A 144,179-nucleotide genomic window follows, 5' to 3' on the forward strand; every position below is an offset into this window, starting at 1 on the left:
AGCAAGCCCACAAAAGAAAAATTCGTAGATGTTTTTAAATACCTAGCTGCACCTAATTGCTATTCAGAATAGAGGCTGAACCTCTTAAGTGTTCCTCGAAACCTCCTTTGAACCCTGTTTTTAGTATCTCCATTTAAAGCCCGAAAATAAAACACGTTTGCATGTGAATGGCTTGCTGTAAACTTATGGGGCGTCCCTCCCTGTGGGGGCCCCCGGTGTTCCACGCAGCCTGCAAGTCTGAGACACCCAGGATCATACTGTTCAACTTCTGCATACTTAGCAGGGACCCCAGTACATGCTGGCAAGCTCTGAAGCTCTGTTTGGGTTATGAACGAATGAGATTTTTTTCTGGCCCAAACCTCAGGAAGGAAACACTAAGGACTTTTTAAATTGAATCCACAGCTTGATCCACAGTGCTCACACAATAAAATATGTTTAAATATCTGGCTCTATTGTACAGTTGAGAATATTTTACCATGCAGGTCATTGGACAGATGCTTTTCAGTAACAGAGTTTAAGGTGAGTCCCTTCCCTGTTCTAATTAAGAGAAGTCTGCTTTTTCTTGCACCAGTCTGGGATGTGACTTCTATATTTGCCAACCTATACCACGGCTTCCACAGGACAGCTCCATTTTCAATGGTTCCTACCTGTCTACTTTCCATGTTCCCCACTAATCAATCTACTCTGCCTTTCTCCTTTGCTAAAATTAGAACACCTTCTCCATGGGAAGAAGTCATCAGTAATTCCCATTTGCAATTCTTTTGACTTCCCCAGACCCAGCCCAGCTGAATGGCCCTCTTTCAGCCACGCTGAAATGCAGACCAGGTCTTTTTTTTTTTTCCTCCCCTCTTCAAGACATGGTCTTTCTGCACAGCCATAGCTGTCCTGGAACCCTATTTGTAGACAAGGCTGGCCTCGAAATCAGAGATATCCACCTCTCCTATGTGCTAGGATGCATGTGCTACCGTGCCTGGCAAACAGGAGTCCTCTTAAGTTTATGACAGACATCACACCCTCTGTGGATTTCTATAGGAGAGGGAACTTGGCTGAATTCAGCTAAAGACCTGTGTGACGGATACATGGAAACTGAGTGGTTTGTGTGGCTCCCAGCACACACCTCCTGCGTGGGTTGGAGGCTGAGCGTGGCTTTTCTTGAGTTGATGCACGGTCCTTCGCTGCATACGCGTGGAGCTGCAAATGATACCCTGAGGTGACAGACTTGTCAGCCCTACCACCTTTGAGAGCAGAACCCAAAGGGTCTCCTCTTCAGGCAGGTTCATAATTTAGAAGTTTTCATGCCCTCCTCACTGGACACTTCTGGCTGTTGAGCGGGCCCCTTCTCCATCATCCTGTGTTGGGCCCCAGTGGGTTTCTCTCTATAATACCAGGCTTTGGTTTTCATCCTTCTTCTACTGTATTTCTGCTTCTAGTATCCTGTCCAGCAGCGGACTCACTCTTACCCTTTCTGTTCCCCCCTCACAGTCTTGCTAGATTGTCATCATCTGTTCCGTAATGAGCGTGACCTCTGCTCCAATTAGTCCCTACAGCTAAAAGCAATTCCTTGTCATCTGTAGCAATTTCAGAGTTACCTGCGATGAGGGGAGGCTGCAGAGAGTGTTCTTTCTACCTCCTCCTCTTTCTGACCCTTTCCCAGTTCTTTCTGTAAGCCCAGGCATTCTGAGAAGGACTCTGCCTGGTACCAGGCTACCCAATTCACTGAGGACCGTCACCCCTCGTTATCCACAGGGCATAGCCTCCAAGACGGCTTATTCTAACATCCACGAGCGCTCAAGTCCCTTGTATAAAATGTTGTAGCATTTGAATGGAACCTGGGCATGTGCACCTCCATGTTTTCAGGTTTTTTTTTATAAACTACTTGTAGTAGATAACACAATGGGAATGTGTTATCAATTATTTCGGGAATTATGACAAGACAAAAAACTCTGTACACCCAGTACAAGTACATGTTTTCAGGCGTATTCAACAGTTGGTTAAACCTGCAAATGGAGACATCAGAGACATTGGGGGGGCAACTCTATACGCTGACTTCTACCAGAGGTGCTTCCTGAAAACACCCCCTCCTCTCCCGGCCCCCTGGACTCCCAATAGTTGGAACAGTGGTGAGATTCACTCCTGTATGCTTGCAACTTGGAGACACAGCCTGCTGACTTGCCGGGAAGGTCCTGGAAACACACCATCCCCAGATGGGGAGGAGGGAATTACATTTGTTAGAGTCTCCAGATGCCAAAAGCAGAGAAATGGACTGAGGATGGTGAGCTGGACAGAGCCCAACTCTGGTGGATAATCTCTCTGACCCTCCTTTGGCCGAACCTCTGCACAAAATAGCACGTCTTACACATGGCTCCCATAGAGCGAAGGTCTGCTGGCTTCAACAGGCCTAATGATAGACCAATGTGTAATCTTGCCCAATTTGATGAAGAAGAAAAAAAAAAAACGACCATCAGTGTGCAGCTTCTGTTACCCAAAACTAATCCAAAAATCTTAAACTGTTTCAAAAACCTCCAAGGCAGGCACAGGCCTGGGGAGGGGAGCTGCCAGACTGGGGGTGGGGGTGCTCCCACGATGCTGATGCTGTGTTTCTGGTGAAGCAATTCTGTTCTTCTAATAGTCCTGAGCACTTGGCGAGGGCCGCTTACCGAGCGCAGATCAGAAAATGCAGAGTCCTTTTCTCTAGCATATCTCCTTAATTTATATCAAGGGTAAAGCCTGCAATTCTCACCAGGAAAGACCTGTTTTCCCCTAAGGAAGCTAAGCTCTCAGCCTTCTTTCCTGCCAAGAGCTTGCCTTGCACCTGATGTGAGAACCGCCTTCTCCTAGGACCTAAGTTCAGAATTACTCTCAGCTGGGCTATTACCCTCCGATGGCATCTGTACAACCTCCCTGTCATTTTCCCCTGCTCCTCCGGCATTCACTTTCTAGTCTTATATGATCAGCCAAGTGTCCAGCTTATTCTGTGACATTTTTTTTTTCCCTTGAGAAAGTTGCACTGAAATCAAAGAAGAGGAAGAGTGTTCCATAGGAATGTGCACACAACTCTAGAAGCACTTGGAACAAGCATGCTTCTGAACTGGGATTTCAAGCCTTTTGGTCACACGGTATCAGACGAAAATGACTGAATTCGCGATATTGCTCCAACCACCAATGTCTGGGGGTATTAAAAGGATAAACTGCATTTTGTTCCAATGCATGCTTGATGGAAAGACTGTGTAAGGCTGAAGGAAAGAACAAGAAAACATACGGGGAAAAAAAAAGAAAGAAAACATACTGAGGACTTCTAGTCAGGAACGACAATGTATGGATTGATTGAGTCCGGTCAATATTTGAAATGTTAAACTCAAATCAGACTTGGAAAGCATGCAGATGAACAATCCTTCATTGGGAAACAGCAGATTTCTTGGAAACATTCTTTTCCCCACAGTAGACTTTATATGTTCTGATAATCGTTCAGTTTGTAACTGTCAATTAGCCCATAAACAGGATCTCAGCTTGTCCACTGTTTTCCTACCGTGTATGGACTTTTCTTCCTCTCCAATTTCCAAAGGCGGAAGGAAGGAGGAGCAGTGGGAGATGGGTTGCTGTGACAGATTCCCCTGGGTGTGGGAGTTGTCCTCCCGAGTGACATCAGACCAAACCAAGAGTGCCAGGAAAGCACAGAGACTCCTGGGAGCCACCTTTAACTGTCCCAACAAATCACCAGGTTTAAAATGTTCCAGATTATTGTATTAAATTTAAGGAAATCTACTGGGTTTTCTGCTTGTTCTTTTTCTTGTTTTGTTTTGTTTTGTTTTGTTTTATGGACACGTGTAAGGTTACACCTGAAGGCAGGCAGGGCCACCAGCTGAAATGCCAGTTTGAAAAAAACTGTACCTGTGTGTATGTGTAACTATTTTACACGAGAAGACACAGCATGGTTAGAAGAAGGTTATGCATGAAATAAACTAGGTTTCCCTCATTTGGAAACGATCTAAAAATCCATGAGAAACTATATGTCCACCCTATTAATGAAATAAGTTGTTTTTGATACACATCTTTGCCTCATTGGCTCTTTAGAGAAATTCAGTGGTAAACAACTGAGTCTAAGTCAGAGACCCCTGCCTCAGGGAAAGGGTAGCTGTATGTGAGTTTATCTCGTAGGATTTTACCCAAACCCTGCCCATATGAGGCACATTTTAACCCTAGCTGTTAACCCCAGAAGAGGTGACAGTGACTGAGAGGCATTGCTAGGGGAATGCAGCTGAGACATTTACTCAGAACTAGGCCAGCAGCACCCACAGCGTTTCTTTAAGGGCAGCACAGAGAACAGAATGGAGAGAGTTCCCTCTTTTGTGCTCTGACCCTCATTTCTTGGTTTGGAGAGGCAAACAGATCACAACGGTTTTGATGGCACAGCCTGAAAAGAGAAGGCCACACTCATGGAACACTTCCAGGGACATAGTGCCCAGCCAGAAGTACAAATGTCACAACCTATCAGCCTGGTGGAAACAGGCAGGTGGAATACTGGGCGGGAAATTTGGATAGCTGGGGCCTCAGGGACTCCCCTGAAACACTGGGTCTCCCATGGTCCGCGCTCCACCCTGCCTGGCCAAGGGAATATTTGTCTAGTAGCCTTCTGCCGGAGCACAGAGCCTGGACACAGGGCCCAAGGGAACCTTCTCCTGCAACACTAAAGAGGGTGTCTTGGTGATGGCAGGATGGAGGGAGTCTGGCATGAGGTATCTTTTCAATTCTCCTGGCTCCGAAGAGAACAGGTGGCCCTAAATCTGTCTGTGTGGGGAGGGGATGGAGGCAAGAAGGAGGATGAATCTGAAAATATAATGTCCTGAAACGTAAATCTGAACCACAGAAAGGAGGAGGAATAAGCTATAAGGTAGCATTCCCAAAATTCTCCACGGAAATATCACTAATGTGAGAAGAAACCGCATGTGCTTGGATGAGAAGGGACAGGTATTGGCCCAGAGCCACCTCGAACAGTCACGAAGCACATTCAGAACCTTGTTGGGTTTTTTTTTTCTTCCAATTGTATGATGATTTTGTATTCTATTGTATAATAGACCTGTAATTGTTTCCATGTAAATGCAGAGCCTGGCATTCTCAGCTGAGCTCCTTACCTTCTCCCCAGGAAATCCTGAAGGGGATGATGCTCTGGGAAGATGCGCTGACTTGCCTGTGATACAGTCTCTTCTTCCTCTTCCTGCCTGACTTCCTCTCAGTGGGTCCTGCAGACGGGAACTGGACACAACCTTGCACCTCATCCTCTTGGTGGGGAAGGAGAATGGCAGCCGCTTTGCATCCTGTGTGCCTCAAGTGTTCTCACAATGACTGCTCGCAACTCCACTTGCCAAGGACAAAGCAGCCACTCACTGCTTTTAACGTTTCTCCCTTAAACACGGGGTAATCTGGCTTCTGGTGACGTCTCTTAGCCTAGTTGAAACAGGTATACATAGATATATTTGGCCCAAAACTATTAGAAAAGGAAAATAAAGAGCCGGCTGTGGTGGGGTGGCACAGGCCTTTAATCTCAACACTCAAGAATCAGAAGCAGAGGCAAGTGAATCTCTGTGAGTTCCAGGCTAGCCTGATCTACAAAGTGAGTTCCAGGATAGGCAGGGCTACACAGAGAAATCATGTCTTGAAAAAGCAAAACTCGAAACCAAAACCAAACCAAACAAAACAACAAACCAACCAAACAACAACAACAAAAACCAAAGAAAAATACAGAACAAATAGAATACTAAGTACAAGAAATATGAAAAGCAAATTTTCTGGCCTCTTCCACAAGCTCTCAGCAGAGGTCACCACACCTGACCTGAAGCCTGGTGGTGTCCCTTGTCAGCTCTGGTTTCTTGGACACCTCAAAGGGAGGAAACTCTGGTCAGAGCCCAGGGTACCCAAGGCACAGACCCTTTTCCCCATCCCTGTTTCTCCTCTGCATTCGTGTGTGTGTGTGTGTGTGTGTGTGTGTGTGTGTGTGTGTGTGTGTGTGTGTTTTCTGTGTATTGTGATCTCCGCTGACTGGACTGTGTGCTACATGTATGCTTTATGTATTACCTGTATGTTGGCTATATATCATGTGTTTTATATGTTATGTGTGTGCCTCCATTGTTGGGGTGTGTTGTATATGTAATATGCATGTGTTATATGTTGTATGTAAGTCGTGTGTGTGTGCTGTGTCATCTGAGTATATTTTATGCTGTGTGTTTCTAGTCTCTGTGTATTGTATGTTACATATGTGTTGTGTGAGTATATAGTATATGTTGTTATATGCATAGAGTGTTTGGTATTTGTGTGTTGTGTGAGTACCATGTTATGGTGTATCATGTGTGTCATATGGACTGGAGGTATATTGTGTCAAGTGTGCTATAGATGGTGTGTTATATGTGTGCACTCATACAAATCTCAAGATATAGTATAATGAATCTTGAGGTGGTTCAGGGAATCTGTTAGTTTGTTTACTCTTTGGCAAGGTCATAACTCCTAAAAACAGGGTCTTTCTTTCCCAGCCCTATATTCTACCAAGGCTAAGATAATATTAGACTCATACAATAAACAGGACTTCTAAGTGTCTGATAGTCACAGTGCAGGCTTATTGTGAAAATACAATGCAGAGTCAGAGCACTGAGCTCCCATTGAGAATATGCACAAGGTGGGGATTGATGGAGTCCTGTCATTCAGCCTATGATCTGTACAGGCAGGCACTGTATCTAGCAATGTCTGTGGCGTATCTTAGGTGTACCATGTGTCACAGTAAAGACACTGGCAGCTAGGAAGAAGAATCCACTTAGTCGGGAATAATTCATCCTCATTTCCAGACCAAGCCCTACAATTGAATTCACCCTCTGAAATTTGGGTAAATTGCATGATTTTGTTTCCACTGTGACCTTTGAGTCTGGCTAATGGAGGCTGGGAGCTGGCTGTCTTGACACCAAGCTGTCCTACCTACCAGGCAGCCAGCCAGGTGACCGATGACAAACCAGCCAGTACTTGGTGAATCTTTCCTGTTTCCCTGTTCCTAGATGGTTCTTCACTGCCTGCCAGGTGGGGACAGAGCACTGGCATTTCCCAACTCTGTTCTGTCTCACCAGGACAGAAAAGTTTATCTTCTGTGGGCCGGGCAACTGTACAACTTAGAAAAGGTTCAGCGACAGCAATGGGGCCCAGAGGCTGAGGCCTTCCAGCTAGGCTCATGAGAGGCTCTCTTGCCTCTGTCTCAGCAGGTTCCAGTCTCTGCGCGGTAGCTAGAATGGAGCCTGTAAACATGGGTGGCATTTGTCCCATTTCCTGTCAATGGACATTTACATTGCTGGCCATGCAAACAGGATACCAAAAGGAAGCATACAGTCCTGGCTGAGGTCCCTGAGTTTATGAGAAGGACATTTTGCAGGGTAACTGTGTGTTAAGGATCCACTTTGGCTATCTCCTCTGGCAGGGTCAGTTGGAGGGAGACCTAATCACTCAGTAAACAGAGAGAAGAGAGATGCTTGTACTTAATAAGCCATTGCAAATGGCAGAAGTGAGCTCCCACCCAACATGATTCTCTCTAGAAACAAATGGCTTGGATCCAAGAACTGCGGCGGGCTTTTAGTACGCCGAGAGGTCTCTGGGTCCCAGGGCCACCAGAAGCTTCTCTTTCTCCTGGAAGTAGCTTTAATGAGGGAGAGGAAATGACTCCTGTGAGCTGCCACAGCCAAGGCTTCCTCTTTTGTTTTAAGTTACAGAGCTCCTGAGGCGAAGCATCATCCTTCTCTCTGGAGAGCAGACACAGCAATTAAGGGGGGTGGGGGCAGACAAATGCTCAGAACCGAGGTACTAGGAACAGCTTCCACTATCCCCTGCCCCAAGGGGGCTCCCACCCCCCCTCAAGCTTCCTTCACCCTGCCACAGAGCCCTCACCACCCAGCAAGTGGTGCAGTCAGCCTGGTGGCAGAGAGGAGGGAGCGGTCACTGCCAACGCTTGCTGCTCTGCTTTCTTTCATCTCTGCCCTGCGCCAACCACCCTGTGAGGTAAAAGAGCAGTGTAGTTCAGTAGGCCAAGCTGCAGCCCAGGCTGGAAGCCCCAGCCATGACCCTGTCATCACAGCTGTTTCCATTTCTTATTTCGGGCCCACTCTCGATGCTTTCCCTTACATGTGGGAAGTAAAAACACTAACCTGCCTCCCCAGGCTGTAAAAAGAAATGACTAATATAAAAAAAAGGGAAAATAAAAGAATAATAGGGCGCTTTGTTGGTATACCTCACACAAACACTAAACAAGGCTGCCACGAGGTTACCACAAGCACAGTCCCGAGGACTGTGGTGAGGGACTCTGTACTGGGCACCCTGCCACAGAATGTCGAGTCTCCTGAATATATAGTTGCCGTCTTGCCATTTCTCGGCTCTTTTCTAGGAAAAGGGACTTCAAAGATTTCCACCAGGCACCCACACAGCCCAAGTCTGGGCCACTAGCAGTCTCTCTCATTTTCAATTTGAATACATCAAAGAATATAGGAAGATGAGTAACCTCCCCCCCCCCCAATCCTCTCTACCTCAGAGAGGTCTCCTTCCAGGAACAAAGAAATGAATAGGGCTTACTAATAATACGCCCCCACAATTCTCTGGCTTCTGATTGGAAGGATGGATCAAAATGTGATCATCAAAAAATATTCATTCTGTTTGCTCCTCTATCTTGATCGTTTCTCTTCTTCCTGTTTCTAGACCTGAATTCCAAAGGGCAGAGACTGGAAATCCTTATCATTATTGAGATATTTTCACTGGTATAACCTATGGATACTTTGCATTGTTCGACAGGCTTTCGGTACAGACCTGTATTCCCAGACACTTGGGAGGCTGTAAATTTCAGGCTAGCCTGGGCTTCAAAGTGAGAGCCCAAGGCCAGCCCAGGCAATATAGTAAGAGCCTGTTTTGGGGATAAAGCTCAATGGTAGTGTTTGTCTAGTGTGCATGAGGTCTTGTGTTCACTCTCTACTAATAATAAATATATTAGATATATGTGTGTGTTATCTATATCTATCGATCGATTGATTGATATTATATCAACTGCCTTGGTAGTATCATTTTGTTTCAGGTTTCTTTGTGGATTTGGTTTGGGTTTGGTTTTGTTTCTTTGATGCCGGGTCTCTATGTAGTGCTGGCTGGCTTGGCGTTACCGTGAATTTGTCCTGTCTCTGCTTCCAGAGTGCAAGGATTATAGGCATCTGTCACCGTGCTCAGTGTCCATTATGCTTTTAGATTTACATCTAAAAAACGTTTCAAGATGGGCACCCCAGTACTTTGGAGATAAAGATAGGAGAGATGAAAGCTTGAAGTCCGCTTATCTCAAAAGAAAAGGAGAAAAAGCAATGTTCTAGAACTGCTTGGGCTGTTACTTTATAGCAGTTACAATGGCTACTGTTTGCAAAAGGACAGGAACTGGCAAGTGTCGGGAGGCTGTGAAGAAACTGGAAATCCCTGTGGACTGTGGATGATGATGATACAACAGCTGTGGAAACACCATGGAGACTCCTCAGAGAGTCCTGAGGAGGATTATCATAGTCCCTAGCAATTTTGTTTCTGGGTATAGACCCAAGAGTTGAAAGCAGGAACTTGAGGTTTCTGCATACCCGTGCACATAGCATCACTACTTGCAAAAAAAAGGGAGAGGAAAACCAAGAATCCATCAAAAGATGGATAAATAAGCAAAATGGGCTCTAAAAGGGAAGACAATGCTGGGACACGATATAACACGGATAAAAGCTTGACATCACACCAAGTCAAATAAATCAGAGGACAAGAAGAATGTCGCATGGTTCTATTAATATGAAGCCAAATCTGTAGACCTCTCCAGGGGCTGGGTGAAGGGGATACAGGAACTATAATGTAACAGATATAGACTTTCATATTGGCAAGGTGAGAACCGCGGGAAATGGGGATTGGTGACGCTGCTCAGCAATGTGAACGTGCGTCCTCCAACTGGACTGCCTTGCGTACACTTAAAAGAATCAAGATGCCAAATGTTCATGCTGCATATATTTTACCACCATAGCTTTTAGCACCTTTATAACACCCTCCAAGGAGGAGAAACAGGTTTTCTAATGACCTTTGTAGACTCCAGCAGGTGGCCAGAGAACTTTTATACTGCCCATCTCTAAAGCTTTTTGTTTTTTTCCTTTTCGTTCTTGTTTTTGTTTTTGCTTTGTTTTGTTTGGGGCTTGAAGTGTGGAGAAGGTTCCTGTGTTGTTAAGCCTCAGGGGTCACAGCAGCTATTGTGACCGGCAAATGATTTGGGTCTGGTGGTTGCCTCTTCTCTTCCTAGTTTCTCAGCTGGTCAAGCCTCTATGCCACCCACCTACATATTCTCCAGGATACCTTCCAGTATATTCTGCCCTGACTAGGAGGACTCCATTTTGAACCTCCCATGACTCTCGACTCTCATGTTGGCTAGGAATCCTCTGGGTGGGGGGGGATAGATGTGTGAATGCCCTTGTATATTCCCTCCAAATGGAAACCTTTGCCTTCAGAGGAGAAGGGTAAGGCTCACAAGCATCAGTAGGTAAACAAAAGGTCACATGGCAGGGGAGATTAAAAAAAAACTTGGAGGATTCTTGAGGTTCCCTTACCAACAATAAAAAAAAAAAGGAGGTAAACAGTTGCTGGGCATCGGGGCTCTGACCAGCCAAACTTCGGAGAAGGAGATGTTCCCACTGTGCAAGCTGCAGAGGGAGATGCAAGTGTTCAGGTGTCTCGTGTTGGGGCTTGGCTTTCCTGTGATGCTACTGCCTTTTAGTTACCACCCCCTCCTTGTAATTAACCTCTCACCTATTAGTTAGTAGCCCCAACCTAAAAAAGAAACTCACTGATTCACCAAATTGCACAATTTGGCAATCCTTCCTTTGGTCTGTAGTGAGCTCCCTTTCTGGGGTGAGTAGATTACCTACCTGTTGCATCTCCCCAGGAAAAGCCTATTATCACACAACACACTACCTCAGCTATACCTCCTGTCCTTGCCCAGGATACCCAGTGGTCTTTCCTGCCTTGCATCTCTTGTGGGATGCCACCAGACTGGTCCCTCTCAGATCCCAGGGTAGCTCTTCAGTATCCACCTTTCGGGACTTCAGCTCTTATAGGGTCACTGCTAGGCTAAATCTCTCATTTACACACGTGCTAAATCTCTCCTTTACTCATTTACACATTGGCTGCTATTAATTCATCCTTCTGTCTACAGAAGCTTCGGCTCAGGGCTTTCATTTCAGAAAACCGGTGCACCTCACCCGAATTCATGGGACTTTCTATCCCTGGCCAAAATGAAAGCTCCCAAGACTTTGGATGATACCGGAGGAGCCCTGTTTAGGCAGGTGTGTCCAAAGGAGCCAGCCAGGCAGTCCAACCTGGAGTGAAGGCCCCAAGCAAGCAGCCCACACCTGCCCCAGGGCCCTGGGAAGGTGAGCTTCGGGGAAATGGGAGGGCAAGTCTGGAATTCCAGAGTCTGATAGTTACACAGTAAGAGGAGGGGTGTCAAGGCTCCAGAGCGCGGGTAGAGTTGGAGAAGGGACCCTCCCATGCCAGCCTGGGGTCTTAACCTCCACCCACTTTCAACTTTTTGCTGCTCCCGTTAGATGGCGCTCAAGACTTTCTAACCATTTGTGAAAGTGCTCCTGGCCCGGAACAAAAAGAGCCGTTGGGAGTGAGAGTGTGTGGAGTGGGCGTGCGCGGAGAGGGGGTGGGGAGGGGAGGGGGGCACAAGGCGCGGGCGTCGCCTGGCACCACGAGGAGCAGTCACGGGTCAGCTGGCCCCGGGCGGGGGTTCATCCCAGGCAGGGCCTCCTCCGCAGCGAGCCCAGAACTTTCGCTGCTTCCTCTCCATTTCCCACCTCGGTTTTCTCCTGGGCCCGGCTCAGGAGTCAAGCAGATGGGTTTCGGCCTCAGGAAGCCCGGGGACCGCACACCATGCAGGCCCTCTGAGCTCTGGAAGAAAGAGGCCCGGAATTGAGTAGTGGAGCTGGGGTTCAGATCAATCCTCCCCACGCTCACCCCACGCTCACCCCACACGGGTTCTGAGCCCTCAAGCCCCAGCTCTGTACATCAACCCAGGCTTTCTTCCAGAACTTGGGGCAGGTGCTCTCCAGTGAAACGGTTTCTCAATGGGAGGTTTTGTAAGTTCGCTGAGTGCCTGTTTCCAACAAGACAGGACAAACTTTCTTGTACCCGGGGGCCGATGATGCCCGAGTGAAGTCAAGCCACCTTCCTTTTAAAATCATGAAATGAAAGAAAATAACGAAAGGCCCTGGAAACCCTGAAGCGTTAGAAGTGTGACCACTCATTTTCAAACAATTATGTAAGGAGTGATCAGCTTTCCACTGTTCACCTCTTCCCTTACACTGTACAAGAAATGTCTTGACAGTAGGCGAGCGGGTACTCTGGTCCTTCACTTCTCTGTCGGTCGGAGCGCTAGGAGCTGTGCGCCCGGCCACCCCCAGGACTAGAGGGAGCGGACACCTTCCTTTGTGAGTTCCCTTGACTGGGAACTTTCTCGCGCGCGGTGGATTCCCCTTTAAGAAAGTAGCGATTGCTATGAATATTTAATGCGGAACTGAAGCCCGTCGGGCCGAGGGGGAGACCCGGCCCGCTCTCTGCGGCCGGGGCGCACAGCTAGCTCATCCCCACCCGTCCCGCCAGGGTAAGATGCGGAAGACGAGGTTTTGCGGGGTGGAAAAGCTTAGCGGAGCAGGACTGGGGACCAGGGGACCCGCTCGGGTCCAGCAAGCTGGCGCGGGTCATTTCCATAAGAAAGCGGCACCCCAGCTGGAGGCTGCGAGGCTGCGGCTCTCCCAGTGCCTCCTTGTCCCCACTGCGGGTGACTGCCCGACTCAGGCTCCTCTGGATCCCGAACTTAGGCAAGCGCTGCGGTGTGGGTTGGTGTTGCAGAGACGTGGCCTCCAGAGTTGCCCGACTCGGACCCGTTTCCAGTCTGGAGGGAGTGGACCGACCGTGTGCAGGGTGAGTTCAGGGCGCTGAGGAGCCAGGGCGGGACGAGGAGAGCGCCAGGAAGCTAGCCCGCACTGGGCACCCTGGATCACCAAATCCTGCGAAGGACTCTGAAGCGGGGGGTGTGGGTGGGAGTGCTGGGAGAAAGCCCCAGAACCCAGAATGCCAGCCGGGTGCTCTTTCAAATCCCCAGAGCTTTCGCTTTCAGCGGGTGACCCTTTTCCTGCGAAGGGGGGGTGCAAAGTGAACTTGGTCAGACACTTGGTCTTAGGAGTGAGGCCGTTCTTTCTGTTTACACTGTTTCTTCGCTGCTTTTAGCTTGCACGATAGCCACGAATCTTCAGCCCAATCTCTTTCTCTCTCTCTCTCTCTCTCTCTCTCTCTCTCTCTCTCTCTCTCTCTCTCTCTCACACACACACACACACACACACACACACACACACGGTACTTTATGACCTCATCTAGAGACATCAAAACCTAGATCTGTGGTGTTTATTCTTAGTGTACCAAAAAGCAGAGGAGCGAATGTGTGAGACAGATGTCTGTCTGCACTTTGCCTTCTGCTGGGGAAAGATGCCTGAAAATGACTAGCTTCCTTTTACAGATTCTGAACCACCTGTATTTTGCCACAAAACTAAGTTGGGTCACTAATAAAGCATCAGTTACATGGATCAACAAAATACCAGTTATGCCTTTTAACGACCTTAGTACTTATGGTTATAGCTGAGAACTTCAAACTCGGTCAATATAATCAAGTGATTTCTAAAATCGGCTGCCTAAGATTTTTACATCATCTGTCCCCTTACACCCCCAAGAAGTTAGAAGGCTAAAGATGAGGTTTTAAGGAGTTGGTGTGTATTCGTGGTCAATGCTGAATTCGTTTCTTTCAGTAAACTTCGTTGCTACTTCTGCTAAATAATGGGACCTTGATTTCTGATTCTGTCAAGTTTGCAGCGTGTAATTGATGATGGTGGTTACAACCGACTTGGTTGGGAAGTGGAATTGGGGCAAGATGAGGGTACACTCTCTTCCAGCAGTCTGGTTATGGTGAAAACCGGAGGCCATTTAAAAGAACAAGTTGTTTTAATTTCTACTTCAGCTTGGGTAATGCCTGCCGGGGTGGGGGTGGGGAGAAGGAGAGAGAGTGAAAGATGCTGAAACCAAACAGCAGAGAAGAAAATAAAGAATTGGTGCTATGTTTTTAGTGTTCCTTTTTGCTCGTGGGTGGAAATGGCTTTTGGTGAGTCATAGGTACGGAGCATCGCGGCTGTCTGAAGAGGGGAAGGTGTCAGGAGTTTATCAGTTGCGAGGCTACTGTGTGGCTGGGCCTGCTTCTTCCAGGAGGCCATCTGGCACTTCTCTTTGCCAGCTTCTCGTTACCCCCAAGTGGAAATCCATGCTCGGTTGTGTGTGAGGGAGGCATGGAGCAAAGGAGGAAATTAAATTGCTGTTCGAGTCCACAGTAAGAAAAGGGGGAGAGACTTTCAAAGGTCCTTCTACCTCTAGGAAGCAGGCGAGCTGAGCAGCTGAGCAGTTGGAGGGGCCAGTTTATCTTGGGATGTACCTCTGCTCGCACCCTGGCTTTCTAGAGCATTGGGAGTGTTGGGGGCAATGAGATTGAAGCCTGTCTGGCTCAAGACATCTGCCCAGCTCCTCAGCTCCTGGGTGGAAGCCCATAGCACCAGCATGCATCTGGTTCTGATGTACCTGCCAGGGTGGTATGGACATCGGCTGTGTGGCCCACACTTGACCTGCTTGGGATTAGCAGGTCCTCTGCTCAGCAGCACTAAAGCTTTTGATTATTTCGGAGCACTGGGTGGCCTCTTCCCCGTCTGTGAAGCCCATGGACCCCCTCCATACTTCTGTTATGTCAGAGTTAATTGCCCGGCAGTGGGGTGTCACTCATGGTGGGATGGCCAAGAAATGCTGCAGGAAAGGACTGTGTCCTCAACAGGTAAGAGCATGGCACAGGATTCTCTTTCTCTTTGCTAGCCAGAGGGTCCTGAAACCGAAACGTCTTTTGAATGGAATAGTCCTTGGCATTTTCCCTTCAGTGGTTCCCCCATGGACAAGCCTTTTTTGCCCACCTTAGGCTGTAGGCACCCCTGAGTGGGGTCTTGAAAGTATAACTAGTGTTGCTTTCAGTGGGCAGCTCATCCTAGTGGCGCAGCTTAACAAGAGAGCATCCAGGTCAGAAGCAAATGTTCCTAAGTGTCCTGGGAACAAATTCCCTGTTGATGCCACGATGCCACGCCACGAAAGAGTGAACAAGAGGCAGGACTCCTTGTAGCTCTAGAGCTTTCTTACCAAGTCCATGATGGAGTGGGGCAGGGCTTGGGAACAGGGAAAATAAAAATAAAAAAAAAATCAGTCAGTTGCCTTTTCTGGAAACAGGGTAGCTTCGGATAAATTGGAGACCAGGAAATCCTGCTGATAGAGAGAGGGAATGATGTTCCCTAGGTAGGATAGCTCTGTGGTCTAATCCACTTGTTCTGAGAGTTCTAGGATTCCATGGTAAAGGAAAGACCAGGGCTCTCCCAAAGTGACCAGAAAAACAGGTCTTTACACCCGCTGCCCCCCCCCCATCCAAAGAGATCCACAGCACTGGGGTCTGAACAGACCTGCCTCTCAAGACACCTGGTGGGAGAACCTGGGGTTTCTTCAACTTGTAAGCTTTCAAAATAGACAGGAAAGGAGGAGAGCCCCCTTCTTTCAGATTAGGTCTCTTTAGGATCAGAAAACTTATCCATTACTATGGCATCCTTAGCATCCTCATAGGTGGCCCTTATAGGTTGTTCAGGATGCGAGGTAAGCTAGGAGGAGGAGGTTGGCCTGTTCCCAGCAACCCAAGTATATGAAAACGAGTGTTTTCTAAGAAAAAAACAAAAACAAAAACAAAACTCTACAGCTTTAAAGATTTTCCCTAGCTAGAACCCATCTACTTTTATCAGGGTCTCATGCAGGCAGCCAAAGCCAGCTTCACCTCTTTTTCTTCTTTGTGGCATGAGGTTGCATTTTAGGAGGGCTCATTTGATGCTGTTTGCAGCTAGTTCCTCTGTCCCTGTCCTCATCTGGGTCTTTGTATGAAAACTCCACGTGTAAGATCTTTACATTTTTTTTCTATTCATTTTGACTAGAAAATTTGACAAGGCATAGACACATTAAGTTTCGTGAACTACATTGGACTCATCTACCAAAATGCATCTCACTTGTATTTGGATAGAGTCAAGGGTGGAGTGCTGTATCACTCACATGCCTGCTGAAACCTCACCAAGACTTTCTCACTGGCAGAAATTTCTAGAAAATCCTGCTGAGGCCATTCCTGGGGTGGCCCAGAGCAACCCAGGCCTGTGAGGAGAAGGGAAAGAGGGTGAGGAGTCAGGAGGGTTAGTTTGGGGAATGGGGTTCCTCTCTGCACCTCAGGGGAGCTGGGAGGCTCGGCTGGACAGGAGGTCTACGTCAGTCTCTCTGAGCTTCTGTTTGGGTTGAGTTAGGAAAGGAGACACCTTTTCTAAAAGGGGAGGGACAGTCACTGACTATATCTCACATGCACTTGTCAAACCTTTTCCTAAAGTTGTGTCCTCACCACCTGCCCTGTCGTGGGAGGAGTAACATCTCTGGAGTTTTTGTACCTGCTCCTGGCCCTGAACTCCAGCTCTGGACTTACCATTATCTGCTTGCTGTGCACTGAGTTCCACTCTATAATTCCTGAAGTGCCGCTGCTACCACTGACTTGGAGGGGAGTATGAGAGCTGCACCTGGAGCTTACCCTTCAGTGTGGGCACGGAAAGCTATGGTTCTTAAGATAGTTTGTTGTGATTGTTTCTTTCTCTTTTTCCCTCACCTGCACCATGTAGATTCCAATCCTGCTAGTCTCTCTATGCTAAAGCCATGACCAAGTCATGAGCTTAACGGCTTGGAGGTGCCTATCTAGTCTCTGTGGGTCCCACCTCATGGTTACGGGGAGGGGGGGATGGGGTGGGGATGGGGATGACCTCTCTTCCACAGCAGCCTGCTCTTTACTTTCACAGGCCACACTGACTCAGACACCCACCTAATCCAAGGAGCCTTCTCCATTCGTGAGCCTTCCTCCTCTTACTACTCAGCAGGGAGGCTTGCTTCTCCAAGTCAGACTGCAACTCTCAACCTTACCAAGACAACCAAGAGTAAGTCACGTTTCTCAGTGGGGCTTGGGCCTCAGCCTTGCGGAGCTGTCTGGGAGATCAGCTAGAAATAAGTCCCCAAAGGCCCAAGCACAATCACGCACCCAAGCCCCTAGAGGCTTGTGGAATAATGGGGATCTTAGGCTGGGCCCCTGGGTAGCTAGCCACACACCATTGACGTCTTCCCCCTCTCAGAATAATCAATCTGCTCTGTATCCTAGGAGCTGGGGACAGGCCTGCTAGGTGTATGGTTTTTGAAAGAGCCTTGGTAGTGGGTTTGCAGGGAGCCTTTGTTAGAGCTTTGTTAGAGCAAGCCTTCAGCAGCTCTTACAGACCCCTCACCATCTTTCCCCTACTCCTGCAGAGAAGAATTTGCCTAGGATCCACTGCCTGCTACAGATAGCTTCCTACCAAATGCTTGCTCCTTCCTTAAAATCTCTCCCCCAGGTCTGGGCAGATGAACATGGTTTGGATGGCCTTTGGGACCGGGCCCTCCACCCCCATCCCCACAAAGTAGGCATTCAGAAAGTGACCTCCCAATGCTGCTGCACATTATGGCCCAGTAGCCTGGCCAAGAGGCACATACGCCGTCCTAGCACGGCAGAGACACGTGAGATTGAAGGAGGGTTCAAACAGGAGGAAGACATCTGACCTCCTCTGGTAAAGATCGTGACAGAAAGAGCTGACTGAGGATGCCAAGCTCTGCACTACCTGGCTTGCGCTTGCCAAACAGCAGCCAGGTTGCAGGATTTGTGGGTACAGCTGCTTTACACTCAGTCACCATAAGTATACCTCCTCTTTAGCCAAGGTACAGCTTTAAGCAGGATCCCCGAAGGGTGCTCTGGCACACAGACTGTTTACATACACACCAGCTTGCATGCACAGTGTTCTATATAGCTACCCCACACCACCCCAAGCCTTCCTATTCCAGTTGTCTTCCTGTTTCTTTTCCAGGCCCTTCTATCTGCACACACAGTCACTTGGAGAAAAAATCAAGTGTATGTACCTCTCCCTGCAGACGGTGGGTCTGTAAGGTGAGGCATTCACACTGGGACCCCTCAAGTTGCCGTTTATTTATTTATTTCTGTCCCCAGTCAACCAGCTTGGGTTTTTCTGGCAAGGGTTGGTTGGGGAGATACAAACAGAAGTGGAGGCCTCATTCTCTGGGGGCTTTTGTTTCTCTCTGATGCCCTAGCTCACACTCCAGAACAAAGGGTTGAGGTAAGTGATTTCTCTTTTGGTCTCCTGGTGCCTCACTTGCAGGGATCCTCTTTGAGACCCCCCAGGAGAGCCGGGGCGAGGGTGGGGGGGAGGTGGGGGGCAGATCCAAGTAACTACTGCTGACCTTGCCAGCTCCTCCTCTTTGAGAAGCAGAAAGCCCGTTTCAGATGTTAGCTGCTCAGTCCGTGCCGTTGGGTGCCTACTTCTACTCCCCCAAGCCTGAAGAGTCAAGGCTGACAGCTACACACACACCTCTCTTGTTAGGACAAGGGCTGGTGATTTGTCTCAGAGGTAAAGCGCTTAAAGGATCCACCCCCCACCCAGCCCCAACACACACACACACACACACACACACACACAAACACACACACACACACACCCCTCAAAGCTGACTCCATCTTACAGTGCTCACCTAGCATTTGCAAGGCCCCTGTATTCTCGTCACCGCAGAAAACAAAAAACACATGGGACAGCTATTAAATAGCTCTTGGAAGAGGTTAAAGGTCTTTCTCTCGGGGTTGAGAATTTTTAAAAGCTCTTTTGGGTAGAAATCTTCAGGGGACACAACATAGAAATTAGACTTGCTGGTGCAATTTTAAAATTTGAAAGACCTCTCTCCCTAAAAGTGTCCATTAAAAATGGTTCTATTTTGTTTGCCGACTGGCCTTTTTGCCATTGTGAGTCAGGAGGAGTCTCGAGGCCAGGCCACTAACACGTTTTTTTTTCCTTGTGCTAGTTTTGAGGTGCTGGTCCACTTTCTGATGAGATCTATTGAGTTTTTCTTTAGCTGTGTGTGTGTGTGTGTGTGTGTGTGTGTGTGTGTGTGTGTGTGTGTGTGTGTGTTGGGGGGGGTGTTCAGACTTAAAACATACATGGAAAGTTAACCCCTTCTGTGCCAGCCCATTACAGGAGTCCTTAGAGCATGCCAGCTTGGCTTCTTACTCATAGAGGTGGGCACTGTGTCTGGCCCGGGTGGAATGAGGCGATCTAACCCTTTTTATTTCAGTGCCCACAGGAGAGCTTTTGGAAACCAGTATCTCTCTTGTTTCAGTGTGCCAAGTTCAAGCCAATGATGCGGGGTCCACCTTCTGCTGAGAGCCAGTCCTGGAAGGCACTGAGTTCATGGAAGTGCTTCAGCAAAAGTATTTTTTGTTCATTAAAAAAAATAATAATTAAAAGATGTCTATCCTTCCCTCATACAATGTCTGTCCCATCACTTGCACCTTGTGAGTTGTCTAATGTTAGGAACTTACAGACCCACAGCCACAGTTCAGATGTGTTCTGTGCTTTACTTCCTAGTCACTGAGTCCTGCGGAGGGAGGATTTACACTTGATTTGCCTTTGCCTAGATTGTTCTCACCAGAGGCTGGGGGTGGGAGGGGGATGGGGGGCACTTAGAGGGAAGTCCAAATTTAAAAGATCAGCCTTGTGCCCCAAGTAAGTGACACAGCCACACCTGCTTCCTGATCCCTGTAAGAAGGAGGCATCCCATAGACTGGCCCCCAAGCTCTGGAAACTGAGTTTTACAGAGATCTTTCCCCCACCCCTGTACTCGTAGCCAATTCCAGTTAAGTAAATTTCCTGTTGTGTTCCCATGCAAAACACACATGCAGAGGGTCACTGTCACCTCCTCTTCCCCACTGGGCCACACTGCTGATGCCCAACACACAACCAGAGAGTCAAAGAGAAAGCAAGCCTCTTCTCATGTATTAGAAGGTTATTTCATAGTAGTATTGAATGGGTCCACAGACAGCAACTTGCTACTTGTTTTCAAGAAACAGGTACACTGTCCCCTTCTTTTAAAAAAGCTAACAATGTTTCCAAAGCAGAAGGGAAATTACCGAGGTCCATTAGTGCCTTACATACAGACTATGGCTGGTCTGGAGGAAACTATATTTCTAAATAAACAGCTCACTGTTTATTATGTATATTTCTTTATTCAAAAGGGAAGAAAAGGGAGCTGTATTGTCTTGTTAACATATCCAAGAAGAGAGGGTATAACTCACTTCCCTTTTTGCTTCCCTTAAGTCCCGGGTTGCATCTAGTCAGTTGCCAGGTTCCCTATTTCTGCTTGCTAGGATGACCTGGGGACACGCCACTTCTCTAGTTTTCAGTTTGCAAAATTTTAAAGACTGCAGGGGGCTAGTTCTCTGGGAATATTATCAGAGCCTTTGTGTGTGTGTGTGTGTGTGTGTGTGTGTGTGTGTGTGTGTGTGTGTGTGTGTAGAGCGCGCGCGCGCGGGGGGGGGGGCGGGGAGGGGGTCACATTTGCCACTGTTTTATCTAAAGCTAAGCCCCCCTCACATTTTGTGAGCTTAGAAGCAAAGTCGACAGGCGTCTTCCCTGGTGGGACATTGGGTACACACTAGCGATTGCTATTCTGTCAGTGAGCAAGCCCGCAGAAGACATCGGGTATGGTAGGCCTGGGGCTCCCTAGTGTCTGAGCTGGGAGCCGCTTCAGGTGATCAATCACACGCAGGATCTAGCTACAGGCTGGCCACTTTGGCGTCCTTGCGGCCCAAGAGAAGCCAAGGCCTGGTGCAAGTGTCCAGGGCTACTCAAGAACTCCACACTGAGAAAGGCCTGCATGGGCCCCAACGGCCCAAAACTTCCACAAAGCATCCAGCCCTGACCCCCCGCTGCTCCACAGTCCCAGCAGCCAAGACTCTCATACACTCCCAAACAACACGACCTGCCTGCACAAGGTCATATTCTGCTCTGACAGCTTCGCCCTCCACTTTTGGAATGTTGCAAAAGAAGTCGTTTGAAACCCTGTCCTGAAGCAAAGCATCCTTTGGGAGAGGTGCAAAGTTTGCCCCTTGAATACAATAAATCTCAGGCTCTAGTCCGAGGCCTGGGCCACAGTCTTTGAAGACCCAGGGGGTCAAGAGTCTTTACTTTGTCAGGGGCCCCAGGATCCAGGGCTCCAGAGCACCAGGGAGGAGGATTTCTGGGAAAGTTCGGGTCACCGAGGCCCTGAATTCAACCCCTCTATCGAGCGAGCAGGAGGCGGACTCACGACCCCAGAACAGAAAATCCAAGAACAACAGGCGTGTCAACTTTACTCCCCACACGCCTGACAAAAAGTGATAGCCAGACCTCCAAACTTAGGCCGTCAGAGCCTTCAACAACTTCTCCAACCTTTCAAGGAAACTTCCAGAACTTTTCCTGCTGGCACTCTCTTTTTCTCAGGCTTCCTCTAGCCAGGGGGCATGTGGATTACTTCCTCAACTGCCACGGGTCTCGAAGGTGCCCAAGGCCTGAGGATCTCCACAATAGCAATAATAGTACTGAGTTGGGGAAGAACTAGAGAAAAGAGTAGAAATGTTGATGAAAGGGGACATTTCAAAAGGTTTCAGTTGACACTTATCAGTAACCTCGACAGACAACTCCATTAAAAAAAAAAAAGAAGAAGAAGAAGAAGAAAATTTACTACTGTTCTTGAAAGCCGTTATTTTTTACATCGCTTTTAGGAAGATAGATGAACAAAACATCACGTTTCAAGCCATTTTGATCTGTAATTAAATGGCAGGATCGGTTTGTATTCTCCTACGGCTTTTACAGAAGTTGCAGTGATCCAAAGTCGGGTTGCTGTGTCAGAGTGGCATTTTTATTAATGAGAATACAAAAAGCTTGCATATTCTTAGCCCGGCTTGAATTTAGTTGCTAAGCAACCGGTGTATGGTAATTCATCCGCGAAATTTAAATCTTTGAGAAAGGATCCTGCGTTTTTGCTGAATGGTCTCCAGGAGGAGAGGAACTTGTGGGACCCGCAGCAGCTGCCACGGTTTGACTACTGGGGCCTTGCTGGGCCGAGCTTGGTCTGGGCCGCCCCGCGGCCACTGCCACCACCCCACCTCGGCTCCCAGCGCGGCCCTCCCTCTGGGAGAGAAGCGGGCTTTTGGCTGCCAGCTGCCTCGGCCCCTCCCGCTCGCCTCCGGTGCTCGCTGGTTTTCACCTGAGGCAAGCCTTCACCTGACTGAGTCGCCAGTTTCCCTAGGGCTTCCCAGTCCAGACCTGACTATGAATTTTCCCATCCCTTCCCTTTGCTCGCGTGTGTGTACACACACACACACACACACACACACACACACACACACACACACACACACACACAGAAAAGCGGCCAGGAGAATGCCTGTTGCCCTCTTCCCAGACCCCTCTGAGGTCACTTCCAGAGCCCACTCTTCCTCGAGGAAAAGCGGGCTCATCAAGAACGCAGCCCACAGCCCACCAGAAGGCCAGGCCGCCGCCGCTGGCCGGCAGTGACATCATAGACTCCTGCTCGCCAAGTTTGCGCCCACATTTTAGGATACAGGAACAAACACGGATGTGAAATCAAGAATGAAAGAGAGAGTAATCTAATTAATAGGCCATGAGCCAGGCTAACAAAATCAAAGAATCTGATTACACAAGTACCCCTCTTGCTATCTCCGCCTCCCCCCCCCCACCCCCTGCTCTTCCAGACTCCTCGCTATTTCCTTCCCTAGGCTGGAAAGTTCAGGAGGTAAACACAGAGCCCTCTGATTTCCTTATTGAAATCAAGATCAAGCCTATCCTGGGGCTCCCGCAGCCAAGAGGTCACATGGGTGACCTTCAGGCCCTGGGACTAAGAACCCCGAGGAATTGAAATGGCCATCCAAGCAAAGCAACCGAGAGCCAAGAGCTCTCTGGCTGGTCCAGTGAAGCCAGGGGCCCCCAACTCTCTCACGCACCACTGCTAACAACACCTGCACTCATTACTTCTGTCCTCTGTAGCGGGACCGGAGAAGGGGGGCTCCACCCTCGGTCGGTTTAAAAGGGTCTAAACATTTGGGTTGTTGTGGTTAAGCCTAGCGCTGCTACTTTTTTTCACTCTATCACCTGCTCTGGGTCACTGGAAGACTCGAACTTTCGGCTGCCTTTCTCTTCCCTTCCCCAACGCAGAAATACAAGCACAGCCAGTTGTTGGGGGTTTTTATCAGCATCTGATCGGTATAGCCAGCCTCGTGCGCTTCGAAAGAACAATGTTCTTTAACAGCTTTCCATTTTAAGGGGGGCGGGGGGAGGAGGCCCACATCCTAAATAACTAATTTCAAGACTTGTATCTAGTGCCAATACCTGTTGCATTTATTTTAGAGTTGATTAATTACCCTGGAACTTGGGCAAACTAAACTCCATGTGGAGAGAACGTTTCTTCCTTCAATTTAGTTCTGAAAGCTACAAGTTATTGATGGCTCTTATTCTATTTACATACAAATTGGTGCAAATATGCCCATCTCTTTAAATGCATTTTGTATAGATATATAAAAGTGTCATTTTTGATTTAGCTTGAAGACGTTGATCATTTATTACAAAAATAAACGAATAAATACAACAATATATTGTTGTTTCCAACAGGATAAATACTTTACAAATATATAATTTAAAAAGCAAATTTAATTGTTAAAATTATGTAAAATATTACACTCATTGATAAAACTATGAAGAGTATATACTGCATTTGATATAAGAATCAATTATTCTCTGAATGTTGAAAACCATTCATACAAAACAGATCATGAGCATGGTAATGAGCAAACACTAGAGGCCACGGGGAAGCAGAGGGAATCTCTAAGATCAATAATGGACACTTCTATTTTTTTTTTTTTTTTTTTAGAAAAAAAAGAGAAATAATCCTTGGCTAATAATACTAAGGAGGGAAAAATGCAGAGCAATAACAGCAATGTGACTTATATTTTTAAATACAACTTGAATTATTTATTGGACAGAATTGTCAGGGGAGGATGACTGGGTGGATGAGGTGATCAAGGCTTGGATAATGGCTCAAGAGCCGCAGTCTACTGTAAAGTACAAATGGGCCTAGTTTGAAACTAGCCAGGCTGATGGGACAGAACTTTGTCCCTTTCCTTTGGATTGGAAGGGGAGGAGAAGGATGGGCTGAAATGGAGGAGACAAATGGGCAGTTTACGAAGCACAAGACGCTTGTGCTGCAAAAGGACACAATGACCAAATTCATTAAAAAGATCTGGTGATACGTAACAATATTTTCATTATTTACATGTGTAACAATATGAGCCTTAGCACAAAATCTCTCACTTTATATCTTCTCTGTTGTGTTTCAACCGTGTTCATTTTGTAAATACATTCAAAGGGTTGACTTTAAAAAAAGAAAGAAAGAAAGAAAGAATAAGCACCAGCATATGTTACAAAATGCCAAAATGACAGACAAGCTACCTTGCTGGCACGGCTTCTTCACCCCTCAATCAGGGCTTCTTCCAAAATAATCAGCAAAGGTTGCTTCTTAAGAGAAAACAGTGTAAAAAAAAAAATCTAATGTTAGTACCCTTGTCCTCAGCTAAATCAAGTAAGTAGATACCTCCTGAAAATTTAAATAGACCCATTCCCCCATCTAATCAAGCACCATTATTACAGGAGGAAAACAAAACAACCCCCACCCCCCAAAAAAACCAACAAACCTTCAAGCTTCCTCTCACAAGCCAGTGGTGTGCACCACTTACAAACAACCTGCCCTGTGCCCAGTTTCCAGTCAGGCCTTCTTGGCTTACCCTTATAGTCCTTCAAACAACAACAACAGCAACAGCAACAACAACACCCAAAGAAAAACGCCGAGGACCCTCACCCACTCCAAGTTGTTCCTAGGGAAGGGCAGTAATGGTAGCAGGAGAAACAGAAAGCAAGAACACAGAAGAAAGTAAAATGTAGCTTCTGATCGACAGCCCCCCCACCCCGTTTAATAAATATGGCCTTTTTCAGATTTCACAAATCAGAATGATTGTGATTTTTTAGTACAATTTAATCCTTAAAATGATGCAACCCAATACATGGCTATCTGGCTGGGCTTGATTTGTGCTATAGGGTCTGTCTGGGAGAAATAACTGTTCCTTATTCTCATAGTTTCCCAGGATTTTTAAATCCCTGAATCTATATTGGAGGGGTGTGTGTGTGTGTGTGTGTGTGTGTGTGTGTGTGTGTGTGTGTCTATATTAGGTGACAAAATTAGGCAAAAAGTAAGTGGTAGCTGAGTGAGATTGGGGGGGAACTATAAAATCACTGCTTTCTCACTCCCTCAGTACTTAAAAAAAAAATGCACACAATACGTAGGGACTCAACCAGCCAGAGGCTTTCTCATCTTTAGCCCTCACAACCTGAGGCACTACATTTTCATTTTTCCATGTTGTAAATACTGATACATTAACTTGATAAATGTGACCACTCTGCAGGGTCTTATCTAAAAAGTGACTTAAAAAGCTAAAGCCCTCAGCACTGGTATAGAAGATGAAGGATCATGCTTCCGGAGGACCAAACCACAGAAATGGGGAGCCCCGAGTCTGAGCTGGTCACAGTCCAAGTACAGAGTCAAGCAGGGCTCTGTACTGACTTCTTTCATGAAAGGAATAAGAAAGGAAAGCAACCATAAGCTTAATAACTGAAATTTAATCACATATAGGTATCAATGGCAAGTAATTGATATCAAAATACTTCAATGATTTATAAGCTATTCTTCGCAACTATTGATCTTCCAGAAAAAAGAAACAGGGTTGTATTGGAGGGTGAGAAGATGAGAGAGAGAGAGAGAGAGAGAGAGAGAGAGAGAGAGAGAGAGAACTAACTAAGAGGGGCTGTATTTACCATGATTGACCGGGTGGCTATATTTTCAGTGATGATGTAGCTCAATTATGCAATTCAAAACAGGTACCTTCAAGAAAATGGCTAGTAGTTATAGATCACTCAGCAAAAACACCAGAGACACGGAAACTGAGAGTAAGGAAAATATTGTGAGATTTATAGATCAGCAAGGAGCGAACAACCACTCTTGCTAAAGCACAGATGTTTTCAGCAATCCTAGCCTGCTGTGGAGGTTTCCAAACACACCTTTATGTGGGGAAGCTCTGCTCCCTCAATGCTATGACTTAAGGATCTGCATTAGTAAAAAAATACTTTCTAGAGAACTCTTTTCTTCCCACACAGTGTTGATGCATCAGACACAGACTATTTCATTCTAACAAATTTATTTTCTCAATCAGCTCTTACGGAATCACTACTCAAATTAAATTACAATCAAAGGATCACATCAAAAGATACCCTTATTACCTAACAACTGTCCATATTTTCATTTCATTTTGATTTGTGCTCGTCTGAAAAAAACACGTAATACAAGATCTGGGGAAAAATAAATTACCGTTTTGCAGCAGTTCATAAGTATTCTGAATAAAATATTAAAAGAAGTCATTTAATGAAAATATAAAGCAAATATTTTTAGATCAACAACGGATCTAACGATTCTATATTGCCGTCATTTGAAAAGTCTGTTTATTAAAACCTACCAAAAACACTGCTTGGAAATGGCAGTATTACATAATCACATCCGCAGCACCCATTCAATCAAAGTTGGCAACGGATTGAGGGCAGAAGTCAAGGGAAGTGCGGCGTCTGGTGCTGTCTTTCCACACCCTTTTATTCGGAGTCAGTCCAGAAATAAAAAATAAAAAAATGTTAATAAAAAAAATATTAGCGGTGGAATCTTTAGGCATGGTCCACCCCGAGCGGCAGTCGGCAAAGCCCGGGTTCGGTGGCGGTGGCCTGGCCTCTCTGGGCCGTCTCAAAGGCTGGGCCCTGGCCCCTGCTGCTGTGCCCTTTCCGCTGGCGGCTTGGATGCGCCTGGCCTTTAGCCTCGCTCAGCCCGGGCTCTTTCCGCGCTGCTGCTTTTATTTCCAAGGTTACTGCGAGGATGCTTTCTTTTGGCTTTCCTATTCAGTCTGTGAACTTCAGAAATTGTGAATCTCCCCCAGCCCCTCCCCAGACTCTGTTTCTCCTTCCTTCCCATTTCATAGTTGACTTATTTGTTCCCCCAAGACTTTAATATGGCCAAGAAAAACACTGTCCTGGAGTAGAGTCAGACCTGGACGAAACCTGGTGCGTCTTTCTTTTTCAGGTCGCTCCCAATAAAGTTTCCATGGATCTTTTAGGCAGCCCTTTTGGAAGAAGTGGAAGGAAGGGAGGGGGGTGTCTCTCTTGTCTCAGAGGAGGGGAAGAAGCAGGTGTTCTCCACCGACGCCATGAAGGACATCTCAGGGTGGACAGTACCTCAAGAGTGCAGTTTCGGTGCGTTGGGCATCTTCAACCTTCTTTCAAAACAGAAACAAAACACCACCAGAGTATAAACGAGATGTCCCGGGTGCCCCCTTTCCTTCTTCTTCCGGTTTTGCTTGTTATATATGCATATAAAACAGTCTTGGTATTTATTATACTTTAAAATTTTTTTTTTTGGTCCCTCCATCCTTGGACTTCAAAAAGAGTCTCCTCGGTCGGTGTCTCCCCAGTCGTTCTCCCCGCTCCTACGGGCCGTGGCACGCCTGTCTTTGGGCGGAGGGGAGGCGGCCGAGACGCACTGGCCCGGGCCAGGTGCTGGGTCTGTGCGGCGGCAGCGGCGGCGGCGGCGGCGGCGGCGGCGGCGGCAGCGGCAGCGGCAGCGGCGGTTCTTGGCGGCGGCTCGGAGACGGCGGCGGCGGCGGCGACCGTGGCGGTGCTGACAGCGGCTGCGGAGGTGGCGGCGGCGGCGGCCCTCTTCGCGCTGCGCGCCCCCCGGGCCTTCACTGCACGCTGGTCTGCAGCCCGTGGTGCGGCGGCGGTGTGTCAGCGCTCACGGTACCCACCTGCGAGTAGACATCGTCCGGCGTCTGCTGCTGGATGCCCGGGGGCGTCATGCGTTTCTCTTTTTGGCGCCGGTTGCAGAACCAGACCCGCACGACCTCCTTTTCCAGCTGCAGGCTGTCGGCCAGGTTGGTGATTTCCTGCGCCGAGGGTTTAGGGCACTTGAGGAAGTGGCTCTCGAGCGCGCCTTTGACGCTCACCTCGATGGAGGTCCGCTTCTTGCGCTTGCGGCCCTGGGCCGCGATCTTGTCGATGCTCGTGGGGCTGCCGGTGCTCGAGTCCGCCTCCTCCAGCCACTTGTTCAGCAGCGGCTTGAGCTTGCACATGTTCTTGAAACTGAGCTGCAGGGCCTCGAAGCGACAGATGGTGGTCTGCGAGAACACGTTGCCGTAGAGCGTGCCCAGAGCCAGCCCCACGTCGGCCTGGGTGAAGCCCAGCTTGATGCGCCGCTGCTTGAACTGCTTGGCGAACTGCTCCAGGTCGTCAGACGTCGGCGTGTCCTCGTCCGAGTGCGGGTCGTGGCTGTTGAGTCCCGGCCCCGCGCCGCCGCCGCCGTGATGCGGGGGTCCCTGCGCGTGGTGCGGGTGCGGCGGGTGCGGGTGAGCGTGGTGGTGGTGGTGGTGGTGATGCTCGGCCAGCTCGGGCGTGTCCCCGCGCACCAGCCCCGGGTGAACGAGGCTCTGGGCTCCACCGCCCGCGCCGCCGCCGCCGCCTCCGGGTCCCGGGGGCGCGCTGAGCATGCCGTTCACCGTGAAACCTCCAGGCTGGGAGTAGAGCAGACTCTGCGGCGGCGGCTGCTGGCCGCCCGCCATGGACGGGAGGTGAGCGGCGGCTGCGGCGGCGGCGGCGGCAGCGGCGGCGGCGGCGGCGGCCCCCCAGCCCCCAGGGTGGCCCTGGTGCGGGGGCGGCGGCGGGGGCCCGAGATGCGGAGGCCCGCGGTGGTGCAGCGCGGTGCCGGCGTGCAGGTCTTCGCGCCCAGCGCCACCCTTCACGTCGGGGCCCTGCGGCGGCGGCGGCGGCGGCTGCGGCGGCTGCTGTGGGCTGCCGGCCATGCCCACCGCGCTGCCCGACCACGGCGAGCTGGCTTCCACGGCGGCGGCGGCAGCAGCGGCGGCGGCGGCGGCAGCGTGGGGCAGGGCGGTGACCCACTGGTGCGCGTGGCTCAGCATATGGCCGCCGTTGCTGGCGGCCATGGCCCCCTGCATGAAGTCGCTCTGGACCATCTTGACCGAGGACGGGTCCCCCCGGTAGGCGCCCGAGGTCACAGCGGCGCTCCCGGGCTGCATGCCACCGCCGCCGCCCCCCGCCCCGCCGCCGCCGCCGCCGCCCCCTCCGCCGCCGCCCGCCCCGGCCGCGTCCGAGTGCACAATGGAGCCGGCCGTGAGCAGGCTGTTCCCCGGCAGGTAGGGGTTAGAAGCCGCCGTGGCCATGCCGCTCCGCTCCCGCCACCCCACCGCCGCCACCACCGCCGCCGCCGCAGCAGCAGCCGCGGCCGCCGCCGCCGCCGCCGCCGCCGCGCCCCCCCGCCTCCCGCCTCCTCCCCCCGCTCCTCCTCCCCCGCCCCGGGTCCCCGCCGGCCCCGCCGCCTTCGCCGCCGCCTCCTCCTCCTCCTCCGCCGCCTCCGCCCCCGCCGCCGCCGCCGCCGCCGCGGCCCGGGGCTGCAGCTGCAAGGCCGCTCGGCAGGGCGCGGGGGTCGCGGGCGGGCCTCGGTCAGCAGCAGCCGCCGCCGCAGCAGCCGCAGCAGGAGCAGCGCCCTGGGGAGGGGGGATCGCTTCTCGGGGTGAGCTCCGTGGCCAGCCCCTTCAGGGGGGGTCGTGGTCTCCCCCCTGGCCGGGAGCAATCGGCTCGCTCCAGCAAGGCTCGCCCAGTGGGGCGGAGATCCGTACTTCGGGCGCTCTCTCCGGGCGCGGGGGCTCCGGTTGTTCCTCTTGTCCTCGTCCTCCTCGGGCGGGTGCGGACTCTGCCCCGGCGCGGAGGCTCTGTCCACCTGCTAAGCAAAGGTTTCACGAGAGACAACAAAGGACGGAGCGGTTCCTTTCTTCCTCGGCCAAATTGTGGGTGGCCAGCAACCGGGCCGCTCCTTGCTGGTCCGCTGGCTTCTGTCCCCTCTTCAGCAACACATTTCACTGTTTCCCCTTAGCATAGTAAAAACTTTTCCGGTCCTTACAGGCGTGGTGGTACTGGCGGCTCGCGTCTGCGGAGTGGGGAGGCTGGCTCCTGTTCTCCCCCTCTGGTCCTCTCCTTTCAAGTTTTGTCCTGTCCTAGGAAAACTTCTTGCGATGATGCATGTCTCTGAAGTTGCTATTGCCGGAGCTCTTGGGTGTCTCTGAAACAAGAGTCCCTTTTCATTTTCCTCGCAACAGTCACGGTCTGGTGCGACATCTTTCCTTTTGGGCAGAAATTAGGAAACAAATATAACAAGGCAAAAAAAAAAAAAATTGAACAGAAAAAAAAAAAAAAGGTCGAATTGCTCTGTTACCTTGTTGCTGAAGGTTGGGGTTGGTGTTTTATTTTTTCCCCCGCAGTTGTCTGGAGAAGGAGGAAGAAGAAGAAGAGTGCATTGGTGGAGATGGAGATGTGTGTGTGCATACAGGGGATCCTTGATACACAACCAACTCCTGTGGGCACGTTGTACCGCTCCTAGAGTGCCCGACGGCGGGCGCGGGCGTGCCGGGGCAGAGTTGCTGCCGGAGCTAGCTCTGCGCCCGGGTTCTCTCTTTCTCCCTGTCTCACTTTCCCTCTCCCTCTCTCTCTCTCCCTCTCTCGAGCGCCCGCTCTCGCTAGGATCTGACAGTTCGCTCTCTGTCCCTCCCTCTCAGAGCAGGGACTGTCGAATGTTTACCCTCCGCCGCAAGCGCGCACCCACCACCACACTTTCCCAAATACAAGGAAGTCGAGCACCAGGGCCCCCGCTGATTGGCTACCCGCTGGGTGATTGGCAGGCCTGGAATGACTGGCTTAGGACGCGCGGCCCCCCTTCCGGCCGTTCCGATTGGTTGCTTTTTAATTTAGGCAGAGCGTCGTAGAAGCTGGAAATCTGTCGTTCCCCAGCCTCCCTCCCCCGCGCCACTTTCCCCTCCCCGCCCCTCCCCCTCCGCCCCCGCCCCCCCCCCCACTCCGCCCCTCCGCCACATCTTAACTCTTAGTGTCCGGCCCAAACGTCTGCGTTTCCTCCGCGGGTCCCTGCCTCTGCGATTGGTCTGGGAGGTTGGGGAGAAAGGGAAGAGAAAAGGAGGGGGCGGGGTGGGTGGGTGGAGAAGGGGGGTTAGAAGGAAAACGAAGAGGGGAAAAAAAAATCACGAAAAATAGCAGTCTACCCATTCTACCTAGACTGCGTTGTGTTGCACCCCCACCCCACGCCAGAGATTTGTAAAGCGCGCGCCACGGATGTACGGTTCAAGCTAATACCTATAGACAGATGTGTCCCCAATGGTTTCAAAGTTTCCTCTTCCCTTCGCGCGCGAGCCCCCATCTCCTTCTTGCCGGAGGTGGGAAAGGGAGGCTTGCTTCGCCCAGAGCTCCGGTGGCCAAGCTTCTTGGAAATCCGCCACTGCAACTTTGTGCAGCCGCCGCGCGCCGGCGGCGACCCTCTTTGTTTAAGTTCTCGGATGCCATCATCTGGGAAACCTGCAGCCCTGTACCAGCGCGGGGCCCGCGCGTGCGAGACGGACCGCTTGCTGCGGCTGCTCGCTCTCCCCCACCCCTCTCCCTCTCCTTCTCCCTCCTTTCCTCCCTCCCTCCCACCCTCCTCTGGGATTCTTGCAAGTAGCGTGCGTGCCCTTGTGAGTTTGGAGGGTGCCGGTCAACGAAGCCACTCGAGGTATTTGAAAGGCAATCAGCCCGACGGTCCCCCTAGATTCATCGTAAGTGTATTCGACCCCAGAATGCTGTGACTGCCGCAGCCTGCTCAGAGGGGTCGGGTCCGCTAGCCGCGCCCTCCCCCGCTCCACCGCTGACTCGGGTGTGTGTGTGTGTGTGTGTGTGTGTGTGTGTGTGTGTGTGTGTGTGTGTGTGTTTGTTTGTTGGTGGGGTTTTTACTCGCTTGCTATTCTTGGGCATGGAGACGCTTTATTTTCCTTTTTTTCTTCAGGTCTTCAGGTTTGCGTGGTGGCAGTGACCGATAAGTGCTTTCTCAGCCACAACCCAGCTGAAAGAGTTAAGGGGGCCGGGAGGAGGAGTGCGCCCGGTAGGCGGGAGAAGGGGGGGGAGGAGAGGATGAACGGGGGTGGGGGGGGGGGGACGCGGCCAAGCGGAAACGCCGCACAGAGGAACCTCAGCGAACCAAGAAAAAAGAGAAAGTGGTAACCAAAACAAGGACAAATTAAACCCTCCTTGGGGATTTCCAATGAACTAACCCAATTCGGACATTCAATAAATACACGACTCTTAATGAGGGTGCGTGCATTTGCACCCGCATCCCCAGCTGCAGGGTACCGGCCTGCAGCCTGCGGTCCCCAGCCCGAGCTGCAGCCGAGAACGTAACCCCGCGGCCAGTGTGCTCTGAATATAAAGAACTGGCCTGCCTTCTCCCCCATGCATAATTCCTCTACCGAGCTCACTCTAGGTGAACTCAGTGACAGTAGGAGCTCTCCAGCTCAGCAGCAGCCACGCAGCCTCGGCGTGATCTCGAGATTAACTGTAGACGCGAAGCATTTATGTAGGACCGGGTCCAGCTCCTGCTTGCCGGGGTGAAAAGATACCATCGTAGGAACAGATCTAAAAGGCAGCAGTAACCAAAGCCCCAAACAGAACGGATTCTCCCCTCCTTTCCAAAAGGTTCCTTTTTATATTTATGTATGCGTATATGTATATATAAAAGATGGAACACAGATTTCATTGAATAAATCTGAGATCTCCAGGTGCAGACGTTTGAATGGTCGGTGCCAGCACCCCGTGTTTTCCTTTCCTGCCGATTTTGCTTGGATCCGGCTCAAAAACCGAAAGAGTCTCGTGGTTTTGTTTACACTGAATGGGGAGGATAGGAACAGAGCCATGGGGCCGCCTTTCATTAATATACAGTGAGGATTTTGTCTAAATTACTGCTATGAGTCTCACAGTACACGCTTTCAAAAGCCGTCTCAGGTGGCCTGATGAAACGGGATAGCGCCTCTGCAAACAGATCCACTTTCTCTCTTTGCAAGGAGGGTGTGCGCGTTCGGGAAGCCCCCCAAACGCTGTGCTCCTCAATAACAGAAACGCACTTCTGTTCCCAGGTCTGTCCCCTTCCTCTCCCCCCCTTCCATATACTTAGTTCTCAAATCGCTCCCCAGCTTCCCCCCCACACACACTCCCGCCCCACCCCATCCGCCCCCTCCCTCTGCGGAGTGTGATTGTTTTGTCTGGAAAAAAAAATCCAAAGTATATAACAAGGGGAGAACAGTTAGTGCTGATTTTCATTTGCATACATTTTCATATATTTTGTTGAAAATAATAGACTAGTGAGGACCGGGCTTAGAGGAGTCAGTGTGAAGGGAAGGCTAAGGATGCGCCGGTTCTGGAGAGTAGAGAATACGCCTTCTCCTCTACCCCTCCAGGCACCTTATTTAAAAAAAAAACAAAAAAACAAAAAACCAACAACCTTGTATTTAAAAGTCTAACCTTGGGAGTTTGCTGGGTAAGTGGTTTTTTTTCCCCCCATTTTCTTTCTTTGCTTTCTCCTTTTCCTCTGCTTCCTTTCTGGTGTATTTATTTATGTTCTTGTAGGTTTGGAAGCTTTATTTTCATTGCTTGGGAGGAGAGGGGAAGGGAAAGTGTGTCGGAGGGAGTGAGCAAAAGGAATCTGACGTTGCTAAAATAATACATAAAAAGGTGGACTGGTTCCAAAGGCCCTCACAGCAAGAGCTTTACTCTTCTGGGTGAGAGAAAGTGAGAAAGTGCTATTGATTTTAATTGTTGATTATGGGAGGGGTAAACCCCAGAAAAGAGGTGCCTAGTACGCATGGAGTGTATAAATATTTCTTGTTTGGAATTTCCCCCCAGAGAATCAAAGATGAAGAGGGAGAAAGCCTGAGGTCTGTAGCTAGTGGTGGTGACTGAATTGTGAGTCTGCCTGGATTAGGACCGGGGAGCAGTAGAGTCCAGTGGAGGAGGGGGCCTGGTAACCGGAGGGTAGAGGGCTAGAGAGGAGGAAGTAATGAGGGAGAAGAGGCAGTAAGTCAATGGACCCCTGTTTAACGCTGCAACTGGGGAGCAGGCGGTGAGCTGCAGCTCCTGGCTCAGTAGTAAAAGCCCATCAGAAAGAGGGTGATCAATCAAAACTAACCAGGACATCCTGCTCTCCACTCCCCAAGGACTCTGGAGCTTCAGCATCCAAAGCACCAGATTTCCCATGTTTTCTATTTGTGACCGTCAGACCTAACCCTCCTTATCACTATCCTTGGTTTTTGGAAAATTCAAGGGTGTACTTACTTAAATAAATATGGCAGAAAGAAACAGCTATGCCCAGTCCAGGCCAGTGTGATTGTCTTACTTTAGTGAAATAGTCTTGGTTTGTTCTTTTGAAGGAAGCCACATTTGGGTGGGTGGGGGTGGGGTGGGGGTGGGGGTCAAACGTCTGGAATTATACTGCACTTTTGGATACAGAACACCTTGCAATTTAGAATTGGTAATTTATTTGGAAACAGTTGATGCTAAATCAATGCAGTGGTTTGTAATGAAGGAGGCAGAGGTGTCAGTTGGGGAGGGGCTGAGAATCGCTAGGTTTCCTCCCCTTGTTTACAGCCTGGCATCTGACTGGGGTTAACTCCGTGTGCTCCATTGGACCAGATGCCATATAGAGCTGCTCCCTGAAGATCATTTGTTTCCTTGATGGGGAACATTTCTGAGCAGAGCATATTGGTTGCCATAGAGAAAGAAATAAAAGGAAGAACACTAGTCACATTAAGCTATATGTTTGTGCACTGGGCTCTAGATAAAAGACCTTGATTCAGCCAGAGAGGAGAAGAAGCCAAACTAGAGATTTCTAGGACCACTAAAACTAGCTTTATTTTGTTTCGGACTTCTACAGTTGAAACATATAAGCTAATTTTATTGGTTGTTGTTAATTTTATATGACACGGTTTACTGAACAAAATAAACTTTGCCTGGCAATACACTATTGAGTAGTCAGCAGGGGGCGCACTGACTCGTTGTAGCAGGCACTCGGGAAAATGTAGCCAGTTCAAAAGCAAATCTGCCCTTCCGAACTTGCCAGAAGAACGAACCCCTTTACCTTTCTGTGTGTGTTCAAGGGGAGAAGGAGAATGGTTGTAAAACACAGGATTTTAAAATACTAGGACTACGATCCCTCCCCACACCAGCCATGTCTGTAAACGGCCCAGGAAGACAGAGCGTGGCAGAAACGATTCCCCCATTTCTTTCCAGGAAAGTGTGGCCAGGGCTCTGTATAAAATGGGCAGAAAACCAAAAATAAAAATAAAAATAAAAACAAAAACACAGAACAGTTAAAGAATGACTGTTATGGTTATAGTATAGGCTACTTAAGAAACTATCTTTCAGGCTGGTAATGATGATTATCTTTTTGGAATGGACTAGAAAACAAAATGATTCTGAGGTGTTAAATGCAAAATAATGATCATTTCAGCAGGACACAGTCTCATATTTGGGTATAACTCAGGGTCTTGGGGATATAGCAGGTGCCTGGGATCTTTCACTCGATTTGATAGTAGCTGTTTTCACTTGAACTGGTTTTAGAAGGATTTAACAGCCTTGAAAGGTTTTGTAGAGAAAAGAAAATACAAGCTAGACAGAGGTAGAGGTAACTGTGGTCTTGAACCTTTTTAGGGCAGTTAAAGAGGAGTTTTAGTGAAACACAAAAGTTTTTTGTGCTCCAAGGATCTTTCTTTCTTTCTTTCTTTCTTTCTTTCTTTCTTTCTTTCTTTTTCTTTTCTTTCTTTCTTTCTCATGCTGCCAGTGAAAACTGTGGCAAAGGATGAAAAAGTTCTGTAGCAAAGTAGGAAACTTCCTAAACCAGTGAAGGGCAAATCCTAGCTGGTTTTTGGGGATTTATTCAGTTTGTCTCAAACAATTCTCCCAAGGAGATTTAGAGAGTTACTAAGACAGACAAGGCCTGAGTGACTAGGGGTATGGAGCTGGCTTCCACAGCGCAGCTGAAGGCACCTGTGAATGAACGTGTCACAAAGCCTGACCTCTCTGATAGCTCTGCTACTCCTGGGGGGGGGGCGCAGGGGGCGGTTGTTGCCACTGGCTTCTTTTCAACTCAGCTCCAAGCCAACCAGGCTTCAGCCATAAGTTTTTCTTCGAAACTAATTTTAGTAGGTCAGGGCTAGATTGAAGTGTAACTTCGTCTAGGTTGGAAAGACTATAGGAATCATATCAGCAAGAGGGACACACTTAAATACACCCAAATCATATGGTTTTCACCCTGGACCTTTCCACATTTGGAGTCAGGAAATGCACTGTCAGGTTTGTGCTAATAAAGCCAAGTGGAGAATTGAGGAAATTGTAATTTGAGCACAAGCACTGTTTTCTTCCTGAGCTCTGCATTGCGGACAAAAGACATCTAGGGAGATTCGCAGAATGGGACAAGTCCCAAAGCTTAGCTTGCTTTGCATGCCCAGGGTTGCTCAAGGCAGTTAGGATGTATTGTCAGGAAAAGGAACTTTTAAAATTCATTCGTACTGTAAAATACTAGTGAAGCCCTTACGATTCTTTTAGGGGCACATCCTTGGCGCTGTGATTGCCTAAGCAGCTGCTTTTCTTTCTTTCTTGAAAAATGTACTCGAAAGAACAGGGACATGGAGGGAACCCTCATGGTTTCTAGAGATTCAGATAACTTGCAGTGAAAGAAAAGAAGAATTCTGGGAAAAGCAACAAGTTAATTTGAGATGAGCCACTGCTTTACAGGGACCGTGTTAGAGGTCTGTAATGACTTGGGGATGGGGATAATCAAGGTGGGTATGAATTAAGATCTAAAGTTGTGGGCAAAATCTACAGACTTAATTATTGGTGATGGTGGATTTTTTTTTTTTTTGTGTGTGTGTGTGTGCGCCAAATGAGAGAATGTAGAACATTACCTGGGTCAAAAGTGCACAACATGAAATGGATATTCCTCATTTGCTTCCATTTGACAATGATAAGGAGGTCCAGTAAGGCAGCAACATGAAAACAGTTTCTCTTAGCATTATAATATTCAGCTTACCCACAGTCTGTGTTGTGTGATCTACACAAATGGGGAGGGCTCTCCAGCAGTGGCTTTTGGTTAGAAAAGAGACTTTATCTGGTAGACAGTGGATGAGAAGTTTCTTGGTATTGCTAAGGTTTTGGAGTGTGCACCCCCCGCCCCAATCTCTTTGATAAACAACTGGTTCATCTGACCTGGAGAAAGGGAGCAAACACTTAGGTTTCTTCAGACTGGTTTGAAGGAGTAATTATGAATTCAAAGAAACTATGATGCTTTACTCTAACATAAGTAGCAGCACCCCCCATCCCCCAAACTACAGGGCATTTCTGATTGTGGGAAATTGAGAAGGCACAGTAACCTAGTTGGTAATCCTGTATGTGCTTTTGAAGCAACCCATTTCCAACTGTTTGCTCACTCTAGCTGTGTGCATGCACCTGTCAAGTCTGGTAATGCTCTCTTCCAATTGCTGGGGAAGCTGCAACTAATGGATTATTCTTGCCTGCCCTTCACCACCCTTCCTGGGCTCCCCGACATCACGGACTTTTTCAGATTTCAACTCCTAGGATTAGGTAACACAGAGCCCAGCTGATTGACTAGAGGAGACGGTGAAAACATGGTTCATTAGTAGCAAATGTGGATGTGTCCTAGCTAGAAAAAATATTCCAAGGTAAATTGTGTGTGTGTGTGTGTGTGTGTGTGTGTGTGTGTGTGTGTGTGTGTGATGTCTTATACAAAAACAAAGCCCAGAAATATGAACTCAGCTATACTAGAGGAAGGTCAGGAGTTTGTGTTCTTGCATTGACCCTAAAAGATTTGAGCTGCTCTATGCTTGAGGTCCTCCACCAGGTATTGCATCTAATGCATCTAGTTTTACAGCATCTTCTCTGGCACTGAACCAGTAGTGCTGGGGTAAAAGGAGACATGGTGTGGCGTCCTAGAGAATTCCTGTACTTTGCTTACTCTCTCTCTCTCTCTCTCTCTCTCTCTCTCTCTCTCTCTCTCTCTCTCATGACATTTGACCTTAGCTACTGTCTGAGGAGCTGGGTGTAGATCGCGGCATTTCAGGCTGAAGGCTAGGTTGCTCTTTTCACATCTCTGCCAAACAATGCTTCTGTGGCTTCTTCGGTCCTGGGATGCTGTTAGCTTTCATTTCACACCTCTGCTCCTTCTCTGGGGTCCTACCCAACTCAGTGCCTGTCTGGGACAGCCCTATCTTACCGGTATTTTTTTTTTTCCAAAAAAGCGTGGTTGTTGCTGTTCACTTAAAAAAAAATACAGTAGCAAATGTATTCACTGAGACCTGATGCTTCTAATATCCCACAGTGTGCAAGAATATAGTTTCAGCTAATAAACTACTTGATAAAAGTTTAGGTGATAGAATGGAGTGACCTTGCTCACAATGGCTTCCTGCAGCTCAGGCTTAATTCCAAGTTAAAAGTTGTGTGTCCAGTATTGTTTTTAATACTCACTCCTCTGCCTAAAATTTCTGCAGGAATCCTAGCTAATAAAGCCCGAGGGGAGAATTCCCAGCTCAGAGTTGCATTTGATGAACATTAAACTTTAACTTAATATCAAACCAGGGCACAAAAATCACACGGCATGTGCTGTCAGATGGTGAGGACTGTGTTCCCCTTATTTTTACCCACCCCAAGCCCGATCAAGTAAAACTTTGCTTGGAATAAACACCATAAAATACCCTAAATTAAAAAATTGTACGATTTTATTGGTAGAGTCTTGGCAGCAATTCCCATTCAGGGTTAGAAAGCAAGATTAGAACTTTTTTTTCCCAGAAAGGTTTGCCCCAGAGACTGGAGCTCCCATTCTCCCCCCCACCCTCCATTTATGTGATTTGTGGGAGCCGACAGGGACACTTGCCGAATTCAGCAGGAATCTGTTCGGCCTCAGGGCTAAGTCTGTCTTTCTTAGATCGCATTCTAACGGCATTTTATTTTATTTAGAGTGCAGTTTGCATAATAAAATCAAAAGGCTCCCATTACTTCCCTCTTTTTGCCAGCAAATACCCAGAAAGGTCTTTCAGAATGTTATTTGAACACAGAGAAGTCTGCAGAAGTCCAGTTATCATTGCTTTTACCACGGAAAAGAAAAGGGGGAAAAAACCTAACCTTCAAAGCAAGAAGGGGCCGGAGGTAAAAGGAGTGAGGTGGAGAAAAACGCTGGGCGAGATGGAAGAGACTGGGGCGGGCACAAGAGAAGTGGGAGGCTGGTGAGGTGGCAGGACCTGAGAGATAAACGCTGAGTCACCCAACAGGTCTTTGGGCACACAGGAGAGAAACACAGAAGTCCAGAAAAATCTGGGTGCAAATCGCACCACCCATCTTCGGGGCCTCCTTCCCGCCTGGCCGTCCGAGCGCTGCCTTGGAGCTTGGCACCGCCTGCCTGCCTTTGTCACCCGCTCTGAGCGCGGCCACGAGCTCCCGCGGCGGGCTTTGTTCACGCGGAGCTGGGCAGGACCCCTCGCACCGCCGCCTCCCCGCCCGCCCCTGAGCTGGGGACAGTGGGGGTGGGGAACGTGCAGCAGAAAGGGGGGCACCGGAGAAGCTCCGGTGGGCAGGGCGTTTGAGCCCGGGATTTCGTTTCTTTGCTCCTTTCGTAATTGAGCTGTTCTCCCCTTGCGGAGGGGGTCTTGGTTGGGCAGGAGGCGAAAGAGCTGCAAAGGGGGCGCCCGTTCTCAGCCCATAGCTGGGCAAAGAACTCTCCGCGCTTCTGTCCACCGATTTGTACGGTATGCTTGCATGCATGCATGCAAGCATGCAATGATGGATGGATGCATGGTTGGATGGATGAGGAAAACCACTGAATTGGGTCCCACATTCTGGGCTTCTGGTCCGGGGTTTGGCAGCTGCAGGGCGTCTCAGGTTGGTGTGGCTGGTTAACCCCTAAGACGTGCTCTCCAGGTGCTTTGGGGCCGCGGGTGGGCGCTGTGGATATACCTTGGGGTCAAGGAGCTTCCCAACCATAGTACGCCGATCTCTGTTGTGGAGGCCTGTGGCGAGGGACAAAGAAGTAGACACTGGGAGCGAGCAGAGGATAGGCGCGCACTGGCATCCACGCACCGATTCGCACACGACAGGCTCGGGCCCTTCTCCATGATCCCCCCCTCCCCACCTCCCTGGCGCTTCTGTACCTAGGACTCTGTGTCTGGAAAGTTCGCCACCACGGATCCCCCCGCCCCCTCGACACTGCATTTAGCTAGCAGTGTCACCCTCTTCCCAGCCATCCCCAAAGGTGTGGGCAGATTGCAAGAGTTGCGCCTCTGTTATTGTTTGTCAAACAGGCCCTTTCTCAGGGGAGAAGGTCGAGGGGCGTGAGGCGGATCCTGGGCCAGGATTACATTAATCAAAGCATTATTTCCCCAGAGAAGCCGAGCACAAATGAGAATAAATCCTAATAAAATTGGATCGCAGAAAAACGGAACGCTTTGCGTATCTGTGCTGCCTGATCAAATTCTCAAATTTATAAGATGGGGGGGTGTCTCTAAAAAAATGTTTCTGCACATCCCTGGCCATGGCTTGACTGCTAGGTGTGGGAAAGGCACCCGGACAGGGCGAAGGGGGTTGGGGGTGCGTATTCACTACTTCAAGCTCAGTTGAACTTCTGCGGTGAGGAGCGGACAGGGCCACTTGGGTTTAGAGTATCACAAAATATGGTCAGTTTTACTGAGAAGTCTCTTTTCGGGCCGCCAGGTCTGCTAGCTCGGACTTGCAGCAGCCCAGGGTTCGATTAAAGCCTCAATCAATGTCCTTGTAAGGTCCTGAACGTGTTCCTTTGAGAATGTGGCCCCCACTTTTCCATGTGATCGAGGTGGCAGGGTGGGCAATACCCACTGTTTTGGGGGCACAATATTTACAGGGCTCCCTCTCCTCAGCCTAAAGCCCAGCTTGTTTACGAGGCGGCAGGTCACTTTCCACAGCTAGTGAAAGAGTGTGTGTGCTATTCGGTGACAGGCAGCGAAGCCATGCATGGGTACAGCTCTCCTGCCGAGATTTCTAGTACTTTCGGGCCATACTGGCTACGAAGCAAGGTTCATACTTCATCCTCCTGTGTCCCCCAAGTGGTAGAAAACTTTTCGGCGCCTTGTGTGGTTCTTCGAGGAGTGGAAAGAAACAGCGCCCCCCCCCCCCATCCCCGCACCTCAGAAAACAAAAAACAAAAAGAAACAACCCACAATGATGATATGGCCCGGCAGAACTACTTGGCCATCAGGCTATCTCCCTTTGCATCCTGCACCCTGGCGTCTTCCAGCAGGAAGACGGAAAGAAAAAAAAAAAGGTTTGCTGACTGTTAGGTCTCGCGGCCCAAGACGGTGAATAGAGTGACCGAACCATGCCGACCCTTCCGGAAGGACCTAACCTTGTTGCTCTGGGGGATGGCGGCCTGGCCCCGCGGGGCGCCACGGTGAGGGCGCCCTCTGCAGGCGTGCTCGGAGAGGGCCCGCGCTCGTACCCCGCCGCGTAGGGTCCCTCAGCTGCCCTCGTGCCAGCCGGGTCCCCATGCGCGCGCACGCATGGCCCCAACCTGGCAATGTGACCAGGCACTCAGTGCCCTCTCCAAGGCGAGTTCCCCGTGGCCGCGGGAAAGAGCTACCAAGGTCTGCACCACTCCCTTTCCAGACCCACGCTGTCCCCTCCCGCCGCTACACGCCCTCCACTGAGGAGCCCCTGCTGCCACCTGCCGCCGTGCGTCTTCGGTCGCGGCCCACGCACTCCAGATCCCCCAGTGCCTCTCTGTCCCTTTGCTGGGCTCCGCCGGGCGGGGCAGGGCCGCCGCCCCTCCGAGGGGGACGTCGCCCCACGGTCTGGCGAGAGGCGCTGCTGGGAGCAGTGTGCGTGCGCGCGTGTGTGCGTGTGCTAAGGCGTGTGCGTGTGAGTGAGGCGCGCGCGCCGGGCAGCTCGGGGCAGGGCAGGGCAGGGCAGGGCAGAGCGTGGAAAGGCAGGACAGGAGGCGCAGCAGGATGCTCTGTGCTAGCTAGTAGGTTTCCGCCAGTGTGGGTACCTAGAGAGAGTCTAGAGTCCTCCGTCTGCCCTAGGCTAGTCCTCTATCTACTGTGCGTCCTCTCTTTCGATTAGGTCATCGCTGCAGATCCCCAGAGATCTCCCTTGTGATTCCTCGTGGTTCCGGGGCTGTTATGGGACAGTCGGCCCCACGTGAGCCAAGGTAAAGCTGACAGGGACAATACTAGCTGGAGATGTAACAGACAGTATCAAACAGCTTGCTCTTGCTTTACACTGGGGTTCATGCATCCAGAAGCCACGTTTCAGGAAATCTTTGGGGTAGCTGTTTTCTCTCTTAGTCCTAAAGATTTTGGGATAGAAGTGGTTTTTATTTGTTTGTTTGTTTGTTTTTTGCTTTTCTTTTTGGAGGAATAGGGAGGAGAAAGGACCTGGTGGTCTTCAACCCATAACTGTGGTGTTTGTGCACTTTTTCGACTTCCTGGCTTCTTTCCAGTAATGGGAAATTTTAGGAGGAAGTAAGGACACCTACCTCTTTTCCGTTCTGAAATAATGACTCCCCATTCTTCTAGTCTGTGATTTCTATAATTTCATACAAAGCAGGGGCTGTCAATTATCTCTCCATGAGAAAAGAGTGGACCAGTTGAGGGAAGTTGGGACAAAATAAATTCTTCTCTCTTAAATCATTAACCAGGAACTCCTTCCCTCTCCTTCCTGTGTCCCATCCAGTTTGTTCACTTCTCAAGGGGAGACAGGACAGGGACATTTGTAAACTCATTAAAGAGTTTCCTCTCTTCTGGGCTGTGAATATAAATGTATTTTTGTAACGTGAGATTTCTGAAGATCATAGACAGAACTTCATGGTGCTTGCTTGCACCTGGCCCCTGTTGCACGATATTTGCACCCAAAGCTTTCTAATAACTAAGAAATACATTTGGCATCTTTTCAATAGGAATAAGATTCCCTTTCTTCTGTTTTGAACTGCTGCTGCTAGCCATAGAAGTTTGGTCTATTGCACATGGGCATGCTCTATGCAAATGTATTCAGTTGGGATGTGTATAGATCTTGTGATGTACATAAACATGTAGGCTTGTGCATATGTATGTTTACATCACATGTAAATATGGTATACATCATTTTTTTGGATCTACTTAATATTAGATGATTTTACTAGGGGGTAGTTCTTGGAGACCTTCTGTCCAGCAGAAAACCTCTGAGTAACTGTGACACACTAGCCTACCCTAAGAGGCCATCACAGACAGCATCTTGATACAGTGTCAGTCAATCCTTTTCATGAGACAATTTAGAGACGACCACATTTTAACAAAGCATGTTGATGGTGGGGTGTTAGTGTTTCAGTGGATGAGCTTTTGTTTGTGAAATCAAAGTTAAGTTTTTCTTTGAATTATTTATCAGGATCTTTGCCCACAGGCTTTCCTGGGAGAAGGTAGATGCAAAGGGGATGGTTCCACTTTTAATTATTTAAAGCAGATGTTAACATAATATTTTAAAACTGGCCTTTTGGAAAACAGGAAATAATCATGTCTGTCAACACCCACCTTTGGGACTGTGAAAAACAAAACCCAAAATACAAGTTAATGGCTTTCATTAAAAAAAAAAAAGTACTCAGTTAACAGTTAACTAAAATATTGCCTGGCACTCCTTCGAAACTCCTCCTCCTCTTAAGTATAGTACAGTTTGGTAATATACTCCACATATTTACACACGATGTAAATATACAGATGCACAAGGGTAGATGTTTATGTACAGAACATAACAAAATATATACATACCCCAACTGAATATATTTGCATAGAACATGCCCATGTGCACTACACCGAAGTTCTATGGCTAACAATGCATGAGACAGCAGCGACTCAAAACAAGAGGAACCGAGTGTCTCTGATACTGAAACAAGTCAAAATTTCTTCTCAAACGTGAATGGGGCTTTTGGTAGCTGATACCCCAGAAAAGAATAGATTCCTGGTACTATTTTAAGCACAGCCCATTTAAAAGCACTTCGTACTTAAATAACGTGTTTTGCGTAAAATAAAAATGGCAGCACATTTTTAAAAAGGGCACATTTAAAATATAAACATCCCATCTAGAAACAGATACATTTTTTCCTTTTGTCTTTTTTCATATATTAAATGCTATTGTCTTAGATCAAAAATTAAAACCTGATATGATGAAAAAAAAGAGCAAGAGTCTTACTTTATTCTCTCCACTGTAAGGAAACCATTTTTAAGGGAGTTATTATTCTAGGCCTCTCTCTGTATTAAAAGGGAACTCGTAGGAGAACCTGTTCAAGAAGTAAGTTTGAAGAATATATTTGCCCTTGAAATGATTTGCGAGGATACGGGGTGACATATCACATACTTGCTTCTTTTAAGTGGTATTTTGAATCTTCAGATTTTTTTGGAAGCTTTTTTTTTGTTGTTGTTGTTAAAGATTACCGTCAAAATGAATATATTGACATGCGTTGGCAGGACTCCAAATGCTCATTTGTGTTAAACAAATGTAAAGAAATGTCGGACCTGAATTTTCTCTTTCAAAGTCCTGGTTGAAGGAATCAGAATGATCAAGTTTTGAAGTGATCAGGGACTTTTTCATGAATGACTTATTTACACTGATATTATAAAATCATCTCAAGTTTTCATGTTTATATAAAAGTACATTTGCCTTGCAAAATATATATGTTCATGACGACATTGATTCCCTAGTGCAATCTATTGCTATTTATTTGGAAGAGCACTTAAAAGGCGTATGCCTCATCAGTGATCTCTAAATATTGTGACAAATATGTGAAATAAAAATTATTTTAGCCCAATAATTTTTTAACTTTTATTCTTAATATCCTTAGAAGTTCAAAATTAAAATGGTGGCAATAACACATTAAAAATAAAAAGAAACATTTTTCTCTAGTGAGAAGTTTAAGATAAGTTGCACAAAATGTTCTTTTTTATTTTTTTAATTTGGGAAAGTTTTCTATCTGCTGCTGTGGTGTGATCTGAGGACATGGGGCTATGCACTAACTTAAGACTGTGAAATGTTCATTCAAAAATTCATCTGAAGAGTCATTCACCACAAACATGGGAAAATAACCTTTTCTGTCAATTTAATTAATGAAGTGGGTAAAGAACTAGTTAGCAAGCTCAAATTACACATGTAGAGAGATTTGTAAGAATAAAGGCTTTGGCATTCAGGGCCTAAAAGCAGACAACTATAATATAGCAAATAAAAAACCCCCAGAATGTAGGCATCCAAGATTCCATTTCATTAAAAAATTTGGCAGTTAAAGAAAAGAAGGAAAAATGCTTATTAAATCAGGGTAACTATAAAATGTTGACAGATCTCAAGTTTCATATCCAACTAGGCTCATAGAAAACTGCGGGGTGTTGGTGGAATAGAAGATATTCTGTCAAACCATTTTTCATAAAGAATTATTTTTCTCAATGCCCTCAAATTTCAACTCAAATTCACAGACTAATCTCTCTCTCCCCTCCCCCTTCCCTCCCTCCCTCCCTCCCTCCCTCCCTATTTTCTTCTTCCAGAGCTCTCTCCTCTGTCTTCCACACCAAGTCTGTAAGCAGTTGGGCGAGGTGTGTAGTAGGGTTCAGCGAAACCTAGGGAGGGATGAGGTCTTCAGCCTCCATCCTCCACATCAGTGGTACATGCCAGTTATCCTAAGATGGATCTGGAACCTCTCAGAGAGTTTCTTTTCTTCCTCATCCAAGTAACAGCATCTTTTAAAGAGGCAATGCCACCTTCAGGCAATGTCTGAGAAAGGGCAAAATAAACTGGAGAATTGAGTTCATTATTTGTATAATTCAGGTATGTCTGCCTTCCCTTTCGCTGAGCTTGCTATTAAGAAAAAAAAAATAGTGAAAACTGTACAATCTAAATTTGCTGTCATAGTGAATTTGGAAGATTTGGGCTAAGTCTATCAGCTATCGAGTGGTGATGCCCCCTTCTAGCAATGTCCACAGAGATGGGCATACATCCCTGCACAGAGCTGAGATTATCGTGTCTGCCAAGACATCTACCCCAGACTTAAATAAGGAGGATTGAGGGGCCCAATTTACCAGATTTTACTGTGGACACTGGTTGAATTGTTCGGTGACTGTTCACCTTTCTACTTTGACTCACGAGAGTACACATGCACACATCGTAGCACGCTTTGGTCGTGAAGGACCCAACTGGGAACCCTAAAATTGTTTATGTTAAGCTGTGAATTATTATTATTATTTTTTTTACCAATTTACTTGTAATGCATTCGGGTCTTCGTCTTGTGGGATGATCTGACTTGGAAACATTTGTTGAACTAGCCGTCCAGGCTTTTCCGGTGGCGGTGGGGGGCGGGCAGTTTTCTTAGTGTAATTTGGTGATTTGAAGGTGCAGCCCCCTTACTTTATGTAGGGGACAAAGTTGAGAGTGGAGAAAAGACAAGGTTAATTATTGTGGGTGGCCATGGGGCTGGGGACAGTTTAAGGTGGCTAGTAGAATAGCATGGCATTGAACCGACATGGGTTTAGCTAAAGAACATTAGTAGACATTAATTACAGGTGGTTTTAAAAAAAATCTTATCTAACTGCAAATATTATTGGAAGAAAGGGCACCTGGACTTTTTTGTTGATAAACTTTGCTTTCCTTCTGAAAATCTCCTGGAGAATCGTGTCCCTTCACCCTGCAGTCCTCCAATTAAACAAGCTGAACACTGTTCTGCCACACACGGCGGGAACACTGCAAGGTAAATAAGAAATGTGTGCTAGAGGAGAAGAAAGCCTGGCACATTTTATTTTTGTTACAATCTCTGGAGAGAGGAGGCTGAGTGGACTATGAACTGGTAATGCTGTTTATTTATAAAGTTGTTTTCATTATACTAACGGACAGTGCACTAACCTGGAAAAAAAACAGTGATACTCTTTTGAAATTTTTAATGATTCCCATTTTGAGATATACATAAACATAGAGAAACACTTACTAGATTCCATGTATGCCTGCCCAGAAATTAAATGTGTAGAAAGAGATCAGTAAATAAGTGTACGGTGAATCCTGTAACAAGTAGGTGTTCAGACGTCAAGGCAGTCCGTTTACTAGCTCTATTAACCACCCTACGGTTTTTTTCTTCCATTGAGTTTTTTAAAAAAATGTATTCACTATAAAGTTGTTATGGAATCAATAACTATTCCTCATTCCAGGTCCTTTTTAAGGCAAAACAGAATGACACACATACTGTCAGGAACGTCTCTCAGTCTAAGTATTTACAAGATTTTCTAAAAAACAAACAAACAAACAAAAAAAAAACCTATAGGGATATTTACTTTGCTTTCTTTTTCTTCTCGTTTAAGAGGTAGGGTGGTTCTCCCCATTGGCCATTGGTCTCTGTGGAGGCTGTGGAGAGGTAGCCATGTAATTTCTTTATCTTTCACCTGCAAATTACACACATTATTTTTTGCAGCTCAAAATAAGCATTCCCAATGAGTTGCATTCAGTACATGTCTTTCACAGCATTAGTACAGAACCGAGGTACAAAAGAATATTAATCTAATACATTCCAAAATTCAAATACTTGTGATTAATAAGCATTATTATCTATAAATAAGGCCCTAATGATACTTTGGCAGTGTTGTAAACACAAGAATCAGAGGCAATTATTGTCATTATTGTTCGGCAAGCACTTCCCATGAATACCAAATGGGTGTTGCTGTCCAGCTACTTGGCAAGTAAGGTCCCTGTAAAGAAGCAGATGTTGGCCAATCAGGACTGGCCACTATCAGCTGCCTTTAGCCTCAGCCTTAAAGAAAGAAAGAAAAAAAAAAAAAAAAAACCCCAACTCAGACATTAAAAACGGTTGTGTTGTGATTTTTCAAAACCTCCCTTTATTATAAACAGAAAAGACGTATTGAAATTATACTGCCGCCTACTCCTGGCGTTGGGGAGCTGGAGACAGCAGCCGCCGTTGTGTTATGTGGTAGCAAAAGTCTCATTTGTGAAACTCTCAGGCCTTAGGTGATGAGGGTTCTTCGAGTAAAATTAATTGTGAACAGGAACTAAGTTGCCCCAACTAAGAAATCCCTCAGAGAAGCATGGCCGGGACCAGAGCTGCATCTCTTCTTCTTGCCCAGGCCACATAAAGGTCCCCTTCCCACCTCACCCCCATCTACTAAACACTTCCTGCCCACCAGGATTCTCTAACTTTTAAGTGGGTTGGGAGTAACTGCAGTTTAACTTAAGCCACATAGAAACCTTTCACAGGGCCTGGGCTGTATATCTGCTCTGCACTCCAGGTCTTAGACATCAACCCAGGACCAAGTGTGTACATGATCTGATTTTTGCTTGCAGTTCAATGGCATTGGGTAACAGCCAAAATGATTTTGTGGACATTAAAAGAATGTATGTATTTCCCCATAAAGGATCAGTGCATTAACCAATTGGTAAGGTTTGTTTTCTATTTCTAAATGCTCATCTGAGCTTTATTCTTTAAAGGGGTTACAGTTCTGAGTAGCAGGCCTTGGGAGAGCATTGGATTGGTCTTTCAGGGTGTTGCCTTCAGGGTAACTCAGAGAAGGCAAGGACTGACAGTGGTGGGACTGGGAAGGCGGTGTTGTGAAGAACAACCACTCTACTGACTATCGTTGTTGGCTATCAATTTAGCACAAGTGTGTTCTCAGGGAGAGTCCTTGGTAGAAGGAATATCAACCTGCTGGATGTGAGATTGCTCCATTTTGACTCCTTTTTTCAATAGACATCTCGTTAGCATCACTTTAAATTAAGATTTTCCCTTTGTGCCCTCTGGGAATCAAAAACAAGCTAAGGCCATTGTTTTCACAATGAACAGAGAGGGAAGCCTAGGATCTGTCAACATAGGGGATATTCATTTGACTCTGTCTAGAATTATCTTTGTTACCCTCAGTCTGAACTTTGCCAAGGCGGGCAGGTGACTTTGTTAAGGGGGTCAGGTCACTGTGCCCGTGAACACACGCTAAAGCCGTGTGACAGAAGGCAATTGTGTGGGTCTTCACCTGGGTCCTGTTCCCTTCCCTGTCCCTTCTCTTGTGTGTCGAATTCTTCTGCATGGGATGGAGAGCACAGTATCTACCAGAATTCAGTATAATGTGCTCAAATTCTTTCAGGAGTGATGAGAAAAGGAGAACTCTTCTGAGAAAACTCTTCATTTCTGAGCAGGGTGACTCCAAGAATTTCCACCATCATAAAGCCAACATTGACAGCGGCACTAATAATAATATTATTAGAGTTTACTAAAAAATTACAATGAACCAGGTATTGAAGCTTGAACCTTATCTGTAGTCTCCTACTCAAATTCTCTTCAAGGTGGACTTTGTATTGAAAAATGCACCAGCTGAGTGACACACAGATATGCCACCTGTCAAGGTCACGTCATGGGGACACTAGGTTTTGAAGTTGCATCTTGTCTGCTAAAGGCAATGTCTTTCAATAGCAACGGTTTACTATTTTCCAAATTTGTTTGTATGTGAGGGGGCATGCATGCCTCTGCTTTCTGTCCATCTTGGCATGTTGGAGTTCTCCAGACATTGTCCTCATCAGGACACCTCGGTGTTTACAAAGTGGTTCTGTGATATTTGGTGGGTTCAGCCCCCTCACCCCGTTTTGTAGCAAAACAAAGGTGGCAAACGTTCCTAAGGTCACATGACCCTTGGTAACTACATTCTCCCTGTATCCCTGCCCTTTGTGATAACAAGAACAGAAGAAGGCTCCCATCTTAACTTGGCACAACCCTGCTGTGGATGCTGCACTTACACAGAAGCATGGCAAGTTAAACTAAGCATCTTGGCAAGTACATGGGTGTATCTACACTCTCTCTTGTGCTCCCCGTCTGGACAGAAAAGTATTGGCTTCTGTGTCTCCCAGCAACCTGGGAAAGAAAATCACTTACCGATGGAGAGCAACACCCCTAACCATGACACTGACTATTGGCACAGGAGCTTTGACCTTCTTGTGAGGGACACCAGGCCAGTGATGGTGGACATGCCTCTAATACCAGTTTGACTAGTGAGTGCCTACTACACATAGATAGGACCACTGCCCAAGCATACTAGGAGCCATGATATTGCTTGGGAAACAGTGTTTCAGAACCACCTAGAATCGCCCATGGAGGGTGGATTCTGGGTTGGCCTTGCCTTCATTCCGTCTCTGGAGGGAATGAAGGCTGCGAGCTGCTGGTTCAGGCACTGACCTGGTGTGCAAAAACCGGTTCCTGGTTAGAGAAAGAAAATATGTGCTTTCATCTGGAGCCAGAAAGGACATATGTTCAGCTGTGGAACTCTGTGAAGCAGGGGTACTCCACTCATGGAGACAGGGACAGGAGTCTGTGAAAACTTCAATTATGACTTCATTTTACATGAGATTTTCACTGTTGCCACCGGGTCCAGGGGGGCAAGATGTTATTTGTAAAGGTCAAAATGAAAAGTTGCTTGGCTTTCAGAGAACGACTCTTACCTAGTTAGTTCGTTTTTTAATATTCTACCTCATTCCAAGGAACAATTTGAGGCAGTATATGGTGATGAGATGAGGTAGGTTGAGAGTCAGTAGTGACTAAGGTGTGGCCGTGAGCACCTCATTCTCCTTAGAGAGGTTTGAGCCACATGGACATCCTGGAGAAAAGGATCTTCTCTTTCCTTAATAGAAAGAAAAAAAAAGTTTTACAATGAGGTATCATTTTTGGAAACTGTCATTTATAAACAGAAAAAAAACCAAACAAACAATAAGAAAAAAAACAGAAACAAAAACAAAAACCAAACCAAACCAATACTTCTTCTCCCAAGAAAATACCCAAAAGTTTTCCAGGTGGTTGCTGTGGGACTTGAAAACATTTCTTAAGCATCTTAATATATATATATATATATATATATATATATATATATATATATATATATATTTACATATAATAAAAAATGTTCAGAGGAGAATTTACTGGGTGCCTTTCGTAGTCTCAGTGAAAAAGCTCATCATGAGTCAGATAAATTTTATATCAGAGAAAGGCATTACAATATTCTTTGAAAATCGTTAATGCTGACCATTGACATTTTACTCCCCGTGCTTACTTCCCATAAACTACTTCGACAGTTTGAAAAACATAGATGTCAGTCCGTCCAGGAAATCAATACATGATACATGCTTTACTTCTGGATTTATTTGTGTTATTGTGCAGGCCAGAGACAGGTGCTGTGGAGATCGCAGGGACGCTCCTTATATCCAGGGCCTCCTGTGAGTTCCTGCACCCTCTCCCACGGTGGCTCAGTGCGGAGGTTACTTCAGTGTAACACTTTTGGGTGTGGGATTGAGCTGATCTTTAAGTCTCTGTCGAGCAAGATTCTAGAAGTGTTTGGAATTTCCTGTCATCTAGAGAATCCATTAATGTAGGCATGACTTCTTGTATGTGGTTAGGTTTTTAACTGATAGGGAACTTGTGTGTAAAGAATACAGACCATTCTGCTGTGCAGCATAAATCAATAAGTGGAAATGTAGCCATTGACAACATTTGTATTTCCCCCTATTACAAAGCGGTGCCATCTCTTTGAATACAATACACTTTTATGCCCCATTAAAGCGTGCTTGACACAGCTTTCCACTACTTGCAAATGCTGAGAACTTGAAAAACATAACATTTACAAAAGATACATCTGGTGCATATTTATATGACTTGGAATAAGGAGTCATTTAAATACTGCTGAGCCATCTCCATATTAGGAGAAAAGATATTCCAGGTCCATATGTGAAATCGCTAGTGAAATATGTATAGGTTTCAATTTCTCCTGCACATTTTCTTTCCTTGACACATGTTAAAAATATGGAAATATTGATTAGGGATTAAATCATCTTTTTGAGTTGTTGGAATCGCTTTCCCTTTGAATTTTATAGATCACACCATTAGGATGAGTGTATATTCCAGAGTTGGTAAGTTTTGAAAAAGAAAAACTGCTTTCTCTGGGGCAGGACTTCTCAATTTAGGGGTTATGGATCTGTTAAGCATTAAGAGATGAGCTTTAGGGCCTCTGAGAGACCCCTGAGTTGATGTGTGTGTGTGTGTGTGTGTGTGTGTGTGTGTGTGTGTGTGTGTGATTTATATTTTTGCAGAGAATGCCTAACTCCTATTAGTAGCTAGAAAGGGGTTCATTTACCTCTAGGAAACCCTAGGAGTTGCCTTTTATAAGGATTAGGCAAGCCCAACCTGCTTTCTGTGGGCCTGCTTTGTATAATGAAAAGGTAACTTGGAGACCTCAGACGTCTTGTCAGGTTTGAGCATTTTGGAGTTGTTGGAAGGAAGTGTACTCCCGTCTTCCTGTACCCTCGATCAGCCAACACCATCTACTTTTGTTCTGTGTGTCTGCACTCCTTCCCAGGCTGTTCCTGGGAAGGTTCTGTGTGAAAAATAGGTGATGTTGTTTGGCCGAATAGTATAGTATATGAATAGTGTAGAGATGTGAGTGGGAGAAAAGACCCCTAAAACTGTACAGCTCTTCTAGAATGCCATGTGGTACAGCATTTGAGACAGAGTGCTCCCCTCCAGCTCTCTCTCTCTCTCTCTCTCTCTCTCTCTCTCTCTCTCTCTCTCTCTCACACACACACACACACACACACACACACACACACACACACTTTAATTCATGTCATGGATTTTGCTTTTAACTGAGAGAAGTGAGAAAAATCAAGGTTAAGGATGCTGTGTTCTCTACCATGTAGAAGAAAAAAAACTGTGTACGTAAGTGGAAGATTTCAAATCTCCTTGTCAATTTCCTATTTGTTGTCAGTTTGAATGATTTCTAAATCAGAAGAACTCAGAGGATCTGTTTTCCCATCAGTTCTGAGCCGAAGGAATTCGGAGATGGAGTTCTGAGCCAGGAAATGGTCCTGTTTTGAATTCAGAGGCTCTGAGGCTGAGCACATATGCCAGGCTTTTGATAGATTCCCAAAGATTCCACATGGAATTTTGAACTTCAGAGGTCAGACAGAATTCCTCAGAGGGGTACTCGGAGAATGACGAAAGTGGCCTGGGAGGTTTGTTATTCTTTGGAGAGAATTTACACATCTGCAGACTTCGGTGACATGATCAGCTACATGCGCCCACTCTTCTCGTGCAGACAATTCTTCCAGTGGGCATGAGCAGCCTTAGTTTAGAGTTCTGCCTTTCCACATACTTGGAGTGCTGCAGCTCCAATTTCTGGAAGGCCCTGGAAGTTTCTCACCTTACATTTAATTATTGTGTTGTCGTGCAGACCCAACTTCCAGAGTTAGACAAACCCCGTTGTGCAGCAGTTCTTGAGAGGTATTCATTTGGAAGATCCCTTAGATTGTTTTATAGCCCTCGTGATACGTCCTATCTATGTATTAGCTGAGTGTGTGGACTAGCCTTCCATGCATGCTGCACCCCAAATTCCAACCTCAGAGGCCCTGAACCTTAACCTTCTCTTTCTTTTCTCTTACCCTAAACCTCTGTTTCATATTCCAGATGGGGTGCTGGCTTCTGGGTTAAGACTTTTGTGAAGATGATTTTCCAGGGAGGATAATGTTTGAAAGGGTCTTACAGAGCCGTGTATCTGCCTGTAGTGGCAAACTTTGTATGAAGTCTGGCTTATATCAAGGGCATTATGATACATAATAACAATCCCTAGAGATCAGAGAATCTTGGGACTTATTAGTAATTGATTTATTTATTACTAACTCACATTTCTGATATTTGACAACTTTTCATGACCAATTAAAACACACACACACACACACACACACACACACACACACAGATGGAGACGGAGAGGGAGAGAGAGAGAGAGAGAGAGAGAGAGAGAGAGAGAGAGAGAGAGAGAGAGAAAGAGAGAGAGAGAGAAAATGATTTCAGGATTGAAATATAGGCTAGGCATGTAGGTCAATGATATTGTCCTTAACTGGTGTATGTGAGATTGGGGTTCCAGCCCTAACACCTCCATTCCCCTAAAGTTTTAAGCTGGATTTCATCAACGATGGAAACAGAACTGAGATAATATATACCCCTAGTCTCAGAGGCTGTGATTTTCTTGCCCCTGAAACATTGTCAAAAGTAGAAATACACCCTTGCCTGGATTTTCCCTTTAGTACTTTACTGACTGGCACCTCACATCGTTTTCTCTGGTAGAGGGATACACTGACTCTGAGTCCACAGCCAGGTGAGGAGGCAGCAGGATTCAGCTGGACAGTTCTGTTGTCTTGTCACCTAGAGCCTGGAACTTCTTATGGAAACCAAGTTGGCTTGACACTCACAGCGATCTCTATCTTCCTCTGCCTGCAGAATGCTGGGATCAAAGTCATGAGCCACCACAGCCTGCAAAAAAATCTGTTTTCATTATTCTCTGTTTGTATGTATGCCTATGTGTATGTGTGTTGGTGTGTCTGTCTGTGTGAGCGCCACATGCATGTAGATGCTGGTGGAGACCAGAAGAGGGCATTGGGGTCCCTGGAACTAGAGTTACAAGTAGTTGTGAGCAACAGGTGCTGGGTGCTGGGAGCTGAATGCTGGTCCTCTGGAAAAGAAGCAAATGCTTTTAACTGCTGAGCCTTCTTTCCAGCCTGGAGTCAGTCATTGTTCGAAGGAGTGAAGATTATACTGCCCACTTTTGATGCTGTTTTCTCTCCACTGGTGGAGATCTGAAATAACCACCCACAGCGTAAAGCTCTGATTCCTTTTGCATCGCTGGAGCCTGCCAGGGCATAGCTCCGTTCTTGGCCTGCCTGCAGACCCTGTGTGGTTTGAGGATTTTTGCTCAGTTTTCTACCTAAGAATATTTATATTGAAAACCCTCCACATCTGTCTGTTGTTGGTAAAATCATCAAAGAAGGCAGAGTAGTATGCATTCATGCTAGCTGCTGCAGGTTTGTGCTGGGCCCTGTGGATGCCAGCATGCCTCTTTGTATACATGCACACACACACACACACACACACACACACACACACACACACACACATATATATTTCAGTATCATGAGGACTTTGGGAGAAGTAATGTAAGTGAAGAAGCTCCTTAGAAAAAAATTGTTGTGTAAGTCTAAAGTAGGCATCATTTGCAGTAACTTAGTACTGCTCTGCAGTCAGAGATCCTGGAGCATCTGACAACATGGAAGGTGATGTAGAGAGAAACAAGCAAAGATGGATGATGCACCCTTGTGATGCCTTGGGAAATGCTTCCTGGCCCTTCAGCTGCATTTCCCACTGTGCACTACTACCGTTTTGACTTTGAAATACCATCCAGTCATCATGGTCATGTCGCTCTGATTGGATATTACTATTATTATTCTTCAGAGCTTGGGTGAGGAGCCCCAGCTCAGGGAGGTTATATATTTTCATAGGAGGAAGCAGATCCTTCAGTTCGGTCATTTAGCCTGGAAAACATCCAGCAGTATTTTCTTATGTCTCAGGAAAGATGGGTATTTCATTAATTATTTATGTGAATTCCTGAGTAGTTTTGCAAAGTAAATGGGAAACAGTTCATCCACAGATGTTTTTTTTACCACTGTGTCTTCAGTGAAAATCCGAAGACCAGAATTCTAGATTGTTCTGTAAGCGATATTTAGAAAATAGGTCCACAGCATGACAATGATAACCCAGGATAGTTTCAGTTATCAGTATTTTTTACTCTGGGGCTAGAAGACGTTATCTTTGTTACAATAAAGACATTTCCTTTTTAAAAAAAATATTTAAAACTATTTTAAAAAAATAGTTGTTCTCACAATATTATTCAAGGTGCTGAATTTTCTCTTTTCAGTGTGCTGTGAACCAGCAAGAGTTTGTAGGTGATGAGGGTTGTTAAAGGTGACAAGGAAGTGGTTTTTGTTTTTGTTTTTTGTTTTTTCCAGAGGTGCAATTCACTACAAGAAAAGGTGTGGACTGTGAAATTATCCCTCCAACTTTAGGATTTATGGGTTGGTGAGTAGAGGAGCAAATGTTTGTATTGCAGATACAACTCTGAAGAACAGCCATGTTGTCAATAATTCCTACTAGGAAGTAGCGCAAATTGATTAATACAGAGAAAGGTGCATCGTGTATCATATGCTTAAATGGCTGGCCCATTTGGGCTGCAGAGTGTAATACATTCAGCTAAAAATTCCAGTGAGCCGGGGGAACTAGTCAACTCGGGAAACAGATTCAGGAGGGCTAAATTTTGCAACATGAATGGCAGAGTTCAAGCAGCTACGTCAAAATCAAAGACTAGCGTGAAGAAATATGGGCACAGCCCCCATGCCTTTTGCAAAGTCATAGAACAGATTGGGAGCATCTTTTGTAAGGATTTGAGATGAATGTGAGCTTTATGGGTAGGGGAAGAAATGGAAAGACTTTAATCAAAATCTAGAGGTTTACAAAAAAATCCCCCCTTTTATTTATTTATTTAGAAATCTACATGTGTTTTGAATAATAAAAGGCTTTCCTTTCTCTGAATTTTGCTGGGCATTGAAAATAGCTAATCTATTTATCTGCACCCCTACCTGGCTCAAATGAGGCAGGCTTTAGCGATTCTTCTCTCACCTCTGGCGCCCATTTCAGTATATTTTCTAAGCAGTCAGTACTTATTTGCTTCGTGCAGAATTATTTCTGACTCGTAAGGGCCTCCCTATTACCCTCCCCCACTCCTTGTGGTGGTTTGAATGCAAGTTCCCCAGAGTCTGGGCCTTTGAATATTTGATCCCCAGTTGGTGGGTGTTTGGGGAGGCTTAAGATGTGGAGGAGATGTGTCACTTTGGGGTTCACAGGACTGGTGCCATTTCCAGTTGGCTCTCTCTGTTTCCTGTTTGCGGTTGGCGATATAAACTCCCTCTTGTTCCCGCTGCCTCGCCTGGTGCCTGCTACCATGCTTCCCTGCTGTGATGGTGGCTGATCTATCCATCCCTCCTGAACCACAAGCCCCAAATCAACCCTTCCTTTATTAGTTGCTTCTGGTCATGCTTTTTAGCACAGCAGTAGAAACATAATTGATACACTGATCCAATCTTCTCTCTCTCTCTCTCTCTCTCTCTCTCTCTCTCTCTCTCTCTCTCTCTCTCTCTCTTGGTTTTTCAAGATAGGGTTTCTCTGTGTAGCTTTGCGCCTTTCCTTGAACTCACTCTGTAGTCCAAGCTGGCCTTGAACTCACAGAGATCTGCCTGCCTCTGCCTCCTGAGTGCTGGGATTAAAGGCATGCGCCACCACCGCCTGGCTCTTCTCTCCTCTTAAAAGCAATCTACACTTGACTTCTTTGTACTCCTCGGTTTCCTTTCTTCTGAGTGATTTTGCTGGAATTCCTTCTCTGCCTCAGCACCCCATTTCCCTCTCCATAGTCCTTAAGCATCTTCTTTTGACTATATTGTGTCCGTGACTTTCTTGTCTCTCTGCTCTCTTTTGTTTTTATGGGTGTCATCCATTCTGTTCTTTCATAGTGGTTTATTTTAAAAATTCTAAGCTATGGATAAATTCAAACCAACATATAGTGATGGAAAGCTACCTTTCAGGCAGTTTTTATTAATTTATCCATTGGGTTCAGTTCAAAACATCTTTCCTGTAGTTGCCCAGATAGGCCTCTCTTCCCCATGGCCATAGACAGTCTTCTTCCTCCCTTGCCTCTTCAAATCCTACTTTGTTTGGTAGATTTTAAGCTCTTACTATGGGACTCTAGGTTGAGATTCCTGCATTTCTGATAATGATAGAGGGCTTAGTACCTTCTTCTTAGCAACTGTGTCGACGGCTGCGGAGGTTTGTGTGTAAAGTAACATCAACAAGTGTTGAAGACTTGGTCCCGAGTTGGTGGCACTCCTGAGAGATCATAGAATCATGAGGGTTCTGATCTCATTGTGCTGAATGTCCTATTAGTGGATGAGGCCTGGTGGGAGGGAGTAGGTTATAGGGAGGGTGTCTTAGTTAGGGTTTCTACTGCTGTGAAGAGACACCATGTCCATTGCCACTTTTATAAAAGAAAATATTTAATTAGGTGGCTTACAGTTCAGAGGTTCAATCCATTATCATCATGGTGGGACATGGCAGCATGCAGGCGGACACAATTCTGGGAGGTAGCTGAGAGTTCTACATCTTGTGCAGGCAACAGGAAGTGACCTGTCTCACTGGGTGTGGCTTGAGCATATATGAAGACCTTAAAGCCCACCTCCACAGTGACACACCTACTCCAACAAGACCACACCTACTCCAACAAAGCCACACCTCCTAATAGTGCCACTCCCTTTGGAGGGCCATTGTCTTTCAAACCACCACAGAGGGGTACTTGAAGGACATAGCTTGTCTTTGGCACCTTCCCTTCTTTATCGTCCTCCCCTTTCTCTTCTTCTCCCAGCCCCCATCCTTGTCCCCTGCATCCTGGCTACTCTGAGCCAAACAGCTTTGCATTTTGTTCTATTCTTCCACCGTGATGTTGCTGGCTTGACACAGGCCAAAGCAATGGGGCCCACCGACTGTGGCCTGAAACCTCTGAAATTGTGACCCAAACAAATGTTTATTCCCTTATTTATCTTGGATATTCTGTCATAATGATGAAAGCTAACAGAGTAATATATCCACAACCATTAAAAAAAACAAAACAAAACTTGTAGTCGGACTTCCTTTGGACGATCAGCTCCCAAATAATGACATGGAGTCTTCTTATTAAGTATGAAAGCTTGAGTTCTTATTAAGTATGAAAGTTTTGGGTAACTGTTGCCTTGCTTGCTGACCTTGACCTTGATATCCTCTTTATGTTAATTCCCTCCCAGGTTTCACCCTCCTGAATGCTTAAGTGAAGTTCCTTGTCTGTGTATCCTGCATAATGGGCGTTAACAGCTTAGATGCAAGATTGTAAAACATCGGTAGCGAATTTCTGCCCTCCGGGGTTCTCCTTTTGTGCTGTAAGCCTATATTTAAGACCTCCTCCCTCCTTCAATAAATGGCATTCAGCATTAAGAAAAAAAAAGTATGAAAGCTTGGCCTTAGCTTAGGATCAGCTCCCAAATAATGATATGGAGTCCTCTTGTTAAGTATGAAAGCTTGGCCTTAGCTTAGGCTTGTTGCCAACTAGCTCTACAATCTTAAATTAACTGTTTATATTAATCTACATCTGTCACTTGACTCCTTACCTCTCCTCCATACAGTAAGTTTGACTTCCTCTGTGTCTCACTGTCAAATCCCCCACACCAGATTCTAACCCAGAGTTTCTATTCCTGCCTGGAAGTCCTGCCTATTCTTTCCTGCCTAGCTATTGGCCATTCAGCTCTTTATCAAACCAATCAGAAGGGGCCTTGGCAGAGACACATCTCCACAGTGTATAAAAAGATGATCCCACAACAAAACTTACCTGGTAGCAGGATGATATAGATAGGAGTTGCTGCGGTGTGTATGTTATGTCTATAATTCAGGCTCTACAGTCACTGTTGTATATATGTCCTGGGTAAACCACTGAACTCTCTGCTTCACACTGCATTCTCAGACATAATAGAACCCAACTCAAAGGGTTTTGTCAGGATTTCGTACTGGGCATACATCTAGTAAGTGTGTATTTTTCCTGTTCTTGCTTAGGTAGAGACTGTACAAGCTCAACCCACTAGAGGCTGGGAATGAAAGAAATAATGCCACTTTCAGTGTATTAAAGCACACACATCATTCATTTTTTTTTGTTTGTTTTGACAATGTCCCTGAACAATGTACAAGACCCGATGCCTCTTTGTAAGAAGCCAGGACATCTATTTTGGCTATGGCAACCATGTGATTTATTTGGGAAGGAAAGTGATGACCATTAAGAAGCCACTTGGATCTGATGGAGGCAATGGCCACTGAGAGGTCAGCTCCATTGTGGAAAACTGGAGCCATTCAGCCTTTTAGAAAAGAGGAGGTTTATGCTTATTTCTCAAGTTCAGAAAAAAAAAAAAGAAAAAGAAAACAAACAACAAAAAAAACCCCAAAAAACCCACCATTCCCTTTCTTCCCTCCCTGTTGTTTTTGGCAAGACACAGCAAGTCTTTAACTCACAAATAATGCTGGGCCAGGTCTTCAAAGAGCCTCTGTGTTTTGCAGGCACTAGGGTTTTCAAACCCAGCCACAGCTCCATTGGGGTGGAGCTTGGTGGGGGCATCGGAGGGCAGGCACAGATGGGTTTCTCTCATCTACTGTCCCACTTATCATGCAGCAAGGTCCTAACTTTGATGAGGTCTGGTTTTCCCAAAAAACAGTCTGTTAAGGTGGCTGACACCTTGAGTAGTAAGTACATGTTTAAATGAGCCGCTCTGAAAGTGACGGGGTAGGGTGGGGTGGGAGGGGCTGGGCCTGTCTGCTTGCCTCATAATGAGGCGATACTTTACTATTTAAAGTCAAGTGCAGCTAGACAAGTTCACTAAATTCAGATAGAATTACGGTGGGGCAGAATGGCTTTCCATCACTTATGGGTTGTGACACCCACACCTTCCCTTTTGTGGGCACTTTCACTCTGAAATGGGCCTTGTTTGGGAAAGAGGTGAAGTCTCAGAAGGCTTTGTTTACTGTGGGGAGAAATGTAGATTTCTTCTTTTCTATGTGACCACAGTTGACTTTGAACACTCTTATCTGGGACATTGGTGTCTGTTAGGATATGATAGGCTGTGGTTTACTATCCAAATTTCAGTGGCTTAAGATATCAGGAATTTATTTCTCCCTCTTTCTGTAAGTCTACTGTAGATCAGAAGGAGGTCTACTTGCCATTGACATTTAGGATTCTGGAGTGATGGAGCTTCCTTCTTTATCTGCTTCCTCTTTCACCACAGGGAGAAAGAACTCGGTGTCTGGACTCCGGCTGCTTCTTCCCATTGATGACACCTGCCTCTTCTGCTCATATTTCATGAGTCAACATGGCCACTCCTAACTTTGAAGTGACTGTAGACATTCTATGTTACAGTGAGCCTAGAAGGAAGAAGAGAAATGTAAGTGAACGGCGCCATGACGCCCCCCCTTATCCACTAAGTATCACTAGTCTGTAAGGGGTTCTCTTTATTATCATGATGAGTGCTGTATGAATTTCAACTCCCAGACAGTCCAGACATTGCTAGAAGAGTGTTGTCACATGGCTCTACTCAAATCTCCATGAACTGAACTCCTCTGTCTTGGGATTTTACAGTGTAGCATCTTCAAGGACTCCTGGTACTTTGAAATGCTTTCAGTGACAATGGTTTTGATGAAAGTAACAGCTAAGAATAACAACAACCACAAAAAGTACGCATGAAGAGAGGTATGTCCCCGAAGTGGTGGCTTGATTTCCGCTTTGTTTTTCCATTATGTTAAAAGCGTCCTTCAAGTCATAATTAATAATAATGTTGTTGGGATTAGAGAGATGTCTCAGAGGTTAAGAGCACATACTCTTGCGGTGGATCCAAGCTTGGTTCCCAGCACCCACATCATGTGGCTCACAACTGTCTGTAACTCCAACTCTCTCTTCTGGCCTCTGTGGACATCTCAATTCATGTTCAGAGACTCAGACAGACATAGACACAGACAGACATAGACAAAGACAGATATATACAGGCATAGACATAGACACAGGCAGACACAGGCAGACATAGACACAGTCAGACACAGACAGACACAGACACAGACAGACACACACACAGACACATACACAGACACAGACAGACCTAGACACAGGCAGACACAGACAGAAAGACACAGACACAGACAGACACAGACACAGACAGACACACAGACAGACACACAGACACACAGACAGACACACACACAGACACACACACACAGACACACATACAGACAGACATAGACACAGACCAACATATACACAGACAGACATAGACACAGACACAGACAGACAGACACACACAGGTACATACAGACAGACACAGACACAGACAGATACATACAGACAGACACAGACACAGACAGACAGACACAGACACAGACACACACAGACATAGACAGACATGACATAGACAAACCTCTAAAAGTAAAATAAATCTTAATGAAGAACAGCACAGCTGTGATTACTTTAGTACCTGATGAATAGGAATTAAGACTGAGAAAGTATAGAGAGAGTGGCTTTCTGAAGCTGAAGTCTTCAGTTCATCTTTTGAGATTTGAAGGTCACGACCATGCTTACTCCACTGGTAAAGTGCTGTTGCTATGATCACCAACATCACCATGCTTACCATGACCATTGCCACATAATCACTACCTCCCGCACCATTACCACCAACACCATCAATAATGTTATTATTATCACCACCACCATCACTACTACCTTTGCCACCACCCACTACCATTACCACTGACTCCAATACTGTTACCACCACCACCGTCAACTCCAACACTAATACCTCCAATACTAGCACCACCGCCACCATTTCACCCTCATCATTACCCTCACTGCCAGCACCACCATCATCATGTCCATTAATTCCAATACCATGACCATCAACATTACTACCACCTTCATAACTACCACCACTACCATAACCTTCAGTATCATTGTTATCACCATCAACAGCATCACCATGACTACCACCACCACTGCTACTACTTCTGCCAATACATATCACCACCACCACCACCATATCTCTTACCCTGGAGAAAGAAGCCAAGGCTCAAAATGATACTTGATTACCCAAATTTCCACAAAGGGGATGGATATCCTTGCAACACTATGCTGTGTAGGCTGGCCTTGAACTCTTAGAATCACTCATGTGATTCTCTTACATCAGACTCCCAAGTACTTGGGATTATAGGCATACACTACCACATCTGGCTTCACTGTAGCACTTTGTATGTCTTTCTTGCTCAGATTTCAGTGATGCTGTAAGTATCCTGTACTGTTGAAAGCAGGTGATTCCCATCTCCTACTGAGTCACAGAGACCAAGATCCAGCTGTAGCCTTGGCTGAGGTAAGTACAATGACATCATCTTCAACTCTTGCCTGTGACCCTTGTGGTTTTAACAGCCCATTGCAAGGCTCTCAGGCTTTGGGGCCTATAAACATTCTGGCTCACGTAGGGAATGGTGGCAAGTAGAGAGAGTCTGGCCAAAGCTAAAGCCTAAGAGCTATACCCTTCCCCCTTCGAATATTAATAAAACAATATCGTTACTAAATTAGCAGTCATGTTGAATATTTTTTAAGGAATCCCATGTTTCCATCTCACATAATACATTTTATTTTTCTGTTGGGGATTTGATCTCTGAAGTTTACTTCTTCATGGTCCAATATCACTAACAGAATTCTCTCTACCTTTCATCCGTCACCATGAGAGGGACTATACAGCATCATTTTATGGAAAGAAACAAATATCACAAAATGAAAGGCAATATTTAATGGCTAAAAAGCCCCCCAAGTCTCTTAAGAACACTACCTTGCTGGTGAATGAGAATGGGAAGTAATTAGGACTGAATGCATTAAAACAATGGAGACCCACATTCTTTCTTCCATTTTATTACAAAATAACAATAAAACATAGTCTTCTAAGCAAGGTGGGGAGAGTGCTTACCAAACCCTTAAAGTGAGCCAAGTGCCACAGACAAGTGCCTTGGTGTGGTTTGAGGAAATATAGAGAGGAAATGAAAACTATTTATTTTACTGAACCACCCATCCCCCTGCAGATTGCCGAAACTGTGCCCAAGACTGTAAGACGGATACTACCCAGCAGGTTAGTTAGTTTTTGTTTATTTAGTTTCTGACTGTCAGCTTCAACTTGAGTTGTTTAAAACTGTAGCTCCCTGAATATCTTAAGAGAGTTTCTTGACTATAAAATGAGGCTGTCTCAGATTGTATTTTCAGATAAGAATGTTCTTAGCCTGATTATTTGAATAGGCAGATAATATTTTTATACCCTTTTTTGAAATTCCTTCAAACCTTTAGGTTGGTTAAGAATTGGATATGTCGTAGAGAGAAAGATCATCTATTTTGGTCATGCTAATTTGGAAAGTTCCACTGCACTGTTTTAGAATGAATTTCATAAGAAAACATTTTTATAGGCATTAATTTGGAAATCAGGGCTAGCTATTTTCATTTGAGGCTTCTGCCTCTGAGCTATGTGAATCAGAGCATGCTATTTAAGCATGTTGTGTTCAGTTTAATCGTTAGTGTTTTCCTTGTGGATGTAGAACTGTAGTACATATTTAACTTTTGCTGTGGCTTTATAAAGCGAGGGATATTTGAAATGCAACATATTACACCCAGATGGGGGATGCTTTGCTTAAGAAAGGCCCACAGTAGCTAGGTTATTGCAGTCTGGTTATTTGCTTTTGTGGTGCTGGAGATCAAACACAGGGTCTCATACAAACCAAATGAGCGCTCTACCCTAGTTACACCCACAGCCCTAACTCTTACATTTGAATGAGTCCCTCAGTACTGTGTTTCAACCTTGAGTTGAAAAATTTTATGTGCTTTTCTGGTGCACAGCTGCAGACCTATTTTGTAGTAATTATAATTGCCGTCATTTTACAGATGAAAAAATCGACAGTTGACACAAGAGACTTAACTTTCCCAAGAACCTCTAATGGTCAAGCCAAGACCCAGGATGCTCCCATGATGCCAGGCTGGGAGTTAACAACAAAGGTGGGAATTGTCGCTTACAATTGATAGTAGCCTAGATGTATATATATGTATGCATGTCAAGGTGTTTGTTTGTAGACGCTCAAACCCAGCACTTGCTCTACCACTGAACTACATCCTCAGCCAGTCCAAGGTATTAAATCATTGCTTTAAACTTCTAGGACAGAAAGTTCAATGAGCAAGTGTGAGGCTTGAGTTTCTCCATGGTGAAAAACCTTCCAGAAAAACAGTGGGGGTTCCAGTCAGCTTCCCATAGAAAAGCTAGTATGGGCACATTCCCAACGCTGTTCCCAGGATGCCTCACAGAGGTCCCTTCCCAAAATTACAAAGTCTGGGATAGATCCCATCTTTATTAATATTTTTAAATAGTTGCTTTGATTTCTTCCTAAGCCATATCAAGTTCAAAGTCACAGTGAGGGTGGGAGCAGCTAATGTTGAAATGGCCTGAATGTTTAATGTAGCCTCGGAGCGGAAATTGTTCTCAGAGTTTGGAAGCAGACAGAATATTCATAGAAATTCGAGTACAGGATACCAAGGCAGCGTCAAAACAGTATTCCATACATATTTACTGTTTTTAAACATTAGCTTTTCAAGGCTGGTTAAAGGAAAAGGAAGAGAGAGGAGTGGATTAGACTTCCTCTGTCTTGAGACAGGTCTCTAACACTGCCTTCCCTTTTTCTTGGGGGAGGGAGGATTGTCTTTTCAGGTCTTAGCATTTTGGGAAGGGGGTAGTGGTGGCAGTGATGGGGTGCAGCCCTCTAGATTTTGGAAAATCATTGTCGACTCAGCATGGAACCCATTCTTTCTGTGTTGTGCTTGAAACAGAAAATTTAGAGAAATCTATAAACAAGCACTTGGGTAGTATTTTGCAAGAGTGACACCACTTGCTTTGTCCTTCTAATGTAGACAGCGATAGACGGTGGTGGGCGTCATTTCAAGATTACAGAATTGTATTTTAAAACTGAAGGGTTCAAAAACTGATGACCTAAATCTTTCCCCAAGAATTAGCAAATCTCCCATTTTGCCCCCTAGGAATGCTCCTCATCTGTAGTTAATCTTAGAATTAACATGTAGCAAATTACTGCCATGGTGCCTTCAGCAAGGAATGTGCCTGGTGGCTCGGTTGATTAGAACCCTGCGCTAATGAGGTCACAGGTTCAGTCCCCAGGAGACAAATTCACCTCACTCTGGTCTCCCTTCTGAACCCTAGCCTGGTCTCCAAGTGGACAAGAGTGGACAAGTGGGATTCTGGGGGAAGAATCAAAACAGTGTGTGTGTGTGTGTGTGTGTGTGTGTGTGTGTGGTGTTGTGTGTGTGTGTGTGTGTGTGGTGTTGTGTGTGTGTGTGTGTGTGTGGTGTTGTGTGTGTGTGTGTGTGGTGTTGTGTGTGTGTGTGTGTGTGGTGTGTGTGTGTGTGTGTGTGTGTGTGTGTGTGGTGTTTGTGTGTGTGTGTGTGTGTGTGTGTGGTATTTGTCTTTCATGGGAAAAATAGCTCAAAGCAGATACATTAAATTAATTTGGAGTATTTCAGCGATCCTTTAGGGTAACAAAATGGTACCCTGGTGGCTGCAAAGACTTCTTGCAAACAGTGCCAGGTGTCTCATTTCCTGGGTGTCTGTTTTGTGCTGGGGTAATTGATTGATGTGTGTTGGAGGGGAGAGCCATCTAGGGGCTGGAGGTTGGGGCTTTATTTAAGCTGCATACTCAGAAGGATCTCTAGAACTGGTTGAGTTGTCACTGGTCACTTACGCAAAAGATGGATCACCAGGTCTTCCATCTAATATAGGCACTCGTGCAACCCATGGGATGGTCTCTCTCCCAGCCAGGCTTCCCTTGCCATTTATGTCTAGCCTGCAGGAGGAAGAGGCTCTCATTTACAGATTCTTTCCATGTTTTACTTCCAACCCCACTTCAGGTATCATCTTTTAGGTCCATGGATAACTCTCATTCAGTTGTGACTGGATGCATTGCTGTCCTCTGAGGCCGTTTGCTGGACTTCAAGAGACTTCCTTCCCTCACTAATAATAATTCCCAGTGGCTTCTCATTGAATGGTCTTCCCTAAGTCTGTCTTTGTTTTGAGATGAGGACACCCTGTGCTGCTGAGTGCATCCCTGAATTCCTCCTAGTGTTGTACTCAAAAGATTCTCTCATCTCAGCCTCTGCCTCCTTAAGCTCATACCCTAAATGTACAACACAACATCTGGCCTAAAAAATAATTTAAAATTTTTAGCAATGGTATCCCTCTCACCTAGCAGAGGGTATTGTGTACAGTAGGTATATTTAGCCTCCGTCTTATGGGCTATGGTAAGGATTCGTTCTACTTGAAACCTACAAAGCGAAGAGCAAGAATGTGGCTCGAATGTGTGACCTGGTAGGGTGAGAATCAGAAGGACAAATAGAGGGTACCAAATGAGCACTAGGGTACTTTTTGCCAGACAATAGATGGAGAAAGACGTGAGTGGGGAAAGGGAAATGGGTCCACAGTGGAATGATTGATGACTTTTGGAGCATCAGGGGAAAGAGATGAGGTTAGAGGCAACATTGGGGCTAGCAACTGGCCATTAGATCCATCAGAAAGGGAAGGAAGACAAGAAGCCAACAGACTGCAAGGTGTGCAAGGCAGGGCATCTTTCAGAACCAAGAAAGAAAGAAAGAAAGAAAGAAAGAAAGAAAAAAACCCAATGCTTCTCTCAAGATCTACTCAATCCTAGCATGTCCATGGCAGTAGGAATGTTCACGGGCAAAAAGGTAGGGTTGGGGTAGAGCCCAATAATAAAGAGCTTAGCAGGAATGGGGTCCTGGGTTTCATCCCAGCATACAAACATCTTATCAAACCCCACAATAACAGCAGCAGCAGCAGCAGCAGCAGCAGCAGCAGCAGCAGCAGCAGCAAAAGTCATAACAGGAAATGGAGGCCACCGAAGACAGGCATGGTCCCCTGGCCAAAGCAAATCTGTGTTTTCCAGAAAGTGCTTAGAGCAACATACCCTAGAAAAGTATGGAAAATAGATGGGTAATTAAAGATGCAGTTGTGCACTCAGATTCTCCCATCATCATAACGTTATTCACATGAAGTGGTATGCAAGGTGTTACAGCATGGGTAATCTATGTGCTGTATATTGTATGTGCTATCCTTGAATGTAGTATGTGCTGTGCATGTACTGGTGGTCTCAAGAGCATAGTAATGAGGTAGGACAGGGAGTCATGCTCACCTTTGCTTTTATTCACCATTTAAAGTATTACAATATGTAGTGCTTTTCTAATTTGAAAATAAAGGAAACAAATTAAAGAATAAAAAAAAAAGATTTAAATTGTCTCTCATCCTCTACTCTCAAGTGGAGATTTGTTAGGTAATGGAGCTGAGTTCTGAGCTGCCATGCAACCCCTGCTAGCTGGCGATGGAGTCCCATGGAATAACCTGAGCGTCACACCTGGCCCCACAGAACACTGAACTCAGCTGTTTTACACATTAGATGGCATGGGAACATGAGATGACCTGGGAAGTTGTGTATCCTTAGCAGGCAGGTTGCACCAACATGTTGGCTATTTCTATGAGATGAGAGCAACAGCTCTTTAGACCAGGTATGGGTGGGCATGAAGGAGGTTAACCGCAGGGAAGGAACTTGAACTTAGAGGAGAGGAACAGGGGAGAACTTGTTGCTGGAGAGTTTTCTCTCCGGGTCCCCCCAATCCCCAACAGTCCCTCAGCCCACTTATAAAATAAACACACAGACGCTTATATTACTTAAACTGCTCGGCCATTAGCTCAGGCCTATCATTGTCTAGCTCTTACTCTTATATTCAGCCCATTTCTATTAATCTATACTTTGCCACGTGGCTCGTGGCTTACTGGTACCTTACAGGCAGCTGCAGGCAGTCTCTCCCTCTCTGCCTTCCTGTTCCCTCAATTCTCCTCTCTGTTAGTCCCACCTATACTTCCTGTCTGGCTACTGGCCAATCAGTGTTTTATTTATACAGAGCGATATCCACAGCAAGAACTATCTTCTGATCAGGCTCAAAGGTGGCCAAGGGTAGCGGATGAAACTAAGTGACTAGGGTTTGTGTTGTTTTTGTCTCAGATGTGAGCTTTAAAGGCAATGCTCTTTTTTTTTTTTTTTTAAATTTTCTTTCATTAGAGACAGGGTCTTGCTGTGTGACCCAGGCTGGCCTGGGACTGGCAGTTCTTTTGCCTCAGCATCTGCAACAGCTGGGGCAATACTGTTCATTACTCAGGTAAGGCACAACTCATTTCCTGAGTCATTCACAAGGTGCAGGGGCCTAGAGACCAATAAGGAGCGATGCTGAGATGACTGCCCTTCTCCTCAATCGAGGAGATGGATGGCTCACAAGGGACCAACAGAGAGAGAGAGAGCATCTTCATTCATGGCCACGGCAGCCCTGGAGGAAATCCCTTGGATCATGCTTGGGAAAATCCACACCTAGAAATGACAGCAGGTCTTTCTGAGTCACAATGAGAAAGGAAGGGGCCAGCAGGACACATGGGTATCCAGGAAAGGGGTAGAGTGGGCATTGGATCTGGATGCCACATGGCAGGCAAGGTTCTCAGGTGAGGGGACAAGTGACATTCAACATGGTTTCTGCTCAGGAGTTCGATTTTTATCCAGGGATCAAAGGTGTGCTTAGAAATCCACTTGTAGCCGGGCGGTGGTGGTGCACGCCTTTAATCCCAGCACTCGGGAGGGAGAGCCAGGTAGATCTCTGTGAGTTCAAGGCTAGCCTGGGCCACCAAGTGAGTTCCAGGAAAGGCGCAAAGCTACACAGAGAAACCGTGTCTCGAAAAACCAAAAAAAAAAAAAAAAGTTAGAAATCCACTTGTATCTCACTTTAGTTTTAACCTTCAAGTTGGACATCTGTTAATGGACAGATCATTGCATTTTGATTCATTTTCGTGGGAAGACCCAGGTCCAGTGGTGAGAACAGTGTGGTGTTTAGCCCTGTAGCTGAAGGTGGAGGGCCTCCCTACACGGCCCTTAATGAAGCATTTTGACAAATGGGATCTGACCCATGCCCTCCTTACCATCTAGCAGGCTAGCCTAAGTAGGTATTCACATTCCTTCAGGATGTTCTTTAAAGTATGAAAGACACACCTGGAACACATCACTACGAGCACTCCTGGACCACATGTCTCAGTTCGGGCAAACTTTCTCAGAGTTGAGTCCCCAGGGAAACGGTCCCAGTGGCCACACTGGACATTAGAAGTTGTTTGGAATCCTTCCGTTGGCTTCAGAGGACCTGGCTGTGAAAGTCTATTGAACAGGAAGGCATTTGCAAATAACTAAGACGTCTCCCATTATTGCTTGGAGGCAGCCAGCTTGGGGTGGTGTATGCTCACTGGGCAGACAGGAAATCACCTTCTAATCTTCCTCCATGGCCTGAACATTCCCAGCAGACTTGATCAGGGCTCTAAAGTTCTGATGCTGGGGCCCAGGCCGAGTGGATCAATGGGAGTTTCACCCACGCCCATTCCAACACAAGTTAGAAGCTGTGATGATTCTGGATTGAGCAATCTGTCCAGAGATATGCATCATCTTGGGACCGTCAACCTCGCTTTGTGCCTTTTGCATGAGCAACTGTTGTGACCTAGAGGATCAAGTCTCATTTTCTGAAGTTCTGAAGTGTGTCAGCATTTTGTGACACACACATGTCATACAGACCAGTTAGTTTAGATATCCAACCATGTTTGCCTTTTCTGACAGGGTCCCACTGGGAAACCCATAGGGCGACCAACTCCTTGCAGTTTAATTGTCCAAGTGTAGAATGTAGTAACCTTTGTCTGAGTTCAAATTGGAAGACCACAGTCAGAGGGTCTGCTTCTCTGTCAGATGTTAGGCTATGAACTTGGCATTTGAAATCACCTGTGAGTTTGAGGCAGATGAATGTTGGCTATGGCACTGGGCAGATCTGGATTCCTCAGTCTCTTTCTGCACTCCTGCCCTAGGACTTTGGAGTAGAGTTCTTTAAAGCTCCCATCACCATCTTTCACATGGGGGTGATATCATCTACAATGTAATATAGTGGAGGATTAAAAAGGCTCCTTTACTCTTTTTTGGGGGGTAGTGGTGGTGTTGAGACAGAGTTTCTCTGTGTAACAGCCCTGGCTGTCCTAGAATTTGCTTTGTAGACCAGGCTGGCCTTGAACTCACAGAGATCCTCCTGCCTCTGCCTCCCGAGTGCTGGGATTAAGGGCGTGCACCACCACCTCCTGGCTCCTTCACTCTTGATAACAGGATGAACATTCTTCAGCTAGTGTCTCACCCACTTGCTGTTAGCAGCACATGCAGAGGCTTATGATGACATTCCTGTCTGATTTGTGCTAAATCGACTTCTTTATTTTTTAAAACTTTATTGATTCTTTGTGAATTTCTTATCACGCACTCCAATCCCACTCATCTCCCTGTCCCTCTATATCTGCCCTCTGCCCTTGCAATCTCCCCTAAAAGAAAACAAAAAAAAAATAAAGAAAATTAAAAATAAAATGAAACAACAATAACAAAAAAGCAACAACGGCAGCAGCAGCTTCACCAGCAGCAGCAACAACAACAACCACCCATCTTGCTGTGGAAGCTGCAGTGTGTCTTGGTGTGTCACTCTGTCCACCCTTTTGCCCAAACAGCTTTCCTTGAAAGTGTTTGTTGTAATGAATCTTTGGTCTGGTTCAAGGCCTCTGGCTTCTGCTACACTATCAATACCGGATCCTTACCACCGGGGCCCTTTTCAGATATCCTGTTGTTGCCCTGTGTCACGGAGATCCTGCAGCCTTGGTTCTGCAGGACGGGCCCCTTCACATGCCCCAGCAGTTCTTAGATGGGGTAGATGTTGGGGGGCGGGGGTTGATGCAAAGCACTGGATCCGGGCCTGGGTGGAAGCTGAGTTGGTCAGCCCACCTGCTGGCCTATGCCCCTGCCACCAGGGCCAGCTCTCTTGATTTGCCCAGGTGAGGGGCAGGCCCAGCTCTCCTGCCTGCGGTAGCTGGCAAGGGGCAGAACTGTCTCTCCCACACTCATGCCATTGAGGTGGCTCTCCTGTACCCACACCACCAGGGCCAGCTCTCCAGCACTGCCCTGGCAAGGGATGGTGCCGGCTCACCTGAGTGCCAAAGCCCATAAGGGGTGAGGCCAGATCTCCCATTCTCACACCCTTGGCACTGACTCTCCGGTGCCCATGCTGCGAGGGCCAGCTCTTCTGTACTGCCCAGGCAAGGTGTGGGGCCTGCTCTCCCAAGTGCTGCCATCAGCGATTGGGGGATGAGGACTTCTTACTATAAAATGGAGAAAAAGAACTTCCAGCACCTTAAACGATGAGCTTTCAAAAAGTCTTCGTTGGGCATCAAATGCAAAGAGTGTTCTTGTTAAAGTATGTTCTTACAAATGAAGCATCATTCGTCAAATATTTACTTGTAACAGCTACAGAAGCCAGCACAGTGGTTGGCAGGCCTGGGGACCTTTCCCATGTGTGCCATGGGATGGCACAGACAGGGAAGACCCTTTAGTTTTGTGTCATGGTTTTTGGCTCCAACATGAGCGGTGGCTGGTGTAGTTTTTGCTCTGGAACCTGTCAGGACTCCCACGTAGCTGGCCCTTGTAGGAGTCTCTTCTTGAAGTCCACAGGGGTTCTTTGAATGGAAAACATGCAAATCAGAATCAGGCCTGATGTAATCTTGGAATGAGGGACTGCTCACCCAAATATTAGCTTTTTCAGCCCGGAAACTAGGTTTTGATCATGAGATAAAAGAATTCTTCCTTCCCCTCAGAAAGGCACGGTACACCAACAACCAAAGCATCACCATGCGTGCACCCAGGAGAGGATAAGCCAGCTAATTACTGAAGAGACCTAATTAGGCCTCAGATAGACAGTGTGGGGCTCCGTTTTTTACCTTAAACATACCAATAGAATAAACATCCCCAATTCCAGGGCAACTTGCTAAATGGAAAAAAAAAAAAAAAAGACAGTGTTACTCTTTGGATATATCACTCATCCAATGTGGTAATTTAGAAAAATATATCTATTAGAGATAGTTAGAGATACATTTTTTTTGGTTGGAAATGCAGTCACCGATGAAGCACAAAGCTGCAATTTGTAGACAAGTTAAGTAAATTAAATCACTCACTGTCTTTTCCCCCACCCCTTCCTTCAATGGCTTTAAAAGTTAAAGGTAATTTGCAAAGAAAATGCTCAGTTTGAATTGGTTTGTAATATCTGTTAATGATCTTGAAAAAAAAAATCCACATACTCACAGTTCTCTCCCCAAGGGAACTCCAGTGTGCTATTGGGAAAAATTTCCAAAGTCTGAAATGTCATTAGCTAGTTATTTCCTTGAAGTAAAAAGCCCTGAAAAAAATTTTTTACATAAGGTATACAGGTGCACAGGACAATCACTCTGATGAATAATGTCTGTGTTTTTCATAATGTTTCATATCTAAAAACACAGCAATTGAAAGCCACGCTTTCTAAACTCCAGAGCTGCTTTTTTTTTTTTTTTAGTTAGCTCAGTGGAGTCATACCTTCTGTTTATTTCACACGTATATTGAGTTCTTCCATATATTTATAGATTGTTGATGTAAAAACAGTAGTGTTAGAAACAATTTTGATTATATTCCTTGCATTTACCTTTTGGAAACACATGGCGTAGCCTAAATACAGGCCTACAGGTGCTGCCTCCCAAGGTTAAGACAATAGCCTGCTTCACTGCAGCATCCGGCATCCAGCCAGGTGCCTGGAGCAGAGGCGCAAGCACCATGCAGACTGGAGAGCTGGTCAGTATTAGGTAGCAGGACTGTGAAACACTATACCAAGGGGAACATTTCCCCTTGACCCCCTGCCTGGGGGTGGGCTTTTACCTGGGTGCACAGGAGGCTTTGCAATGCGATGCTCGCTCTGTGTAACTGCAGATGCAGCCCTGGATACTGGAGCCAGCTTTTCAGGGGAGGAGCTGGATCATACTGTGACTGTATTGTTCCCCACACTGTGACTTGTTGACGTATACATTATACACACTAAATAAGAAAATGCTTTGTATGTAGTCTACACGTATTAGTTTTTAATCCCACTTTCCATACTGAGACTAGAAACACAGGAAGGAGCCTCTAGCTCTGTATTTTTGTTTAAGTCTAACATTTTATTCTCTCTCTCTCTCTCTCTCTCTCTCTCTCTCTCTCTCTATATATATATATATATATATATATATATATATATATATATATATATATTGTATGTATATATATATACTCTTAACTTTTAAGTATAACATTTTTTATTAATTCTTTGAGAATTTCATAAATACATACAATTTATTTTGATATTAGTCCCATGCTCTTCCCCCTAACTCTGCCCACATCTGCCCACCTCTGTTCTCCCAAGTCCTCTTTTTATTTATTTTTCAGTAACCAGCTGATTCCAATTTGTGCTATTTATGTACTCACGCTATTTATGTACTCACGGGTGTAGTGCCATCCATCGGAGCAAGGTAGACCTACCTGGGGTCACACCCTTAAAGGAAATTGACTCTTCCTCCCCCTAGCAGCTGCCAACAGTCAATAGCTCCACGTGAGAATGTGAACTAGCTTGGACTTGTGCAGGCAACTACAGGTTCTGTGAGTGTGTGTGCACAGTGACCCTGGTCCTGTCATGTCCACAAGCATTGTTTTGCTCTCATCCTTTCTGACCTCTAGCTCTTAAAATCTTCCTCTCGCCGGGCAGTGGTGGTGCACGCCTTTAATCCTAGCACTTGGGAGGCAGAGCCAGGTGAATCTCTGTGAGTTCAAGGCCAACCTGGGCTACAGAGTGAGTTCCAGGAAAGGCACAAAAAAGCTACACAGAGAAACCCTGTCTCAAAAAACCACAAATACAAAAAAACTTCCTCTCCCCCTTTGCAAGATGGCCTCTCAGTCTTCACCGAGGGGCGTGGTACAGATGTTCCATTTATGGCTGACCACTCCACTGACTTTGACCAATTGTGAGTTTCTATGTCCACGGCTGCTCTATTGTTATTATTATTATTATTATTATTATTATTATTATTATTATTACTACATTGGATCTCTCTCTCTCCTCCTCCTCCCTTCCCCCCTTCCCTTTAATGTATTACTTCTTAGCTCATTGCAGAGCATTCCCTCCCTCCGAGTCTGGCATGAATCCATTCTCCCTGTTTCCTATCTATTTCACACACATGTTGAGTGACATCATGAAGCAAAAAGAACATTTGGAATGTTTAAATTAGGGCTTCATTGGAGCTCCACATATGGAAGATGTGAAGAGCATGAATGTGGGACTCAGTGCATTGATCTGGAGTTAACACATTCCATAACCACGCCTACCCATGGCAGGCCAAGAAAGATCACATGACTGATACTCCCGATTTGCTCCTATGATGCAATCCCATCTTCTTTCCCAAAGGTACCCACATCCTGATTTTTGATCCCAGGGATTTGTTTTGCTTTATTTATTTATTTTTCTTGAACTTCATATAAGTGGAACCACACAGGAGATACTTACTTACTTTTTAAAGTTATTTTGCCATGGTACAGATTTTTAATGTGGGACAGGTATTCATCTGTGTTTGGCTTTCTACTCTCAGCATTACATTGGCTATAATTGTAGTGTATTTTCTTCATAAAATTTCACATACTGCACAGTTTATCTATCTTACCCTTTATGAATGTTTTGGTTGTTTTGAGGTCTAAATGATTTCACAGAGCTCTGCTGTAAGTTTTCCTGAGTTCATCTTGCTGAGTGTGCGCATGCATTATGTTTAGTCTGTATTTACGCTGAATGGGAAATTGCTAAATTGTAGGGCAGAACTGTTTGATGGTAATATATAATGCTGAGTATGAGTACCTTTCCAAAGGGACTGTGTCAGTCTCGAGCAGTGAATGTAGCTGCTCCCCAGCCCAGCTCATGCTCACTAGTCATTCTGGTGGCATGCAGTAGACTGGCATTGTGAGCTTAGTTCAATTTCCTGGTTTTATTTTTTTCAGACAGGGTTTCTCTGTGTAGCACTGGCTGTACTGGAACTTGCTCTGTAGACCAGGCTGGCCTCTAACTCAGAGATCTCCTTGTCTCTGCCTCCTGAGTTTTGGGATTAAAGGTGTGCATCACCACTGAATGGATCAGCAATTTCCTGGATCCTTAAAAAAAAAAAACTGGGCATCTTTTTCAGGTCTACTGGGCATTTGAGTGTTCCCTTTTATGAATACTATTCTCAAGTTGCCTGCTTGGTGTGTGTGTGTATGTGTGTGTGTGTGTGTGTGTGTGTGTGTGTGTGTGTGTGTGTGTATGTACCCATGCACATGCATGTGGTAACTAGAACACTGGGTGTCCATTTCTCTTCTTATCTGCCTGTAACATGAATCTTAAAAGGTCTTATTAATAAAAACAAACCCGGAGCCAGGTATTGGGGGTGAATGCTGAAAGATCAGAGAAGCAGAACAAGCCACAGCTAACCTCACTTTGCCAACTTCTCAGCCAATCCTATTTCTGCAAACTGGAAGCCTCTGAGTCCTCATCTACATGGATCTCAGCTGAACTGCTGCTGAAAGTCTAAAATCTTAAAAGTGTAGAAGCCTCTAGTTCCTGGTTTTCATGTCTTATATACCTTTCTGCTTCCTGCCATCACTTCCTGGGATTAAAGGTATGTGTCACCATGCCTGGCAGTTTTCAGTGTAGCCTTGAACTCACAGAGATCCCAATGGATCTCTGCCTCCGGAATGCTAGGATTAAAGGTGTGTGCTACCACTGCCTAACCTCTATATTTAATATAATGGCTGTTTTGTTCTCTTACCTCCAGATAAGTTTATTGGGGTGCACAATATATCAACCACATTTGCCTCGTTCCCTTGAGACAGGGTGTCACACTCAACCTCAAGCTCACCATTTTGGCTAGATTGTCTGCTCAGTGTCTCTAGAAATCCACCTGACTTTGCCCCTATTCTACCGAGGCACGGAAGGCAGTGGGGATTCAAATTCAGGTTTTCATGCTTGTGGGGCATGCAGTCTTACCCACTGAACCATTGCTCCAGCCCAGACCACTTATTTATTTATTTTTTTTGCAATACAATTCAGTTCTACATATTAGCCACGGATTCCCTTGTTCTCCCCCCTCCCGCCTCCCTCACCTTCCTCCCAGCCCACCCCCCATTCCCATCTCCTCCAGGGCAAAGCCTTCCTCTCGGACTGAGATCACCCTGGTAGACTCAGTCCAGGTAGGTCTAGTCCCCTCCTCCCAGGCTGAGACAAGCGATCCTGCATAGGTCCCAGGTTTCAAACAGCCAACTCATGCAATGAGCACAGGACCCAGTCCCACTGCCTGGATGCCTCCCAAACAGATCAAGCCAATCAACTGTCTCACCCATTCAGAGGGTCTGATCCAGTTGGTGACCCCTGAGCCATTGGTTCATAGTTCATGTGTTTCCATTCATTTGGCTATTTGTCCCTGTGCTTTATCCAACCTTGCAGGCCGCTTATTTTATATTGAATTTTCATGCATACATTTTACATATAAATCTTTTATGTGTTCAAATGTTGGGAATGTTACAAGTCTTCTGAACTTGACCCATCACTTTCTTTATGGTTTCTGTGGATGGCTGATTTCTTTCTAGTTGACATGTTGGTTATCTCGAGAGAGTTTTTCTTATCCCAAGGCCATGGAAATATCCTAAAGATATTTTCTAGTAAGTTTGCTGTTTTATGTTTTATATTTAAATCCACAGTCTACATGGCCTCCATTCCCCGCCTCCCCCCGCCCGCCTCCATTCTTTCCTACCTCTTCATTCTCTTTTTTTCCTCCCCTGTCTTTCTGTCTTGTGACCAGGATTGAACCCAAGGATTTTGTGACTGCCACAATGTTCTGCACCACGGGGTTGTATTCCTGGCCCACAGCACTGATCAAGTTGGCCCTTCTGTTATGAGTATCCGCTTCTGCCCCATTCTTCTTCCCATGCTTTGTGTTGACATTTTTACCCTAAGTGAAACACTTCTTTTGTGCACAGTGACGATATGCCCTTTTCTCTTCATCCCACCAGTGTGACAAATTATTCAGTGGGTTTCCCTAACATTTTTAAATTCCTTGACAATTTCATACTCGTTACAATGACTTTGAGTCTTTTTTTTTTTTATGCCCCATCCCAGTCCCTCTCCTGCTAGAACTTATCTTGTATTCAACACAGCCTCTGCCTACTTTCATATCCCCCCCCCCCCCCCCCCCCGGCCCCAGGAGGTTTTTGAATGTTAACCAATCTTGTATTTGGGATTAAACCCAACTTGGCTGTGGCATTTTATTTTACATACTGTTGCATATGTTTTCTTCATTTCTGTAGTATGTACTTTTGTAACGATGCTTGTGAACTAAGTGTGACTACAGTTCCCCGTAATGTCCTCTTCCATGGTGTCATCGAGTTCAGCTTGTAAACTGAGAGATGCATTTTCTTCAGATTTCATTCAACGTGAACACACTGGGAAGGCTAATAATTTGACAGAGCAATTAAACATGTGTGCAGGGTGGCCTGAGCACTCACCACGGCTGGCTCGGCATAAGTTTTGCATAGGAAAGTAAATAGAACTGGACTGTTTGCTGAGGTTCTGAACAGCACTTAACAGGATGTTCATGTGTCCAAGGCTCCAATTAGTTACTCCATTTTGATTTTGGAAGCCACGATTGATGGCCATGTGGGTTTAAAAGAAAAACCTGTGACAGGAGAAGCCTCCTGGGGCAAGTGATGACACTCCCATGGTCCTCACCCTGAATCTTCAAAGCCGGTTTTACCTCTGACTTTTGACCCTTCAGGCACTGCTCCTGAGAAATATTTTGTAGTTTTAAAACTGGCTCCAGTCCTATGCCACGTAGCTCTCTTTTCTGACTTGCTGTCTTTTTAGTGCAGGGCCAACCTGTCATCACAAACAGCCTGGACTCTGAACTGGATAGCTGGCCAACCCCTTGCTGAAAACTGGGAGGTGGCTTTGTATTGCTTCGAAGTGTGAATGTGGGCTTGGCATAGGTCCACCTGTGACCTGTTGTTTCAGTCTGTGGGGGCTGCTTCCCCACAGACCTTAAGACTAGATGATTTGGTGTTCTGTGCTGCTGAGGATCAAACCCACGACCTGCCTGCCGGGCAAGTGCTCTGCCTCTAAGCTACGCTCTTGGCCCTGGGCTGGATAATTTATAAATAAAAGAAATGTATTGCTCATAGTTTGGGGAGATGGGGAAACCCAAGATTAAGGTGCCAACAGTTATGGTGTCCTGTTAGGACCGTAGAAATGGTGTCTTGTTGTTGCATTCTTGCATGGTGGAAGATGCAGAGAGCCAGGTTGTGCCTTATTCTAAAAATGAGGGCACTGTTCTCATTCATGAAGGTGGAGGGCCCATGATTTCATCACTACCCAAAGTCCATACCTCTTAACAACATCACACTCGCTATTGGCAAAACCACTATCCTAATTAATTTCCCTTGCCAACTTCACACAGCCTAGAGTAACCCGGGAAGAGGGAACGATAATTGAAGTATTGCTGCAATCATATTGGCCCGTGGCCATGTCTGTGAGAGATTATTTCAATTGATTGCTGTGGGAGGGTCCAGCCCACTGTGGCCTGCCCCATCCCTGGGCAGGTGGGCCTTGGCTATATAAGAAAGCCAGCTGAACATGAGTCTAAGAGTGAGCCCAGTAAGCAACATTCCTTGATAGTTCCTGCTTCAGTTCCTTCCCTGGCTTCCCTCAGTGATGGACTGTGACCTGTATGTGTAAGGTGAAATAAACCCTTTCCTCTCCTTAGTTGCTTTGGTCGTGGCGTGTATCACAGCTAGAGAAAGCAGACGTCAACAACCACCTCATGGTTTTCAGCAAGAGGTAAACACGACAGATTTCCCTTTCAGAGTGAGCCGTTGAATGCCTGAGAAAGGATGGCTTAGCATTCAGACGTCCCACTCTCAGCCCAGGCTATACGTAACAGCAGACTGACTGTGTACTAGTATAAAGTAGGAACCTGAGAGAAGACATCAATATTTGGACTACAGCACCTGGCTATGGCTTGTCTTTGCAGCTTGCTTTCTCAGCTACTCTAGTTTTTGGTTGATCACTCTCTCACTCTACTGTGGCCAGCTCTGTCTGCGCACCAGGGTCCCAAGTGTCTCAGCTTCTGTTCCCGCTGATCTTTCTACCTGAAACAAACCATCTATGTATTTCTCATGAATAATCCACTCTTTAATAATAATCTCAGGATAGACAACCTTGACCTCACCCAGCTGGAGCGGCTGGCTCTTGTTTCTGCCCGTGGTTTTGTCTGTGCGAGTAGATGGATGTGGATCTGTTTTGCGGCAGAGCGCAGGCCCCAGCGATCTGTGGGAATCTGGAACTTTATGTGTGTGTGTGGGGGGGGGGGCGGGGGTAGGTGCTCAACTAACATTTATAGATCCACACAGCACGAACAATAGCAACCAGCTGACAGCTCTGAGTTTCATTTTGTTTCTTTTTAGAAGACCAGAGTAGACAGAAGAGGTCATAGAAGCACAGTCTCCATGGAGGTTTGAGGCCAAGGCTGCGGGAAATCTGTAGCTCAATGCTCTCCCTGTGTAACGGAGCACAGTCTAGCTATTAAAGTCCTCTTGTGATGGATGCCACCTTTGATTGAATAGATTAGCAACAGGGATCTTCTGTGAAGGTAGATTTCTCCAGAGCAATTTAAAAATTCAAACAACAACAAAAAAATCTGGCTTAAAAGGCAAATTGAACAAGATCCTGCCCCTCTCTCTTATTAATAAAAGAGTTTACACAGAAACTCTTTAAGAGGGTGCGTGAGGGATTCACAAGGATCATTAGAGTCTACTAGACATTCACTTTCACTGTGTAAAATTGGCTGTGTCCTCAAGATGGTATCACATAAAAATGAGCTTTCTGGGACTCTTCTCTGTGAATGGGTCCTGGCTGCACAGTGGGGCCATTCATTTATTTGGCCCATTTATTGCAAGTACATTCTAAATTTGGCCTTAATTATTTTTCCTTTCACAAAAATATTTTGTGGGATCTTTTTGAACCCTGACTACTTCCTTCTTGCCCCTTAAAACAGAAGCCAGGAGTGTTATTTTTGTTCTCTTCTAATTAAAATAATTGCTCGGTTCCTTTTAACTAGCTTCATGCAGTTATTAGCCTAATACATGGATGGGTGCCATGGGGTGCTTGAGGAATGAAATGAAAAGTGAGCACGCAGCTTCACACGAGAAAGAGCCCGTGGTGCCAGGGAGAATGATTTTCTTTCAGCCGGCATTTCAGAAGGGCCTTTCGTAAACCTGTCCTCCCACACCCACGTCAAAGACTATTGAGGGAAAGAATGGTCCTGTCTCTCTCTGAAGGTGTACAGCCAACACAGTCCGATCTGAAGAGGACCACTTGATATGCTGAGCATGGCACAAAGACCTGGGTCTGGCTTTAATCTCTACCCCTGCTTTGTCTTTCAGAATAACTGCCATGGAAGGATGGTCCTCTTGCCAACTGGCACTTATCAAAGGACACGGAGGGAGAGGGACAGAGTGCCTAGATGTGAGCCTTCACCAAGGGTTCTGAAGACCCTACTCCAACGGAGAGTGCTCGGAGGAAGAAATGATGCTTTGGATTGGTCTTTCCTCAAAGCTGGAGCTGTTCAGGGGTGGCAAACAGGGTCCCTGGGATGCATCTTCCCTGTTGCTGATTCCTACGAATAAAGTTCTATCGGATATTGACCTGCCCATTGTTTTCTGTATGGTTTATGGTGCTAGTGTACACAGCACCAAGTGGCTGTGGCAGAGACGGTATAGCCTAGGAAGCCCAGTGACTCTTCACAGAAAAAGTTTTAGCTCCAGATGTCTGTCATTTAGTTCAGTATCTATTAAATACAACCGAAGAGATAGGTGTGTTGGGATTTTTGTTTGTTTGCTTTTTTGTTTGTTTGTTTTCTGGAGATGGTATCCTGGGCTGAGCACATGCTAAACAATGTTCTGTTTCTACACTACCTACTTTTCATTCACATTTTTATAAAGGTATTCCTTAAAAAAAAAAAAAAAACTGCTCATAGACCTTGGTGATTCAGTCATTTTATAAGTAGACATGGTATGGAGAAGGAAGGAAGCAAAGATTTAGGGCAAGAAGTCAGGCTTAGAGATAAGGTTCTGCCATGGTTAGTTAGCTCAGTGGCAGACACAGATCATGGCTGGGGATGTCTTTCTGTATACTGTGAATGTGTTGCTCTGACTGATGGATAAATAAAACGCAGATTGGCCAGTAGCCAGGCAGGAAGTACAGTATAGGCGGGATAAGAGAGAGGAGAATTCTGGGAAGTGGAAGGCTGAGTCAGGAGCCGCTGCCAGCCGCTGCCATGAGAAGCAAGATGTAAAGTACCGGTAAGCCACAAGCTGTGTGGCAACTTATAGACTTATAGAAGTGGGTTAATTTAAGATATAAGAACTAGATAGCAAGAAGCCTGCCACAGCCATACAGTTTATAAGTAATATAAGTCTCTGTGTGTTTACTTGGGTCTGAGCAGCTGCAGGAGCCAGGTAGACACAGGAAAGCTTCAGTTACAGATTATGCCAGGCACTTGCTAGACATGGCAGGGACTTGTGGATGGATGGCATCTTTATTAATGACATCAGTCCTTTCAGGTTTATATTGTGCAGTTATGCTTCCAGACCAAAAATGGATATCCTTGCTGAGTGTGGTGGTACACATCTGAAATCCCAGCACTCTGGATGCTTGGTAAGGATATCAAGTTTTTGGCTAGCTTAAGCTACATGGTGTGAGGCTATCTTAAAATATGGACACTCTCTGCCCCCAGCTTGTTGGGAGGACCAAATGAATCCTAACAATGGATCTATATATTTTCTAAATCATAAACTATTGTATTGGTGGTTGATGTTATCTATAAAGATAGAAGCATGCTATCATCTCTATTGGGCCTGTGAGGATTAAGGCACCATGTCCAAAATCAGTTGGCAGGCCAGTGTGAGAGCTAGAAGGCAAGTCTCAGGCTTTCTGTTGCTGTTATTTCCAGTATACTAAATGTTCATTTATATCAAGTGTCTTTTAGAAATGTCATGTCCTGTCCTGAGCTGGGGTGCTCAGTGGTAGAGCTCTTCTACAGCAAGTGTGAACTCTTTGGTTTGATTCCTAGCACTAGGGGGAAAAACACAACAACACAACAATTCCTTCAGTCCTTTAGTTGGCTTGTTTATGTATTCCTTCATTGTTTATCATTATTTAAGAGCTGGAAAACACAGACTTCTCAGGCTTGCTGACGCTATGTAAAGGAGAGTTGGAAGATTCCACAAATCATTTGATCTTGTGCTCATGTCTAGAGTCTTCTAGAAGCACAGAGGTTCTCCTGTGGATTTTCCCTGGCTGAAGTTGGCTCTTTTCTGTGCCATGGAGGAGGGGAGAGTACTGAGATATGAGAGAAGCTGTTCTAACTGATAGAACTTGACCTGTGCCCTCAAAGTTTAGTGGGAATGCCTTCGAGGGAGGATTTGGGACCATAGGCTCCCTCCTTCTATCACTCTGGCTGTAAGACAAAGAATTCTGCTTGTCCTGTGATCCTCACCAGAATGTGCTGCCTCACAACAAGGCTCAGTGTAGCAGGGCTGCCCAGTCATAGACTGGAAACTCCCAAACCACAAACCTTTGCTCTTTTAAAGTTGATTACCTCAAATGTTTTGCTGCAGTAGCAAAATGCTGGTCTAATACATTGTCATTATACAAAAACGTTGTCCTGACACTTTGTTCATATTGTGTGTCCATCTTCATCTCTTCATGTGTGTTCAAGCCAGAGGAGGAAAGACAAAGAACACTGGAATGTGGGGAGTGGACCACTGCAGCTACAAATGGATGGAAACAACATAGGCTTGGGAGGTTGAAAACACACTGCCCAAGGGAAATTCTTCCAGAAAAATGACCCAGCTGTGCAGCTCAATAAACATCTATTAAACATGGCTGTGCCAGAGGTAGGTTCCCCCAGCTGTGCGGCAAAACACGTTTGGTTACACTCCTTCGATCTTACCATCTTGGAGATGGCGGTAGAGTACTTAGAAGTTGTCTCTGCTAAAGTATGGACTTTGTTCTTTCCTTGTATTGGTAGAAGACGGGCACGTGATTGACAGCTTCTGTTTTTGGTATTTGTCCTTTTGTTTCCCTCATGCTCAGTGTGATTGGCTGCCTGTTCTGTATAGAACCTAGAAGTTATACGAGTCTCTGAGACAAAGGAACCAACAAAATTGCCTGATTGGAAAAATTGCACAAATGTCGCCTCTGAGGTTTATAAGCTCTATCCTATTTCCCCATTTACCTTTCTTCCCACCTATATAGGTAGGCACAGCTTCACTGACTGCACATTCTGAGATTTGTTGATGTGCGATGTTGCTTCCCAGACACGTCCAGGACCCAAGCCATTGCCCGTTGGAGAAATAAATGCAGGTTGCTTTGCACATCAAAAGAATATTCAAAGTCACACCTAGTGTTGTTGCAGTTAACATTCATCCTCTACAGTGAACTTGGACATGTTCATCAGCCTGTGTAAGTTTCTCTTAGCAGAGTGAAATTTCCTTCAGTCTTGGTTACTTTTTTACTGCTGTTGTAAGAAATCACGACCAAGGCAACTTAGAAAGCATTTAATTTGGGATTCATGGTTTCAGAGGGTAGTAGAGTCTATGACCATCGTGGTAGGGAGCATGGTAGTAGGCAGATAGGCATGGTGCTGGAGCAGTAGCTGAGAGCTCACATCTGATCCACAAACATGAGGCAGTGAGAGCTAACTGGGAAAGGCATGGACTTTTGAAACTCAAAGCTTATCTCCAATGACTCACCTCCAATGAGGCCATGACTCCTAATTCTTCTAACTAGTGACCAAATGTTCAAACTTATGAGCCTATAGGGACCATTCTCCTTCAAACCACCACACCTTCTGTTTATTTCCTAATTGTATCCACTTAGCAGATATTCTAGTTCCATCCAAATTCACCCTGCTGGAAATGTTTTTCAGGGTGGAAATAAGCTTTTTGACACAATGTAAACCCCACTGACAAAGATGGGTGTTTTCTAAAGGATACATGTTTTCTTGGTGTGTCTGCCTCTCTTTTCACAATTGAGCAACACCCTGGAAGAGAGTAAAACCTCTTTGAAAACTCTAGGCTTCTATCACAACTCCCATTATTAAGGATGTGCACTGGTCTTCCTGGTTTACAAATGTTACTTCGGGTTTACCAGAAAAGTAGAGCTTGAGAAAAATCTTATGTGCTCTCTCTTGGATGGTGAAGCTGGTCCCAGCGTAAGAAGGGTTGGGGCACAGGGACTGTGACTGAAAGAGAATGAATGAATACAAGGGTGTGTTATCCATGTGGCCATGACCTGGCATGGGGCATAATTGTCTTAGCTTTCTGTTACTATAATAAACATGTGTGATAATCAACTTAAAAAGGGAAAAATGTTTATTTTGGGTTATAATTTTATTCCAGGATCCTATAGACCTGATCCATTTGGGTCTGGAGAGGCAGCATAGCATGGTGGGAGTGTGTGACAGAGCAGAGCCCTTGCCTCATAGCCACGATGTAAAGGGGAGGAAAGGGAGGGTACTGGAACCTCACAACTCACATCAAGGACACATCCACAGTGACATACAGATCTTTCACTAGGCCCCATCTTCTAAATTTCCCATAGTGCCACCCTAAAAGTCAAGCTTATAATACATAGGACTTTGGGGGCCATTAAGCTTCAGCCTCTGCAATAACTGGCTGCTGGATCATTTGGCACTGATCCCTGGAACCAGAGGAGCTGACATCACAGGGCACGGACTCTGAATAGAAAGTGGAGGGAGTCTGAGACTGTGCTGGATTTCCTGGATGGGTGCTAAATACCAACCCCAGTGTCCACATGGGAGGGAGATAGGGCTTGTGGGACACACAGGGGAGGACAGGATGGCCAAGGAAACAGGTAGAGTGATGTGACCCTGGGCCAGTATCTGATGCAGTCATCAGCAGCTGGGATGCCTAGGAGCTTGTGGGGGGGGGGGCATTGTGGACACCCTGCTTCAAGAGGAGAGACATGGATTTCAGACCCCAGATCCCCAGAGCTGCAAGAGGACACATTTCACTTGTGTTTTATTTTATTTTTATTATTATTTATTTTTTTTAGACAGGTCTCAGTCCATAGACCTGGGTGGCCTGGAACTCAATATGTAACTACGTGCCCCAGGCTAGCCTCAAACTCCTGAAAAATCCTTCTGACTCAGCCTCTTGAGTGTTTGGATCACAGGTATTCATCAATCACACTGACTAGTTTGAATAGCAGTTTTAGGAGACCACTCTTGCAGAGCATAAATTGACTCAAGCTGGACTGATGGAGTCAGGGGCCAGGGGGACACATCTGTCAGTTCTAATAGTTTTCCTCATGTCGTGGAACACGATGTCCTCGTCTTCCTGCAGATTGGGTGGAACTGGACATAGACTGTGATGGTGGTGACATATTCTGGTGGCAGAAAGGAACCAGAGTAGGAGGAGAGGGACCAGCCATAGAGTCCCAAAGAGAGGCTCTGTTGTGTGTGTTCTGTGAAACCCATTGCGGGGCAGAAAGTCATCAATCATTCTAAGCATTGTGGTGAATCAGGCCCTGGGCAGGCCGTGCATAGGGGAGACTTAACTCTCCATAGTGACTTTGGTCTTCATCACAACGGTGTTGGTGTATGTGCTAGGCCATTTTTGTGGCCAGATTTAGGTGTGCCTCTCTCTGATCAGTAATTTCAGTTCTTGATGAATAGCAAACAAAGCCCATTCTTACCCATGAAAGCTGCTACATATAGTTGAAGATTATTATTATTATTATTGTTATTATTTTATTAATACTTCTTTAAAAAATATTTATTTATTATGTATACAATGTTCTGCCTGAATGTATGCCTGCACACCAGAGGAGGGCACCGGATCTCATTACAGATGGTTGTGAACCATCATGTGGTTGCTGGGAATTCAATTCGGGTCCTTTGGAAGGGCAGCCAGTGCTCTTAACCTCTGAGCCATCTCCCCAGCCCCCTTATTGATACTTTTTATATTTAGCTCTGTGGAGAAGATTTTGTGGACAGTAGCCATACCAGTCCCCCTTCTCTGAAAAAAGCTGTAGTTGTCATTGTTCATCCAGGCTCACAGAATGCGCCAGGAATTCAGGGGTGGTCTGTTTAAGCAGGAATGACTGCCATTTCACTAATGCGACTGGCTTAACTTTGGTTTGTTCTTTGCTCAGCAGGTAGTTTTTCATTTGCCTTATGCTGACTGTTGGTCAAAATGCTCCCTCACATTCAAGTGTAAACGGTACACAGTCCTCAGGTCACCAAAAGGAGCCACCAGAGTGAGTCTGTTTGCTGCTGGTGTCACTGGAGGTGAGAAGCGATGCTATGCTGCCTTCAGCACACCTGAATATCCACAGTGGTGTGTAGCATTGAGGTCTGTGGTCAGTTCCCGCAGACTGTGACTTCAGCTGTGCCAGGGGTGCCCTGAAACGCTTCCCCACCTTTCAACTTCAAAGCCAACGTGGAGGAGGTCTTCCCAGGTGGAAGGGGTTCTTTTTGTGTCTCTTGCAGGCAGCATGAATTTGGATTTGATTCCTGGCTCATGAAGCCTCAGTATTTTCTATGAGAAGCACTATCATGACACCAGAAAGGCCCATTGTGTGGGCAGGCACTGCCTGGCAACTGTCTTGCTTCTTAGCCAGCCTGTGAGGTATGTAGCACTGTCTTCATTTACAGATAGGGAAATGGAGTATGGAGTCAAAGCATATTCTCTAGGGATTTAGGAAAGAATCTGGCTTCTTGAACTTTTCTTACTTGTGATTACTTTTTACCAACACATTTTTATATGTTCCCAGTTACATGTAACTCTATTGGTAATTCTATCCATTTATCTTCTATCTATCTATCTATCTATCTATCTATCTATCTATCTATCTATCTATCTTCCTATCTATCTGTCTGTCTATCTACCTATCTATCATCTATCTGTCTGTCTGTCTATCTATCTACCTATGTGTTTATATATATATTCTATATAAACACTTACTGATTATAAATCATAAAGAAACATAATTTTACCCTTTATTAAGCATGAAAACAAATTTGCATTCTAAGTAAGTTAGAAAAATTAAATTTTATAAGGAATCACATCTCAGTTGAATATTTGCTTCTGCAGGACAGTAGAGCAGTCTCAGTCTTTCTTGACATTGATTGATATTTTTACTTCATGATTGTCGATGCCAAGAATGCCGCAGAACACATTTATGTGGCACAAAATGAAAGAAGTACCTTTAGGGTCAGTTCAGAAATGGTTGCAAATTCTGTCGTTATGCCTGCACTCATTCAGTGATTTTAAATGAAACTCTAACCATTTGACTCGTGCTGAAGAATGAGAGTAGGAAAATACTAGATGTCTTTGTTTTCCATATTTAAACCTTTATGTTTCCATAAGAACAGAAAATTTGGCATACCCAGTAAAAACGGTAGTTCATAACATTCAAATCACCACAACCGAGTCACCATGAGATCTTAGGAAAGCCACTTCATGTCTTCCCACACATCTACGAGAGGGTTGGAGAAACAGGACCCAGGCCACACGGTGTGTGAGGGGCAAAGCCCTTGAATCAGGACTGGCCTATGAGTATTCAAAGGTATAAACATCAGCTTCCTAAGTACTGCTGTGGATACTGGGACTTTCAGGAAGTCCCCTCAGTAATGCCATTGTTTCCTGTGACACAATAGGTGCTCAGTATCCCTATGACAGAGCTACATTACCAGGAATGATTTCAAGGCGTCCAGCCAGGAATAGGTTGTCTTGTGTGGATTGCTTATGCAAACTTGAAACTGGGTGGATTGACTTTTTGCATTTGTGTTTGAGGAGGGTTTGGTTCTAATTTTCTCTCCTTATACATCATTGAAAGGTCATTTATCACCCCCTTTCTACCTCCCCTAGAGAAGGGAACCCCTGCTGTACCATCAGGTCTTCCAAACTTTGATGAGTGTGTGGCAGGGCTGACTTCCTCATTGGAAAGTTGAGTAAACTTGGAATAGATCTTTCAAGACAAAAATCCAAACTTCCCCCTTTGCTTCTTTCCCTGTCTTTGAAGGTTTATCTATGTATGAAGATAGAGCCTGAGGTGGGTCCTGCTCCACCCTCCTGTCCCAGCCTGCCTGTGCTGGCTAGTTTTATGTAAACTAGACACAAGCTAGGGTCATGTTAAAAGAAGGAAGTTCATTTGAAGAAAATGCCCTCACCAAGGGGACAAGCCTGTGTTGCATTTATTGATAGATGATTGATGTGGGAGGGCCCATCCTACTGCGGGTAGTACCACCTCTGGATGGGTGGTCTTACTACTATAAGAAAGCAGGCAAAGCAAGGCATAGTGAGTCAGCCTTACTGGCCTCTGTATCAGCTCCTGCCTCCCAGTTCCTGCCTTGACTTTCTGCCCTGATTTCCCTGGATGATGGACTACAAGCTGTAAGATGAAATAAAGCCTTTCCCCTACAAGTTGACTTTGGTCATAGTGTTTTATCACAGCAGTAGAAGTCCTAAGACACTCCCCAGGGAAAGGCCTCTGATGACAGATGACTTCACTCAGTCAGAGATATATTGCAAAGAACTCCCTCCCTCCATTCATTATCCCACAATCATATTGCTGGGGACAGAGACGAATGTTGTGTGCTTATCTGATTGAACTGTTATTTTAAATCTATTTCATGGAGACTTCTTCCTCTGGTAGACATCTCATAACATAACACATTAAGCATTATATCTATACCAGAGACTTCCTCTGCTGTGCTTCTGAGTGGGGTGTGTGTGTGTGTGTGTGTGTGTGTGTGTGTGCCACCCCATGTGACTGATAGATATCCCACAATTATAAAACAATTGTAGTGTTTAGAAAAGCAAGGTTGGGCATATATCTTACTTGCCTCTTTTCTAAAAGGACCCAGTTATGTGGTGATATTTTATTTGTGCTGAAATGTGGTGATATTTTATTTGTTTGTTAATAAATAAAGTTTACCTGGAGAACAGAGGAAATAGCAAAGCCATTTTAAGTAAACACAAAAGTCAGGCAGTGGTAGCACATGCCCTTAATCCTATCAAATAGCAGGCAGGGGCCTCTGTGTGTTCAAGGCCACACTAGGGAACAGAGCCAAGCGTGGTGACACATGCCTTTAATCCCAGTACCAACCATAGAGACCTGGAGGTCTGTACAGACAGGCAGAAAGTGACAGAGCTGTATAGGAAGAGGTAGTGAGGTAGCTGGGCTAAGAGAGCCAATGAGAGGGCAGACCAGCAAGGCAATAAAAGCCTGGGTAGACAGGAAGTCGTTGCATTTTGGAAGCTGCAGAGCTGGTGAGGTAAGGTTGGCTGGTGGCTATTCCTATTTCCCTGATCTCTCTAAGGCTGTCACCCCTATATTTGGCTCCGTGTTTTTTTATTTAATAAGACCATTTAGAAATTCGTCTACACAGTTACGTAAAAACACCAAAAGTTCAAACTGCCCGAAATGAAAAAATGTGGCGGCTATGAAAGGCTGTGCATAGCAGTGATCTAAGCACTAGGGATACGAAGACAGGAGGGTCTTGAGCTTGAGTCTAGCATTGCCTACGCTGTCAGATGGTCTCAAAAGCAGTTGTATAGCTTGGTCTCTTTGTAAGGCTCCTAGCAGTGAGATCAGGACCTGTCCCTGGCACTTAGCTGGCTTTTGGGAGCCTGTTCCCCATGTTGGATTACCTGGCCTGGCCTTGATGCCGGGGGAAGACCTTGGTCCTGCCTCAACTTGATGTGCCATGCTTTGTTCAAGCCCATGGGAGGCCTGCCCCTGAGTGGATGGGGAGGAGGGTAGATGGGACGCGGGGTGGGAGTGGGGGGAACGGGAGGAGAGAAGGAAAGGAAACTGCTGTTGGTATGTAAATATAAATGAAAAAATGTTATTTAAATAAAATTTAAAAAAGATTCTCTAAAAAGGCAAAAAGACTAAACCCAAACAAAACAACCAAACCCAAAAAAAAAAAAAAAAAAAAAAAAAAAGAAAATCAAGGACATATTTTACTTCTCAAAGTCATTCTGTCTGAAGACAGACTTTCATGCTGGGGGCAATTCAACAGGCCTCACCGCCAATCCTGTTGCCTTCCGGTTTTTTTTTTTTTTTTTTTTTTTTTCAGAGTCAGGGGAACAGGATTACAAACATCTCAGTCCTGACTGGCTGCTATCATCAGAACCTCCATTAATTGTTGAGTTCTTGGGCCCCATTTTGCCAAAAGGATAATGCCTCCCCAGAATTACACAAAAATCAATGGCAAAGTTAATTGAAACCTGGGTCTCTGAATGCTTCTCTCTCTCCTAAGTGATGACTTGACTTCTGAACAGTGAGGCTGAACTCACAGAACAGCTTGAATTGGAGCATGTGTGGATTGGTGAGAAAGTGGAGGTAGATCATTTTCCAGGGGACAGGGACAGTGTTTACATTAGGATTTCATTTCCTTTTAAGTCCTACATTGGGGCTTAGGGAACATCAGCAAGTGAGAAGAACGACCAACGGGGACTCAGCCACAGCACAGCTCCCTGCTCTATTTTCTCCTTAAAGACTGACGAGGCTCAGAAAGCAGTAAGTCTGGCCCCTTCCTCCCAGGGGGCCACAGGGTTTAGAAGGAAAGGCAGAATGGGCAGAGGGGGCACTGGCCACCGGAAAGGACCCAGCTTCTTGTTTTAATAACGTGCCTGATTCCCTTCTAGCGACTGTGACATTTGTATGGTAGACGCTTGGACCTTTAATTTGGCTTCATACTAGCGATATGCTTTATATTGGTAACTGTTTACAACACCAATAAAGCACTACTTCAGTGGATTCTCCCGTCAACGTGCCAAGGCAAATGGGATAGATGTGTTCACCTCCGCAAGAATCACACAGCAATTAAGCAAGGCTCCAGTGGGTTGTAGATGATCCAGTGCAGCTGGGCCAGAGGTGGAGGTGGGGGTTACAGGTCTTTAGAGGCTTAGAGGAAGAAATAGGGGTTGTAAAGTCACAAGCTTACCTTGATGGGGCTCCGGAGGGCAGGAAGGTAAGGTACATCTTCAGCCAGTTGGGACTCATTATGAAGGCCCTGTAGCACAGTTGGCTTGCTGAGCACACATCCAGACACTGGGTGCTGCTGTTCACAGCAGGTTCTAACGCTCCTCTAACGCTTCTAAAAATCCAGACAAAGGACCCCGAAGGGCATCTGGTCAAGCTTTGTGTGTGGAGGAAACTTATCCTCCAATTCCCAAAGCCCTGAAGTCAGGGATTTGATTATGCTTATCATGATCTCAGCTTCCACTGCTCCAAAATGTGATTAGTTTTCTAATTAGTTAATGTCATTACCTGTCATCAAATCCAGACAACACTCGTCTCAAAAAAGCTCCCGTGGTAAAAAGGCCCACATCTATCCACTGTTGACATCTTTCCACGGTTGAGCACAGCTTGGTGAACAATCCTGGCAACCATTACCTTACTCTTAGTTCTGGGGTCTGGGAAGTTTGGAGAATGCCGTAGTTACTGTATTCTTGCATTCAAGGCATTTTAAAATGTTGTAGTCCACCCTCCAATTTTTCTTCATTCCAACTAAAGCATACATAGACTCTCACTGCATGCTTTTTTTTTAGCCTACTCTATTTTCTTTGTATGTATCTTGGCTATATTGCTTTAGGCAGAATGGGCAAATTAAGAATAAGTCTACCATAGGGAAACACCCTGTTAAGGAATAGTTTTACGTTGTAAAAATGTTGCCTGTCTCTTATTCCATAGTCGCTGTTGAACACTGGACAAGCAATTCCTTCATTGTTCCTATGAACATGTTCAGTCTTAATAAAATCTATTTTTGAAAACAGTGTACTGGGATTTGAGGTTTTTTGGGACACTGTGAAGCCTGGGTTAACTGGATCCTTCCAGGAACTTACGTTTAGGTAATGGAATGAATGCTTGGATGGAAGTATGTAGTCTGTGACCTAGACCCTTTCCATTTGTCTTCCCTACCCCTTTCCCACTTTCCTGCTTCATGGAGAACCCCGTGGCATCAATGGCTTTCTTGTTTTCAAGCTCCAGCTGGGTTAGGAGAATAGGGAGCAAGAGAGTGAGCTCAGGGTACTAATGGCCAGTACCCTCTTTCCTGATGGTCAGAATGTTATACAATTGTTTTTGTGAAGTTTTTTTTTTCCTTCTTCCTTCCTTCCTTCCTTCCTTCCTTCCTTCCTTTCTTTCTTTCTTTCTTTTTTTCTTTCTTTCTTTTTGGTGAGGTAGGTTCAGAGATCTCTCAAAGGAGGACTCCACTGTCTGCAGTGGAGGGAGTCCTCCCCATGGTGGAAGTCAGTCTACTGGTAGTGAATATTAGTGGTCTCAATGGTGGGAGTCAGCTCTTCTAATGGTGGTGGGAGGGGTCAGCCCTCTCAGTGGTGAGAGTCATTTCTTCTCAATGGTGGGAATTAGCCCTTTAAGGGGAAAAAGTAGCCATGATTAGGGATGAGAATCAGTTGGAGGAAATCAACCATTTCCATAGAAGGATTCAGAACTCTCTAGTACTGTGTGGTGGTATTGTGTTCCCCAAAATATTGTGCACCCTAATAAACTTATCTGGGGTCAAAGAACAGAACAGTCACTAGATACAGAGTCTAGAAAATGGTAGCACTCACACTTTTAATCCTAGCATTCCAGAGGCAGAAATCCCTCTGAATCTCTGTGAGTTCAAGGCCACATCGGAAACAGCCAGGCATGGTGACACATGCCTTTAATCCCAAGAACTGAGCCTTTAATCCCAGGGAGTGATGGCAGAAAGCAGAAAGATATATAAGGCGTGAGGACCAGGAACTAGAAGCTTTTGGCTAGTTAAGCTTTTAGGCTTTCAAGCAACAGTTTAGCTGAGACCCATTTGGATAAGGACACAGAGGCTTCCAGTCTGAGAAACAGGATCAGCTGAGGAACTGTCGAGGTGAGGAAGCTGTGGCTTGTTCTGCTTTTCTGATCTTTCAGCATTCACCCCAATAACTGGCCTCAGGCTTGATTTTATTAATAAGTAACTTTAAGATTCATGCTACAGTACTGCCTCAGTCTTGAGGGAGGATTGACAGCTGATAACACGGTTTTGACTTTCCTAATGCTGACTTTATTTTCATAGACAGATCTGTGGCTTCTCCCTAGTTATCTTTTTTTTGGGGGGTGCTCTCCGTGTTACCCTGGGAGCCTGGCTGCAGCTGTTGGTTAGAAAGAATTGCATGCTACGCAAGGAATCACCAATCCTTCCATCCTGCAACCCACTGGATGATTATTGCGATTATTCTTGTTCCCTGTACACCTTTGGGTTAACTTTCATGTGCCATCAAGCCACAGTGCTCTCCAATGACTTGTTTTGTTTGTTTTAGGAGACAGATTCTCATTATCTATCTTAGACTTCCTTGAACTCATGATCTTCTTGTCTCAGCTTCTCTAGCAGGGATTATAGGTATGCACCACATATTAGGACCAACTAATGACTCATTGATGAAATCATCATCACTGTATACTGTAAGGTAAGGGAACCTTTGCCACACACTCTGTTAAAGGGTCACCTATGGTTGGTTCAGCTTGCCCAATCCTCAGCAGTAGGGTAACACCTAGAGAACAATGACCTCCCTGTCCACAGCCCAGGTCAACAAGCTTCTTCCAGCCCACAGACTGTTACTTCAGCATTAGGGTGCTCCTGAAGCCCTCCACATCCAGCATTGCTTCCATTTGAATGTCCCTCATTCACCACTAACTTACTCCTTTGTGAGTAAAGGTCAAAATATCCTCTCCTCAACTCTGCCTGGTTCATCACTCTGAGAAATGGGAACTCTCATTTTGCTTTGGAAAGGGTACATTTACTTGTATGGCAAGGTCACCTTTGTTGACTAGTGCCTTTTGTTTTCTAAGAGACCTCACAGAACTCTTTTGCCTGCCCAGTTCTCACTGGCCTGAGTCTTCCAGGTGAGCCAAACAAAGCATTTTCCTTCTCTGCATTTAACTTTACTGCATGGTTCAGAGGAGGAGGTCTTAGACGAGAGGTTTGCAGTTCATGACATCTTCTATTTTGAAAATAGGTTTCAAAGACTGAGGTGGTCTGGAGCGCGCCCCAGGTTTGCGGGCGGTGTATATACTTACCAGTTTCCCTCTGGAAGCCCCAGATGGATGCCATCCGGCCAAGGAGCTTTGTTCCTCTGCTCAAGTTTTCCAGGTCACTCCATGACTTCCCCCCTGGAGAATTCAAGGCCATACTAGAGTTTCCTGTGCAAAGAGCCCTTGAAATGTGAAAGTCTCCACTTCTCTTGATGATAAAAGTGATGCAGAAAGAAAAAAAATAACAGCTCAGTTACCTAACGGTGCTTATTAGTGAGCTCTGCACAGAGATGGTGCTGAGAGATTCCACGTGTATCCGAGTCCCACTGTGGGGGAGCTGGTCAGCAGAAGCCAGAGTGGACGCCATTTATGTGTATGCTTTTTTTTCTCTGTAGTAGATGAATTGACGCTAGTAGTCCTCATTTCATAACAGACTCAAAAGCAAGATTCATTCAATTTAAGTTTAAGTCTCAAATTCTCATCTTACTGCAGCCTATTTAAAAAGAAAGAGAGAAAGAAAACATGCCAGCCTGGAGAAGAAATATCCTCAGGAAACCAGCCTGGAGGAAGAGAGACGAAAGCATGAATGAGCTATTTAGCTTTTCTTGGAAAAGGCGTAATTCTCAGATGAACGAAAGGCCAAGCATTCCCCACATTTTTTTTTTTGTTGGACATATTTGCCAGTCCTCAAGGTACTAGAACCCAACTAGGGAACCTGGACTGACTCCATTTTCAGTAATTCAGGTGTTTGTGGCATAGAATAAACACCACCCAGAAGGGAATATCCTGAGTTACCAGAAGTTCCAAGGTGTTATATAATTTTAGCCACATTTCAGTTTTTTCTACAGAGAGGAGTAAGTTAGCCATGAAGGACAAACATATAAGCAGAACATTTTACTAATAAAAAAATGTGGAATCCACCAATGTTTGGGACTAGTCTTTGGAATTAATTTGTGTTTCTAAGGTCATGTAGAGCTGACTCTAATCTGTTTCAGTAAACCCAAGAGTGTTTGTTGAGAGGATATAGTGAGGTCCCATTGTATGAGATGTTAGCAGCTGCCAGAACTATCTGCTAAGGGAGGAGGTCATAGTCTAATCAGAAAGAAAAGTGCTCACAAAATGGAGGACAACCACACAACATCATAAACAAAGACTAACAAGGGTAGGATAGGAGTGGAGAAAGGTCATGTGTCTACTTGGACAAAGACTGCAGGCAACAGTGGAATTTAAGATAGCCCAGAGAACTCTAACTCCTCAGGATGAGGAAGTGGGTGGTTTACCAGGACAAAAAGGGTGTCGACTGAAACAAAATAATTTAAATAATTTTGTTAATTGTTTCTTCCTTAAAAACAAACAAAAGGGCTGGCCTGCAGGCAGAACACTGTATACATAATAAATCTTAAAAAACAAGCAAGCAAACAAACAAACAAAACTCCCAAACTTAGAACTTCACATGAAGTTGTGAATTTAATTTTAATAAATATAATATAACTAAATATTGTGGTAGTTTGAGTAATTGGTCTCCATAAGCTCATAGAGAGTAGCACTTTTTGGAGAGGTGGCTTTGTTGTAGTAGGTATGGCCTTGTTGGTAGAAGTGTGTCCTGTGGGGGTGGGCTTTGAGGTTTCCTATGCTCAAATACCACCCAGTGTCTGAGTTGACTTCCTGTTGCCTTCTGATCAAGAGGTAGCCAACACCATGTCTGCCTGCATGTTGCCATGCTCCCCACCATGATGATAATGGACTTAACCTCTGAAACTGTAAGTGAGCTACCCCAATTAAATGTTTTCCTTTATGAGTGTTGCCATGGTCATGGTGTCTCTTCATAGCAGTAGAAACCCTAACTAAGACAGGTACGGTAGCTTCTGCTTGAGTCGTAGGGATGTTAAGTACTTTGGCCAAGAACTCATGGAAAGAAATCTCTAAGCTGGGCCTTTCTTGGGAACATGGGAGAAGATTCCTGTCTGTCTCCCTCACTGCACTCAGTTGCCTTCCCTATGTTCTTCTTAAACAGGCAGTGTGAATCTGAATGGGAGAACGTAACTGTTGAAATAATACTACATCTGGCTGGATTCTTAGCTTCAGAGCCAAGAGAGGGAGAGAAGGATTGGGTATACTGGAGTCTTTATACAGGGCAGTAGAGATTATTTGGACTTTCTTATATTGTGTTGCCTCCCCAATAGCCACAAGATTTATAGGGTGGTGGTGGGGCTGAGTTTGAAGTCTTTTTCTTCCAGTGGAAGGAATAGGTGGCAGATTAGCTGTCCAATCTGTCTTTCCTTTATTCTTGGGCATGCAGCCATCCAGCTGGAGATGATCTTTACCAACCTCGCACAAATCACGTGAGACCAACTTCCCAACTATGAAGCATGAGCCAAAGGGGTATGAACAACCCTGCATGACTTCAATGGACATCACTCTTTCCTAGACCATTGCTTTCTCCCTCCGATGTGCTGGCACCTCGTTATGCTGGCATCCCTACTGGAGCAAGCAATGTCCTGTGCCTTCAAGAGCCGCCCGAGAGCTTGGATCTTTTCATTAACCACTAGGAACAGAGCATCTTGCCAGCCTGCACTGCCCAATAACACCACAGTTCTGTGTAAAAGGAGAATTGATTTCATCCTATGAGTTGATGAATTTCAAGGCCTGGTTAATATATGACCTTAGATTTGACCCTGAAGAATCCAGGCTACTCCTAGACTGACAAGTTAATATTGTCTTCAATTACTTGTATCGAATATATGTAGTATAAATGCTACTCAATTACTACTGGCTTCAAGTTAATATTTTGTTTTCTCCAGTTATTTCCTTCTTTCCATCATTCCACAGACACAGATTATAGATTCTGGGACTGTTACATGCTGCGTGTTACGTGTTGCCTGTGATGCCAACGAAAGAAACACGGCCTTACCTTCTAATGGCATGATCAGATAAAGTTACTGTGAGGAGTTCATGTTTTAGCTTAGCCCAAAGTAAAGAGAAGAAACTAAGTATGCAAAAGGGGTAGCATGTCATTCCAAGTCCAGAGCAATACATGCAGAATCCCGGGGGCAAGGAAAAATTGTTGGGCACAAGGAATGGGAAACAAGAGAAAGAAGGCAGAGGGATGCTGTACAGGACACAGGGTTTGTTCTTCAATAGATATGAAGCTACTGAAAAGTTTTAAGCCAGACGTGGGTGGAAGAAGGGTAAGTCACTTAATGAATGTCCTAAGAGAACACTTGCTGCTTTGTGGAAAAGGGATCATGGCAAGGTACGTTTCTGCAGGTGCCACTGACTATGGTGCATTTGTCCCTGTGGTTTGAACATGAAATGTATCCCACAGGCGCTGTGTTTGAACTATTGGGTCTTCATCGGGTGGTGCTGTTTGAAAGGTTAGAACCTCTAGGAAGTGGAGCCTTGCTGGAGGGAATATATCACGAGAGGTAGGCTTGGAGAGCTGAAAGCTGTTCCCTATTTCTTCTTTGCTCTCTGTTGTTGAACTGATGATGCAATGTGAGGCAACGGCCTTGAGCTCCCTGCGTTGGCGCCTTCCCTGCCATGATGGACTAGTGTCTCCTCTGGAACTGTAAGCCACAATACACCCTTTCTCTCTTAAGTTACGTTTGTCAGGGCATGTTGTCACAGCAACAGACACAAAACTAACATAGCACTGCAGGTTGAAAAGGTTGTAAGCAAAATCATGGAAGACCTTCCTAATCATATAAACTTGTGTGGAGTTTCATTAAACATCGGCAGAAACCAGTTGTTGGTTTTCTTTTTTTTTCTTTTTTTAATTAATTAATTTTTTTTTTATTTGCATTGGTATTTTGCCTGCATGTGTGTCTGTGTAAGGGTGTCAGATCTTGGAGTTAGAGACAGTTGTTAGCTGCCACATGGGTGCTGGGAATTGAACCCGGGTCCTCTGGAAGAGAAGTCAGCACTCTTACCCGCTGAGCCAACTCTCCAGCCCCAGTTGTTGGTTTTCTTAAGGGTTAAATTGGAAGAAGGATTTCTTAAGCAGCATGCTGTCCCGATTCCAAACGGCTGGAGTTGCTGCTCAGCAGCTCAGTGGTGATGTCAACTTGTCAGTGTGCCTACTTCAGTGGTGTGGGTGAGGCTGATGAAAAGATTTCCCCAGAGGTGCTGAGTGCTGCTGTTTCTGAAGGATGTGAGAGTTGTTGCCATGGGGATTAGAAAGCTTCTAAAGGGCTGGACTTCGGAAGTTCTACTGGCTTAGAGACAGTAAAGAAGTGGAAATACTGTAATTTAAAATTAAATAGTTAAGTATATTGCAACATGTGCTTAATGATAACATATATTTAAATTAAATATAATCAAAACAAATACTTTAAATTACAAATTAAACCTTCCCAGATCATTACAGCTACCTATTTTTACAAGCAGCTGATACCTGCATTTACAAACTACCATTTTCTTCAAATATTAATTGAAGTTGTCTTTCAATGCTGTGGATGGAAGCCAGGGTCTCACTCATAGTAGTCAATAACTTCACCATTGAGCTATATCTTCAACCCCCAAGTATTAATTTCAAGGCAAATTTTGCTTTTTAAAAGGGCAACATTGGCATTGGAAATATGGCTCAGAAGTTAAGAATATTTGCTGCTCGATCATGAGGACCAGAATTCCGATCTCTGCACCCATGTCAAGTAGCTCACAAATGTGTGTAACCACAGCTCTGAGGGGTCCAAGTCCTTTTCTGGCTTCTGTGGACACCTTCACACACATGTGTACATACACTCACCCACACACATATAAACACACACATAAACCAAATTAAATTAAAAAAAAAGCAATAGTATATCTCTTTTAACATGATAATAGACCAGAAAGGAAAGGGCTCAGCTTTCAGTTTCATAGTTTGATGAAGTCAGTATTAGGGCTTTCTTTCTCAGGTTGTTAACACCTTCAGAAATAGAAAATTGATTTTTAAAAAAAAAAAACTAAAGAAGTGATGTCAGGGTCTGAATCCATCCAAGTTAAGTCTATTTAGAGCAGTGGTTCTCAACCTTCCCAATGCTGTGATCCTTTGATACAGTTCCTCACGTTGTGGTGACCGCCTCCCCCGCCAACATAACATTATTTTCATTGCTTCTTCATAATTGTATTTCATAACTGTAATTTTGCTACTGTTATGAATGGTAAGGTAAATATCTGTGTTTTCTGATGGTCTTAGGAAACCCCTGTGAAAGGGTCCTTTGACCGTCAAAAGGGTTGTGACCCACAGGTTGAGAAGCACTGAATTAGAGACTTCTTTGGTGTTAGATGTTTCCTCCTCAGCCCACTCTCCCTGCCCCCATCTAAGAAATCTATAAGAAAAGAGGTCTAGTGTCAGCGTCTGCACAGGAGGAAGTGTTTAGAAGCCCCTAGTCTGGCCTTATAGACCTGCTGAAGCCCCCAGTCTGGCCTTATAGACCTGCTGAGGAGGAAGACCTTCTGCCCTCCCCAGTCGTCCCTCTTTGCCTAAAGCCTTCTGGGGGGACTCTGCCCAAGGTGCTGCACGGTTGACTGACCCCAGAGAAAGGCAGGCATCATCAGCTCAGCTGCCTGCTCCCTCCGCTCTAAGGACTGGGGACCGGGAAACACTCTGGCAAGAGGAGGGAGGGAGGTAAGCCTGGAGTCACACATGGCTGCATTTCGTATGGCAAGCCTCCCTTGTTTGTACTTTCTTCCTATGGAAAAAAAAAAAAAAAGCCCCTGGAAGGGGCCTGGGAGCCAGATCAAATGTTCAAATGTACTGGCAGGGAGCCAAAGCTTGACTTCTTTGCCAGGAACTCCACGTTCTCAAGTCTTCACCGCTGTTGAAACTGATAGGGAAGGTTAATGAGATTAATATGGCCAAACACTATGGACTTCTGGGAAGCAAAGAGCCAGGTAGTGAGGGCCCAGTGTCGGACCAAGGGTCAGTCCATGGTAGCTGGGAACACTGAATGGAGCCAGCTCCTGGTAAAGCTTGATTGTTTTTCCTGCACAGTTCAGAAAGTGGTGTGCCCAGGGCCGGTGGAGGGAGTCGTACAGACGTCTATGTTTTTGCTGAAAATGAATTGAATGCCCTGGTCAGTTTGCATGTCACGGGCTCTGCCTAGCACTCGCCACCTGCGCAGCTCCGCCGTGGTATTTTCTAGGTCTTTTTTATTCAGGAAAGAATTTGAGTGTTTGATGAAAAAAATGGTAAAATAACATATTTATGGGGGAAAAATCCAACAGGGCATGGAACAGAAAGATGAAATGTTTTTGTTGCTGAACATGTCTTGAATAGAGACTTTTGAGCAAAGAGTAGAAGATGGATCTGCGTGTGTGTGTGTGTGTGTGTGTGTGTGTGTGTGTGTGTATTTATGAGTATTTTTAAAAATGATATATAAGTGGAAGGAAGAAGTTTTGGTGAATCTATAAAATCGTCACAATTTATGAGAGTTTAAAAGGCAATTTCTTTTAAAGGGGCAAATTCCTAATTTCCCACATAAAAGTATGGGAATTGAATGGTAAATCCTTCTCCTCCGACAAGTCCCCTGAAAGAGGCATGAAAAAGAGTTACTGTTCCCGTCCATTCATGCCTCCTGAAAGCCGTGGATGCGACACTGCCCGGGAGCACACAGCCCATGGTTTCAAAGCTGCCGGATGACTTTTCAGAAATGATCTATTGTGGCGCTTTTTTTCGTGCGGGTCACCCTCGTTTTGTTCTGCCTGGGCTGTATTACTCTTCTGCCTCTGCCATTAATTCACCCTGTCTACTCCTCTCTATTCAGAGGCACATTTCAGTCCCCGTCCCACACAGAGCAGGGATGAACGAGGCCTAGCGTCTCTGCATTGCTGCGGAGAGCTGGGGACCTGGGAAGAAAGAAAGGAGAGGACCGAGGACCTCTTGGACCGAGGACCGCTTGGGGTTGCACGCTGCAGGGGGCTCACCTGGATGGGGGGGTGCTCAGCAGGACAAAGAGGACCAGCAGCCTATGAGGAGAGCCAGGATGAAAATGAGAGCGTTGGGTGGTGGCAGGGAAGAGGGCTTGAGCTGTTTTTTAGGACTCTGGTGGGGCGGGACAACCTGGCCTAGCCCTCGTGGGATAGTGCCCTTAATTTTTCTGTTTTGGCTTGATCCACCCACTCATAGTTAGGTAAGTACAGCCTATGTGTAGCTCAAGGATTGGCAGGCTGGAACAAACTGTAAAAGATACAATAATTATTGTAAAGGAAAAAGATTACGAAGAAAAATTAAATCTCAAACCTGTCATTTGGTTAGTGACTCAGATTGTGTACGCACCCTCCCATCTCCTTGGAAACCTCATCCTATCTGATTTTTTTATCCTAAAAATTGCTTCTCTTCCACCTGTCTTCCAAGCCACGCACTTTTAATCAAGCGGGAAGGGACTATCCAGGGGTCTTGAAAGATCCCAGGATGTACTGGGGGACAGAGTGGTCACAAACATCCCCCAGTGGTTTAATGACATCTACCCTTTGCCCTCCATGACTAGGAGTTGCAGGTGTCCTGTCCATCATATCATGCAGGAACTACACACAATGGAGTGGATGGACAAAGAGAGGTCTCTGAAGGCTTTCCCACTAGCCATTTAGTTTCCTTAAGACTGGTCCAGTGGCTTCCCACTTCCCTGGGGTCTAGGATGTTCAGCTCTGGTGTCCTGGAGAGGACAAAAAGCAGCCACCACCACCACCACCACCCCAGATCCTGTGCCCTATCTGATTATCACGGCTAAGCAGTAGGCAGCATGACAAACAGGGGAACAACATGGTCTCAAAACTCCAGCTGAAGAACGTTATCAGTTCGCACAGTTGGCTGAATTTGCACCAAAGTGTGAATCTAAGATTAACATTTAAGGTTTTAAGTTGCAGGGACCTGGGAGATGGCTCAGGGGAAAAGAGCACTTGCTTGGCAAGTGTGAGTACCTGAGTTCGAATGCCTAGCACCCACTTAAAAAGTCAGGCATGGCAAGCTTCTGGATCAGAGACAGACTCTGACTGAAGGCAATAAGGTGGGGAGCCACAGAGGCGATACCAGACATCCTGCTTTGGCCTCTCCGTGTGTGTATATTGGCACACACACTGGCACACTTACATGCTTGCGACATACACACAAGGCAAACTCACACACCTCAGATTAAAGTTGCACCTTCTTTAAGAAAAAAAAAAAAAAAGAAAAAAGAACCATCAACCTCACTGCCCGCTCTCATTTGAGCTCTGTGTCCCCAGTTAGGCAAATGGCCTGCTGTGCTGGGTCCCCAATTTCATCACAGAGAAGGAGGTTCAGTGGGCCTACCACAGTGACTGCTACACATGGGAAGGTTTCAGAGCGGTGGCAAGCATTTGCTCAGCCTCACTGCAGGGTCCAAGACACTGCAGGTCTAACCAGTCCCCCGCACTGTTGATGGTTCAGAAGCATACTGTGAGCTGGTTTCTCTGGGAACTCTAGAGCCCCAGCTGGCTAGATGACTCAATTCTTCCTAGAGCGGATGAGATGGAACAAGGTTGTCCAGCAGAGACAGTGAAGTCCTCCCGCAGAAATTTGAAGAGGACACATCATGTCACCAGCCCTTGACCTTTTCTGAGAGTGCACAGGCACACTGGGCTGACTCATATAGTTTAAAGACGCATCTCAATTACAAGATGTGGTCTAGACAGCTGCCCTTATGGGGACAGAGCCTGCCACTAAACTCTGAGCAATTACTTAAAATTAGACTTGTCAAATTTGTTTAGGGCGGTCAGGCAAGTACCTACATTGACCCAATGTCACTCTTCCTGGAGAGATGTTGTAATGATTTTGTGTATCAGTCAGACTATTTAAATACTAATGCTGCCTTCATGCCATGATCAACATTCTAGTCAGATGTCATTTTTAGAAGCCTTTGGGGAATTTGCATGCCTTAATTATTCTTCAATATCCAAGCCAAGCATTCTTTAATTGGTGTAAATTGAACAGTGTTCCAATGCAAACAAGAAGAGGACACAGTGATCAATGATTCCGGGCATGTCTATTGGAAAGTCATTGCCATTACAGCAACTAACAAATCCTTCACCCCTTCGCTTCAGCCGAAACACTAGCTCACGGAGCCGAGAGACACTTCTCCTTAAGTCACTGTGGCTGCGAAGCATGGAGTGCGGTGTCATTCCGAAATTTCAACATTTGAGGAAAGGTTAAAAAAAAAAAATGGAAAAGATGCTTTGTTTTCGTGGCAGAAATTTCACAGGGTCCTTTTATGAGAATTTAACCAGAAACAAAATGTTTCTGCCTTGGGCTATTCTCTCTCTCTCAACTGGAAACAATATAAAAATTTTGTTAACTTGTCAGGTCGTTTTTTTTTCCCCTGTGATTTTTTTTTTTTGGAAGGGGGAGCAGTTCTGATAGTGTGTGACCCTTCTAATCACACACCTCAGAGTGATGGCATTCTCTGCCACTTTTAACATGATTTGGGGAAAAACAACAACCAGCAATCAAGGCATAATTTTTAGGAAGCCTCAGAAAACTCCTCATGCCTGTGTCATGCTTGCTTTTTATTCTTTCTATCGATGCTCTCAAACTGATTATTTCTTACTGAGGTGGGAAAAAAAGGAAATAACTGGCCCATCACACATGCCTGGCCCAGATCTGCCAGGCTGGGCTCAGGAAACTGTATTCTGACGATACTCGAGGTATAGCGCGTACGTAGAATAAGAATTGTTTGAATCTCTGGTTTGTGATCAAATGTGCTGGTTTGGGGAAGGACTCTTTCAAGTTGATCTGCGTTTGAATTTTAAAATGGACCAAAGCAGAATTTTTTTTTTTCAATTTATAGAAGAGTTTATTTGGACTCGAAGTTATAGAGGGATAAGATCCTATCACGGTGCGGAAGAATGGCAGGAGGTACAGGAAACTGAAAGATCCCACCTCTGCTACAAGCAGGAAGCAGAGAGAGCAAACAGGAAACTGGGTGAGGCCACAGCAACTTGAAGCCCCACCCCCAGAGAGGCGCTTCCTCCGTCAGGGCTGTACCACTTATATCTTCCCAAACAGAATCACCAACTGGGGTGAGGGTGGGGGGGAGTGCTCAAATATGCAGGCCTGAGCTGGAGAGATGGCTCAGAGGTTAAGAGCACTGGCTGCTCTTTCAAAGGTCCTGAGTTCAATTCCCAGCCACCACATGGTGGCAAAGCAGAATTCTTAAAATGAGAAAAGTGGAGGTTGAGGAGCTGTCAGATTCCTTGACAATCTTTATTCGATGACTGAGACTTACAACCGTAAGTTGGTGGGTGGGATCCTTTGGGTGGCCTGTCTCCGCTATCCATGATGCCACTCATACACACACCACAGGGAGCACACTGCTTAACGTTAGTGATCTAGCCAGGGGCCAACCTTACCATAAAGTGTTTCTATCTTTAGGGGTTCAGTTATGGCACCTGTGTGAAGGAAGGCAAGCAGAATGGCACCCTAAATCAGCTTCCGATTTTGAGTCTGAGATAGCCCAGGCTGACCTTTGAATCCTCCCATTCCTGGCACTGATTCAGGTGTGTAAAACCATATTTGGTTAAGAACGCACACGTTTAAGATGGGAAATTAAAGGATGGACACACACACACACACACACACACACACACACACACGCTGGTTCAATTTTGAATGGGTTTTAAAAATGGCTAGCTCTTATCCTTTGCGTCTGTAGAGGTATGGTGTGTACAGTCACTCCCTTCTAGTCATTTTTCTGTTACAGATGCTGCTACCCAGCCTTCCTTAGCCTTCTGGAACCTTTTGAGGTCTGCAGAAATATTTGCATGAAGCAAGCACATTCCGCTGGATGGTAATGGCTCTGATCTTTAACATCATACTATCTCTCCTGGCGTCCAGTTCATCACAGAAAGAATGAGAGAGATGAACAGAGTGCTTCTAAGATGCCCGGCAGATCTAATAGCCAAAGTTATCTCTCATCAACTATCCTTGAGAAGGAGAGGCAGGCAGTGGCCCCACACTCCATCTGTGTTGTTCTTGCTGATACTCACCCACAAAATGACCATCTGTATCCCATGTATCTGACCAGCCCTGGAGCCTGTCACCATGCATATTCTGGTTCCCTATCTCTGGGCAGGGTCCCAGATCTCAGGTGATGGAGCCAGGCTTACAAGAAGATGAGAAAGCGTTGGACTGTGAGTAAAGTGAGATTTGAGGTTGGTCCCTTGCTCACTGAGGATGGAGCCTAGCCTGATTCAGACAGCACAGTTGCACTGTGTTTGAAGGGGTCAAGGCAACTCTGAGAGAAGAAAGAGCAGCAATCACCACATATTCCATGGTCAGCTCTCACTGTTCTCCTCTCTCATGAGGACACCCAAATGAGGAGCTTCTGGAAGCATCTAGCCCTTGTGCTGTGTCATGGGGCCCTGGGTAATGAAGGGATATTAAGTCAGAGACAGGGAGCCACAGGGTGGGTAGTTTGTCCTGCTTCCTCTGGTTCCGGGTGGTAGCTCCTGTCCCAGGCTGTCCTGCCCAGGCTGACCTCCTCTATACCTACCTTCCACTCCAAGCCTCTCATTGATGGCCATTTCAACGGACAAAATACTTTGGACAAATGCTGGTTTGAGTCTTTACCATGTGACTATGGCTACAGACCTGGAAGCTTGGTGGAAGAGCTCAGGGCATGGCCCTTACCTGGCATGGTCTCAGGGAGTGGATGCCAGCCAGGCAAATGCTCTGAACTTGGCAGCTAGGAACGTTAGCCACTGGGAGAGGGAGAGGCATTTTAATTTAACAGTATACCCATGGCAAATCAACCACTCTCCAGCGGAAGGCCACACATCCAAGAATATTTGGGCAGTACAAATTGATCTTGAAGGATTATAAACAAACAAACAAAAAGACACAAAGTTGGGTAGGTAGGGAAGGAAAGGGAAATTAGGGAAGAGTTAGGGGAGTGAGTGAATATGATCAAATGCTTTGTGGATGAATATTAACAAATGCAAAATTTCAGAGAACTAATAAAAATATTTTTTAAAAGAGGAAAAGAACTATCCTCCCAGCCTATCACAGGAGGGTGGTTTTTTGGAAGATGCTTTACGCAGTATGACCTTGAGGCTTGACCTTGCTGTACTTTGGAGCCCAGAGGCTGTGCCTTAGACATCTTTTCTAATACTCACTCTGGCTGTATGAACAGAGTCCTTCTTGTTCTCTCTGGCCCCTCTTCCCCTCCTCCCTCTCAGAAATGCTTGTTTTCTCTGCTAAATATTTTTAAGGCAGGGGCTCCCTAGTCCTTACTAATAAGAATAACGAAGGCCCCTGTCAGCTCCCAGCACCCCACACGAAGCTGTCATGTTTGGAGCCACAGCATCACAGCGTGGAGCCTGTGTCCTTTTAGCTGAGCCAGCAGGGCTTGGTCCTGAACCAATTTCCTCAAACCCTTCTCTTTCTCTCGTTCACTTTCTCTCCTATAAAAGGCTCCAGACAATTCTGATTTCAGGGATGCTTGGAGATACAGCGCTTAGTTTGGGGTGCTTGGCTTGGAAGCTCTTAGGGCCACCCAGGAAGTGTTCCAAAGTCCCCGTGTTCAGGCTGCATCTAGGCATGGGGCAGCCACAATAGCGCCTATTGAATATACCTTAGGACCCCTGTGAGCAGACAGGGTTAGACTCTAGATGCTTCCCAGCAGACTCTGTTACCCAAGGAAGAAGTCTCTACCTAGTGACTCCCTACCTTAGCTGCATGGTAGTGTCAACTTTACATTGATGGCTGTAGTTTGGCGAAGTTTCCCCTTGAGACCCAAGTGTTACAACTGGTACCCAGTGAAATACTACTGAGAGATGGCAGAGCCTTGTGAGTGGTCTCTTGGTCTTTGGGGCCATGTCCCTAAAGTGAACTTTGCAATCACAATCCTTCCCTTTCTTTCTTCACACTCAACCACAAGTTGAATGACTTCCCCTCATTCTCCCTGTGGTACGATGCCTTGCCACATCTCCAAATCACTGATTGAAGCTTCCTAAACTATGAGACCCGCCCTCCCTCCAATTTTTATTTCTTAAGATTGGTGTCTTAATTAGGGTTTCTACTGCTGTGAGGAGACACCATGACCACAGCAATTTTTATAAAGAAAACATTTAATTGTGGTGGCTTATAGTTCAGAGCTTGAGTCCATTGTCATTATGGCAGGAATCAAGGAAACATGCAGGCAGACATGGTGCTGGAGAGGTAGCTGAGAGTTCTATATCTTGCAGGCAACAGGAAGTGAACTGTGATACTTGGTATGGCTTGAGCACATAGGAGACCTCAAAACTTACTTCCAAAGTGACACACTCCCTCTAATAAGGCCACACCCACTCCAACAAAGCCACACCCCCTAATAGTGCCACTCCCTATGAGATTATGGAGGCCAGTTACATTCAATTGATCACTTCTGGTATTTTGTTACAGTACCACAGCACTGCACCATGGACTAAACATACCAGTGAATTCAGAATATCTAGAAGAGGGAGGCTGGCACTGGACTTCTCAAAAAGCATTTCAAGTGCAGCAGAACTTGGGAGGCAGATTGCTGTGGCTTTGGACAGTTCTCATGGGTCTTCTCAGGGTTAGTGTCCTTACTGTGGTAAAGTTGGGAGGTAGTGGAGCCCTTAGGTGTGTGGCCTAATAGAGGTTTTTGCTGGCTAGTTTCATGCCAGCTTCAGAACAGGAAACCTCAATTGAGAAAACTCTCCCATCAGCTTAGCCTACAAGAAAGCATGTGGTTCATTTTCTTAATTGATGATTAATGCAGGAGGGTGCAGCCCATTGTGGGTAACACCATGCTTGAGCAGGTGGTCCTGTGCTGTAGAAGAAAGCAGCTGAGCAAGCCGTGAAGTAAGCAATTCAGTAAGCAGCACCCCTCTATGGCCTCCGTCCGCATCTCTTCCTGGCTCCTAGTATCTACCTTGAGTTCCTACTCATACTCTATCAGATGGTGGACTATGAGCTGTCAGATGAAATAAACCCCTTTCTCCCCAAGTTGATTTTGGTCATAGTGTTTTATCACAGCTATAGAAACTCTAACTAAGACAGAGATTTCAGATCTTCAGACAGATTAATTTTAGCAGGGACCTTGTCGTCTCTTATAAAGGGGTAGTTATTAAAGTACAAGTGGCCCTCCCCACCCGCTAGCTTGTCTTGGTACTTTCTCCTTGAATAGGCTTCTACCCTCCACTGTCCCCCATGAGGTGACCAGCAGGAAAGGCCTTCTCTAGGACTGACACAGCGTTGCCTGGTCTCCTGTCCTTACAAACTGTGAGCTCAGGAAACTTATTTTTATTTTACTTATTTTTTTTTTTTTTGTTTTTTTGAGTCAGGGTTTCCTCTGCGTAGCCTTGGCTATCCTGGAACTCACTGTATAGCCTAGGCTGGCCCCAAACACATAGAGATCTTCCTGCCTCTGTCTCCCAAGTGCTGAGATCAAAGGCATGCACCACCAATACTGCCTGGCCTATTTTCATTTTTTAACAGTTTAATTAGCACACAAAATATTAGCTTTCATTATGGAATGTTCAAACAAAGCCCCTTTGATGATCTTTCCCTACTCACCTTCCCCACCCCCGTCCACTTTTATATATTTCCCCAGTCTCTTATTCACTCTCATGTCACAAGATCCTTGTGCTCCCTCCAGCCTCTTCATTAACATCTCACTTTTACACTCATGGTCTTTTTTCCCTCCTAGTTTCATAGTCTATACCTACATGCACATGCCCATAAACATAAATACTGTAAGCTAGGTTCTGCCTATCAAAGAAAGCATGTCAATCCTTTCCTTTCCAAGACTGAGTCACCTCACTTAACATAATACTTCCAGAGTCTATTCATTCATTTTCTTCTTCATAGTTGAATAAAATTCCATTGTATACATGAACCGTATTATTTATTCATCTACAGATGGATGTCTAGGCTGGCTCCAATTCTTAATTATTATGAACAGAACAGCAATGAACATGGGTATACAGGTGTCTTTGTGGTAGAGTACAGAGTCCTTTGGTATTTGCCCAGAGGTGGTGTAGCTATGCCGTATAGTTATTGCTATTTTTAATTTTATGAGAAACCTTCAGTCTGATTTCCACAATGGCTGTATCAGTTTACACTCCCACAAACATTGAGAGTGGGGCCCTCTTTCCCCACATTCTTGAATGTGTTTGTTCTCCTCAATTCTCTTAATGACAGCCTTTCTGACTAGCAAGATACAGAATGTCAAAGTCCTTTTAATTTGTGTTTCCTTGATGGTTAAGGATGTTGGACTCTTGTAAAAATACATACTGGCTCTTCATTCTCTCTCTCTCTCTCTCTCTCTCTCTCTCTCTCTCTCTCTCTCTCTCTCTCTTGAAACATTGTCTCATTACATAGCCCTGGCTAGTCTAGAAATCACTTTGTAGACCAGGCTGGTCTTAAATTCACAAATATCCACCTGCTTCTGCTTCCTGAGATTAAAGGCGTGTGCCACCCAGCCCATGTTTCTCATTTTGAGAACTACTCATTTATTTAAATATATCAATAATCGTATTATTTTGTGCTTAGTTTTGTTGGAATTTTATAAATTCTGGATATTAGCTGTCTGTCTGAAGTATTGCTGGCAAAGGTTTCCTCACATTTTGTGGGCTGTTTGCACTGCTGGGAGCGTCCTTTGATGTTTAGAAAGCTTTTCATTTCATGTCAACCCATTTGTTAATTCTTCAGGCTTTTTCCTGGGCTGTCAGGGTCTTGCCAGAAAGTTCTTGCCATACCTATTCTTGAAGTGTATTCTACACGCTGTCCTTTAGAAGTTCCAGGAGTTCAGGTTTTAAATTAAGGCCTTTGATCTGCTTTGGACTGATTTTTATGCAGGGTGAGAGATGTGGATCTGTTTTCATTCTTGTACAGGTAGATGTCCAGTTTTGCCAGCACCATTTGTTGGCTAGGCTAGCCTTTTTGTTTTTGTTTTTCTTTTCCAGTGTATTATTTCAACACCTTAGGTAGCCATAGCTGGATGAAACATTTTGTTACAGCAACAGGGGAATGACTAGGACAGAGGCCAAGGGACCGGCTCTCGACTTCTATTGGAGTTTTGATGATGAGCAGCAGAGTCCTCCCTCCCTCCCTCCCTCTCTCCCTCCCTCACTCCTTACCTCTCTCCCTCCCTCCCTCCCTCCCTCCCTCCCTCCCTCCCTCCCTCCCTCCCTCTTTCTTCTTCTTCTCCTTCTTCTTTTTTTCTCCTCCTCCTCCTCCTCCTCCTCTTCCTCCTCCTCCTCCTTCTCTTCCTCCTTCTCTCTCTTTCTTACCACTCAAGATATACTGCTTTTCACCTTTTTTTTTTTTTTTTTTTTTTTTTTTTTGTGTGTGTGTGTGTGTGTGTGTGTGTGTGTGATCTTTTCTTTTCTAGGCTCCACAGAAGTCTTCTCATGGACTGACCCTGATGAGTGCCTTTAATACCACAGACCATTCCATAGACTCCACATTTCTCTTCCTCTCCTGTTGATAGTAATCTAGAAGGAGAACACATTATTTATTTATTTATTTATTTGAGACAGGGTTTCTCTGTGTAGCCCTGGCTGCTCTGGGACTCACTCTGTAGACCAGGTTGGCCTCAAACTCAGAGATTTGCCTGCCCCTGCCTCCCGAGTGCCAGCTTAGGAGAGCTGTTCTTAGTGCCCAGGGACATCTACAGAGTAATAGCTTCTTCATCATGGCGAGCAATGACTGAAGGGTGAGCCACTGGCAGTTGTAAGGATCCCAAACAGCAGACACGGAATGGGATAAGAAAGAAAATTTATGAGGTTTGACACCTTGGAATTATAGGGCTCTTTTTGCTGAGATCTTACTAGACAGCTGACCAAACACTCTTGTTTAACACTCAGTGTTAGCAGAGATGCACCCTGCTAACACTGTCCTCTGTGACGTCCTGGCGACTGGCAGCATGGCGGGAGGGGAGGATCCCGTGAATGAGGGGGTCAGCCATGGTGCTTAGGTTTCATTGGTAATAAAATCATTCTACTCTCTCCAGCTTTCTACTTTGTCTTCTCCCAGCCACTGGCAACCCCCTTTTGACTTTCTGTCTCTGGGTTTTTATTATTTTCAGTGTGAGTTGAACCATTTAGTATTTTGACTGGTTTATTTCACGTAGCATAGTATCCTCAAGGTTAATGCACATTGTACCATGCTCTAAGATCTTCTTTTTAAAACCCATGCCATGTTCTATCGCAGATATCTGCCACTCTTGTTTACTCATTCATCTTTTAACTGACAGTGGGTGCTTCATCTCTGGGCTCTTGAAAATAATGTGACCAGTGGCCACGGGAGTGAAACTGTCTCTTTTAGGTCACTCTTCTAGTTCTTGTATGTGTACCTGGAAGTCAGATTCAGATCTTATGATAGTTTGTTTTTGAATCTTTTGAGGAGACGCTGTCCTGTTTGTCAGAGGTGTCACACTATTTTACAGTCGTACTGATGTCCACAGACCGCAGTTTCTTCACATTCTTATCAATGCTGCCTAGTTCCTGCTTTCTTTTTCCTCTACAGGGTCATTGTGGGAATGCATGCATCTGCGGTTTTGATTTGCATGTCTGTGGTGATTATCGACACGGGTATCTTTTCCTGTGTTCATTGGTCATCTGTATAGAGAGAACTCAATTCAAGATCTTTCCTTGTTTCTCAATCAGATTGTTAATATTTTCTTAGATATGGTATCATGTAGCCCAGGCTGGCCTCAAATTTATTATGTAGTTGAGGATGACCTTGAACTTCTGATCCTCCCTACCTCTACCTTCCCAAGTAGCATGTGCCACCCCCACCTCTACCTCCCAAGTAGCATGTGCCACCATGCTTGAATGTATATAGTGTTTGGGATTGAACCCAGGACTTTGGAAATTCCAGAGAAATGCTCTACCATCTGAGCTGCAAAGCTTGTTATTGTTATTGAGTTGTAGTTTTTATGTTCTTGAAAATAACTCATTATTAAATATATGACTTGAAGGTCTTTTTCTTCTTTTTCCTTTGTTTTCAACCAGTCTACATATTGTCATTTGGTTCTGTTGGCCACTTTCTGCTTTGTGTAGAAATTTTTGTATGATACAGTCCCACTTGCCCATTTTGGTCTTACTGTCTGTGCTTTTGGGTGGGGTCATAACCAAGAAATCGTTGCTCAATTTAATGCCCCAACTTGTCTTCTTGTGTTTTATTCTAGGTGTTTTCACAGTTCTGAGTACTGTATTTAGGTCTTGTATACATTTTGTATCAGTTTTTATGTGGGAAATGAGGCAAAATCTGTGCATGGTTGCATGTGGATGTCCACTTTCCACAGCACCATCTTTGAATGACGCCATCTTTACTCCCATTGTGTGGTCTTGACACCTTTGTTGATCATGATCTCTAACTTGTTTGAATCAAAAATTCATTTTCTTTGTTGTTGAGGGAACATTTTTACCCTCCCAGAGAACACTAGCCTCTAGTGTCCCTTGGATCCAACCCACAGACATCTTGGATCCATTTCTCTTCAGTTTCTTACCTGGTACTCAGTCGCTATTACTTATCTTTGGGCCTTTATATGAAACTCTGCTTTAAAAAAACCTTTATCTATGGATCAACTTGCCTTGCCTTATTTAAACTAAATTCTCTTTATAAACAAGTCAAACAAAACAAAAAATATTTTAAGCCCTTTATTTACTATAATATGTATCTTCGTCATGTAATTTCTATTTTTATTTATATTTTTATATAGCAAAAGGTCTAATTTGCACTTCTTTAGGATCTTGTAACTCTGAAAAGGTCATATTTTGATAGGATATACAAGTAACCTGGTTGTCTCACTGTTATCTTTCAATGTGTGGTCAGCCTTCTGTATTCATGGGCTCTGTAACCTTCCATTCAATAGCCAGGTATTAACAGTATTTGAGAAAAACTGTGTCAGTGCAAAACACATGTAGTCTCTCCCACATCATCTTCCCTTAGGTAACATGTCATCACATCCAGCATTTGCACAGTGTTTATTTGTACTGAGCATCGTAAGTCATCTAGAAATGATTCGAGCATTCAGGAGCATGGAGGTTCTATACCATGACATTTCATGTAAGGTGCTTGATCATGTTTGGGTTTTTGTATCTGTAGGGGGAGGTGTGGTGGTCTTGATATCAACCTCTTCTTGAATGCTGAGAGGCAGCTGCATGAGAAATATGTATACTAAGGACTTCTAACTGTGTACCTCAATTAGTTCTTCCTTCCCATAGTGGAGCTGCTCAGCTATTTTTTTCTATGAAGTGAGACCATGAAGATGGGCAGAGCGAATGTGGAAGGAAATGCCAGTATCACAAGGCTGTGCTTCAAAGAGCAGCAGATGTGTCTTCTCCTTGTGTTCTTCTGTACCTGGCAATAATCTAGCCAGCTGGTCATTCAAAGGACTATTGTCCTCAGACCACAGCCATTGGCATTCTCAGAGACATACAATCGCAGGTCCCGTGCAGACCTTCTGAATAATTCTCTGCTTTTTAAACAATACCCTTCTTAAAATTTGAAATAGACTAGCCAAAGGTGATGTAGGAGTTAGTTCCCCAGTGGGAAGATTTGGGTTCCTGAACAACTGTGTGAAGAGCTGCTTCTCCAAGTTGAATGCTTGTGCAGTACTGTTAGATGAACAAGAACTAAATTCCTTGTGTGCAGATCCCTCAAAACCTGGGGGGTTTGTTACTCAGCCTAGCCTACCCTAACTGATGCAACCTGGTATTTACTTGCTTATTTGTTTAATTTTTTTGTGATGCTTGTAAAACAGAGGCCACATGTGTGAGGGCCATTCTTGGTTGTCAACTTGACTATATCAGGAATGAACTATAATCCAGAAATGGAGGGCACACTTGTGATCTAGACCTTGAGGTTGGAAGACACATGCCTTTAACTTATTGATTTTATGTATATGAGTGCTCTAACTGCACGTACACCTGCACACCAGAAGAGGACATCAGATCCCACTATAGATGGTTGTGAGCCACCATGTGGTTGCTGGGAATTGAACTCAGGACCTCTGGAGGAGCAGCCCATGCTCTTAATCCCTGAGCCCTCTCTCCAGGCCTTTAATCCTTGGGGTGGGAAGGCACATATTTGTTTGTTTGAGACAGGGTTTCTCCGTGTAGTTTTGGAGCCTGTCCTGGAATTTGCTCTATAGACCAGGCTGGCTTCGAACTCCCAGGGATCCACCTGTCCCTGCCTCTCGAGTGCTGGGATTAAAGGAGTGTACCACCACCACCTGGCAAAGGCACACATTTAATCTGGGCCACACCTTCTGCTGGAAGCTTATCTAAGGACAATGGAAGAAGGCAGGGTGCTTCCATTCTTCTGCTTGCCCTTGCCTTTGTTACCATATTCTTTCCTGCACCGGCATTGGAGCCTACTTTTTTGGAATTCCAGCATATACAGAAGACCGGCTGAGACACCTAGCCTCTTGGGACTGACTAAGCAACTACTAGATTCTTGGACTTCCCATTCACTGCTAGCCATTGTTTGATTAGTTGGAATGCAGCCTGTAAGTCATTCCAATAAATCCTATATATATATATATATATGTATATATATATATATATATATATATTCATTTCATACATTCTAGACTCTAAAGAACCCTGAGTAATACAACATGTTAGGTGTTCTGATCAGTTATGTTGTCAACTTTATATACCTAGGAAGAGGGAACCTCAATTAAACAACTAACTACCTTGGTCAACTGTCCTGTGGGGCATTTTTCTTGATTGCTAGTTGATACAGGAGGGCCCACCCTCTTGTGGGCAGTGCCATCCCTGGGCCGGTAGCTGAAAGCGAGACTGGAGCAAGCCACTAAGCAGCATTCCTACATGGTTTCTGCTTTAAGCTCCCGTCTGGAGTCCCTACCCTGACTCCTGATGGCGTTCCATCCCTCAGTGATGGGCTAGGACCTCTAAGATGAAGTAAATCCTTTACTCCCTAAGATACTTTTGGTCGGTGTTCTGTCACAACAGTGGAGAAGCAGACCAGAATGGCAGGCTTGTGTGGCAGCCGTTAGCTAGTCCTCAGCCCCCTTTGCACGTAGTCATATCAGTCTCCACTCCTCTGTGAAGTGGCTTCTTGAATCTTTATTTATTTTTTTTTTTATCCTGAGCAGGTTACATTTTCCCATAAGACAAAAATAAGAAGAACATGGTCATATCATCAAATGCAAGAAATTATTTTTATTCTATCTCATTTGTCCTATGAATCAGGACTGGCAAAGTGTGGTCTATGGGCCAAATCTAGCCCTTGGCTAATTTCTTTTTAAAGTTAAGGTGATTTTAATTCTTTAAAAAATATTGTAATTTTATTATGTGTATGGGTAATTTGCCTGAATGTGAGTCCATGTACCATGTGCATCAGGGTCTACTGAGGTCAGAAGATGGTGCTGGATCCCCTCGGAACTGGAATTAGAGATAGTTTTGGGCTTCCATGTGGGTCCTGGGAATCAAACCTGAGTCCTCTGGAAGAGCAGCCAGTGCTCTTAACTGCTGAGCCAGCTTTCCAGTGCTAAGGTGATTGTCGATGAACATAAAATGAGCAGTTTAGAGCATGGGATTCATCAGTGTTTAATATACTCAAAATGGCATGCATTTTGTTAGACCCTGTGTTTTTAAATTATTCCAGAAAAGGACTTTATTTCTAAAATAGTTACTTCTTCCTCTTTCCATATGTTGGCCACCATTAATCTGCTTTATGTTTATTGGCCTGACCTCTTCTGGATATTTCAAACATTGTGTTTCACATATTTTGTGTGACCTTCAGTATCTAGCTTTTCCCACATCATGTAATATTTTCATGTGGGTCTTAGTGCTTTGATTCTTGTTATGTTAAAGTAACATCCCATTGTATTTGTCCTTGTTTTCATAAATAGGGTTTTCTTGAATATGACCATACTCATTATTTTACACTTGATTAGGCAATTAATGAACGTTACTGGCAGACTTTCGGGGGTGTGACACAGAGAGAATATAGAGCTTGCAAAATGCCAAAATATTCATTGTGTGGTCTCTTGCAGAAAGTATTTGTTAATTCTTGTCCTTGAAACCACTTATGTGGAATGTTACTGGAGATACTGCACATAGAAATTCCAGTCTCCTGATCCTACTGCCAGAGGGCCGCTTAAGCAGCCCACTACGTATGGTGGGACACCTTGTACAGCTTTGAAGCAGGGGAAGAGCCTTGGACCAGCCTTTACTGAATGTACCAGGCTCTGCTGACTCCCCATGGGAGTCCTTACCTTCTTGTAAGAGGGAATAGGGAGGGTTTGGGGGGGAAGGCTGGAGGGGCAGGCTGAGGGAAGGTATGTATCATATATACCATGCAATTGGTATGTAAAATGAATAAAAATTTCTTAATTAAAAAACAATTCCAGTCTCAGTAGACTTGATTTTTAAAGTCATGATCTGATTTTCAGGTTCGCCTGGACTAAGACATAGAAGAGAAAGGTTACACAACCTTTGAAAAGCTTGAGTGCCACTCCACTTGTCTGGTGGGGTGGCACAGCACGCCACGGAGGTACAGTGGGAGAAGTGAGTGGTGCTGGTGTAGCTGCAGACAGGCCACAGAGACGAGCGGGCAGATAGAAAAGGGACGGAAATGCAGCCAGGGACTTGAAGAAAGGAATTCTCAGTGGAACCTTGACACCAGCTGCACAGAAGAAATGAAGCTGGATCTGCTCCCCACATTGAAAGTAAATTCCAGAAGCATGTAACGATGTGCAAAGGAAGCTGGGAACATGCCAGTGTAAAATATTATATAGAAAAATCTTTCAATAAGATTTCAATAGATTCTTTAAGCTTGATGGAAATCAGAGAACATAAAGCAAAAATTTAGTTGATGGCTGACTGGCCTGGCTGTTTTTTTTTTTTTTTTTTATGTCAACTTGACACAAGCTAGAGTCATCAGAGAGGAAGGAGCTTCAATTGAGAAAAATGTCTCCATAAGATCCAGCTAAAAGGCATTTTCTTAATTAGTGATCAATGGGGTAGGAGCCCAGCCCATTGTAGATGGTGCCATCCCTGGGCTGGTGATCCTGGGGTCTATAAGAAAGCAGTTTAGCTGGGCGGTGGTGGCACACGCCTTTAATCCCAGCACTCGGGAGGCAGAGGCAGGCAGATCTCTGTGAGTTTGAGGCCAGCCTGGTTTACAAAGTGGTTTCCAGGAAAGGCACAAAGCTACACAGAGAAACCCTGTTTCGGGGGGGGGGGGAGAGACAAAAAAGGAAGCAGGTTGAGCAATTCATGGAGAGCAAGCCAGTAAGCAGCAGTCCTCCATGGCCCCTGTATCAGCTCCTGCCTTCAGGTTGCTTCCTTGCTTGAGTTCTTGTCGTGACTTCCTTTGGTGGTGAACAGCAACTTGGAAGTGTAAGCCAAATAAACCCTTTCCTCCCCAACTTGGTTTTTGCTCATGATGTTTGGTAGCGGCAATAGAAACTGAAAGACCTTAACGTTCAATAAAATGGCCTCAAATGTAAAACTTCCATGTGGAAAAATTCTATCTACGGTGCTAAAATGATTGAATAAAACCCGGGGAGTTAATGTCTTCAACAGTAAAACTAATTCTTGCAAACGGATATGAATCTAAACGGTTCAAGAGAGATCACAGGTTAATGCACGAACTGTGGACTACAAAGTGAAGGCCAGTGTCCACAGACATATTCTTTCTGGTGGGTGCAAACATTACAGATTATCCATGTAAAGGTCATCTGAGTTTAACCACCAGATCCACTTTGTCGTTCACTTCACTCACAGGAATGATAAACACTTAGGGTCCTCAGGGTGAATATGGAGAGGGAGGACTTCCTGCAGATGTTGAATTCAGTGGTTTTGAAGAGAAATCTAGTCTCAGGTCATGTTCTGAAACGTACATGTGTTTTGACCTCACATCGACATCTTGGACATTTGACCTCTGGAATCTAGATTAAAGATATTCTTTGCGGCACTGGAAATCGGGACGCTGTCTCAGTGCTCATCAGTAAGTCTCATCAAATAAATGGCGAGGTATTCAGGTGGTGGATCTCTAGGAAGCCCCTGCAAAGGAGGTTGAGATGTGCACACAGATGTGCACTGTAAATCTCTCCTTGCTCTCACCAGGCTTGCTATTATGCTTGTCTTCCTCTTCTATTTAGGGACACTTTTTGAGCCGGGAGGATGGCTCAGTGGGTAATACACTTGCCACGGAAGTGTGAGGACTGGAATTTGGATATCCAGAAACCATGTAATATCAGGGCAGGTGTGGTAGCTGCCTGTGATTCCAGCATTTGGGAGACAGAACCAGGGACCCCCTGCACCCCTCCCCCACCATGGAAACTAGATTGCTAGATTAGACAGAATTGGCAAGCACTGGGTTCAGTGAGAGATCTTGACTCATAAAAAATAAGGTAAGAAGAAGTCTAGGAACATAATCAACCTCAACTCTGGACCTTCACATGCATGTGCGTGCATAAACACACACACACACACACACACACACACACACACACACACACACAGACATACATACACACATGCATAACACATACACTTACACATTCTGAAAACAATGCTAAAGATATCCTGTATCCGTTAAGGTACAAATTAATGTACCTAGTTTGCCGGTTGGTGGAAATGATGGGCATTTGCACATCTTTAAGAATGCTTGCTTCAAGCACAGGGCCTTCATGGGTCTGTACCAGGTCCTCTGTGTACATATTATAGCCATTGGCTTAATATTTTTATGGGACTCGTAACCATGAGAATGACTGGGTCTCTGATTCCTATACCTGTTCTTGGGACTCTTTTCCTTCGGTTGGGTTGCTGTGTCCAGCTTCGATATGACAGTTTTGCTTTATCTTATATTTTATTTTGTCATGTTTTGTGGTTATCTCTTAGAAGCCTGTTCTTTTCTGTTTGAGAAACAGAAAGAGGGAGTGAGTGGATCTGGAGGGAAGGGGGTGGGGTGGGGAGGAACTGGCAGGAGTAGAGGGAGGGGAAACTGTATTCATACTATATTATATGAGAAAAGAATATATTATTAATTTAAAAAAGAAACAAAAAGAATGCTTACTTCAGATTGTGTTTTCTAGAAGCTACACTATGAAACCTCAACAATGTGGCTGCTTAAACAAGACCTGAACAATGACAGCACCATTTGACATGCCAGTGTGGATGGGGGAAATCTCATGGGGCCCCATCCCTAGATGAAGAACTATGGGCAATTAACAACTGCTGAGAAAGGAAGAACTATTGTTCTCTAGGGATGAGAACCCTAAATGGTTATCCAATACCAAATAGTCAGCCCTTAAAACATATACATAGGAGTTAGATGAACTCAGGTTTTATTTATACATTTATTCACATATATGTAATAAAGACAATTATAAAAATTTGAGAGAGAGCTGGTGGGGGGTGTTAGTGGGGAAGGTTACAGGGAGAAGAGTTCATGATGGAAATGATATAATGATATTTTAATTAATTAAGTAGTAATAGAAGCTTGCTTATTTTTGCTAACTGAAGATATTACAATTATAGGAATAGACTTGAAGTTATCATGCTCAGTGCTATAGAGTGTGTGTGTGTGTGTTTCTGAGTGTGTGTGTGTGTGCATGCATGTATACATGTGTGCTTGTTCATGTGTCTACTGGTGTGTGTTTATGATAGTGTAAGGCTCTGGGAGCTCCTAACATCAGCTGAGGTTGCATCCACATCCAGCCCCCTAAAGACCACATGATTTCTGTTCTCTCATGATCCTCCTGTACCTTGTGTGGGTCCTTTGGTGACTAGTAAACTATAGATGGACATGAAACTCTTTGTCCTTTCTCAAGGGCGAGGGCTCTTTCCTAGTCTAATTGTTTCTATGGGTTCCTGTGAACCTCAGGGCATATGATGTTTTCTATTGCTTTTTCTTCTATATTTTATGCTCTTAGTTTTCTCCTGTTTTGCCACAGTCTACACTCGTGTTTGCTCTTATATACTTTCTGCTTCTTGGTGTGTGAGGAATTAGACATGGCTGACCAAGTGCTGGATGAACTCCATGGCATCCACAGTTATTTTAAGTTTGGTCTTCTTGTCCATAAATATGCAAACTATATTCTTATTCCCATGAAAGAAAGGCCGAATACCAAGCAGTTTACTAACTCCTCACAGAAAAACAAGGGTACTGAGACTCACAAGCTGGGTTGTATGCACACACCAAAAGCACGAGAGGAACAAAACATACTTGAGTGTCTGGGAGATGTCAATTTCCCAGGGCTGAATTTGTACCAAGTCCCTTAGGTCAGACCCCTACAATAGTGTCCAGCACAGAGGAAGAGCCTGCTGAATGGATGAGAGATGGAAAATCTATGGTGGATTGGACAAGACATCTCTTTGATTTGCTTTGGTGTGGGGTCTGGTCAACCATTGGGTTGTCTTCCCTCATTTAGAAGAAGATATTTCAGTATTATCTCGTTGGGTATCATGTTGGCTGTGGGACTTTATGTTCTTTATGATGTGGACATAATTTGCATCAATTTTTATTTTGTTGAGTGCTTTATGTCATGGGGGGAAAAAAAGAGGAACCAGGTATTCCTCTTGCCTTTCACTCTGTTAACATTCTGCCTTTTGTTTTACAGTTTCTGGATCCTGGAAAAGATTCCTGGAATTCGTCTCTTTGACAATACCTTCAGCATCCAGTAAGACCATAGGCTAAGTCTTCTTTAATCAATATGTTATAGGTTGTGATGTAATAATTTCCAAAGCATATGATTGCTGTCTCATCCACCATTGTAAGCCTCAAGAGAATGCAGTTCTGTTCTTTTATAACCATCTAGCCTTTCTTTAACAAAACTTCCTCCTTTCTCTTTTGCTTTTTGCTTTTTTTAATCTCTTCTCAGATCCCTAGCCTCCCCCGTGCCTCTCCAGCAGACTCATTATGAAGCTGTTTTCTATTCCACAGAACATCTTAGGAGGATGGCATAGGGAAGCAATATTATAATACAGTTGCTGAATCCATATTCCAGGCATCAAAATACTTCTTTTGTGCTTGGGGATTTTATGAGTCTAGGAAACTTAAGATTTGGGTCTTTATTGGTGAAATTATTAAGGTCACTCCACATAGTTAAAGGGGAGGTTTATTTTGTGGGGTAACTTACAAGTGAAGGGATAGGTAACAGGGTCTGGGAAAGGTGTGTCGCAGTCCAGCGGTGTTCTTTGGAGAACTCTGCTCAGTTGACCTCCAGCATCCAGGGTCCAGGAATCAAGAGAGCCGGCGCACCTGGATCTCAGGTCTTCAGCTCCCTCTCTCAGCCTTGTAGGTGTGACTATTACCGAGTCTCAATGGGGTTTGAAACTTCCAGGTCAAAGCTGGAATGGCTACCCACTACAGGTCTTGCTGGCAATGGTGGTACCTGTTACCCAAACACTCTTCAAGCTGAGAAACAGGAATGTCATGAGCACAAAGCCAGCCTGGGCTCCCTGCAAGACCCTGTTTCAAAATAAAACCAGAACCAAGGAAAAATAACAAAAAGGATGAAGCTCTTCACGGTGAACTTGGTTACCGATACAGAGAAAGGAGCATAGCAAACCCTAAGAGCAGATGGAGCAAAACGACCCTAAGAGGTGTTAGGAAGTGTAGGACTTGATTTTGGAAGTTAAGCCTCAAGTTTAAAATTGATAGCTATTTCTCATACTTTAGCATAGAAATAGTTAACTCCACACCAAAACAAGTGCTAAAAAGAATGGGGCCATACCTGCCCCTTGCTCATTGCTGCAAGGGGTGAACTAGCCAGAGCAATACTGGAGAGCCCACCCTGGTGGCAAAGACAGGGGAGAGCTGGCGGGCTGCCCAACCCTGCAACTCCCCAGGCCCAGACCCAGGGTTACGTGTTGACCCACCCCAACATTTACCCAATCTGGGATCTGCTGGAGCATGGAGTGGGGGGATGGTGGGTGGAGGGGTGGAGGGTGTCAGTCCTGTGGACCCATGGTTGCAGGAACTCCATGACACAGGGCAGCATGGGGATGGACAGGATGAGTCCCAGTGTCGATGGTGTAGCAGAGGCCAGGGTCCTCGAACCAGATCAATGATTCTTTTCGATGAATGCCTGTACATGAAAATAGGTGGATAAAGTGGTTTACTGTGTGACTCACTGTGTCACACTGCAGCTTCCATAAGGGGATTTCCCCTTCTTCCTTTTATGTTTCTGTAGCATGAATCTTAAAAGTTCTTATTAATAAAATCAAACCTGAGCCAAGTATTGGGTTGAACACTGGAAGATCAGAGAGACAGAACAAGCCACAGCTAACCTCACCTGGCCAACTTCTTATCTGGTCTTATTTCCTCAGACTGGAAACTTCTGTGTCCTCATCCCAATGGCTCTCAGCTGAACTGCTGCTCGAAAGCCTGAACGCTTAACCAGCCAAATGCTTAACCAGCCAAATGCTTCTAGTTTCTGGTCCTCATGCCTTACATACCTTTCTGCTTTCTACCACCGCTCCCTGGGATTAAAGGCTTGCTTTCTGGGATTAAAGGCATGATGAGTCACCATGCCTGTCTCTATCCTTGAACACATGGATTTCTGCCTCTGGAATGCTAAGATTAAAGGTGTGTGCTACCACTGCCTATCCTTTATGTTTAATATTGTGGCTGCTCTGTCTCTGACCCCAGATAAGTTTATTAGCATGCACAATATCTGGGGGAATACAATACCATATGTTTCCCCTCTTTTTCTCTTAAATTTTATTTTGCTTTATTTTGGGGTAGGGTGGGAGATGGGTAGGATTGGAAGGCATGTTGTGAAAGACACAAATAATAATAATAATAATAATAATAATAATAATAATAATAATAAAGAATCGGGCCATAATGGGAAGAAACCCAATATGGAGCATGGTGGAAAAGAGGACAGAGCATGCGCCACCCCCTTTGTCATATTGGCAATACCTGTGTTCTGACTCCTCTGGAGAGATGAAGGGGTGACATGTGTATGACATTAGAACAGAACCTGCCAAGTGCCATTGTCAGTTATGTATCACAGTGACAGCAAAGAGAATGACTGCCTGTGAGGAGGAGAAATGGATGTGAAGCTTTCAACTGGGGTGGGGGTGGGGGGCATGAAGACTAGTCAAAAAAACTTCAAATCTTTCAGTTTGAAAATTTTCTGGTTAAGTAAACCGACGATTGGATTTTCTTCCACTTTTTTTTTTTTTTAAATCAAAAGTATTTTTCCTCCACTACTGATAGAGTGTGTAGGTTAAGTGTCTGTGAAAAACTTACTGTATGGGTGAAATAGCTGAACCTTTCTCTCCACGCCGTGAGACTCTGTACACGCTAATTCAGTTCCGGGCCTACGTGGGATTTCTTACAAGAAACACAGACATCAACCACCCTCCAGAAAGACTTCTATTTCAGTCATGTTTGAATTCTGCTTTTGGCGAGAGCTGACAGCAACTTGACTGTTGACACGGAAGCCCCGGTTAGCAGGTGGCAGATGACATGGTGTAGATGGTGTCTATGAAAGCTGTGCACTTCTTAAAGACTAGGCTAGAAAAAAAAATCAGAGGACCTCAAATTCCCGTCTTTCCTGAGACCGTGAAGCTAACAGGCCCAGTGTGAATCTGCCAAGGCCCTGTGTGTCGAGAGTCCATGTCTCCTGCCCTTGACTCCAGCCTTGGTTGTCTGGACCTCTGCTGGGCCTCTAGTTTCAGAACCCAGCAACAGGAATACTGAGTTTTCACTCATACCTTTAGTCTTGCAGTTAAAACAAACAAAACAAAAAACAAACAATCAAGGAAACGAGAATCCCTGGGAAGCAGCTCTTGCAAGCATTTTAGCTTAGCTGTTCCCCTCCTAACGTACTTTTCGGCAGATAACCCCACACACGTGTCCTGTTTGATTTCACGCAGGTCCAGGGTCTTGGATGTCAACTGTGTATGCTGTGGTACGGCCACTCTGATCCATCCAGGGAAAAGGTGGGTTTCCAGCTGGCAAGCTCAATAACATTGTACCATGTGATTCAAAGTGGAAGGAGAACTGCTTACTTCAGAGTAATTATGCAATGTAGTATGCATAATGTAGTGAGCCTCACGTAATAAAGCTACACTATCCCTAACTGCTATTGGCTTTCTGTCTCCACGATTCCATGCTGGTGTAGTGCACACCACAGACCGTGTGTGGTGTGATGGCTGCATGCTGTATATACTCATGTTCTTTAGGCAATACAGTGTAACAGTCATTTACACAGCACCAATCTAGACATGCGCTAAGGGATATTCAAGGATGTGTGTAGATTTATGGAAGTTCTTGTCATTTTGTAAGAGGGACTTGAGCATGCTCAGGTTTTGATATCTGTGGGGATTTGAAACCAACTTCTGTAGGTACCAAACTGTGTGTAATATGATCAGATTCATACCACATGAATTTCTTAAGTAATTTAAGCAATGGAGAATAAAAGTGTGAAAAGTCTCATTGTCACTGAAAACTGTGGGGGTCAGAAAGAAAAACGTCTGGGACAGCTCAAGCCCATACAAAACACCCCTGAGATGGTCGACCTATTCTACCCTTCAGTTGGCTTCTTTTCAGAGATGATGGGGGAATGTGAGTTACCTGCTACCTTAGGAACAATCCATCCACGTATTCTCTGGGTATCTAAACTTGGAACTGATGATAAATTCCCTCATAGTAAGGCTTACCCAGTCCCTGGGCAGCAAACCCAACTCAGAAGTTGGTGAAGAGGTCAGAGATGGGGCAGGTGATGTTGGGTCTCTCTCACATCGGGTAAAACCTCCCCTTCTTCTCCCCACACACTGAAAGCTGGGCCTCTAGACTGCAGGAGCTGGTGTGTGTTTCTGCCTCATGGTGGTAGATTTGGCTGGAAAAGGGAGCACTTAGAACTCCTGGTAGCAGTCCCTGCAGGGAGGAAGAGAAAAATCAGCATTTATAAACTGGGTTGACTAGACAGTGGGTAGTCACTGTGGTGTATTCTCTCTCTCTCTCTCTCTCTCTCTCTCTCTCTCTCTCTCTCTCTCTCTCTCTTTCTTCCTGTTCAAAAATCCTTGTCATCAGGGCTGAATCTCTCTCCACATGAGAGGAATTCACAATTAGATGGAAGTATCCTGCTACCACTTACTGATGACCTCAACCTGCAGCCGGCAGAAGGCAGGGACTAGATTCTGCACATGTACTCCATCTAATTGTGTGTGCATGTATGTGTGTGTGTGTGTGTGTGTGTGTGTGTGTGTGTGTGTGTGTTTTCCTCCAATGAAACAGAAAATCCATGAAACAAAAGAGAACAATCCTCCCACCCCCACAGGGCCCTAGTGAAATCCAGCCTGCTTTATTGTCTTTTATTAGTTCTTGGTGAATGGTACAGTTTCTTACATGGGTGGAAACAGAGACAATTGGTTTTGGTGCTGTATAAAAATAAGACTTTTGTAAAAAGGCTGTCTCATCTTTTATTTGTGTGTGTGTGTGTGTGTGTGTGTGTTTGTATGTGTATTTGCATGTGTGTGGGAGCGTGTGTGTGTGTGTGTGTGTGTGTGTGTGTGTGTGTGTGTTTGTGTGCACACACCACAGGTGGAGACCTGAGGTTGATGCTGGGTGGCATCATCAGTTGACACCCATCTTACACATGGAAGCTGGGTCTCTCCCTGAGCAAGGAGCACAGCATGTCACTCTGCTAGCTAGCTTGTTCCAGGCGTTTCCCACTTTGGCTTTTATGTGGGTCCTGGGGATCCAGACTCAGGTCCTCACGCTTATGCAATGAGTGCTTTCCCTGAAGGACCATCTCTCTAGCCCCACCCCCTTCTTTTCTCTTGGTTCTGGGGACAGACTTTAGGGCTGCACTTATGAGAAAGTTTCTTCCCTTTCCTACTCTGTTTCCGCCCCTCCCCTGTCCCTCCCCACTTCCCTCCTTCCTTGTCTCACTATGGGCCCAGGCTGGCGTCCCTCCGACTCTACCCTCTGGAAGAATGCTGGTGTTGTAGTCAGTGGAGTGCTGTGGGAAAACTCAAGCAATCCAGATCTGAACTCTGGTTTCCTGTCACCTACTTAGACAAAGGACACAGGACGAAGTCAAAGCTACAGGTGACTTGTGTGGCTGGTGACTACCCTAGTTTCATCCTGCTGTTGTGATAAAATACTGACCTAAAGCAACCTGGGGCAGAAAGTGTTTGTTATGCTTCCAGATCACAGCCCATCATCGAGGGAAGTCAGGGTAGGAACCCAAGTCAGGAACCTGGAGGAAGGACCCAGGATGAATGTTGCTTGCTGGATTTCCTTTTTTGTTAATTTATTCTTCTCTCATATATTACATCCCATTCTTCCCCCACTAATTTTCCTTTCCATTCAGAAAGGGGCAGGCTTCCCAGGGTTATCAATCAAACTTGGCCTGCCAAGTTGCAACAAGACTAGGCACCTCCCTTCATAGTAAGGCTGACCAAGGCAACCCAGTAGGAGGAAAGGGGCCCTAGCTTTGGATTTCTTATAGGCTCGTGCTTAGTCAGCCTTCTTATACATCCCTGAGCCACTTTCCCAGGGAACAGTGCCACCCACAGTGGGTGTGACTCTCCTCCATCAATTCACAGTCAAGACAACTGTATTTAGGTGATTCCAATTGTGTCCCACCGACCACTAAGACAGTGACCGAGGCTTCCATTAGGGTGACTGTGGGTGGAGTCTTGGCAGCATCCTTAAGCCGAGTTACACCTTAGTGGAGAAGCACTGTGTTTTGAAAAGAAGGAGTGCTTCAGTCTTCTGTCCAAAGCGGACAACTGTTTTCCTTAGACAAACAGAGAAGGTGGAAATTCTTCACCTCAGGTGAAAGATGGCTCCTGTTTGGATCCCAGCCTGATCCACAGTTGCTGTCTCTCCATTTATGATCCACATTCTAGGATGTACCTTGGCATTCTCTGCTTGTCCTGGCAGCTTGTACCTTCCATGTGACTTGAATCTTAAAGGGTCTTATTAATAAAAACAAACAAACAAACAAACAAACAAACCCAGGAGCCAGGTATTGGGGTAAATTCTGGAATATCAGAGAAGCAGAACAAGCCACAGCTAACCTCACCTTGCCAACTTCTCAGCTGATCCTGTTTCCTCAAACTGGAAGCCTCTGAGTCCTCATCTGAATGGATCTCAGCTAAACTGTGCTGCTAAAAGCCTAAAAGTTAGCCAGGCGGTGGTGGCACATGCCTTTAATCCCAGCACTCAGGAGGCAGAGGCAGGCGGATCTCTGTGAGTTCAAGGCCAGCCTGGGTTACAGAGTGAGTGCCAGGAAAGGCGCAAAGCTACGCAGAGAAACCCTGTCTCGAAAAACCAAACCAAACCAAACCAAACCAAACAAAACAAAAAAGCATAAAAGCCTGTAGTTCCTGGTTCTCACGCCTTATATACCTTTCTGCTTCCTGCCATCACTTCCTGGAATTAAAGGTGTATGTCACCGTGCCTGGCTGTTTCCAGTGTGGCCTTGAACTCACAGAGATTTGGATGGATCTCTGCCTCCCAAGTGATAGGATTAAGGGTGTGTGTGCCACCATTTTTCGGCCTCTATGTCTACCTAGTGGCTGTTCTGTTCTCTGACCCCAGATAAGTTTATTAGGGTGCACAACATATTGGGGACACAATATCACCACGCTTCCAGACTTCATACCTGCTACACTGAGTATCCCTGTATGTATTCCCTCATGTGACCCTGGGACCTATCCTGAACTCTGACTTGTTGTTAATCCACTTTATATCACACCCTGTGCTGAAGAAGGCATCTCTCCTTCAATTTCCATTTTTTTCTCTAAAATTTCACTCCCTTGCTATTAACAGACACAGACACAAACAGCATGCTATGCCGCACTGCACCTTTCTGAGTTGGTGAAGACCCTGTCTTCATGGGGATTGCTTGCTTGCTTGCTCCCTCACTTCCTCCCTCCCTCCTTTCCTCCCTCCCTCCCTTTCTCCCTTCCTCCCTCTCTCTGTGTAGCCCTGGCTGTTCTGGAACTTGATCTGTAGACCAGGCTGTCCTCGAACTCACAGAGATCTGTCTGCCTCTGTCTCCCCAGTGCTGGAGCTAAAGGTGTGCGTCTGGAGGGGATTGCTTTCTAAGAAAGTAGATGAGGCCAAACAGCATCGTGACTAAAGTACAATAGGGGTTTTCTTGCCCGACTTTCCCTGTAGACTGTGTATAGACTTGTACAGTGCAAACCAGGTATCGAAAGGAGGACCAGTTCGCACCAGCTGTCAGCAAACCAGCCCTGAAGAGAATGTTACCAGATTCTGAACTGTGTTCCTAGTTCTCAGCATTTAGGGAGGCAAAGACAGGAAGGACGACAGTTTTACTCGTCTTTATAGTTGGAAAGCTTTCTCAAAGACTGTTTCTGCAGCATTTTCAGAGCTAACGAGGAGTTTCCATGAGGATTAATAAATGAACAGTTCTTATAGACCAGTCCATGACTATAATCTTCCTTCCTGGCATCCAGTCGTCTTTGGGATAGATCACCACACGACACGAAGCAGATGATGGCTCTGTACTTCAGGTTTTTATTTCCATTCAATTCTGTGGCATATGATCTCGGACAAACATTTGTTGTCAATATTTGACAAAAAGTCTGATTCCATCAAGTAAATAAAGCATTAGAAAAAATAATTTCGTTCCTTTGCTTAACTAAATCCATTAAGACTCTAACAGAAGTAGGAGCGAGGACAGAGGGTACCCAAGACAAAACAGGGAGACCCATTGCACATTTGCATTTCAAAATTAATTCCTGCCCTAATTATTCATCAGTAGAGCATAAATTAAATAAATACAACTTAGAGTAAGCTTTTAGACACCCACAGGATTCTCCTCTCGAGAGTTAATTGTCATCACGCCTCCTGAGACTCTGCTTTTGCTCTCTTTCCAGACCTGAAGAAAGCTAGAAGCTGAAGCTAGAGCCAATGGAAATGATTCAGATGGAAGGGGGAGGGCGGCACACAGGTGGGGGGTTGATTTTCACCTGTGTTATGGTTGGAATCTCAAATGGCCCTCAGGGACTCATGTTCAGAATGTTGTGCCCTAGCTGGTGGGTGAGGTGATTTGAGGAACTGGGGAACTTTTGGGAGGTGGGCTCTGGCTTTCAGGAGTCTGTTACTAGCAGGAGGCCTTTGAAAATTCAGCCTGACCCTTGGCACCTTGTCTCAGCTCCCAGTGTACCATACAGACAAAGTTACTCCACCCTGCTGTCCTCACTGGGATGCTTTCCTGTAACTATGAACCCAAGTATTTTTTTCTTTCTCTTTTTTTTCCCCTTCTCTCAGACATTTTGGTCCCAGCAATGACAAAGTGACTAACACAACCTGTGTGAGGTAAGAAGGTCACTGCAGAGTGTGAGGACCCAACAGTTGGCTGGGAAGTCTAACTAAAGCTACACCTCTGCTCTTGTTACTTGTGACTCCATGGCTCCAAAATGGAACCAGAAAAGCAGTAAATGTTGTTCAGAATGGTGTTACTTAACCACAGTCTGGTAAATACAATAGGTGGAATTTCATGTTTGCCTCATCTGATTTCCCTCCATTAGTTCAGGATGCTATAAATATGCAATAGTACAGAAAGTTTACACGACAATTTGTTCCTCAAGGTTTTGCAGGGTGAGAAGTCCAAGACCAAGGTATCATTTGATCCAAGTTCCTGGTGAGGGTTTCTTCCTGGCTTATCAATGGCTGGCTTCCGTTGTCCTTACATGGTAGGAAGACCTAATCACTTCCTAAACACTCCACCAGAAACTGCCCTGCTGGCAGTTAGGGCTTCAACATGAATTTCAAGGAGGCCCATATTCAGTCAACAGCAGCCTCAATCTGTGTCCACAGAACTGCAGGAGGCATTCAGCACAGCTGGAATCATTTCTTTGTCACGTAATCAAGCGTACATTGTTGGCGATCTCTATCAAAAGCTTGTGAAACAACACAATGATACTGAATAACAAACAACCCCAAATCTCAGGGACTTCAATTAAGCATCATCTATGCTCCTGCTTCCTGGGCTGCAGGTCAGCTGGTGTCTGGTGGATGGAGGCTGGGCTCCGCGAGGCAGCTTTCTTCCCAGGATGCTCTGCAGTGCACATGCTCAGTGTGGACGACTTTGTTTCCCATTACGGGGTTTGAGTTTAGGTCTGTTTCACCTGCTACACATTCTATAAGAATCATCAGAGGGCATAGAACTGTCTGGTTTATAATTGTGTGTGTGTGTGTGTGTGTGTGTGTGTGTGTGTGTGTGTGTGTGTGAATGAGTGTTTGTGTAACTTCATGTGTGTGTGTGTGTATGTTGTATACATGTATACATGTTCATGTGTATAGATATAGATGCCCATGTGTACATGTGTGTGGAGCCCAGAGGTTGACATCTGGCATCTTCCTTGACCTTTTCCTATCTTATTTTATTTATTTATTTAAAATAAATTTATATGATTATTTATTTTATATCTCAGCAGCCATTTCCCCTTCCTCCTCTCCTCCCAGCCCCCCCCCCCCACCCCGTTCCCACTCCCTAATCCATTCCTCCCCAACTTCTGTTCAGGAAAGAGGAGGTCTCTAATGAGCATCAACAAAACATGGCATAACAAGTTGCAGTAAGACTAAGTACCTCCCCATGTATTAAGGCTGGGCAAGGTGACCCAGTATGAGGAGTAGGGTCCCAGAAGCCAGTAAAAGAGTCAGAGACAGTCTGTTTCCACTGTTAGGAGTCCCACAAGAGGACCAAGCTACACAAAGGTCACATATATGCAGAGTGCCTAGATCAATCTCATGCAGGCTTCCTGATTGTTGGTTCAGTCTCTGTGAGCCCCTATGAGCCCAGGTTAGTTGCTTCTGTGAGTTTTCTTGTGATGTCCTTGACCCCTCTGGCTCCTGCAATCCTTTCTCCCCCTCTTCCACAGGATTTCCTGAGCTCTCCCTAATGTTGTTTGGCTGTGGGTCTGCATCTGTTTCCATCAGTTGCTGGATGAAGCCTCTGTGATGACAATCGGGCTAGGCACCAGTCTCTTCACAGGAGATGGCCAGTTCAAGCTAATCTTTTCTTTTAAGAGAAGGTCTGTCACTGAACCTGGACCTCACCAAGTAACCAGTAAGTCCTACAGATTTTCCTGTTTCTACCTCCTCCTCATGGAGATTACAAGTATGACCTCCACACCTAGTTTTTTGCAAGCTTGGTGGGATCGGAATTCAGGTCCTTGTAATTTTTTTTTTTCTTCACGCAGCTGTCCCAGTCCCTGGCTTATGATTTTTTGATGTGTAAGTAGAAGCTCCTAGTGGGGTGGGGATCAAGGCTCCATATTGGTACCTAGCCATCTGCCCTTTCTTTGGTAGAATAAGACTCAGGCTCAAGGTTAACTGTGGCAGAACACAACCAAAGCCTTCCCACGGAGGCCCATGTTTATGTGTCAAGATATGAGCCTTGAATATTTGCTGAAAAATAATTCAATCTACCATGATTATCAATATTTAATGGAAGTCCTTTATTTACAAATTTAAGCATTTACACATGAATTATTTAGTGTGGCTCTCCCCTTTACTTCTTTCATTTTCTCCTGAGTTTGTTAATTATCAGTATGTTAGAGTAACTAAAAAAAATCTTTTCTCAGTAAGACAGCTATGTAGAATTTTTAGAAGAACTTGACTTTGAATGAACCTTTTGCAGAACAGCCCGAGGGGCCCAGCTCAGTCTTCACCCTGCTGTTTGAGGAAGGGTTTCATGGGATGTGGGTCTGAGGGTCTTATTTGGTTTCGAGGCCATGCGCTGAGCCACCTGGTATGGGCCAGACGTGCAAGAATCCACCTCCCCAGATGTGTGCATGACTCCAGTGTTCTGATTACAGCATCACCTCTCCCCTGTCACCAACTGGCAACTTGAGGCAAAGGATGTTTTTCTGATCATTTTGCACTCATTAAGTGCAGCTGTCACAACACTGAATGCTGGGATGCATGCAAAACTTTTCTGCCATGTCAAAATAAGCTGAGATGCCTTAAAAAAAAAGACTCAAAACCTTTGAAGCTTGTTCTCCAAGAGTATTGAAGATTTCACCTTTTGTTGTTGACAATGGAGACTGTCCCATGTAACCTAGATTAAATCTTGGCCCCGTCTAAAGGAGCATCACCCATCACAGATAAGGTACAGAAGCATTTGGCTAAGCATTTTGGGTTCCATCATGTGATTCCTGGGTTTCAGTGACTGGTTCTCATTGGTTTGACTAACTTGGTAAGGTGGGACTCACAAGGAAATGCTAAATAGATCAAATAAACGAATATCTACTACATATCCTATTAGAGAATTAAATCAAAGGAGAAAAATTCCGGAGCCCCAAGCAGACCCATTGAGTTAGCTCTCAGGTGGGAAGATGGGCCTATCATGATTTAGATGTGGTGCTTACAATCTTTTGCACTCATGCTCAGACCTGTATGGGAGCTACTGATAAGGATTATGGATGCTATGACGAGCCTATTGTAGGAGCCCTTCTAAATCTTCCTGTGGTTTACTCTGGATCCAAACAAAAATTGGCTCTGACTTTTCCATCTCTGGGAAACTTTCCCAACACAACCCTAGGCTGGGTGACAGGACCATCTTTTGTGTTTCCTTCATCTTCTTTGCCTGATTATTCTGGAACCTCTGGCTCACGGATCCATGCTAGGCTTGGATTATGAGAGTAAGGTCTGCCAGGTTCAGCATTACCTGTGACCCATAGAACCACTGATGGAGGATAGAGAGAAGAAAGCAGGGAAGGAGAGAGGAAGGGAGAGAGAAGAGCAGGAGAACCAGGTGACCATATGGATGGGAGATACATCTTTTAGCCTCAATGCTGCTGTATACACCAGGTAGTACGTGCATGACATTGTTGTTTTTATCTGTATCCTCTCCCCTTTTGAGGGCCACAGCATAGGATCCTAGGCATTTGGGAAGCAGTTCTGATTAAATAATAGAAGCGTTCATCCTCTGGGCAAGGCATCAAGAACTTCCTCCACTTACATATTTCCAGAAGTACTTCCTATTTTGCAACCAGCAGCCAAGGGATCCTCCCTCCCCCAGATCCCAGCAGAGAGCTGGGAGAATGCAGGACCCTGACAGTGAGAGCCAAGTACCAATCTGGACTCCCCCCATTCTTCTGCCATAAGGTGGAATACACATCTCAGTGACCCAAAGGCAGCTGCCGGCCTGAGCTTTACCTCCCACTTGCTCTGCCTTCTTGGGACAGTTGATGCTACTTCAGGGAACATGAGCAAGTGTCTGAGATGTGGCTTCTACCAGGATGCCACGCTGGTGAGAAAAATCTACGGACTCCATAGAAACAGTGAAATAGATGGAGTTACAGATGAGAGCCTGGACCCTCTAGTGCTCCTGTTGCTATCTCAATGTGTACTGGGGGCAGATAAGAGATGAGAAGGAGCAGGGTCAATGGAGGTGACGGTGCACTGAGCTTGAGGTGTTTCAGGGTCTTGGAGGAGCCACCAGAAAAGGTGTCCTGTGCTTTCCCTAGGCTCTTCCACGCCCTGGGAAATGAGAAACGTATTTGCTTTATTTCTGTACAGGCACATTTTGGCTGAGTGCTCTTACTACAAGTTGAGTAACTCTTATCCAAAATTCCTGGGAACAGAAGCATTGTAGATTTGGAAGACTTCTGGAATATTTGCATGTACACATGAGATGACTGAAAGTCTGAAAACCACAAAATTTGCCTATATTTCATGTACACCTTATAGACATAGGCTGAAGGGTCAACTTGTGCAGTCTTTTTAGTTTATCTGTGTTTTGATGCTTCACATGAGGTCAGGGGTAAAAATTTCTACCTAGGGCACCATGGCTACACTCAAAACATTTTGTGTTTTGGAGCATTTCTGGCTTTGAATATTTGGAGTAGGGATAGTCAACTTAGGACTTGAACTTATTAAATCATACAAAAGGTAATCTGATAAACTTTTACCAGTAAGTTAACAATCACTAACTGGAAATTATCTGTCCTTCAAAGGTGGAGGAGCCATGTACACAGAAATGTCTCAAGACATCTGCTGTGAGATGTGTACCTTGGAGACGATCACAGCTGAACTCTCAGAGTGCATACAGCAGGTGGTCATGTGCAGACCCAGGGTAATTCCTTGACTTCACTGAGGCAGAGGAGGAGGATGAAAAGAAGGAGGAGGAGATACAGAGAAGCAGGGTAAGCTAAGACAGAAACAGGACCAGCATCCATGGCTTTCTGAACCATGTTCTCCCTACTCATGGTGAGCTTTGAGACTCAGGTTGGCTGTGAATGTGTGTGTCCTTCCTGACCTGGCAGGAAATGTAGGGATGATTGAAGAACCAGCTGGCAGTGAGTCATGCTGGCTGTAGCTGGGTCATTCTCTTGCTCTGTCCTTTGCTGTTTCTACTCCTCCACAGTGTCAAGCTGACTGCTGTGTCCCTGCAGAATGGCAACCTATATGCCATTCCTTAGGAATCGCAGCTATTTACTTCAATTATGTTGTTCATGCCTGTCTTAAAAGTAGAGTCAATGTCTTTTATATTAAAGACAAAGGATTCACAAGTCAATATAATTGGAAGTATTTTTTGAGTATTGTTCGAAAACTCTTAAGCATTGCTTAGGAAGCCCCAAGGTAAAGTTGTTGCCTGGGTAGGGACCCTGAAGACTTCAGCTCACTTGAAGCCAATGGCCAAGCCGCAAAATCAGGGCAGGCATTGGCCTAGTGTGCTGAGGACCACTCCACACTCGGGAGATTTTAGAATTTATCTTTTCATTAGCGAATGCTTTGGAAAGTGCACTGTCCCTAATTCCCTTCGTTGAAAGATGGAAACTTTAATGTGCAGTTAATTAAATGTTGTGTTGATTCACAAACCCTGAGCTCTGTGAGGCCTCAAGGAGGTGGAGGCAGGTTTAGAAATCAAACAACTGGAGGGCTGGCTGGCCCCGTCTGACCACAGAGCAGGCAGCACTGTTTGCTGTACATGCCCGGAGGTCTTTGGAGTCATCCCCGTGGCCAGAACTGAGTTCTGAGCCCCACGATTCCCACCGGCCTGCTCTGTTGACTGGAGAGAGAAGTGGATCTGAGGCAACAGGTCTGGGCTTTGGGAGAGGAGAAGCTGGCTCAGGTCTCCTCTCTGGCTGCATGCCTTTCAGATGAATGTTTTCTCTCCCTTTTCCCCTATTCTGGTGCTTGAGCCATCTTTAGGCTGAGTGGAGCTCTGTCGCACTGGAGTTCTTTTCAGAACAAACTAAAACCCCCAGCTGCGGTGCTGGCTGCAGCTCACAGACATGCTGGCTTTTTGTGCACCGTCATTGACTGGGAGAGTGGGAAGTTGCTGAGGTGGGCTGTGTGTGTCTGAAGAGCAATGACAGCAAGCCTGGGACTGGGGTGGCATTGGGGGTGCTTGACAGAAATGCAGAAGGCTTCATGGTAGAAGGCTGAGCGGGAAGACACGTCCCCCTCACACTCATTGTTTTCGTCAAAAAAAAAAAAATTGACTAATATACAACTATGGTATGTAGGAACAGGGAAATATGACAACTCTAAATATCTTACAGTGATCAGATCAACATAATTCACATGTCCTTTTGCTTGAACCATGACTGTTCTGTGTTTTGCAGGCTCTGGTCCCCTCTCTTCTGGTCTCTGGTGCGAGCCGTGATAAGCTGTTGTGAACTACGGTCACCCTTCTGGTGCTGCAAAAGACTGACACCCAGTCCTCCCAGCTAGTGGAGTTCTGAGACAGGGAAAGGAAAGTTCTTTACGTGGGGAAGGAGTGGCTCTCCTTCGAAGAGAGAGTGTCGCTTGCTCCAAGTACTGAGCGCCTGTGAACAGCGACAAACTTCTCATCCGTTTGGCCTCAACTAAAGGCACAACTTATGTAGCTACCAAATGACAACTTGCAGGGTTATCTGCCACCAGAGCCTGCCTCCCTCAGCCCCACGCATGGCACTTAGACCTGGTGCAAGCGAGTTTGCTTGCCATTTTGGCACCCTAGTCCTCCCTCTGGTCATCTTAGTTAATATGTCCCCCAAAGAACTGGCGAGAATAGGAGGGTGCAAGGCTCAGTGGTGCTACTATCTTTCTTATTATGAATAAAAAATTTAAACCCAAGCTGATAAACATATTTTTTTTCACACTGAATTCATCAGGAATACATTAACATTTTCTAAAAGGTAAAGAGAGGGGGGAAAAATGAAAGAATTGAAAGGAGAACATTGGGATGCACTTGCCAGATAGCATCTTTGTTTCCCCCAGCCCCTGTTCCTGAGCCAGGGCGTCACCCCCATCACTAACACACCAGGAAGGAACCTATGGACCCAGGAGCGCGCCTGCTGAGCAGACTGGGAGGGCGGCCTCACTCATCCCTGGGAAGAGGCACTGAGTGAGAGCGCGCAGCGTGCTTTGCATAGGCTCCGTGAAAGGATCCAGGCAAAGCAGCCTTCGCAGCGTTAGTTATGATCATATATGGAAAAAGCAGTTACTTTCTGGGGTGACATATGGCTGAGTTGGTCTGATGCCCAGGAATCTCAATGTCCCTCCCAGGAGGGTGAGCCCTGGCGCCATCCTTCACCCATGACATCCTGGGGACAGACCTGTACAAGATCGCCAGCGAAGAAAATCGCATCCACCTGTGCCAAGACCAAAGCTGCCTTGGGTCCTGGTGCTTGGCAGTTGCTGAGTTCCCTTCTGTGGTGATGACTTTTCCTAAATCAAAGGAATTATGAATGGAACCCAACCCCATCTGTTTAAAACCCAAGCACGATGATAGTCCGCAGTAAACATCAGTAGTCACTGTGACAGTGGCACAGAGTGCTTTTTACCAAAGGTGCTGTCACCTGCAAAGGAGGGACCATTCACCTTGTTCTGATACTGCGGTGTAGCCTCAGACTCACTTCAGGCTGTGTCCAGTTCCAGCCAAGAAGTCACAAACTCTGTCGCCACTCAAGGGTTATGACATTCGTCAGTTCATCCATTTATTCATTTAGCTGACCATGAATTTACTCAATGAGCTCTCTTGAAATCAGCTCTGTGCTCAGAACAGGGACACAGGACAAGGCTGATTAAGGAAGGACTCAGCACTCCTGGGTGACTCTGAGAACTGAGTGGAGCTGGAAGATATTGTCCCTCTGGACTGGCTTGTACTTAGGATACTGCAGGGGGCCCTTCCTAGGTGTTCACATTTAATAGTTCTTGAACCTGGGACTCCCCACACCTTAGGCAGAGGTCCAATTCCCCCTCATGCTGCTGCTGCTGCTGCAACTGTTGGGATTGGCTAGAAACTTCGGAAGAGAGTTCAGCAGGTCCCCGGGACTCCTAATGCTCTTACGGTGCTGCTGGGAGAGAACTTGGGAGGAGTAAGGCAGCCCGGGAGTGGAGTTGGGCTGTGGAGTCTTAAGCCAAGTTCCGCAGGAGGCTAATTCTCCAGTCTAATGTTCTCCCAAGTGAGCTATTTTGGCCTGCCTGGGGTGCAGGTTTGCTTAGACTACAGTTCCAAAAAGAATACTTCAGGGGCCATTTTGGTAAATGAAATTAAGAAGGAAATGCATTGACTTGCAGGCTGTGGATCACCGAGGAGCTCAGAGGTCTGTTCTGTGCTGGAGAGAGGGAGCTGCACATTTGGGACAAAGGCGGGGATGAGAAAGGAAGCTGGGAGAGGGAGGGAGAGAGAGAGAGAGACAGAGAGAGAGAAAGACAGAGAGACAGAGAGAGACAGAGAGACAGAGACAGAGAGAGACAGGGAGACAAAGAGAGAGACAGAGAGAGGAGGGAGGAGGGGGAGAAGGAAGAAGAGGAGGAAGTAAGAAAAGGACAGAGTGAGACGGTGAGGGTGATTATGGTGACAGCATTGTATGTACTAACAATAAGGGAAATGGAGGTGACATTCTGTGGCTTCCTGCAAAGAGGAATCACCTCCACAATAAGGACAAACACGCTGAAGCCATTTTCTACTCTCCATACAGAAACGGTCCACTAGAACGGGCTCCATTTCCCACCTCCCCACAACTTTGGAGTCCTTCACCACACAGCCAGTGGTGTTTGTTTCTCTGTCACACGCCCAAATCTGAGAGCGGTGGAAAGGAGGCAAACGGCTCGTCTCCTCTGTCCCCCAAACAGAAGCATGTGTGGCTGAGGCTGACCTAAGTATGAGCATGAGAGAATCTTGTGGCTTCGGTTGGCATTTTGGCTGGGCCTGTCTACTTCATCATGTGGTAGAGGAGACAGAATGACAGATGAGGCTGCTGGACTGGCTGTGGACCATAGTGTGAGGCACACAGAGCATGTCTTCAGCGCCCCCAGGAGCTCTGCGGCTGGAGGCCATTGGAGGCCCTTCTCCATCCACCCTCTAGCCAGTTCCTTCTGGACAGTTGCATCATGGGATCTTGGTGGCTCCCATCGCACTGACTTTTCGTCAGTGCCCTGGGGCAGGCACATGGCCCCTGACTTGATTTTATGGATTTAATCACCAGTCAGTTCTTAGTTCATCATGCCATGCACTGTTCCAGAGCAAGAGAGCAGAGATGTTATCAATAGGAGGGACCCTGTCCCTCCTGTGCTGGGATAGGGGAGACTCCCAGAGGCAGCCTTTGCCTGGCTGTAGCCTAAGGGGCTGAACCTCTTGCTGGCATCTTTCCAGAAAGGCAGCAGGTTCTGCTCTGAGGACAAGAACTCCTATACACTGGAGTCACAGTTTCCCTGCCCTTTGAAAGTGCTTGTCTGGGTTTCTGGCCTAAAAGGTCCTATGGTGCTGATTTTAGGCTAGCTCCGCCCACCATTCTCAAGAACGATGTTCTGGGGCCATGCAGTGGACGTGACCTTCCCTCAGATCCCAGGACACAGAAAGCCTTCTCTTTTGGTTCTGTACAGACATTTCAGTGGTGCAAGCCTGATTTCTGTAATCTCCTTACAGATTTGTAACCAATCTTCTGTGCACAGGGCCTGTGCCTGGGGCTTGGAATTGCTGGACCTTCTTCAAGTCTTATCACGTGATCTTAGGATGGAGTTCACTTGGGAATCTTTGTGCTGTGCTGAGAGGTCCAATGGCTAGCTCACAGTCCCATGGCTAATCCTGAGTGGGTGCAGTTTTTGAACTCTCATTTTGGGGTTCAACGTAGAGCACACTTATAAGAGGCTTATGGCTTCTTCCATAGTTCTTGGTTTCTGTGACTTAATTTGCCACACTGAAGGCACTGTGGCAGAAGAAAGTTTAGGTAATATTCCAGAACGAAATGGAAAGAGGAGACACTGCTGGTTTCTTGGCTTATTGTAAATCAATCATTACATAACTAAGCAGACAATGCCATCATCTGAGATAACTTTTCTTCAAAACAATGCTGAGCTATTTGGAGCCTTAAGCTAAACTGCTTAAGCACCTAGGAGCAAAAGGTGTGATTCAGAAACAGGAAGCCCCTGAACATGTACTCAGTCACATTCAACCACAAAGACCCCTCCTGTGACCGACTTTGCTGGACTGAACCTGAGGAGTTGGCCATCAGCCTGGAATGAACAGAGGATGACCTAGAGATGTGGCATCAGAGGTGAGGTACAGGTCACTAGTGTCTCGAATTAAAGAGAAAAGGGCATGTTCCCTGCCCTTTCCACTGATCCTCAAGAAGGAGACATTAAAGACTGACTACATTTTCAATTTTTCTGGAGTGGCTAGCAAAGGACGAAATTTCTTCTAGAAGGAATTTTGCAAATTTTCCTGTTCACGTGCTTGAACTCCTTTGTATGTATGTTTTATTACAATTTGTAAAATTCATAGGGCATTGTTGTGTGGCAGATTTTTCTGGGAAGATGCAGCACACACACACACACACACACACACACACACACACACACACACGTCTACTACTCACACCAGAGAGGCAGCCTACTACAGACCAAAGTACAGATACTAGCAAAGTCCAATTTGGTGAACCTATGAGTTTTATTAGTCACTTACAGGGGGAGTATGGTGAGGGATTACTAACAGGAGCAGAAATTTTCAAAGACAACTGCCTCACCAAAGTCCACCCCAGGATGAATGACAGTCACAAAAGCTGGGAAACCCAGGGCACACTGTACCACCTAAAGGCAGCCCAATGGGTTGGAAAGGTTCCTTTCCAAGCAACTCAGTTGGTCTGCACACGTTTCAGGAAGCTCTGCTGATCTCAGAGTCTTCCTTGCAGCTTGGCTTGTCTGAGAGTAGCTCTCAGCTGTCACTATTATTTAACTACTGAGAGGAAGGACCTTAGTGGATCTAGTCAGTTTCAGGAACTTCCTGAAGTCATTTTGAGTTGCTTACCTTCTGTCTGTAGGAGCTTCCCTATGGGATGGAATATTCAAATCTCAGAGGAAACTGCTGTAAAACAGGCATAAATATGTAAAACACTTTATTTTCAGTAAGATGTATTAGCTGTGCACTTAATGGGCCTCAATTGATATTTCAACTCATCAACATTAAAATGTTTCCTGAATCACGTTCATGCAAAGAAAGACATTATACTTTGAACACAAAGTGGTAAGAATGAAAGAAAAGGCCATTTTAATTGGCCACTAGCTTTGGCAGATGCTGCAGGCTGCACCATACAGTTTTCCCTCACCATGATAGTGAAGTTGGTATCCAAGGTTGCCTCCAATTGGGTGCCCAGATCTGTAAGTACTCAAGTCTCTTACATAAAATAATGTGATACTTGCATATAACATACACTTATTTTCTCTTGTACTTTTACATTTTATTTAAACTTAGAACCCTGAGAAAAAAGCTCAGTTAGTAAAATGTTGATTTTTTTTTTAAAAGCATGAGACCTGAATTTGATACCCAGAAGTCACACAGAAAAAGACAGACATAGTATTGTGTGTCTGTGTAGTGATTTGAATAAGAATGGTCCCTAAATCTCATATTATTTGAATGCTTGGTCCCAAGTTGGTAGACTCTTTGGGAAGGATTAGGATGTGTGGCCTTATTAGAGGAGGTGTGTCACTGAGGTTGGGCTTTGAGATTTCAAAAGCCCATGCAAGGCCTAGTATAGCTCTCTCTGTCTCCTGCTTGCTGATCAGGAGGTGAGCTCTCAGTTACTGCTCCAGCACCATGCCTGCTTGCTTGCCACCATGCTCCCTATTATAATGAGAATGGACTCACCCTCTGAAACTGTAAGCAAACCTCTAATTAAATGTTTTCTTTTGTGAGCAGCCTTGGTCATGGTGTTTCTTCACAGCAATAGAACAATGACTAAGAAAGACTGTAAGCCTGTAATCCCAGACCTGGCTGTGTGGAGACTGGAATACTCCTGGGGCTCACTGGCTACCTGGTTTATATTAGTGAATGTGTTCCAGGTCAGTGAAAAACCTTGTTAAAAAATTAGAGGGAGTTGGAGAGATTGCTTAGTGGTTAAGAGCACTTACTGCTCTTGCAGAAGACTGGAATTCAGTTCCCATCACTCACGTCAGGTGGCTCTTAACTGCCTATTTCTCCACCTCCAGGGGAATCTGACACGACATCCACTGCATTCCCATGTGCATACTACTCCTATGTCCACATAATTTAAAATAATATAAATAAAATTTTAAAATGAATCCAAGGTAGATGGCACTCGAGAAATGATACCTGAGGTGGTAGTCCTCTGGCCTCTACAGGCATGTGTGCACATGTGCATGCTCATTCACTCATACATTTGCACCCATGAACATGCACACACACACATACACAAAAATAAAAAATAAAAATGTATAAATTCACCCATGTATTTTAAATCAACTTTAGATTGCTTAAAATATACAACAAGTCACTGGGCAGCGGTGCCACATGCCTTTAATCCCAGCACTGGGGAGGCAGAGCCAGGTGGATCTCTGTCAGTTCAAGGCCAGCTTGGTCTACAGAGAGAGATCCAGGACAAGCACCAAAACTACACAGAGAAACCCTGTCTCGAAAAACCAACAAAACAAAACAAAACCCAAAAACAAACAAAAAACCCAACAACAACAACAACAACAACAACAAAAACAAAAAAACCACGCAAGTCTTGTGTTATACTATAGCATTTAGTCAGAAGATAAAGACAAAAAGTATCTTCCACGTACTGGACTCTCAAGTTCTAGTCCCTGAAAATGTCTTGATGTGACTTTTACCACTTTCCATAATTCCTGACAACTTTAGCATAATTACATGGGCCTGATATTAAGTCAACTCTGAGGACAGTGAAATAGTAGCCAGAGAGCCACCAAGATCTTATTTCCACAGTGACTGTGGCTTTGGTGAGCCAGCCTTAGCGTTGGGCAGAGACAGGAAGTGCACCGAAAGAGCATGTTGGATAGCCAACGAATGAAAGCCGAACTGTTGTCACTGCTTTCTCAGGACTTCTTCATGCTGGCTTGGCTTGGCTCGGCCTTAGGTTGGTGTGTCAGCATCGCCACGGGAGCCAAGAGCTCATGAGGCCTCATCCTGTCCAGGCATGAAGACTGTAGTTGGTCTGTCAGCAGATCTCTGAAGACATGTGACTCGTGGAAGAAACGGCATCATGGGGCCCTTGGCCCTTTGCATGGGCAAACACTGGTCTATGGTTAGCTGGGATATTTAGTAAGGAACTCTGTGAACTCTCTTGTCACTTAGGATGGGCTTTCCAGTCCTCTGACCTTTGACTTGCTTGTATGTTCAAGCTACCATATTTCTTGTATATGTGTGAGGGCAATCCCTACAATATAAAACCAAACACTTGAAAACCATTATTACCATCTCTGCAGCAATTTCTTTTAGCCACCTAGGGTGCAGGGACCTAATGAATTATGAATAATGCCCACCCAATCGAATTTCATCTAGCACCTCATGGGGATCCATACTTGTAGTAGGAAGCACCCCAGCAGGCCCCTTCTATAGCCTCCACTTACCTTTGCCACAAGCTTGGAAGGGGTGCACGGTCATCATTGTGTTTAGTGTCCAGTTGTAAACTTGAGGCTGTGTGTGAGTTGCCCAAGACCCTGTGATGGCCAGTGCAGAGTTGGCCTCCAGCTTGGAGAATGCTGCCTCTGTCATCCTGCCCATGAAATCAAGGTATCCCAGAGAAGAAGTGTGGACGAGCGACCTTGGGAAGCTGTATGGTTACTTTACTTCTTTTGTATTTATTTATTTTCTGTGTACATACAATACTGTAACACAAGTAGTAGATAGAGGTCAGAGGACCACTGTAGGAGTCAATTCTCTTCTTTTACCATGCGGATTCTGACAATCAGACTCACATCATCAGACTTGGGGGAAACTGTCTTTACCTTCTCACCATTTTGCTGTCCCCTCTTTCTTCTCTACAGGAAGCAGAATGCTAAAGCCGTCAGGGAAGAACTGTCTCATCCTACTTTGCAATCTGTCCCACTATCCTAAGGATCTTCATAGTCAGGAACTCTTTTTCCACATTACTTTTGAGTTTTATGAATTATTTATTTGACTGATTGATTGATTGATTGATTGTGTGTGTGTGTGTGTGTGTGTGTGTGTGTGTGTGTGTGTGTGTACCCCCAACC

At 45.5% G+C, this 144,179-nt stretch overlaps 1 protein-coding gene and 3 long non-coding RNA genes across 5 annotated transcripts; 2 read left to right on the forward strand and 2 right to left on the reverse strand.

Annotated features, from left to right (window-relative positions):
- The first annotated feature begins 11,823 nt into the window (after positions 1–11,823).
- LOC131893698 (uncharacterized) lies at positions 11,824–19,477 on the forward strand. The gene is made up of 5 exons (XR_009374735.1): positions 11,824–12,670; positions 12,919–12,990; positions 17,010–17,144; positions 18,096–18,175; positions 19,414–19,477. It is a non-coding gene; the product is annotated as an uncharacterized LOC131893698 (long non-coding RNA).
- Positions 19,478–27,896: 8,419 nt separating this feature from the next.
- Positions 27,897–29,446, reverse strand: Pou3f3 (POU class 3 homeobox 3). The gene has a single exon (XM_059282310.1). The coding sequence runs from the start codon at positions 29,444–29,446 to the stop codon at positions 27,956–27,958; it is 1,491 nt and encodes a 496-aa protein (XP_059138293.1). The 3' UTR covers positions 27,897–27,955.
- A 2,325-nt stretch (positions 29,447–31,771) lies between these two features.
- LOC131893812 (uncharacterized) lies at positions 31,772–81,390 on the forward strand. Of its 2 annotated transcripts, none has more exons than XR_009374748.1 (6): positions 31,772–31,879; positions 60,885–61,040; positions 62,906–63,005; positions 63,715–63,761; positions 64,562–64,672; positions 81,130–81,390. It is a non-coding gene; the product is annotated as an uncharacterized LOC131893812 (long non-coding RNA). The 2 variants fall into 2 exon arrangements; XR_009374749.1 differs by lacking the exon at positions 31,772–31,879 and adding an exon at positions 42,114–42,333.
- LOC131893813 (uncharacterized) lies at positions 46,657–50,782 on the reverse strand. Its single transcript, XR_009374750.1, has 3 exons — positions 50,610–50,782; positions 47,453–47,560; positions 46,657–46,871 (listed from the first exon to the last, which is right to left on the reverse strand). It is a non-coding gene; the product is annotated as an uncharacterized LOC131893813 (long non-coding RNA).
- Positions 81,391–144,179: the final 62,789 nt, after the last annotated feature.

The sequence above is a fragment of the Peromyscus eremicus genome, chromosome 16_21, assembly GCF_949786415.1.
Source record: "Peromyscus eremicus chromosome 16_21, PerEre_H2_v1, whole genome shotgun sequence".
Classification (NCBI taxonomy): domain Eukaryota; kingdom Metazoa; phylum Chordata; class Mammalia; order Rodentia; family Cricetidae; genus Peromyscus; species Peromyscus eremicus.

Coding starts and splice junctions, on each gene's coding strand:
- Pou3f3 (XM_059282310.1), bottom strand. CDS start 29,446: ATGGCCACGGCGGCTTCTAACCCCTACCTGCCGGGGAACAGCCTGCTC.